Source organism: Felis catus, chromosome B1, assembly GCF_018350175.1.
Source record: "Felis catus isolate Fca126 chromosome B1, F.catus_Fca126_mat1.0, whole genome shotgun sequence".
NCBI classification, from domain to species: Eukaryota; Metazoa; Chordata; class Mammalia; order Carnivora; family Felidae; genus Felis; species Felis catus.
In genome coordinates this window covers 96,002,646-96,146,824 of record NC_058371.1, presented here as the reverse complement: position 1 = coordinate 96,146,824, position 144,179 = coordinate 96,002,646, and the positions used below count along the sequence as shown (strand labels likewise).

At 39.2% G+C, this 144,179-nt stretch overlaps 1 long non-coding RNA gene across 1 annotated transcript; it reads left to right on the top strand.

The window, feature by feature from the left end:
* The first annotated feature begins 25,658 nt into the window (after positions 1-25,658).
* LOC123384946 lies at positions 25,659-134,821 on the top strand. Its single transcript, XR_006596762.1, has 3 exons — positions 25,659-27,694; positions 126,952-127,000; positions 128,176-134,821. It is a non-coding gene; the product is annotated as an uncharacterized LOC123384946 (long non-coding RNA).
* Positions 134,822-144,179: the final 9,358 nt, after the last annotated feature.

Genomic DNA, 144,179 nt, shown 5'->3' with positions numbered 1-144,179 from the left:
CTATTTCCATTATCTCATGGAGCTGTAAGTGTGTGCATTTTGTCAATCTTGTGGTATTTCAAAGAACTGTCAGATCTCAGATCAGGAATACCCATGAAAAGGGAATTTTAATGCACTGTATTTTTCTCTTGACCTGAGGGCTAATCAGGACTCTTATCTTCACAGCTTTTCAACTTTTGGGTGTAAATTTTTTCCTAGTCCACGACTGTATTCTCCAGACTTTGATGAAATGAGAGGATATCTGGTGAAAAATACAAACTGACTGGCAATTATAAGTCCTGTGTTCAAGTCGACATGTTTTCACTTGCCAGCTCTTTGGTCCTGGGGAGTTGTGGATCTTCACTAAACCACCTGTAAAAGGAGAGAGTAACACTCACTTTACTCACCTTATCAGGGCTGTAGAGTGTATTAGATAAAGAGAATGGAAGTGCTTTGTACAAGTCTTAGGTTTTATTTTGATGAAGTTTTTGGTGCTTAGGAGCCATGTGCCCTATACATACTATTGTTATTTCTACAACAAGGCTAAAATGTATTCCTTGTTTGTTTGTTTGTTTGTTTGTTTTAATAGATGAGAAAAGTGAGGCCTGGGAGATAAGTGACTTGCCGAAGATTGCGTTAATAACATTGAACCAATTTCCTTTACAGCAAATTGCTTTCTTGATTAATCAAAGGTCTTTGAGTACCAGTTCTTACAGATAAAGAAAGTTATACAAGATTAGTCAGAAATGTACTAACCTTAGGATGCATTGTTTTGCCTAGGGTTCTTTTAGTTACAAGAAACCTTAGGTTTCAGAGAGATTTCAGAAAAATCTAAGGACAGAAATTGAATTACAGTTGGGTCTAAAGGAAAGCTGCCAGGAACCAAAGCCACTCTTGCCTCCCTCTCCTCCTCCTCTCTCTGGCCACATGATCAAAACATCCCTTTTGTATGTTGCCTCTACCCTCTCTTCTCTATTACTTGGCTTCCTTACACTGTAGCTTGCACATGGCTCATAATAGGAACTCAGACTTTGCTACATCATAGCACCTGCTGATATATGTCTGTTTGGCTTTTGCCCTTACTGCTAACTGAAAACTTCCTTAGAGTCTCCTGGTTCAGATTCCCAAGGGAGGAATCTGATTGGCTAAACTAATCTCTTCTACTCGGATCTCAGGTCATTGCTGATAAGCCTATGGATTGTCTGTCTTAGCATCAAATGACCTCCTCTGGTTATGCCCACTTAGCAGAAGCTATAGGAAAGGTAGGAAATGAGAATAATAGCTATGTCAATTATATGTATTATGGAAGGTATTGTTGCTTTGTTTTAGGAATTCCTAATACTTTTCCCACCTTTGTTGAAGTATAATTGGCATATGACCCTAATATTTATTGTTATCTTTTAGCCCTTATTCCTTTTTTTCCCCAAATACCCCTGCTTCCAATATAATTCTCAATAATTGGGTCCCAGGTGATTCAAATTTTATGGTAGAAGTTCTAGGAAACACTGCAGCTTGTTTTTAGCTTCTGCTGTGCTGCTGAATTTTGGTGGGAAAACATTGTCTTTCTGTTTCTCTGAATATCTGTTTTTCTTTCATTATGGTGGGTAGTAAACATAGAGCTCCCAGCTCAGCATAAACTGCAGTGGAGTGGGTAGTTTTTATATCAACTATGAGTGAGAAATGGAACTGGGACCTAATTAATATCTGTGTTTTTATTGTAAAATGGAATACCATACATCTAAAACCCCATCACATAGGGTTGGATAGTGCAACTTCTATACTATTCATGACTTAACTTTTAAGATTTATGTGTCTCTTGAAGAGAAAGTATTCATCACTACTGAAAGCTTAATTTTCTATTTTTGGTATAATCTCCTTCCTGCTTCCAAATGTTTTTCTTCTTAGTGTTATCTATAACCCGGAAGCCTTCCCTTTATTATAAAGTGAGATACCAGATTCTTTAGGTGTAAATTTGATTGGATTGTAAAGTGTGGGTTCTTGTGTTTTTAGGCCTTAATTGTACAATTCTTGCCTTGTATATAAGTACTAAAATTGTGTTAAAAAACCTATTCCTCTATGGGTTGGCATTAGGCTACTGTTTATAGGCCCATTTTCTACCCTCTATGCTTCATACTCTCTATGGGCAAATATCTCTCCAATAGTTTACCAGGTATCTCCATCCAGTTTAAATCCTGGCTCTGCCCCTCACTAACTGTGTAATTTTTGGCAAGTTACTTAACCTCTCATTTTCCTTGTCTTTGAAATAACCATATGGTATTATTATGAGGACTTAGTAATTAATACACATAAAGTGCCTAAAATATTCCATGAGACATTATATGTACTATATAAGCATATAATGATAAGCATATACTATAATACCAATAATAATTGGTATTCATCTTTGTATTCCCAAACCTAGCACACTACCACCCCTTAGCATAACAACTTGATACCTACCACATGCATTAAATAATTAGCTATGAAATGAATATTGATACCTAGTTACTCAGCCCTAATCATCACCCATAATTTGTAACATCTCATAAGCCCTTAAGCCATCATCATTCTTATTTAATATCTACCGTGTACAAATAAGGTATTGGTGCCTTAGGGATACCATCATGACCAGATATCGTGTTTACCTCCAAGAGAATTATATAGCAACAGGAAAATAAGACACAGTAAGAAATAACTAATGACACTAGACAAAAGGAGGTAAAACTTACAATGAGTCTTAAGATGTCATCGATAGGGAAAAACAAAGGTGTGGTGTTTCTTATTTTTGTCTGCAATGTACTGAAGAATAGTAGAAATGTTTTTTATGTTCTTCATCATATTGACAAACATGATAAAAAACCAAGGTAAATGGGTATATTTTTAGAAACATGAAAAATAATTATGGTAATATATTTGACATTTAAAAAAATATTGCTAGGCTAATGGAAGTCAGAGAGTGACTTAAGCTTCTGCTTCTGACCAAAAATGCCATTTGCCTACTCATGATACAGTCACCAGCTACATTTTTTGAATGGCTTCCTCAAGCCTCCAGTTTTCACTTCTGTCACTACATTTATTTCTAATATCACACTCCATGTTAATTTCTGACTCTTGAACATAGTGGCATTTGCACCATAGGATAGGATTGTAAAAACGCATATTAATATTAAAATGATCATTTCTTTTTGTAGATAGGGGAAAAAATTGCAAATATTAAACCAATGTCTTTCACTTTTCCCCATAAAAATCATGTTTCCTTGCACTTGTCATTTCCTAGTCTGTGCCTTGAGAATTTATGTGCTGGGAAGGAGAAAATGGGAATTACTTAGAAGAGAAAAAAAGGAATTGAGTCAAATCAGAGTTGACTTTCTTGACCCCTTTAGTCAGGTAATTGAAAGGCAGTCTTTGTGCAGAGAGAAATTTCACTGCTTTCCTTTTTTTCCAGATCTATTTTTTTTAGAAATAACTTTAAACTTACATAAAAGTTCCAAAAACAGGACAGAGAGTTCTTGTATACCCTTCATTCAGTTTCCCCTAGTGTCAACATCTTACATAACCATATGGAAACCAGGAAATTAACCCTGATATAATACTGTCATCTTATCTGCAGATCTTTTCCAAGCTTTACCAGATTTCCCACTAATTTCTTTTTTTCTGGTCCAGGATCCAATCAAGAATCCTACATTACATTTAATTGTCCTGATTCCTTAGTCTTTTCTGATCTGTGATGTATTTTCAATCTTTATTTTGTTTTCCATGGCCTCAACACTTTTGAAGAGAACTGGTCAATTATTTATGGAATGTAATTTGGCATGGTCTTTTGTTTTTTTATTTTTACATTGAGGTAATGGTCTTTGGGCCATAATTTGGAATGGTTCTTTGTTTTTGTATTAATACTTTGAGGTTATGCCTTTTTGGCAAGGATACCACTGAAGTTATGTTGTTCTCATCTTAGCACATCATATCAGGGGACACATGATGTCAATATGACTTATTACTGTGATGTTACCCTTTATCACTTGGTTAAGGTGGTGTCTGCCAGGTTTCTCAACTATAAAGCCACTCTTTCCCCCTTTGCAGTCAATAAATATCTTTTGGGGAGATACCTGAAAACCTTGCAAATATCCTGTTTCTTGCTATACTTTTGCCCACTCATCTTAGCATCCATTTAGAATCTTGTCTGGAACATTTACTACAATAACACTATTAGGTGTTGCCTAATGGTGATTTTTCTGTTTCCCATAATTTCCTCTAAATTTATTAGTCGAGGTCCATTGTAAAACAAAATAAAAAAGAGCTACCCCTTTCTGTATTTTTAAATTTATATTAGTGTGGAATCATGGGAGGTAATTCAATACTATCATTATTTTTTTGCTCAAATGGAATGAACTTTGGCCTTTGGGAACTCCTTCAAGTTGTTTCCTGCCCTTTCAACATGCTTGAATTATTTTTGAGCTTGTTCTTACTTGGCAGCATAGGTTGTTCCAGACCATCTTCTATTTTCCTTACCCTACCCCTGGAACCGCCTCATTTTCTAGGATTGATTCTGTAGCTCTGATTCCTTTTATTGAAGAATGGTATTGTGAATAAAGATCTGGGCACCAAGTATTCTCATTGCTACAAGATGTCATTGTTTCTAGTCCTTCTCAGTCAAGAGAACTAGGAAATGTATACATTCATATTTATTTCTATGTATATCCATATGTATACATATTAAAAACCATTCATTCTTACTAGCTTAACTTCACATGTTTCATTCTAGCCTTTCTCCTCTGCTTTGTATCTTTGTTTTTTATAGTGAGAAACCTAGCTCTTATTATCCACAATATATTCATTTAATTTTTTTATCCTAGTAAACACATAAGGTAGTTTTGGAATTATCAATGCATACTAACCTAGGTACAGAATTTGCGCACAGGTTTTCTGTTTTTGTTTTTGTTTGGTCTTTAGTCTTACAATATCCAGTCAAAATACTCTTCCAAAGATACTGAGACAGTTTTTTTTTTCTTTTCCATCCCCTTGCATTTGATTATGTTAGTCATTTACAATACAATTAGGTTCATTTGTTACTATTTGTATTCCATTCAAGTTTCCCTTCACATTGTTGTTCATTTCTAATTATTAATATTTTTTTTGGTTTGTGAAATAGTAATGTGTGTTAGTCAGGGTTCTCCAGAGAAACAGAACCCTAGTGATATGTGTGTGTATTTATAGTATGTTTACATATATTTAGTATTTCAAATACCAAAAAAATTGTATATATGTGCACACACACACACACACACACATACACACACATATATTTAGTTCATGTCTGATAGTTGGAGCTGATAGTTTTAATCTCAGTTAGAGGGCAGATGAAGATGAGAAGAAATGTCCCAGCTCAGCAGTGAAGTAGGACAAAAGGGGTGAATTTCTCTTTTCTCTGTCTTTTGTTCTATTTAGAGCCTGAATAGATTGAATGATGCCCATCCACACTGGGAGGGCAATCTACTGTACTGAGTCCACCAGTTCAAATGTTAATGTCATCTAGAAACATCCTCATCCCAAAGTAATGTTTAATTTAGGAAACTTCCTGGCCAGTCGAGTTGACACAAAATTAACCATCTCATGATTTTAAGAATCAGAATTATGCAAAAAGGTATCTTCAGAGGGGTGCCTGGGTGGCTTAGTTGGTTAAGCGTCTGACTTTGGCTCAGGTCATGATCTATCTCGTGGCTCATGGGTTCGAGCCCTGCATGGGGCTCTGTGCTGACAGTTCAGAGCCTGGAGCCTGCTTTGGGTTCTGTGTTTCCCTCTCTCTCTGCCCCTCACCTGCTCACTCTCTCTCTTTCTCTCTCTCTCTAAAATAAACATCAAAAAAAAATTTTTTTAAATGTGTCCTCAGAGAAGTAGGACTTTCTCATTCATCCTTGTACCTATTCTCCCACTCTTTCCACTCTGTCCTCATCTGCCCCTGCTAGGTAACAAATTTCAATAGTTTCTTGTTTTTTCTTCCTATATCTCTTTTGCGATTGCACAAATTAGCAGTTAATGTATTTTCTTACATATTTTTTTTTTGCATAGAGAGTAGCACTATAGATATTCTTTTGCACTTTGCTTTTCAAAAAGAAATTACAAATTTATCCTGGAAGTCACATAGCTCTCCCATATTCTTTTTTTACTGCTGCATAATGCTCCACTGTGCGAATGTACCATAGTTTATTCAACCATTCTCTTATGTATGAGAATCTTGGTTGGTTCCAACTTTTTGCAATTACAAACAATGCCGCAATGACAGACCTTAGGCCTACATTTTTTTCTGCATGTTGTCGAAGTTGTATCTGCAGAGTTGATTCCTAGAAATGAGCTTACTGGGTCAAAAGGTAAGTGCATATGTGGTTTTATTAGGTATTGCCAGACTTTCCTCCAGGAGGCTGTACCAGTTTGCATTATCACTAGCATTGTATGATGTGCCTTTTCCCCATAGGCTCACCAACAGATTGTGTCCTCATGCTTTTGAATTTTTTCTAGATTAAGAGATACAACACATATCACAGTATTATTTTAATATTATTTCTCTAATTATAAGTGAGTTTAAAAATTTTTATACCTGGGGCGCCTGGGTGGCGCAGTCGGGTAAGCGTCCGACTTCAGCCAGGTCACGATCTCGCGGTCCGTGGGTTCGAGCCCCGCGTCGGGCTCTGGGCTGACGGCTCAGAGCCTGGAGCCTGTTTCCGATTCTGTGTCTCCCTCTCTCTCTGCCCCTCCCCCGTTCATGCTCTGTCTCTCTCTGTCCCAAAAATAAATAAACGTTGAAAAAAAAAATTAAAAAAAAAAATTTTTATACCTAATTTTTATGAATTGTGTTCATGTCTTTCTCCCATTTTTTTCTATGGGGTTTTGGTCCTTTATCCCTCAGTTTTTAAGAGTTTGTCTTGTATAGGGTTATTAGCATGTTGAGGTATATGTTTCAAATATTTCCTCCCAGTTCGTCAGTTGCCTTGTGACTTTTTTTTTTTGTCATGCAATGTAAAACACTTTTTACATAGTCAGATTTGTCAAATTTTTTGTTGGATTTTAAGTAATAGAAAGACTTTCCCATACAAAGGCAGAAAAGGAATTCCCCCATACTTTCTTCCAGTACTGGTATGGTTTCATTTTTTTTCCATTTAGATTTCTAATCTATTAGGAGTTTTTTGTGTGTATGTTTAAGTTATAGGTCTAATTGATCTTTTTCCCAATGAATGCCCAGTTGTTCAAACACCATTTATTATAAAATCCATTTTTGTACCAGTGATTTTAGATGCCATCCTTATGACATATTAAAATTCTGTATGAACTTGTGTCTATTTTAGACACAATTACACAATTACAGCTTTCTGTTTTAGCCCACTGGTCTATATGTCTGTTTTATTTATTTATTTATTTATTTATTTATTATTTATTTATTTATTTATAATTTTAAAAATATTTATTCTGTAGAGAGAGAGAGAAAGAGAAAGTGTGAGAAGGGAAGGGGCAGAAAGAGAGGGAGACACAGAATCCAAAGCAGGCTTCAGGCTCTGAGTTGTGAGCACAAAGCCTGATTGGGGGCTTGAACCCATGAACTGTGAGATCATGACCTGAGCTGAAGTGGGTTGCCCAACTGACTGAGCCACCCAGGCACCCCTGTCTGTTCTTGTACTAGCATCACACTATTTTAATTATACAGGCTTTATAGTATGTTTAATGTGGTAGGGCTATTCTCCTTTCCCCTCCATTGATTTCCTTTTGTTTTTTTTCTACTACTGCTTCATGTTTTTTTTTTTTCTCATAAACTTTACTTATTTTTTAATGGAATTTATTTATTTATTTACTTACTTACTTGCTTACTTACTGAGAGTACATGAGCAGGGGAGAGAGGCATAGGGAGAGAGAGAGAATCTTAAGCAGGCTCCACACTCAGTGCAGAGCCTGACAGGACTCCATTCCATGATCTTGGGATCATGACCTGAGGTGAAATCAAGTTGGATGCTCAACCGACTGAGCCACCCAGGCACCCCTTTTCTTATGAACTTTAATATCAATTTGTTTAATTTTATGAGGATATTTGTTGGTATTTTCTTTGAGATTGCTCTAAACATATGAATTAACTTAGGGAGAACTGACATATTCTCAGCACTAAGTTGTCCTATCTAAGGACAAACATGTTTTTCCATTTGTTGAAGTCTACTCTTGTATCTTTCAGAAATGTTTCTTGTCTATTCTTTATTCTTTCATATGCATTAGAATTAACTTCCCAAGTTCTGTTAAAAACTTGGTTGATTGGAATTGCATTAAATTTATAGATTAATTGGATGATAACTGAATGTTCTAATTCATGAATAAATATATATCTCCATTTACAAATTTAGCTTTTCTTTTAGTCTGTCAATATGTCTCTTATAACTTCTTTTCATAGCAGCGCCTGGGTGGCTCAGTCAGTTAAGCATCTGACTTCGGGTCTTGTCATGATCTCACAGTTTGTGAGTTTGAGCCCCTCATCAGGCTCTGTGCTGTCAGCTCAGAGCCAATGTGGGGCTCAAACTCGTGAACCATGAGATCATGACCTGAACTGAAGTCAGACACTTAACCAACTGAGCCACGCAGACACCCCTGTAAATGGAATCTATTTTAAAATTACATTTTCTAGGGGCACCTGGGTGACTCAGTTGGTTGAGCATCCAACTTTTTTTTGTACTTTTTTTTTAGCAGAATATACTTTATTTATTTTTTAATTTTTTTTAACGTTTATTTATTTTTGAGACAGAGAGAGACAGAGCATGAATAGGGGAGGGGCAGAGAGAGAGGGAGACACAGAATCCGAAACAGGCTCCAGGCTCTGAGCTGTCAGCACAGAGCCCGACGCGGGGCTCGAACTCACAGACTGTGAGATCATGACCTGAGCCGAAGTCAGACGCTTAACCAACTGAGCCACCCAGGCGCCCCTAGCAGAATATACTTTAAAAAAATTATTTACTTAAATTCAAGTTCGTTAACATACAGTGTAGTATTGGTTTCTGGAGTAAAACTCAGTGATTTATCACTTACATATAACACCAGTGCTCATCCCAACAAGTGCCCTCCTTAATGCCCATCACCCATTTAGCTCATCCTCCCACCCATCTTCCCTCCAGCAACAGTTTGTTCTCTATATTTAAGAGTCTTTTATAGTTTGCCTCCCTCCCTGTTTTTATCTTATTTTTCCTTCCCTTCCCCTATGTTTGTCTGTTTTGTTTCTTGAATTCCACATATGAGGAGGAAGCAGCAAGATGGCGGCTTAGGAGGACGCTGGGCTCACCGCGCGTCCTGCTGATCACTTAGATTCCACCTACACCTGCCTAAATAACCCAGAAAACCGCCAGAGGATTAGCAGAACGGAGTCGCCGGAGCCAAACGCAGACGAGAGGCCCACGGAAGAGGGTAGGAAGGGCTGCGAGGCGGTGCGCGCTCCACGGACTGGCGGGAGGGAGCCGGGGCGGAGGGGCGGCTCGCCGGCCAAGCAGAGCACCCGAGTCTGGCTGGCAAAAGCGGAGGGGCCTGACAGACTGTGTTCCCACAACAAGCGCGACTTAGCGTCTGGGAGGTCATAAGTTAACAGCTCTGCTCGGAAAGCGGGAAGGCTGGAGGACAAAGGGAGGGAGAGCTGCTGAGCCCCCTGACGACAGAGCTCAGCTTGGTGGGGAACAAAGGCGCTCGCCAGCGCCATCTCCCCCGCCCATCCCCCAGCCAAAATCCCAAAGAGAACCAGTTCCTGCCAGGGAACTTGCTCGCTCCGCGCAAACACCCAACTCTGTGCTTCTGCGGAGCCAAACCTCTGGCAGCGGATCTGACTCCCTCCCGCTGCCACAGGGCCCCTCCTGAAGAGGATCACCTAAGGAGAAGCGATCTAAGCCTGCCCCTCCTGCCTCCGTGCACCTTGCCTACCCACCCCAGCTAATACGCCAGATCCCCAGCATCACAAGCCTGGCAGTGTGCAAGTAGCCCAGACGGGCCACACCACCCCACAGTGAATCCCGCCCCTAGGAGAGGGGAAGAGAAGGCACACACCAGTCTGACTGTGGCCCCAGCGGTGGGCTGGGGGCAGACATCAGGTCTGACTGCGGCCCCGCCCACCAACTCCAGTTATACACCACAACACAGGGGAAGTGCCCTGCAGGTCCTCACCACGCCAGGGACTATCCAAAATGACCAAGCGGAAGAATTCCCCTCAGAAGAATCTCCAGGAAATAACAACAGCTAATGAGCTGATCAAAAAGGATTTAAATAATATAACAGAAAGTGAATTTAGAATAATAGTCATAAAATTAATCGCTGGGCTTGAAAACAGTATACAGGACAGCAGAGAATCTCTTGCTACAGAGATCAAGGGACTAAGGAACAGTCACGAGGAGCTGAAAAACGCTTTAAACGAAATGCATAACAAAATGGAAACCACCACAGCTCAGCTTGAAGAGGCAGAGGAGAGAATAGGTGAACTAGAGGATAAAGTTATGGAAAAAGAGGAAGCTGAGAAAAAGAGAGATAAAAAAATCCAGGAGTATGAGGGGAAAATTAGAGAACTAAGTGATACACTAAAAAGAAATAATATACGCATAATTGGTATCCCAGAGGAGGAAGACAGAGGGAAAGGTGCTGAAGGGGTACTTGAAGAAATAATAGCTGAGAACTTCCCTGAACTGGGGAAGGAAAAAGGCATTGAAATCCAAGAGGCACAGAGAACTCCCTTCAGACGTAACTTGAATCGATCTTCTGCACGACATATCATAGTGAAACTGGCAAAATACAAGGATAAAGAGAAAATTCTGAAAGCAGCAAGGGGTAAACGTGCCCTCACATATAAAGGGAGACCTATAAGACTCGTGACTGATCTCTCTTTTGAAACTTGGCAGGCCAGAAAGAATTGGCACGAGATTTTCAGGGTGCTAGACAGAAAAAATATGCAGCCGAGAATCCTTTACCCAGAAAGTCTGTCATTTAGAATAGAAGGAGAGATAAAGGTTTTCCCAAACAAACAAAAACTGAAGGAATTTGTCACCACTAAACCAGCCCTACAAGAGATCCTAAGGGGGACCCTGTGAGACAAAGTCCCAGAGACATCACTACAAGCATAAAACATACAGACATCACAATGACTCTCAACCCGTATCTTTCTATAATAACACTGAATGTAAATGGATTAAATGCACCAACCAAAAGACATAGGGTATCAGAATGGATAAAAACACAAGACCCATCTATTTGCTGTCTACAAGAGACTCATTTTAGACCTGAGGACACCTTTAGATTGAGAGTGAGGGGATGGAGAACTATTTATCATGCGACTGGAAGCCAAAAGAAAGCTGGAGTAGCCATACTTATATCAGACAAACTAGACTTTAAATGAAAGGCTGTAACAAGAGATGAAGAAGGACATTATATAATAGTTACAGGGTCTATCCATCAGGAAGAGCTAACAATTATAAATGTCTATGTGCCGAATACCGGAGCCCCCAAGTATATAAAACAATTACTCATAAACATAAGCAACCTTATTGATAAGAATGTGGTAATTGCAGGGGACTTTAACACCCCACTTACAGAAATGGACAGATCATCTAGACACACGGTCAATAAAGAAACAAGGGCCCTGAATGAGACATTGGATCAGATGGACTTGACAGATATATTTAGAACGCTGCATCCCAAAGCAACAGAATATACTTTCTTCTCGAGTGCACATGGAACATTCTCCGAGATAGATCATATACTGGGTCACAAAACAGCCCTTCATAAGTTTACAAGAATTGAAATTATACCATGCATACTTTCAGACCACAATGCTATGAAGCTTGAAATCAACCACAGGAAAAAGTCTGGAAAACCTCCAAAGGCATGGAGGTTAAAGAACACCCTACTAACGAATGAGTTGGTCAACCAGGCAATTAGAGAAGAAATTAAAAAATATATGGAAACAAACGAAAATGAAAATACAACAATCCAAACGCTTTGGGACGCAGCGAAGGCATTCCTGAGAGGAAAATACATTGCAATCCAGGCCTATCTCAAGAAACAAGAAAAATCCCAAATACAAAATCTAACAGCACACCTAAAGGAACTAGAAGCAGAACAGCAAAGGCAGCCTAAACCCAGCAGAAGAAGAGAAATAATAAAGATCAGAGCAGAAATAAACAATATAGAATCTCAAAAAACTGTAGAGCAGATCAACGAAACCAAGAGTTGGTTTTTTGAAAAAATAAACAAAATTGACAAACCTCTAGCCAGGCTTCTCAAAAAGAAAAGGGAAATCACCCAAATAGATAAAATCATGAATGAAAATGGAATTATCACAACCAATCCCTCAGAGATACAAACAATTATCAGGAAATACTATGAAAAATTATATGCCAACAAATTGGACAACCTGGAAGAAATGGACAAATTCCTGAACACCCACACTCTTCCAAAACTCAATCAGGAGGAAATAGAAAGCTTGAACAGACCCATAACCAGCGAAGAAATTGAATCGGTTATCAAAAATCTCCCAACAAATAAGAGTCCAGGACCAGATGGCTTCCCAGGGGAGTTCTACCAGACCTTTAAAGCAGAGATAATACCTATCCTTCTCAAGCTATTCCAAGAAATAGAAAGGGAAGGAAAACTTCCAGACTCATTCTATGAAGCCAGTATTACTTTGATTCCTAAACCAGAGACCCAGTAAAAAAAGAGAACTACAGGCCAATATCCCTGATGAATATGGATGCAAAAATTCTCAATAAGATACTAGCAAATCGAATTCAACAGCATATAAAAAGAATTATTCACCATGATCAAGTGGGATTCATTCCTGGGATGCAGGGCTGGTTCAACATTCGCAAATCAATCAATGTGATACATCACATTAACAAAAAAAAAGAGAAGAACCATATGATCCTGTCAATCGATGCAGAAAAGGCCTTTGACAAAATCCAGCACCCTTTCTTAATAAAAACCCTTGAGAAAGTCGGGATAGAAGGAACATACTTAAAGATCATAAAAGCCATTTATGAAAAGCCCACAGCTAACATCATCCTCAACGGGGAAAAACTGAGAGCTTTTTCCCTGAGATCAGGAACACGACAAGGATGCCCACTCTCACCGCTGCTGTTTAACATAGTGCTGGAAGTTCTAGCATCAGCAATCAGACAACAAAAGGAAATCAAAGGCATCAAAATTGGCAAAGATGAAGTCAAGCTTTCGCTTTTTGCAGATGACATGATATTATACATGGAAAATCCGATAGACTCCACCAAAAGTCTACTAGAACTGATACATGAATTCAGCAAAGTTGCAGGATACAAAATCAATGTACAGAAATCAGTTGCATTCTTATACACTAACAATGAAGCAACAGAAAGACAAATAAAGAAACTGATCCCATTCACAATTGCACCAAGAAGCATAAAATACCTAGGAATAAATCTAACCAAAGATGTAAAGGATCTGTATGCTGAAAACTATAGAAAGCTTATGAAGGAAATTGAAGAAGATTTAAAGAAATGGAAAGACATTCCCTGCTCATGGATTGGAAAAATAAATATTGTCAAAATGTCAATACTACCCAAAGCTATCTACACATTCAATGCAATCCCAATCAAAATGGCACCAGCATTCTTCTCGAAACTAGAACAAGCAATCCTACAATTCATATGGAACCACAAAAGGCCCCGAATAGCCAAAGGAATTTTGAAGAAGAAGACCAAAGCAGGAGGCATCACAATCCCAGACTTTAGCCTCTACTACAAAGCTGTCATCATCAAGACAGCATGGTATTGGCACAAAAACAGACACATAGACCAATGGAATAGAATAGAAACCCCAGAACTAGACCCACAAACGTATGGCCAACTCATCTTTGACAAAGCAGGAAAGAACATCCAATGGAAAAAAGACAGCCTCTTTAACAAATGGTGCTGGGAGAACTGGACAGCAACATGCAGAAGGTTGAAACTAGACCACTTTCTCACACCATTCACAAAAATAAACTCCAAATGGATAAAGGACCTAAATGTGAGACAGGAAACCATCAAAACCTTAGAGGAGAAAGCAGGAAAAGACCTCTCTGACCTCAGCCGTAGCAATCTCTTACTCGACACATCCCCAAAGGCAAGGGAATTAAAAGCAAAAGTGAATTACTGGGACCTTATGAAGATCAAAAGCTTCTGCACAGCAAAGGAAACAACCAACAAAACTAAAAGGCAACCAACGGAATGGGAAAAGATATTCGCAAATGACATATCGGAAAAAGGGCTAGTATCCAAAATCTATAAAGAGCTCACCAAACTCCACACCCGAAAAACAAATAACCCAGTGAAGAAATGGGCAGAAAACATGAATAGACACTTCTCTAAAGAAGACATCCGGATGGCCAACAGGCACATGAAAAGATGTTCAGCGTCGCTCCTTATCAGGGAAATACAAATCAAAACCACACTCAGGTATCACCTCACGCCAGTCAGAGTGGCCAAAATGAACAAATCAGGAGACTCTAGATGCTGGAGAGGATGTGGAGAAACGGGAACCCTCTTGCACTGTTGGTGGAAATGCAAATTGGTGCAGCCGCTCTGGAAATCAGTGTGGAGGTTCCTCAGAAAATTAAAAATAGACCTACCCTATGACCCAGCAATAGCACTGGTAGGAATTTATCCAAGGGATACAGGAGTACTGATGCATAGGGCCACTTGTACCCCAATGTTCATAGCAGCACTCTCAACAATAGCCAAATTATGGAAAGAGCCTAAATGTCCATCAACTGATGAATGGATAAAGAAATTGTGGTTTATATACACAATGGAATATTACGTGGCAATGAGAAAAAATGAAATATGGCCTTTTGTAGCAACGTGGATGGAACTGGAGAGTGTGATGCTAAGTGAAATAAGCCATACAGAGAAAGACAGATACCATATGGTTTCACTCTTATGTGGACCCTGAGAAATTAACAGGAACCCATGGGGGAGGGGAAGGAAAAAAAAAAGAGGTTAGAGTGGGAGAGAGCCAAAGCATAAGAGACTCTTAAAAACTGAGAACAAACTTAGGGTTGATGGGGGGTGGGAGGGAGGAGAGGGTGGGTGATGGGTATTGAGGAGGGCACCTTTTGGGATGAGCACTGGGTGTTGTATGGAAACTAATTTGTCAATAAATTTCATATAAAAAAAAAAGAATTCCACATATGAGTGAAATCATATATTTGTCTTTCTCTGACTGACTTATTTTGCTAAGCATAATATACTCTAGCGCCATCCAAGTCATTGCAAATGGCAAGATTTTATACTTTTTGATTGCCAAGTAATATATCAGTGTGTGTGTGTGTGTGTGTGTTTGTGTGTGTGTGTGTGTGTGTGTGTGTGTATCACCTCTTCTTTATCCATTCATCAGTCAATGGATATTTTGGCTCTCTCCATAATTTGGCTATTGTTGATAAAATTGCTATAAACATTGGGTGCATGTGCCCCTATGAATCAACATTTTTGTATCTTCTGGATATATACCTAGTATTGCAACAGCTGGGTCCTAGAGTAGTTCTATTTTTAATAGTTTGAGGAACCTTCACACTGTTCTCCAGAGTGGCTGCACCAGTTTGCATTCCCACCAACAGTCTGAGCATCTGACTCTTGATTTCAGCTTAGGTCATGATCTCACAGTTCATGGGATTGAACCCCTCATGGGGCTCCACACTGATAGTACTGAACCTGCTTGGGATTCTCTCTCTCCCTCTCTGTTCTACCCCTCCACTGCTCATGTGTGCTTTCTCTCTCTCTCTCACTCTCTCTCAAAATAACATTTAAAAAAATAAAAATAAAATTACATTTTCTAGTTGTTTGTGGCTGATGTTTAAGAATGCTCTTTATATATACTTGTTGATATTTTAATCCATCAGCCTTGATGAACTCCCTTAGATCATCTAAAAATAATTATAGTTGTTTCTTCTTCCCTAATCCTTTACTCATTTTATTTTTTGTCCTATTGTACTGTTCATATCCTCCAGAAGAAAATTAACTCAAAATGAAGATAATGGGCATTCTTCCTTTATTTGGAATGTAAACAGGAATGTTTCTGAATTATATCATTAAGTATAATATTTACTGTATATTTTTAGAAAGTACTTATAAAAACTTTTTTATTTGAGTATAGTTGGCACATTGTTATGTTAGTTTCAGTTATACAACAAAGCAATACACCTTCTCTATACATTATGCTATGCTCACCACAATTGTAGCTACCATCTGTCACTATTCAGTGCTATTACAATATCATTAAGTATATTCTCTATGCTGTGTTTTTTATCTTTGTGACTTATTTATTCCACAACTGGAAACTGTCTCCTACTCCCTTTCACCCATTTTGCCCATTGCCCCATCTGTCTTCTCTCTGGCAACCATCAGTTTGTTGTCTTAATTATAAGTTTGATTCTGCTTTTTCTTTCTTTGTTTATTCATTTGTTTTGCTTCTTAGATTTTAAAAACACAAAATTTATAAGTTCATATTTAAGTGAGATTATATGGTGTTTGTCTTTCTCAGTCGGACTTATTTCACTTACCATAATACCCTCAGTTCCATCTGTGTTGTCACAAATGTCAAGAGCTCATTCTTTTTTATGGCTGCATAATAATCGTATATGTACATCACATCTTCCTTATTCATTCGTATATCAAAAGTCACTTAGCTTGTTACCATATCTTGGCTATTGTAAATTATGCTGCAGTAAACCTAGGGCTACATATATCTTTCTGAATTAGTGTTATCATTTTCTTTGGGAAAATACCCAGCAGTAGAATTACTGGGCCATATGGTATTTCTATTTTTAATTTTTTAAGGAAACTTCATACTGTTTTCCACAGTGGCTACACCAATTTACACTCCCACCAACAGTGCATAAGGGTTGTTTTTTCCCCACTTTCTTGCCAAAACTTGTTATTTCTTATCCTTTCTATTTTAGCCATTCTGACAGGTGTAAGGTGATACCTCATTGTAGTTTTTATTTTCATTTCCCTGATAATTAGTGATTTTGAACATTTTTTCTTGTGTCTGTTGACCATCTGGATGTCTTCTTTGGAAAAATGTCTATTCAGGTCCTCTGTCCGTTTTTAAATCCGATTTTTTTTTTGGTGTTGAGTTGTATATGTTCTTTATATATTTTGGATATTAGCCCCTTACCAGATATATCATTTGCAAATATCTTCTCCCAATCAATAGGTTGCCTTTTTGTATTGTCACTGGTTTCCTTTGCTATACAAAAGCTTTTTATCTTGATGTAGTCCCAATAATTTATTTTTGCTTTTTTTCTCCCTTGCTTTAGGAGACATATGTAGAAAAATGTTGCTACAGCCGATTTCGGAGAAATTACTGCTTGTGTTGTCTTCTAGGATTTTTATAGTTTCAAGTCTCATATTTAGGTCTTTAAACCATTTTGAGTTTCTTTTTGCGTACAGTGTTAGAAAGTGGTCCAGCTTCATTCTTTTGAATGTAACTGTCTAGTTTTCCCAACACCATTGATTGAAGAGACTGTCTTTTTTCCATTGTATATCCTTGCCTCCTCTGACAGAGATAAATTGGCCATATAAGTGTAGGTTTATTCCTGGGCTCTCTATTCTGTTCCACTTATTTATGTGTCTATTCTTGTGCCTGTACCATACTGCTTTGATTACTATAGATTTGTAGTATATCTTGAGGTCTGGAATTGTGATACTTCCAGCTTTGTTCTTCTTTCTCAAGATTGCTTTGGCTATTCAGGGTCTTTTGTGCTTTCATACAAATTTTGGTATTCTTTGTTCTAGTTCTGTGAAGTATGCTGTTGGTGTTTTGATAGGGATTGCATTGAATCTGTAGATTGCTTTGCAAAAAGTACTTTTTGGGGCACCTGGGTGGCTCAGCCAGTTAAGCATCCAACTTCAGCTCAGGTCATTATCTCATGTTTTGTGGGTTCAAGCCCCAAGTGGGGCTCTCTACTGACAGCTCAGACCCTGGAGCCTGCTTCAGATTCTGTGTCTCCCTCTCTCTTTCTGCTCCTCCCCCACTCCTGTTCTGTCTCTCTCTCTCTCTCTCTCTCTTTCAAAAATAAATAAACATTTAAAAAAAAAAGAAAGTACTTTTTATCAGGTTAAAGAAGTTCACTTTTGTTTTTTGTCAGCTATCAGTTTAATCATTAAAAGATGATTAAATTCTATAAATATTTTCCCTGCATGTATTGAAATATATATATTTTTCTCTTTTAATACATAATTGTGAGGAATTTTAAATACTTAATAAAATATTGATATGGTAATATTTATTTAAATATACTGCTGGAATTCATTTGGTAATATTTATGGAGTTTTGGGGTCTCTGTTCAGGAGTGTGATTGACTTTTCAGTTTTGTATCTGTTTTTTGGGACCAAAGTATATTTGCTTCAGGAAATAAATACATTTATGTGTAGATTCCTTTCCTTTTTTTCTATTCTCTGCATGGTTTTGAAATGGTCTATTCCTTGAAGGTATGGTAGAAATCTAAAAAGCTTTTTGGGCCTAGTGTTTTTAATCTCTGATTCCATTTCTCTGGCTGTTCAAAGCTTTATTTAAATTTCCTTTCTTTTTTTTTTCTTTTTTTCTTTACTGAGAGAGAGAGAGAGAGAGAGAGAGAGAGAGAGAGAGAGAGAGCTGGGGAGAGAGAGAGAGAGGGAGAGAGAGGGAGAGAGAGGGAGAGAGAGAGAGAGAGAATGAGAGAAAGAGAATACCAAGCAGGCTCTACACTGCCAGCATGGAACCCTATGGTGAGGCTCAAATTCACAAATGGAGAGATCATGACCTGAGCTGAAATAGAGAGTTGGACACTTAACCGACTGAGCCACCTAGTCACCCCTATTCCAATTTTCTATACATTTTTTAAATATGAAATTTATTGTCAAATTGGTTTCCATACAGCACCCAATGCTCATCCCAACAGGTGCCCTCTTTAATGCCCATCACCCACTTTCCCCTCCCTCCCACCCCCATCAACCCTCAGTTTATTCTCAGTTTTTAAGAGTCTCTTATGGTTTGCCTCCCTCCATCTCTTTTTTTTCCCCCTTCCCCTCCCCCATGGTCTTCTGTTAAGTTTCTCAGGATCCACATAAGAGTGAAAACATATGGTATCTGTCTTTCTCTGTATAACTTATTTCACTTTTTTAAATCAATTTTGGTTCTGCATTTGTTTCAAGAAAATTGTCCATTTCACTTATATTCTAATTAATTTATAATATAGTTATCCAAAACATTCTTTTATGATCATTAAGTATAACCATATTTATAACTAAGTTTCCTTTTGTTCATAATATCTTTAATTCTTGCTCTCTCTTTTATTGCAAAACTTATTAGAAGTTTGTTTTCAGAATATTTTTGAGGTTTGTGATTCTATTATTTCATTGCTTTTAGTTCATTAATTTTCAACCTTATCTTTATTATTTTTTCCTCTATTCAATTGCCTTTGTTGGAATTTTTCTTTTAATTCTTTGGGTTGTTGTTTAGCTCATTTATTTTCATTATTTGATGTCAGACATATGCATTTGAGGCAATAAATTTCCCTCGAAGTGTAGCTTTTGCTGCACCTCATATATTTTTATAAATAGTGTTTTAATTTTAACTTAGTATTTTCTAATTCCCATTATTGTTAATTTATTTTTTGATGCATCATTTACTTAAAGGCATTTTCAAAAACTCCAGTCATAAATGTATTCAGACTTTTTCTTCTAGAGAATAGGTTAAAGCTAGAAGTTGACTAAGATCTTGACTAGATTTGAAAAAGCATGTTTAAAATCCCCAAATATATGGAGTTCTTTTGCTTTTTTTAAATTTATACCATTGATTTATAACTCAATTGCATTGTGATAAAGAACTTGGTATATATGATATCAGTTCTTTGTTGTATGTTGAGATGTGCTTTGTGCCCTAGAATATGGTCAGTTTCTATAAATGTACAATACACACTTGAACAGTGTGTGAATTTTTTTGTTGTTGCTAGGTACAGAAAGTTATATATGTGAATTTATATCAACGATTCTATCTTTTCATGCCATGGCACATATATAAAATTGTAATATTTGTACAGCACAGTAGCATAAGCTGGAATGGATTTGAAAATGTTTTATAAGGTTTAGCAAAACATTTATTACACATTCTTTGGGTGCCTGGGTGGCTCAGTTGGTTAAGTGTCCAACTTCAGCTCAGGTCATGATCTCACAGTTTACAAGTTTAAGCCCCACATCAGGCTCTATGCTGACCATTCAAAGCCTGGAGCCTGCTAAGGATTCTGTGTCTCCCTCTCTCTCTGCTCCTCCCCGCTTGTGCTATGTCTCTCAAAAATAAAACGTTAAAAATAATACCAATAAAACAAAAATATTACATATTCTTTATTTTATATAATTATAAGGAAAATACAAAATATTAGAGATGATATTAACTATTAAATTTTTATAAATCTAGGGGCACCTGGCTGGCTCAGTTGGAGGAACATGCAACTCTCTTTTTGTTTTATTGTTTTTTATTTATTCTTGAGAGAGAGAGAGAGAGAGACAGAGTGTGGGTGGGGGAAGGGCAGAGAGAGAAGGAGACACAGAATCATTAGCAGGCTCCAGGCTCTGAGCTATCAGCACAGAGCCCAATGGGAGGCTCAAGCCCACAAACTGCAAGATCATGACCTGAGCTGGAGTCAGACATTCAATTGACTGAGCCACACAGGTGCCCCTTGCAACTCTTGATCATGGGGTCACGAGTTTGAGCCCCATTTTGAGTGCAGAGGTTACTTAAATAAACTTAAATTTTTTCCCAAAATCTAGATAAAACATTTTCAGAATTTTACATGAGAAACTTGAGTTTGCTTCCATAAATATAACGTTTTTATATCAGGTTTTATGTTAGAAGTGACAGTATATCAGGGCACTTGGCTGGCTCAGTTGGTGGAGCAAGTGACTCTTGATCTTAGAGTTGTAAGTTTGAGCCCCATGTTGGTGTAGAGCTTAATTAAAAAAATTAAATCTTGGCTGGAAGGTATTATGCTGAGTGAAATAAGCCAGTCAGAGAAGGACAGATATCATATGTTTTCACTCATATGTGGATCTTAAGAAACTGAACAGAAGACCATGGGGAAGGAAAGAGGGAAAAAAATAGATATAAACAGAGGGGGAGGGAGGCAAACCACAAGAAACTATTAAGTACAAAGAACAAACTAAGAGTGGATGCGGGGGGTGGGGAAGAGGGAAAATAGGTGATGGGCACTGAAGAGGGCACTTGTTGGGATGAGCACTGGGTGTTTATACAAGCCAATTTACAATAAATTATATCCATCCATCCATACATACATACATACATACACAAAATCTTGGGCCATGTGGGTGTCTCAGTTGGTTAAGTGTCCAACTCTGAGAGATTTTGGCTTAAGTCTGATGAGATGAGATCTCACCATCATGAGATCAAGCCCCACATCAAACTTCATACTCACCATGGGCCACTTAAGATTCTCTCTCTCCTCTCCCTCTGCCCTCCTCCTCACATGCACACCCTTGCTCTCTCTCTCTCTCTCTCTCTCTCTCTCTCAAAAATTAATTAATTAATTGAACTGAATTAAATTTTAAAAAAAGAAGTGACTATATATCATTCATGGTCAAGATTTTTCAATGATCTAATCTCTTCAAATTTTTGGTGGTAAACAAAACAAAACAAAACAGTGAAAAATTTTGCCCAAATAAATGACAAATATTTAAAACATTTAAAAAGCAATCATTGAAATTATTTGAAAGCATATAAAGCTCCTTTTTTGTTTCACTAACAAATGTAATGTGGAAATTTCTTGTGATAGGGAATAAAGACTATGTTGGCTAAGTGGACTACATTTCCCAGAAGTCCATCTGTGGGTTTTACATTTAGGATGGCCTATAACAGACCTGTTTACATGAGATCTGGAGGGTAAAATGAAGCAGAAGCGATTTTGTTTTGTATGCTGGGAAGGTCGGGGCAGATGCTTATTTATTTAGCTCTCACACGTTGCTTTAACTGTTGGTTCATCTCATTTGCTTAGGGCAGCATCTGGGCCTGAAATTGCTACACCTTCCTCTGGGTCTTCCCACAGCTTCTCCACCTCCTGAGACAGGTGTGTACTTAGCTTTGTGACAAATGGCAGCAGCATATGCTGCATGTCTCATGTTTGGAGACGGCAAGAACTGATACTAATTCCTTGTGGGTTCCTGCTCGTGATGGTGGGTTCCACTTGACTTTGCTCTCCCTCATTTACATGCATCTTGCCTATTTGTGGGCTTCAAATCCAGTATTAGACACAAAAATAATAGCCTTATAGAGGTTGTTTAACCAGCTCCCCCAACTGTATAAGGTCAAATCCCTGTAACAAATCTATCTATCTATCTATCTATCTATCTATCTATCTATCTATCTATCTTCTATCTATCTATTATCTACCTACCTCCTTACCTACCTATCTAGCCAGCCAGCTATGCAGCAAGCTAGAAAGCTAGCTATCTGATCTAGTCTTTTTGCTTTTGGGATCGAACCCTTACTTATACAAGGCAAATAGATTTCAAATTCAAACAAAGTTTCACATAGAGAGTGATTAAAATTCTAGTGGAAGTGTTACTATGCAAATGTACTGGTAGTACAGTTACTTGCCTCTAGCTTGAAGATCATTCAAGTGCACTTTAGTCACAAACAACAAAAACATTGGTGGTGGATTAAACATGGCTGAGAATTCTTTGACACTCCTCCCATTGAGAGATGGGATCTATTTCCCCTTCCTTGAATCTGGGCTGGCCAGTTTCTTCTTTAGTCAAATGAGTAGGAAAGAGTGATGCTACACCATTTCTAGGCCTGTTCTTTAAAAGGACTTGGCAGTTTCTGTTTTGGCCTTCTGGCATCTGAGCTGCCTTGTAAGAAATCTGATAACCTTGCTAGAGGGACCCCGCAGAAAAGACCTGACACTGTATGGAGAGGTTGGGGGTCCTGCTTAGTCCAGCCCTCCAGCCATCTTGTCAAGATAACATATGTGAGTAAAGTTGTCTTGCACCCTCCAGCCCAGCCCAACCACCAGCTGAATACCACCAAGTGACCCCAATTTACCTTACGTGGAGTGAAAGAACTGCCTAACCAAGCCCTGCCCAATATCCTGACTCAGATGATAATGAGATATAATGAAATGTTGTTGTTTTAGCCATAATGGTTTTTGCTTTAAAGATTTTATCTTTAGGGGCTCCTGGGCAGCTCAGTTGGTTGGGCATCTGAGTCTTGGTTTCTGCTCAGGTTATGATCTCATGGTTTGTGGGTTTGAAACCCATGTTGGTCTCCACGCTGACAGTGTGAAGCCTGCTTGGGATTCTCTCCCTCTGCCCCTCCCCTGCTTGCTCTATCTGTCAAAATAAATAAATGAACTTAAAAAAAAGATTTTACTTTTAAATAATATCTACACCCAATGTGGGGCTCAAACCCACAACCCTGAGCTCAAGAGTTGCATGCTCCACCAACTGAGCCAGCTAGGTGCCCCTTAAGCCATAATGTTTTAAATCTGCCTGTACAACCACAGATTCAATATTTATGAAGACAAGTATTTGGGTCCATTGCCTAAAATAGCACCTACAAGGAGTCTCATCTCCCCATTTCCCCATCCCATGGCTCAAGTTTATGCTACATTCCTTGCTCCTTGGGCACCTGGAACACTATTTCCCTTATAACTCTACCGGCCCCCTATATCCAATAGGCAGGAATTTGTCCTGCTGTGTTTGCTGAAAGTATACCTCCAGATGGGAGAGCATCTTAGCTATGCAAAGTACATGTGACAGAAGAGTGAGTGCTCCAGATCTCTTATTGTGCTCAGTTTCTCTAGGAACTCTGGCTTTCTGTCAAACCTTCCCTGATGCAGACTCCCTCCAAGGAACTTTAGATGAGGCCTCTTACAGCTTGGGGACTCCAGGAAGTCAGGCCCTGCCACACTACCCAGACCGGTAAAGGGAATCAATATCTGTGACTGATTCTTGGCATTCCAGTGTACCTGGCACATCTGTTAGCAGGTCTGAATTATATGAAGCTTCTTAGACACGTTGCTCAAATTTTCTAAATTCTTACTATTTTTTTATTTACTTGATTACTCCCTTCCCATCTTATGTCTTTTATTATTTAATTCTATCATTTTTTTGAAACCTTAACTTAGTCATTATTATTGTGCTAATCATCTGCATTTGCTCTCAGATCAATTTCCTGCCCTTCTGTACTTTTGCTAAGTACTACAGGCAATGACATTTCCAGATTCCCATGGCATCTCCTTTCTGAGGAAGTTTTGTCAGTGGAAAACACTGGCAGAAGATTGGGTGCCTCCTGTGGCATGTATGACTGTTGAGTATGCTCCACAACTGCAGCTCCTACTGGAGGTAAGCTCCCACTTACTTCATGGTCCCAGTTCCAGCTGAGAAGCCTTGTCTTTATTTTAGTGTCTGGCTTCTCAGCCCTGCTCCTCCAGCCCAGGGATTAGTAGCAGCTTCCTGCTGTTGCTGAGCTGGGTTGCCTCTTTTTTATGCTTGACTTCCTTATACATCTATCACCTATGTAAGCAATTAAATTCTCTCCTCACTTAAGGTGGGGAATGTTGTCAGCAAAATGGCAGATAGGAGTTTTCTACAGTCTTCCCCACAAAGAACACTGATTTTGACAATCACCCACAGACAAAAGTACCTTATGGGAGTTTGGGAGTCCATTGGAGGAGTTCCAGCACACCGTTGGAGGAAAAAAATCTGAAACTAGATGTATTAAGGAGGGTAAAAAGAACAGTTTCACTTGATTTGTGTCACCCCTTAACCAAGACAGCACAGCTCAGTGCCAAGAGAGACTCTTTTGACCTGTGATTTCTCCAAGGGGCAAAGTGAGAGCATGTGAGTGAGCTTATCCAGTTGTGTGGATGCTGCCAAAGAGACCCAGTTCTTTCTTGCCCCATCCCATGAGAGAGAGAGAAGAGGAAACTTATTATTTAATATTTATATATATTATTATATTATATATCTATAATATAAACTTTAATTAATTAATTAATTGTTTACCATTTTATTTAATTTATTTTTTAAATTTACACCCAAGTTAGTTAGCATATGATGCAACAATGATTTCAGGAGTAGATTCCTTAACGCCCCTTACCCATTTAGCCCATCCCCCCTCCCACAACCCTTCCAGTAACCCTCAGTTTGTTCTCCATATTTATGAGTCTCTTCTGCTTTGTCCCCCTGTTTTTATATTATTTTTGTTTCCCTTCCCTTATGTTCATCTGTTTTGTCTCTTAAAGTCCTCATATGAGTGAAGTCATATGATATTTGTCTTTCTCTGACTAATTTTGCTTAGCATAATACCCTCCAGTTCCATCCATGTGGTTGCAAATGGCAAGATGTCAGTTCAGTTTTTAACTTTTAAATTTCATGACATAAAGTTTTGTTAATTATGGAGGTACTGGGGCACCTGAGTGGCTCAGTCAGTTGGGTGTCCGACTTTGGCTCAGGTCATGATCTTGCTGTTTGTGAGTTTGAGCCCTGTGTCAGGCTCTGTGCTGACAGCTCAGAGCCTGGAGCCTGCTTTGGATTCTTTGTCTCCCTCTCTCTTCCCCTCCCCTGCTCGTCCTCTGTCTCTGTCTCTGTCTCCCTCTCTTAAAAATAAATAAACATTAAAAAAGAAATTATGGAGGTACTGATTTCATCATTATCTGTGAGCAGTAAATGTTCTTGGTCTTTTTTAAAATGTATTTATTTTACCTTCACTTTTGAATGAGAGCTTAGCTGGGTTTTGAATTCTGGGTTCATGGTTATTTTTGTACAGCACTTTGAGATTTCTTCTTTGTCTTTGAATTTCTAAAGTTTTGTTATATTATGGCTAGTTTGGGGTTTAGTGTATTTTCTCTAAACTCACTATGATTCTTCAACTTCAGGATTCAAGTCTTTTAGTCATTTATGGAAAAATTTCAGCCATTATCTTTTCAAAGATTGCCTCTGCCCCATTTTATGTTGGGCTTCCTTATTCCATCTTCCGTATCTCTTAATCTTTCATATTTTCCAGATCTGTTTGTCTTTGTGCCTTCTGAATAATTTCCTCAAATCTGTTTTCCAGTTTATAAATTTTCTTGCTATATCTAATTGTTATTTAACTCATCCATTTACATTTTTAATTTTCTTGATATCTCCCTATGCTAATGGATGGATTTTTACCTAAATCCTACTCTTTCACACAGGGTATAGGCCTTTAAGGTTGTAACTTTTATGCAGTGTTCCTATTTCTAATTCCTTGCTCACTTGGGCCCAATGCCCACCTTATATCCCCACATGCACATGAAATTCCAAGTCCTTAGGTGAATAGATCAATAATAAACCCTCTATCACTATAATGTAGCCACATGATGAGCTGACACTTTGAAATTTTATTCTGTTTTCAATTACCTCTTTGCTTCTCGTGCCTGAGGATTTCTCTTTCTTTCCTGAGAGCTTGGCTTTGAATATAAAACATTTTAAAATTTATATTTTATTCAGCATTTCTAGGTTTTTATAGTGAGCTTTATCTTAGTCTACATTTTTCTAAAACAGAATGCCTTGATTAATACTATAATAATAAGAAAAAAAAACCCTCATTATTAGTTTCAAAAATAGACCAGTTGGTGTTGTTTGGGGACCGAGACTCAAACAACAGAAGCCAGAAAGGTTGGCTGTCCATGTTTTGAAGTATGTTGATCAGTGGATACCAAAGCTATCCTATATCTGCATCTTTGTGGCCACATAATCTGCCATCAATGAGCAATTACATGATGGGTTTACTGGAAGTCCTTGTGAAGTAGCTTATCATAGTGAGTATCAGAATTTTGAGTTCTAACCATGGCTCTACCACTGACTTGAAAGGTCAGGGTAGCCAAGGCCTAATTAATTCATTTAGTAACTTGTAATCTTAATTAATTAATTAATTAATCAATCATATTTTATTAATATGATAAAACAATTGTCAAGCACCTATTAAGCCAAATCCTGGAGATACAGAAGAGAAACAGATAAAAATTGCTGTTCACAGTCCAGTAGTAGGATACTAGCTTTGGAATCATCTATCATATAATAGAAGTTTGGATGGTTATTGTTAAGGTACAAAGGGCAAAGTGGCCAGTTGAATCTTGATGGCAGGTTATAATCAAAAAATTTCTGAGAGTAAGAAATAAGAGAATTAGAGGCATAAAACCTTACAGTAAGAGATTTGTAGAAGGATATTTAAGGAGTGCAGACTCCTTAATGAGGGTCCTCAATGCTTTTGGTGGAATGGATACAAACGTACAGAATTTTGTATTCTTTCCCAGGTATCCTTAGCCTTACAGCAATATCTGCAAAATGTTTGAGATTGCTGAAGAGCAACCCTACAGGGCCCATGAGGTCTTGCCCTTCTCTAACCATTCAATAAATAGCACTCAGTGGAGATCCTGGCTGAGGATACTTGTTTTCAAAACAACAATCCTGAGCCAACCTACTTAAGTAGTTCCATATGTTTCTATGGAGACTTTATAGATTGTGGCCTTCAGAATTCTTTTGTTTATCACCGGGAATCCAAGTCCTGAAAGCAGCTAACTAACCATGAGGTTTGCTGGTTATACAAGCTGTTGGACCTCTTAAGGACTTTGACATAAAGACCACTTTCTGTGGAATAAGAATTAGTGGTTTAAAAAGAGTGCACTTAACAGTATCATGTAAGTATCAGTTTCTATATGCCATTACTAGCTAGCCTTTTTTTTTTCAAACTTGTCTGTGCTGCCTCCTATGTGCACTTAAACAAGGCCCTTAAAGGGAAATCTGAGCAGAGCCTTCAGAGACTTGTAATCAGAGGGGTCTTTAAAAAAAAAATGAATGACTATCTTCAGTAGACCTGAAACTAGGATGAAAGGTGGGTTCTTCCCTACCTGGGGCTCCAAGGCACAGCCCCTCAAGATACTTACATCCCATCCCTGCCCTGGGCAACTATTCCTCCTCTTCCTTTTCCACCTCCATCAAAATCCAGCTTGTGATGATGTTCCTCTTGACTTTACCTATCTATTACCAAACACATGGGGGGATCTTTCCTGTTCCCAGGAAAGAGGTTTCCATGGATTGTCTCAACAGCCTTAATAATAGCTACTATTTATTGAGCACTTTGTGTCAAGCACTACATTCTTTTTATACTTTATCCCCTTTAATCCTCACAATAGCCCAAGGAGGTGGGTGCTATAATTATTCCTCATTTTACAGATAAGGAAATCTAAGCTCACAGAATCTGAGGAATTTGCTTAAAGTTACTTAATAGCTATATTAGCTTCTTATTTAGAATTCCACTTCAAGTGGCAGAGATGGGATGTGAATTCAGGATGTCTGATTCAGAGCTCTTACCCATTCTGCTATACACCCTCCTACCCTCTCTTAGGAGAATACTTTTAGTTTGATCTCTAAGCTTCCCTGCCAGCTTAGAAATGCTATGATTCTTCTCGAGCATCAGTTGTGCTTCTGTCCTTGATGTTTTCATATGAACCAAGGCAGGAAAGAGGCTGGTCATGTCCCTCTATAAAACATCCTTAACACACCTATGGCTCATTATAGAAGCTTCACCACAGAGTGAATGGACATGGCTGGCACCGAAGGGTAACACCTTGGAAAGGCAGATCTGAGACTTTGCAGCTCTGCCCAGGTGCACATTTTTTAGGGCTGACAAGTGAGTCAGCAGTAGTGAACAGACAATACCATGTTTGGTTTTAACATGATGAGTCAGCCCTGAAATCTGTCCAGCTTTGGGGTAGCCCCCTGAAGTTTTAACAAAATATTAATTGCCCTGTCACTTCCCGTTCCACACAGCTGGGTGGGATTGCTACCAGCCACACTGTTGAGAAGTTACACATTTCAGCCCATCCCAGAAAGGTTTCCTGTGGTGGGTGAAATGACAACATGTACAAAGGTCAAACTCCAGATGTGGGAATTTGACTTTTTCTCCTCTTGGGGAAAACATTGCCTCCTTATAATCTCAGAAGATATTCTGTACAGGTTTAAGGCCAAAGTCTACTGAAAGATCTGAATTCCTCTAACCTGGAGGATGCCTGTCTATTTCATCTAAATTTATCTAAGACTTGGAGACCACCTATTCCTGAGCCAAGAGACCAAAGTAAGGAGGAGGGTTAATAGGCATTTCTGAATAAAGGGAGCTGGCCCTGGAAGTTGCTCCTTGCTCCTTGAAGTTAGAAGGCAGTTCGGGGGGGGGGGAGGGGGGAGAATAGGCTATTTCTGGACTATACCTTAACTGGATAGAAATGCCAGAAGGTAGTGGGAAGGGTACATGGCAATATGGTGGGGAGTTTACCATCTGTTTATTCATTCCACAAAAATTCATATCAGGTTTGCAAAAATCATTTGTATTATACTGAGAGATAAAATGTAACTTCTTAATTTTTCTTTATTGATTAAAATAATGTTACTCCCAAGTTTTCACTCCTGGATCCAAAGGTAGGAATTAAATTTTAGTCTAATTTGGTAAATTTAATCTATTGTAATAATTTAAGTAAATACCCGATTTCCTTTCATCTTTGAGATTTCTTCTCCCTACTTCTGTTCCTATGCAAGTTGGGTATGCAGCTGACAATGGATGGAATCTCTGGCTCATAGGTTTTGTGACACTGTCAGCAGGATAAGGGGCCTTTTGGATCCTCACTGGTCACTGTAATAGAGAGGTTGACGTTGTTTGCTCCCTGGATTGGGAACCACTGAAGAATGTGACATTCTTTGATGTACTGGCATTAGTCCTTGGAGCCCTGGTCATGAAATCCAGGCCTGTGGTGTTGAGGAGGAGAGAGCTGGTTTTGCTCTGACCCTGGGCCTCTGTGCTCCACCAGTACTCTCTGCTGGGAGGACAAGAGAAAGGAATTAGCTTCCAGAGGAGATAATGTGTCAGTGAACTTTTGCTACACTGATGCTGTGTAACAAAATACCACTAAGCCCCAGGGATATATGACAATAAATATTTAGTTCAGGGTTTGGCAATATTTTTCTTTAAAGGGTGAGATGGTAAATAATTTAGCCTTCTCAGAACATGTGGTCTCTGTTACAACTACTCAACTCTGCCCTGATAGTGCAAAAGCAGCCATAGACAAACATACAAAGAAATGAATGTGCCTATATTCCAATAAAACTTTATGGACACTCAAATTTGAATTTCATATAATTTTCACATTATGAAATATTATTTCTTATGTTATGAATTTTTATTTTTTTCTACCAAGAAATTGAATGGCTTATGACTTTTTTCCCCATGGGCTGTGCAAAACCAGGTGGTAAGCTACATTTGGCCCATGGGTCATTGTTGGCTAACCTCTGATTTAGCTCTTGATTCTGCTCTGGGTTGGGCTTAGATGCTCTGGGCTGCACTTGCTTATTGAATATGCAGTCAGTTGTGAGATGGCTCAGCAGTTCTGCTGATTTAGGTTGGGGCCATTCACATGTCTGGGGATTGGTGAACTGATCTGGGATAGCCTAGCTTGGGTGACTGTAGCAACTTGGCTCTGTTATATGACTAGCCAGCAGGTTAGCCAGATCATGTTCTCATAGCAATGGCAGAGGCACATGAGTACAAGTAGAAATGTGCAAGCACTTACAGAATCCTGTGCTTGAATTATGTTTGCTAACATCTCATTGGCCAAAGCAAGTCACCTATCTGAACCCAGAGTCAGAATAGGATGGAACACTCTACTCAGAGCATAAGGGTACTGCCAAGTTACATGGCAAAAGTGAAGTACTAGGGCCTTTAATATAATCAACCTACCAAAGGAACTAAATTGGGGGAAAAATTTTAATATTTCACTTGTGATCTCTTCCTTTAGGGGTGATGCTAGACAAGTGTGATGAGAGAGGAGAAAATGTGTGTAAAGGTAAAGAGGCATAAAAGAGCTTACTCTTTATTTTTTAGTTTTTAAATTTTGGTGATGATAAGAATGTGTTGTGTGTGTGTGTGTGTGTGTGTGTGTGTGTGTGTGTGTGTGTATGTGTGTGTGTGTAGAGCTTGCTCTTTAATAAACTAATTCTAGTTGTGGTGAGTATAACATTTGGAGGAGAGAGTGGAGAAAAGCAGGCAGATTTCAAAGTGGACCTGATAAAACTTTGTTATATATTGGATGTAGTAGGCAAGGTCAAGTTCAAAGACACTATTTGAGAGTGAGAGAAAATGGAGATGCTTGTTTTAACCCTTTAGCAATAGTATGGCCCTGTAGTAAATATGTACAAAGCAATAGACAGCTCCCTTTTTTGTGTAATAAAAAGAAGGCATGAGGAAGAACTCTCAGAGTATACAGATTATTCTCAATTCAAGATGAAACTTAGGATTTTAGATCCAGTTTCATGTTGCAGTGGTTTTAGAGTGAAGGATCAGGAAATATGTTATCTTCTGGTATAAAGTGAGAGGAACCATATACTTCCTTTGCCCTTGGATCAAGATTTAACGATTCCAGGAAAAGGCTAAGCTTTTTATCTGACCTCTAAGGAATAAATTCATTCTTTCCTTTCTCCCTCCTTCTGACCCTCCTTTTTTCCATCCTTTCCCTTCCTCCTTTCTTTCTTCCATTTCTTTCTCTATTTCTATCTTCCTCTTCTTTATTTTTTTGTTTTTCTCTTTATATTTTTATAAATGGGTAATAGTAAAAGTGGTCCCCCATATACTGCAAACTCTGACTAGAGTCCTTGGCATCATGGGAAATTCCTTGACTTGTTTTGTGAAGTTTGGCTGCATCCCAAGATTGCACTGTTTCAAAGTAGAGTCATGTATACAGCTTAGGTTTTGTGTAAGGACTCTGGGGGATTTTGGTTATGAAACATAATGTGCAGTCTGCCTAGTTTCCCAGTGGCAAAATAGAAAACTAGATCTATTTGTTATAGAACTTTAAGCTTTAGTTTTCTTCTCAAAATTACAGATGTGCCTTTGAAGTTTATTTCAGTAAACACAATGAGACCTTATAATTTAAAAATGAAAATCAAGTATATTTGGAATGAAGCATCATAGTTTTCAGAATGGGATATTTCTAAAGTTTAAAAAAAACAAAAAGGTTCTGTTTATGTTACCTAAATGTTAATGGTTTGCCCTTTTCCTTATCTCCTAAGTCCTGCTGTCCAACATCTCTTGATTCTTTGGCTAGAAAATTATGTCATTAAAAAGGAATGTTTGGAGGCCCTTTTCTACCTCCACCCCCAGCATTTCACATGGCATTAGCTTCACTAAGAAAACAGACTTGAAACCAAGTTAGAGAAGAATGATTATATTTGTGTTTGCTTTTATATTTTGCTGCTTTCGCCTCTAGATTATCTAGTTTAAAAAGGAGCTTTCATCATCCTTGAAGTTTCATGTAAATCAGACATTTGTCCCTATAATTTTCCCTAATTTGTTCACATTATATCAACAAGAGAAACAAGAATCAATCTGAAGGAAATCTGGCTATGAGCTAGCAGGATGCTGGGGAGCTCTCCACTAACCCCAGAACTGGTCATCACTGAATAGCACTGAAGATGCTATTGATGCAAAGCTACTCTGCCTAGGTGGTCTCATCTTGGCCCAGAGTTTTACATTCCATGAATATGCCGATGGCTTCTGAATCCCTCTCTTCAGCACTGTTTGTGCTCATACCTTTAGATCTGTATATCCAACTATTGCTTAACATCATGAAAGTCTCGAATGTCTAACAGCCTCAAAATCAGCATGGACTGAATACTCTTTTTTTTTTAAATATGCTCTTGATTCGGTGCCTACCCCATACACCTGCTCCTCTCTCAAACTCCCCATATCAGTAAACAGCACCATCATCTACTCAATTGCTTAGTCAAAATCCTAGAAGTCAGACTTCATCCCTCATTTTATTTCCTACCTCACCTGCATCCATCAGCAGGTTCTGCAGCTGTACAGTTTCTAAAGCAGACCACTTCTCACAATGTCACTGCCACAGGCCAATCAAGCCACTGCAGCAATCTCCTAACTGGTCTCTCTGCTTCCCCCCATGGCCATTCTTCATACAGCTGCAAGAAAGACTTTTTAACAAATAAAGATCAACCCACTTCTATGTTTAAGTTCATTTTATGGTTTCTTTTCACTTAAACTAGAATGTAAGCTCCTCACCAAAGACTACAATGACCCACACCTCAACCTTCCTCCTCCTTTCCCTCCTTTCAGCCTCTATCTACATACTCTGTCTCTCAACCTTCTCAATGCACCTGTGTCTCTGGGTCTTTGGTCTGGTTGGAATGTTCTTCTCCCAGAGGGCCCCCTGGGCTTTCTTCTCAATATTCAGGTCTCAGATCAAATATCTGGTCCTCAGAGAGGCCTTCTTGGACTATCCTAGCAGAAGCAATAGCACTGCTCTTCCCCCATCACTATAGCCTGTTTTCATAATTATATTCTTCTTAGCACTTAAAACTCCAAAATACCTGTGTGTTTGTCTGTCCTTCCTACACTAGAGTGTAAACTTCATGAAAACATGGATTTTGTCTTATTTATTGTGGTATGTCTAGTACCCAGACAGTGCTTAGTACAGTGTAGGTGCTCAACAAGTATTTGCCAAATTAACACCACCACCACCAACAACAACAAACACTAATAAGGGAGGATTTACCTTGATGATCTAGTTTTTTAAAAGGGTGTTAAATGGGTGTTAAATTTTGCTGGTGAGCTAGCTACCTTTCTCTTATTTCCAGTGCATAAAAGCCAGGCCCATGTTCCTGAGTTCCTTCTGATTCATGCTCTTATCTTCTCTTCATCAGCATCACACTCAACAAAGAAACTAATTCAGCTCTTACTATATACCAGGCACTGTTCTAGGCCCTGGAGAGGTAGAACTGAGTAAACCACACAGATACACCTGCTTTTGTGGAGCTTATATGTTGTGTATCTGGCCCATGTGTACCTTTGCTCAGTTCCCAATACCACACAAACATGTAAGGGAATCAGCACCACACCAGGGTGGCCTTGATGGGAACTAGTCCAGATAGTCCACAAGTTTCCTCAGTTTGTCAGAAATGTAGGGGTTTCCAACTGAATTGCTTGGTTGGCCCAAAAGGAGGTGAGGCAGAGCCTGGGCTAGGGTAGTGCCAGGATGACCTTAAGAATGGGGTGCAAGCAGTAGAACAACAAGGTCTGTTTGGCACTGATGCATGACCTCACCCTGCTGGCAGCCACATCAGCTCTGTTTGAGAGTACAGGTGGACTTAATTAGAGCTCAGAAGCATGGAACAACCCAAGTATCCCAGTGTCTACTTCCTGCTCAGATAAAGAGGGCTCGGTGAGCCAAAGCTGCTATCCTTGGTTTGTCTTTACTGTCTGTGGGCAAAGCTGTATTTTAAACATGAAATTATAGTGAGCTCACTACTAACACTGTTGGAGACCATTTTTAATTAGAAAACTCCTGTGCAGTCCAAGCAAACTAAATTATGAGGACAAAGCTTTTGTCTCAAAGAACAGCTAACTGCCAGGTTAGCTTCCAACTGAAAAAACAAAAGTTACCATATTTAAAATCATTTCCTTGTCCTAAAAAGAGTCAATTTCTTTTTTCTCAAAAAAGCAAAACAAAAAACAAAAAACAAAAAACACCAAAAAAAAAACAACATAAACAACAAACAAACAAAAAAACTACCAAAACAAAACAAAGAGCGTCTTTTACTTGACAATACCCTTTGAGACTGTTACTCTAGAGAGCATGAAGACATGGTGGTAGACTCCTCAGAGGTCACAAAGACAGGACATGTCAAAGCTTAGACTTGTGCTCTTGTGCATAGACCAACTGTTTTCACCACCAGCCCTTCTCCTACCACCTTCCTTTAATTCCAAGCATGATCTTAAGGGCCAAGGGAAGTGACGTCCTGGAATTTAGGGTAGATTAGATGTATATTCTCAGATGGGCTGTTGCTTGTAAATGAACAAGCCTCTTGATATTTTAAGTATTTGCCATCTCTCTTGAGACCAAGCAGATTAATGATAGAAGGAGGGATGATTTTTTTTTTCTCCTTACTCTTAGCCTTTAAACTTCCTACTGCTGTAGTCAGAGTTCTTCCTCCATATTTGTCATGTCACAGTCACTTGCACATAGCATTTGTTTCCCAAGGGCCAGGGACAATAGTCTTTCATTTCACCTGCTGAACCTGACACACAGTTCCCCTCAAGTATGTAGTTGCTCTAAATCCCACTGGGCCCTTCTGTACCTTAGTTTGAGATATTGGGGCCTACTATTAGGCTCCCCAAACTTGTAATTTAGAAGGTCCATTATGGCTCTGAATAGTCCATTATAAGTCTAACAAAAAGAACAATATCTATGATAGTTCTAGTTTTAGAAGAAGGACAGGTTCATGGTTTATACCTGGAGATGCTCCTTAAGTTTGTTGTGTTTCTTTAGTAACTGCTGAGATGTGCATGTAGTCTAAATTCAGTCACTTTATTGAGTGCCTAAGAATTTGGCTATAGAGAATTATTTTAAAATCACAGCCATGTTGGGCACCTGGGTGGCTCAGTCAGTTAAGCTTCTGACTTCAGCTCAGGTTGTGATCTCACAGTTTGTGGGTTTGAGTCCTGCATTGGGCTCTGTGCTGACAGCTCAGAGCCTAGAACCTGCTTCGGATTCTGTGTCTTCCTCTGTCTCTGCCCCTCCCCTGCTTTATTTTATAATAAAAATTTTTTAATCGCAGCCGTGTATAATTTTGATTACTTGATTATATCCATATTGAGTATCTCCTTTCCTCTTGGTAGATGTCCTTTAGGGTCTTTTCCATTTCTAAACATTTGGTGATTCCAAGTAGTTTGCATTTGGCATTTATTTAGACCATTTTTAGTCTGTGGAAATCCTGAAAAATAAGAATAGCTATTTCTTTGTTTATCTTTAACTTTACTTTCTGGGTGTTTACTTTCTGGGTGTTTTTCACCTCATTAGGAGTTTCTATTGAGTTATCTTTATGTTATTTAAGGCTAGTCATCTTAAGGGTAGTCCCTTACATAGGTGATTATTCCAAATCTGTCAGCTGCCACCAGTACACAATAAACTCTTACACATGACTTAAGAGTCGGCTCAATTGCTTCCTGTCAAAGTTTCTAAGAACTGAGTTTATTCCGTTATTTCTTGAGCTTGCAAATCCCGGTTTTTATTTTATCAAAGGAACTTCATGGGAAAACAGCAGTATATGAAATATTCATTCACAGCAGTGATAGTGTGATTGAGGAGTAGCAGCAGCTGCCCTAAGTCCATGGCTGTAAAAACACAATTAAAATTTTAACACATTTTCTGAAACATTCTTTTATGAAGTGCTCAGTTTTCAAAGTAATGGGGAAATGTATATGGTGCTTAAGTATTAACTTCTACTTGAAGCCCTGTTGTAAGTTTAATGATGAAAAAATATTTTTTCCTTGACAAATTCAAACATATTGGCCTTATGGATTTTGATAGTTGCTGAAATTCCTAGGCTTATTCTGAGTGACTATTCAGAATACCAAATTCAAATAGCCTCAAAATTTCTGTGTGCAAAAGAATCAACTGGTGAACTTGTTAAAAATGCAGATATGGCTCAATTGTTGATGGACTTCTAGGTAGTACCAAGTTTTTGACTATTATGAACAGCAATGGACATTCTAGTTTGTGTCTTTGTGATGAACATATGTATGTATTTCTGCTGGGCATGTATCTAGGAGTAGAATTCCTGAATCATCAGTTAGCCACGTATTCAACATTAGTAGATACTGCTGAAAGGTGTTCCAGAGTGGTTGTACAGTGATGGTCCCTCTGTCAGGGTATAAGAGCTTCCATTGTCCCACATCCTAACCAACACTTGGGTATTTTCTGTTGTAATTTTAGCCATTCTGGTGGTTCTGTAGAAATAATTCATTGTAATTTACATTTAAATTGAATGAGTAAATACATTTTGGTCTAGTCACATAGTGAAATACCATTCAGTCAAAGAGAATGAGCAATCTACAGCTACATGCAATAATATGATTGAATCTCACAATATAATTGGGGAAATGTCAGACACTAAAGAATGCATACTGTATGATTCCATTTGTAAACAGTACCAAATCCAAAACCAAAACAGATGAAACTCTTCTCTGGCATTAGAAATTAAGATAATGGTTAAGCTTGAGTTAGGGGAATAGACTGTGACTGAAAGGGAAAATCTGAGGTGATATTGTGGTTCTTGATCTGAGTATCTGAGTCTTGATGGGTTTAGTTGTGAAACTTAAGCAAGTTATCCACTTATGGTATGTGTACTTTTCTGTATGTATATTTTACTTCATTAAAAGTTTTTTTCAGGGCTCCTGGATAGCTCAGTCAGTTAAGCATTAGACTTTTAATTTTGGCTCAGTTCATGATCTCATGGTTCATGAGACTGAGCCCCAAATCAGGCTCTGTGCTGACAGCATGGAGCCTATTTGGGATTCTCTCTGTCCCTCTCTCTCTGCCTCTCCCCTGCTCACATGTGCACTCTCTCTCTCTCTGTCTCTTAAAGTAAATAAATATGTTTTAAATGTTTTATTTATTTTTTGAGAGAGAGAGAGAGAGAGAGTACTAGTGGGGGAGGGTCAGAGAGAGAGAGGGAGACACAGAATCTGAGGCATGCTCCAGGCTCTGAGCTGTCCGCACACAGCTTGTCATGGGGCTTGAACTCATGAACCACAAGATCATGACCTGAGCCGAAGTCAGACACTCAACTGACTGAGCCACACAGGCACCCAAATAAACATTTTTTTAAAAAAGGTGTTTTGAGGGGCATCTGGGTGGCTCAGTCGGTTGAGTGTCCAATTCTTGATTTCAGCTCAGGTTATGATCCCTGGGTGATGGGATTAAGCCCCATGTCTGGCTCCATGCTGCATGGAGCCTGCTTGAGATTCTGTCCCTCTCTGTTTCTCTCTCTCCCCCTCTCTGGCTCTCCCACACTCATACTCTTTAAATAAATGAATAAATAAATAAAAGTGTTTTTTAAAATACAGATTTCATGAAAAGTTTAGTCCTGTTATGGGACCTGGGATTTCACATGTTTTTTTTTTTAATTTATTGATTTATTTTGAGAGAGTAGATTGGGGGGGGGGGGGGGAGAGACAGAGAGAGAGAAAGAATCAGAGAGAGAGAATCCTAAGCAGGCTCCATACTATCAGTGCAGAGGCTGATGCAGTGCTCAAACTCCAGAACCATGAGCAACTGAGCCACCCAGGTTCCCCAGGGACTTTACATATTTAACAAACATGAGGGTGGTTTGGGATACAGGTGGTCTCAAAGTGCACTTTGAAAAACATTGGTAATTGCATTCAATGCAGAGATTTTTAAAGCATCCATCAGCTCTTCAAAATAATTTAATCAGCTACTTTGCACACTGTAGCTACTTTGGGTCATTTCAAAGATGGCTTCAGAGGGGCGCCTGGGTGGCTCCGTCGGTTGAGTGTCCTACTTCAGCTCAGGTCATGATTTCACGGTTTGTGAGTTCGAGCCCCGTGTCAGGGTCTGTGCTGACAGCTCAGAGCCTGGAGCCTGCTTCGGATTCTGGGTCTCCTTCTCTCTCTGCCCCTCCCCAAATTGTGCTCTGTCTCTCTATGTCTCTCAAAAAATAAATAAATGTAAAAAAAAAAAAAAAGATGGCTTCAGTGCCCCCCACCTTTCACCTTCTGAGAGTGAATCAATCCTGGAAAATGAAAACACTGAGTGAGCTCCATGTGGGAAAGGACTGTAGCTTATACTTGATGTGGAAAGGACAATCAAGTGAGAAATAAATCCATTAGTTGGGAAGGAAAAAAACCCATCAAGTGCTGGAATCATAGAAACTCTCTCTGGGAGGAGAACTGATCATTTCTGATAAAAGCCCATTTCATTTATTTTGCCAAGAGTGATGGAGTGTGTCTGGGTCTGAGGCATTTGGTAGAGTCTCTGTAAAAAACGAGGTTAAGGACTGAATCAAAATCTCTTCCAATTACACAAAGGAAGAAGCATAGAATGCAAATCAATGTAAAACTCTTGCTGGTTGTGACTAAAAGTCCCTCACATGGTAAGGCCTGAATCAGCTTTCATTTCATTGCTAAGATCAGAACTACCCAACACAATTACAGGCAAGTTTTTAAGGGAAACAAAAAGAGTGAAAAAAAAAATCACTCAGTGTTCATTTAAAGCTTGTTCTATCCACCCAAGTTCTTGAGAAAGTGTTCTCAAATGTCAAGAGGGAAAGTGTTCTTGGCGAATAAAACCCCTCAGCTTTTAAAAGAGCCATTATTCTCTCTGGACATGCAGAGGTATAGATAATATTACTTGATTTACCTATAGGCAACCTGATATTAAGCTGATATTCACTGGTGTGGCTGTAACAATTGTTAAGAAATTGAAATAGTTTCATACCTGTTGGAAAATAGCCGTAGTCAAGGGTTCCCTGAGAGCCCCTCTCCACTGCCCACACTTTCTGCCCCTCTGGGATCCCTCAGACTTCTGGACAATACAGCAACTACAGGGTTCATGTCTGACAGTCCCTGGGTTTGCAACCCTCTCCAGCTGCAGATTACCTCGAAGGTCTTTGCTCGGTGGTAATAGCTGTGGAGGGGAGAAGTGGCCTTGTTGGAAGGGTGGGATGAGGTCCTCTCCTCTTCTGTATCTTTTCACCAGCCTCACCTCCTCTAATTCCAGTTTCCTTGTAATGTCTCATTCTTTGACAATTTCTCATTAAAGTCATATTCTTAGGCAATGAAGTACCAGTAATTAAATGTAGATGTTTTATCACTGGATTAACTTTTGATTCTGTCAGTCCTAAATATCCAATGGCTTACGTATGTTCTCTGATTCACTTGCTCACTCACTCTCTCACTCACTCAGCAAACATCTATGGAATGCCTGCTACATGCCAGGCACTGTGCTTACCAGTAAGACTCCATGCTCAGCCTAAAAGAAAGCTAACAGTCTGGTGGGGATGACCAGCCCATAAATAGATAATTCTGGTGTAGTGAGAGAGCCATTCAAAAGACTATGACAGGAACTTAAAGGAAGGCCAGGAAACGTAGCCAGCAGTGGGTCAGGGAAGACTTCCTGGAAGAGGTGGTTTGAAATTAGTTTCAAGTTAAGAATAAAAGTTAGCTAGATGAGGATGGGGAGTGGAATACATTTTGGGCAAAAGGGTATATGAACAAGGTAAGAAACAGCATGGTATGTGCAGGCAACAGAGTATAAAGTGTCAGACCTATGTTGGTAGGAAGGGAGATTTCAGAGGATGACAGGGTCAAGAATGCTACTAAGGGTTGAGATTTGATGCTGTAAGAAGCTTTCTCACTCACCAGGGAGCAGCCAAATAATGTGTTACTACTAATAAAGTATTAGGTTTGTGATGGCTTTACTCCTTAAAAATCTTAAATCAGAGCAAATTCAAGGTTATCCCTATAATATGGTGACTCTCCCCCACTGGCATTCCATATGCTTTCTTGAGAGAAAAGGATAGCAAAAGAAAGAGACTGAGCCGGGGCTAGGAGCCAGGGCTTGAGAATAACTGTCTGCTCACCTCGTCCAAACAGCAAGCTAGTAGCCATTATATTAACAAATTGCCTTTGCACTTCATCTCCTTATCAATATTTTGGGGATCTGCATACGCTCAGGAGATGGGACACCTTTGTGAATGTACTTTACCCCTCTGGTGGTCATGAGAGGACTGTGGCTATGTAGACTGGGAAGCCATGGAAGGGTTTCCATGCTGTGGGCCCATGTGCATTTTATGGCGATTCCTCTGGCTTCATAGAGCAGTGATTGGGCATCCTGTGGATAAGGAAATCTCAGCCACACACTCCCAATGTAGTTATTTTTCAAATAAATTACATGTTTTTGCTGCCCAAATATATTGTGCCCATTTAAAAACATACTCCAAAATGGAAATTGTAAAAGGATGAGATAAAAATGAGATTAAAACATTTAGAGTAATTTTTAGTTTATTTACTTATGATAAACAAAAGCTCATAATTTAGTGTGTCCACTTAAATCTTGGTTTATACTTGTGATACTATGATTTGTAGGTCTTGCTCTACATTTATTTTATTTTGGGGGTTTAATGGCTGATATAGATGCCAAGAGCCTCATAAAGTGATGTAGCTCCAAATGGAAGTACACTTCCTAAATCATGAGACTCAGCTCTAGTTTTGTAACTATGATTATGCATATATATGTTTTTGTTGAAATTCAAGTTAGTAAGTTTCCTTTATCCTTGGTATCAATCAGTTGTTCTTGTAAGCTAATTGGAGAGGGTACATATTTTTTCATAGTGTTAACAAAACAGGTTCAATATCTGCTGAACTTCTGCTTAAAACATTTAAAAATAGGTTAGTAAATTATGTATCCCGTGTCTTTAAAGCATTCTGGTACAAATGTTTGTACACGTGATGCCTGTATATCATTTTTGGCAATAAAATTTCAAAATGTTTGAAACATTTCCTAATACCTATTTTCAAATTTCTCTTCAGTAGGAGTTTCTTTTTTTTTTTTTTCCAATATATGAAGTTTATTGTCAAATTGGTTTCCATACAACACCCAGTGCTAATCCCAAAAGGTGCCCTCCTCAATACCCACCACCCACCCTCCCCTCCCTCCCACCCCCCATCAACCCTCAGTTTGTTCTCAGTTTTTAAGAGTCTCTTATGCTTTGGCTTTCTCTCCCACTCTGACCTCTTTTTTTTCTTTTTTTTTCCTTCCCCTCCCCCATGGGTTTCCGTTAAGTTTCTCAGGATCCACATAAGAGTGAAACCATATGGTATCTGTCTTTCTCTGTATGGCTTATTTCACTTAGCATCACACTCTCCAGTTCCATCCATGTTGCTACAAAGGGCCATATTTCATTCTTTCTCATTGCCACGTAGTACTCCGTTGTGTATATAAACCACAATTTCTTTATCCATTCATCAGTTGATGGACATTTAGGCTCTTTCCATAATTTGTCTATTGTTGAGAGTGCTGCTATAAACATTGGGGTACAAGTGCCCCTATGCATCAGTACTCCTGTATCCCTTGGGTAAATTCCTAGTAGTGCTATTGCTGGGTCATAGGGTAGGTCTATTTTTAATTTTTTGAGGAACCTCCACACTGTTTTCCAGAGTGGCTGCACCAATTTGCATTCCCACCAACAGTGCAAGAGGGTTCCCGTTTCTCCACATCCTCTCCAGCATCTATAGTCTCCTGATTTGTTCATTTTGGCCAAGGAGTTTCTTTTTAAGTGTGGTTATTTTCTCATTTATTAAAATGTGAACCCTACTCTGAAGGGCCTGAATAAGTTGTTGTTGTTTTTGTTGTTGTTTTCCTAAAACAACTGTGAGATAGCATACTGACACCATCAAAGAAAAGGGCAGCAAATGTAGGCTATTTGTCTTTTTGTAAACAAAAACAAAAACAAAAACAAAAACAAACATAGCTCTTATTTAATTTTGGCAATTTGAAAATTGGCCTGATTGGATGTTGGAATAAGTGAAAGAAAGGAGTCTAGAATGAATTCTGAGCTTTCCAGCTTGAACAACTGCCTGAATAGTGGTGTCACCAAATGAGGTAGATGGAGGAGAGAACAGAAGCCAGTTTAGGAAGAAGATAAGGAGATAGAGTGGGACTTTGGAGTTGTTAAGTTGTTGAGCTATAGGAATTCCTACTGTTACTTCATGTCCAACATACTAAAAAACAAATGAATCCTTGGCTTTATATCCCAGATTTATTTTTTCCTTCTGTTCCTCTATCTCTGTCCATGGCTCCACCATCTCTGAGTCACTTAAGGCTGAAATCTTTGGCGCCATATGTGACTCATCCTTTTGTCTCCACCTCATATCCAATGAGTAACTTAGACCTTTCAACTGACTTCTGTTCATTCCACATATATTTATTGAAGACCTTGTACTATGTGCCAGGTACTGATCTGGGCCCTGAGGAGATACGTGCAAAGAAAACAGACAAGGTTCTTTCTCTCATGGAGTTTATATTCTGGCTGATGAAAATAGGTAATAAACAAACATATAAACAAGAAAATGATCAGATACTGGTAAATGCTAAGAAGAGAATTAAAGTGAGTGTTATAATATTGCCAGGCTGGCTGCTATAGAGGAGCTATCTGAGAGGTGCCAGTTAAGGTGAGGTCTGAAAATCTATGCACCATTAGGGAAAGAGCTTTCCAGGCAGAAGAGCCCAACCTCTGGATGAGCTCAGTGAGTTCAAGGAACAGAAGGAAGGCCAGGATGGCTAGGACTTGGTATTGGTATTGGTGGGCTAATCCTGATAGTCATGACTTTTCTTTCATCATGGCTACTCTGTTCTTGTGCTCCTTCACCTCATACCTGGCCTTTTTATAGTGCCCTTTTTTGCCCCCAAGTTTTACTCTTTCCTCCAGATTATTTCACCCACTAATCATTAAGACTTCAAATTTTCACATCACTGTGCTGTGGTAGAAGTCTTCAGTAGTTGCAGAGTGGTAGGCTAACCTTTGGAGGCCAAGAAGACAGGCAGCTGTGCACCTGGGGTGTTTCCTCCCTGTGAGGTTTCCAAGAGGCCTTGGGAGGAAATGATGTCTTGTTTCCCCACCTGTTTTAGTTTTCTATTACTGCTGTAACAAATTACCACAAACTTAGTGGCTTAAAACAACATAAATTTATTATCTTACAGTTCTGGAGGTTAAAAGTCTAAAATGGGTCTTTCTGGGGTTAACATCAATATACCAGCAGTGCTGTGTTCTTTTCTGGAAGCTTTGAGGAGAACCCATTTCCATACATTTTTCCAACTTTTAGAGGCTGTCCACAGTCCTAAACTTTGGCTCTTTCCTGAATATTCAAAGCTGGCAGGGTAGCTTCTTCCTGTCTCTCTCTTTGACTCTGACCCTCATTCTCTTGCTTCCCACTTTCACAGATAGTAATCCTTGTTAAAAAAAAAAAAAAAAAAGGTGGAGGGGAGGGGACACCTGGTGGCTCAGATGGTTGAGTATCTGACTCTTGATTTTGGCTCAGGTCATGATCTCAGGATGTGGGATGGAGCCCGGCATCTGGGTCCACTCTGAACATGGAGCCTGCTTAAGATTCTCTCTCTCTCTCTCTCTCTCTCTCTCTCTCTCTCTCTCTCTCTCTCATGGGGTGTCTGGATGGCTCAGTCGGTTAAGTGTCTGACTTTGGCTCAGGTCATGATCTCATAATTCGTGGGTTCAAACCCCGCATCAAGCTCTGTGCTGACAGCTCAGAGTCTAGAGCTTTTTTGGATTCTGTGTCTCCTCCCTCTCTGTCCCTCCTCTATTCACACTCTCTATCTCTCTCTCAAAATGAATAAATTAAATAAGAAAAAAAGATTCTCTCTCTCCCCCTGCTCATGCTCTCTCTCTTTCCTCTTTCTCTTAAAAAAAGGAGGGTGGGGAGAAGAATCCTTGTGATTACATTAGGCCTACCTAGATAATCCAGGATAGGATAATCTCCCCATCTCAAAATTCATTCCTTAGTAATCTTATTTTCCCCCATATCATCAATATAATATATCCACAGATACCAGGGATTAGGATGGGAACACTTTTAGGGGATTATTAGTCTGCCTATTACCCCCTGCTTCTTTGGTGTATTAAGATTTAATAGATATTTGAGGCTAATGGAGACTTCCTACAAATGGAAAAGCCACTAAAAGTAAGAAAAGGCCTGACATGAGAATCTCATTGCTTTGGTTCTGTAAACATGGTAAAGCTATGCGCATCGATGGGGCAGGATTGCTAGATTGTCCTGCAAGGGAAGCTGGATGTGAGATGGTGGGAGTAGCAGTAGCAGTTCTTGGATAGAACTAGAACAGCAGGGAATATTTCTCTTCCTCATTTATTTTCTATCCAGATGGAGATTTTGATCACTGACTTTTAAGGCACTTACTAACTCCAGGGCACCTGGGTGCCTAAGTTTGTTAAGTGTCTGAATCTTGATTTCAGCTCAGGTCATGTGAGTTTGAGCCCTGCATCAGGCTCTGTGTTGACAGTATGGAGCATGCTTGGGATTTGCTCTCTCCCTCTCTCTGCCCCTCCTCTGCTTGCTCTGTCTCTCTCCAAAAACAGGGGGCAGCTGGGGAGCCTGGGTGGCTCAGTCGGTTGAGCGGCCGACTTCGGCTCAGGTCATGATCTCGCGGTCTGTGAGTTCGAGCCCCGTGTCGGGCTCTGTGCTGACAGCTCAGAGCCTGGAGCCTGTTTCAGATTCTGTGTCTCCCTCTCTCTGACCCTCCCCTGTTCATGCTCTGTCTCTCCCTGTCTCAAAAATAAATAAAATGTTAAAAAAAAATTAAAATAAAAAAACAAAAACAAAACAAAAACAAAAACAGGGGGCAGGAGGAAGCAGTGCTTGGGTGCCTGAGTCAGTTGAGTGTGCAACTCAGGGTTTCAACTTAGGTCATGATCTCACAGTTCATGAGTTTGAGCCCCGCATCAGGCTCTGTGCTGGCAGCGTGGAGCCCGCTTGGGATTCTCTCTCTCTCCCTCTCTCTCTGCCCCTACCTCACTTGTGCTGTCTTTGGCTCTCTCAAAATAAATAAATAAACTATTTGGTGAGATGGCTTCAAAAAAGGAACACATTGCTATATGGAAATTGAATCAAGTTAGTACAGTTCTAACCCCTTGAAAGAGTTAGTGTTATTCTGTCTTCTCCCCACTTAGAAATTTATAGGAAAAGAGATACCAAAATGCTCCTCAGTGAGACATTCTTTTGTTGTCTGCAGCTTCTAAGTTATGTCTACATGCCAAAGAAGTTATTCTTTGGCAGGAAATGCAAGTAAACTCTCATTATATTGATCTCCACTGGACAGTGACCATATGTCCTGAATTTCAGAAATAGTCCTCATTTCATATAATTTTATTCTTCTCAATAAAGAATTAATTAAATGTATAACTAAATACAATTTAATTTTATATCTTGGTGAGACTTTTCATACAAATAATTTCACAAATCAGAAAAAGATCCTTTGTCTTAATTCATCTTAATTTTTAGTTTAGGCAAATGTAGTCAAATATCTGTTTTTCTGGTGGTAGAATGTTTCGCCTGAATAATTACATTGCTACTAAACATTCCTAGTCCATAGAGCTAGAGACAAAAAAAAAAAACCCTATTTCCAGGCTCTCTGTTTAAGTAGCAAATTGGTACTTGGTAATAAATTTACTTTGAAAACAGATAAGAGAAAGAAACATTTAGAGTAATGATATCTAATGTGTATTAAACACCTAACATAATTTAGGCACTGCACTAAGTGCTTTACATATATAGTTTGTTTCAGTCTTAAAAATGAAAACTCACTAAAAAAATGGGGTACCTGGGTGGCTCAGTCGGTTCAGCATCCAATTCTTGTGTTCAGCTTAGGTCATGATCTCATGGTTTGTGAGTGCAAGCCCCGCATCAGGCTCTGTGCTGACAGCATGGAGCCTGCTTGGGATTTTCTCTCTACTTCTCTCTCTGCCCCTCCCCTGAAAATAAATAAATAAACTAAAAAAATTTTGAAAACCCTATGAAATTTCTCCTCCCTGCCTTTATTATAGAGGGGGAAGCTGATAAAGCATTTCGAGCAATATGTTCTAATGATGTATATAAAGCTAGAAGGGGGAGAACTGATTTCTGGATTATCCACTGCTTCCCAATACTGCTTCAACAGTATTTTGCCTTTCTTTCTCTGAGCTCCTCAGGGCAGAGGAGAGACTTTGGAATGTAGGTGGATTTTGGTGGGGGTGGTGGTTGGGGTGACTTTGATGAGAAGGCCAAGGCAGCTAAGGCAGAACACAATGGTGCTCTGAAAGGTTAGGAATCTTTGGGTTACAGAGAGAACCAAGAGTTTCTCACTACATCATGATCCAGGGACCTTGATGTCTGGGTTGCAGAGTTCTTGCTTTGGCATCTTCCATGATGAGGACCTAGTCAGTCATTCCAGTCTCCCCCATTCTAGAAAACAGCTCACCATCCACCTAGCACTCAAAAATAAACTCAGAGTCATCTGAAAATTTTCTTTTTTGCTCCTTAAATTCTACTCTTCTGCAAGTTCTGGTTGTCCTACCTTAAAATACATCTAGAATTTGGGCTCTTCTGTCCATCCCAATAACTGCCACCTCTCTTAGACCAAAGGTCATCTTCTCTCTTGTGAACTACCATAATAGCTTCCTAACTGGCCTCCCACATCCACACCTCCCTAAAATCCTATCCTAAAGTAATCTTTCAAACATAAAGCAGATTGTCTTTCTCCCTGCTACTTAATCTTCATCAACATTTACCTACTACACTTAGAATAAAATCCAGTCCCTTAACATGTCACCAAGGGCCTTCATGGGCTATATTTTGTCCACTTCTCTAAACTCATTTTGTGTTGCCTAAGTCTTCTCCCATCTCAGGGTCAGTGTTGCACCTGCCTTCCCTCTGCTGGGATCACCTCTGTCCTTAGATAGATCTCTTCAAAGAGGCCTCAAGTAACCATACCTCCATATAAACCTCTCAAATATTCTATCACATCACCCTTTCAATTTTTTATGTAGCAATTATTCCAATCTATTATTACCTTATTTGCAAGCTTGTTGTTCTTTTGCTTATCTCTCCCACTGGAGGGCTGGGTTTCATCTGTTTAAATCCTCAGAGCATAGCACAGTGTCTGTAAAATTAGGGTTTTACTAAAGAAATGAAAGAATTCATCATAATGATTTGCAAAGTATTGTTGTGTTCTTAAGCACAGGTCCATATATTGGACATATTTGGAGTATCTGCCTAGCTTATAAGGACCCTGTTAACTGAGCGCCCTAATTTAGAGGAAATGGCTCCCATGACCATTTGTTTGAACATGCCCTTGACCTCTAGCCACAGTGGATTGGACAGCTGACTCAAGCTGGGCCAACCAAAATTAAAATCCTGGCGGTTTGGAATTGGGGCTGAAAGTCATATAGTTGGACTATACGATGTATCCTTAGGAGACCCAAATAGTCATGAGTTCTGATCTGGAATCAGAGAACGCTGGTGAACAGCGAAAGAAAAATGAGACCAAGTGTATGTGAAATAAGAAAATGTGATAGGAGACACAGGGGGAGAGTCTGGGTGACTTTCCCAGTCCCGATTTTAGTATCTTCTTGCTGCTCAGCTAAACTCTTACCCTTGCGTTCAGGAAAATTTCAGCAGCCTGCCCTCCAAATGCCATCCCATGGGTGAAGCTACTGTGGGGAAGATACCTCAGTCAATTTAATACTTCATGAAAACAACTTGCCATTACCATGTTGGTTCTGCTTTAACATGTGCTACTTTGTGCCATTTTCACCTCATATGATGATAGATGGCTTGCTCTTTAGCTAGAAACTGTTAGTGAGAAGGTTTCTAGAAGAAGAAAATGGAGTAAAAGCAGTGAGAGCCGAACATCTTTGTGGCATCCCCTATAAGGAGAGAGGGCTGAGGAAGCAACATCTAAAATGGGGAGGTGTGGGTGATGAAAAAGCAAGTGCTGAAGCAAATAGCAGGGAACTCTGTGGGCTTGATGGGCAGTGAGCAGGGTTGTTGAGGACTGGGAAACTTGGGGAATATAAAATGTCTCATTGCAAGATATGAGTTTAGAAGCAGCAGAGTGAATCTCCTCAGGTGATGGATCATTATGCTGAAATCAATCTTCACAATGGAAGACAAAGTCTGCAAAAATGAAATATTCCCTCAGAATGAGGGGTTTAAAGTATAGTAGCCTGCTCCACTGTTAGTAACAATCAATATTGACTCTGTTTAAAACCACACAATCCCTTCTTAGCCTGACCTCATTATACCTGATCCTAATGAGGGACTTAAGTCCAGTGGTCATGGATGGGAGTTTAATATTGCAACAATCACACTGATTCAAAAGTCCTTTATCAGCAAAGGCTTGGGGGAGAAATACTTTGGCTTCTCAGCAATGCAACCAGCTGTAAAGTATCTCTCAACGAATCCACCAAGGTGTGAACATCAAAAGCCCAGGAGGAGCTATTTATATTTGAAGATTATTAGGCATTAGCTGCACAGAGGAATTGCCTCTGAAAATGGCACCCCTGACTAGGTACTTCTGTGGTAAATCCTAGAAAATGCTGAGCTCTCCTGAGTAATTTTCATTCTTATGAGATTCTACATCTTGGCTTAGAGTGTTGCTCCTCCTGTGGTGTGTATCTGGACAGGATGGGGAGGGAAAGTGGACTCCAAGGACATGGGATAGTTGAATGTCAGTTACTTGTGCGCATACCAACAGACTACCTACTACTTTCGTGACTGGCACTTTTACACCCAAGGTGAGACTGATATATACAGTTCATGTCTGCTTATGAGAACATGTGCAAAAATACCCTAGGATTCTTAGGCCTAGGGAAAGCTCTGCATCTCTGGCTCTATCCTGGCCCTGCTGGAATAATGGCCACGAACCTCGGCTGGAGTGATTCTTTCTGCCAAAAGAAGGAGGTTTTAAAGCCTAGAGCAATGTTTCCCAAACTGAACTCAACAGGGTGTGAGCATGTGTGAGGAGATATAGGGATTACATGGACAATGCTTATGACAGCTGAGTTAAACAAGTTAAATTAAAATTTGGAATGTATGCATGTAACACTCATACATACAAAAAAAGTCTATATTAAAACATATATAAGGGAAAAAGAGCAATAAAAACCCATCTTAATAAATACAACATTTCCAATCCCATCAATCCCCCTGTTTGCCCCTTTGATTCTGTCCTCCTTTCTCCCCAGGTAATCAGTTTTCTGAATTTTGTGTTTGAGTTTTATTTTTCATAGTAGCTCAACTGTAGATATATATATTCATAGATAATATATTTTTAAATTTTACATGTTTTGAATTAGTTTTATATCAATAGCATACTGTAGCTACTCTTCTAAGATTTGCTGTTTATTCAATTCTGTTTTCCTGGCCTTCCTATGTATTGATATACACAACTGTAGTACTTTTTCATTGCTATTATTTGTTCTATGGGTATACCACAATTTATTTACCATTCTTTTGTCTGATGGATATTATGTTGCTTACGGTGTTTTGCTATTACAAACAATGGGATTATGAGTTTCTTGGTGCATGGTTCCTGGAGCACATGTGCAAGAATTTCTCTAAGGTATATACCTAAGAGTATACTTATTGAATGTGAGGGTAGACACATCTTCAACTTTATAGGATAAACCAAATTGTGATCAAAAATGGTGGTGGCCATTTTCATTCACTCCAACAGGTTTTAAGAGTTCATTGTGCCACATCCTCATCAACAGTAGGTAATGTCAGACTTAAATTTTTTTTGTTCATCTTGTAGTTTTAATTCTTATTTCTCTTATTATTAGTAAGTTGGATCATTTTTTAATATATTTATTGGTCATTTGAGTTTCCTCTTCTATAAATGTGTTTCATGTTCTTGCCTAATTTCTGTCTGTGTTATCTTTTCCTTATTGATTTGTAGTTCTTTATGCATTCTTCATTATAATTCTTAAATTATATGTTTGTAAATTTCTTCTCCCAATATCTGATTTGTGTTATTACTTTCTTAACTGTGTTCTTTCATGAAAATAAATTTACCTTTTCATATAGATACATCATTTTTTATGTTATTGTTGTGCTTTGGGTCCAATTTAAGAAATATTTCTCTACCCAATACCCAAGGGTTAAAAAGATATTGTCCTAAATATTCTAAATTTTGCTTTTCACATTTAAGTCTCTAATCTCTGTTTTGCTGAATAGATTTCTTTACTTGAGGACTTCTCTCAGCTGTTAATGTACATTGTGGACCTCCCTGAAGGAAGACATAATGCAACATTTCCCTGTTGTATTCCAGCCTTGGCTTTATTTTTCAGAGCATCTCCAGGGATGCCTTGGTACATATTTTGGGAATTGTTGCTCTGTAGAGTAGGAAAAAAGTGAAGTCCACTTTCTACTGCAGTCTTGACCAGTTCTGGGACCCTCTCCTGGATCAATTCCTGGGTAACTTCCTTGTGATTTATTTTTCTTATTTTGAAAATAGACATTATTACCTAAGTTAAAACATAAAAAAAAATAACTAATATATATTTAGAACATGAGGTAGGTTAACAATATTGATGTGTAAAAGGATAAAAATTATTACTGTTTGAATATTCTACATCCTTTCCCTCCATCTTGTGCCTCCCACTGGTAGAAGGGAGTGTCTTCCCTAGGCTTTTCTGTGGAGAAGCTAGGGGATGACTGGGTTGTGGGAAGGCAAAGAAACTAAAATGATGTATGTGATGAAGAGCTCAAGGAAAAGGGTGGTACACAGGAGTTACAGAGGAGACAGACATAGACAAGCCTTGAGTCCTGGCTGTTTGAGTCAATTTTGTTTTACTGTGAAACCACAGTAAAATCGAGCAATTGGGGTCCCACGTGTTACAATTTATTTTACGCATATGTTTTTATTTGATCATAACAATAATCCAGTGAGGTAGATAAGCAAAACATTATCTATCCCCCTCTAATCCCTGAGAATATTGATTTAGTGGAGTGACTGCCTAAGGACAGAGTTTGAGAATGGTTAGACAGGATTCAAATCCAGGACTAATAAATGTAGCATCTGTGTCTTTCCACCATATTATGCAGCATGTAGGGAAAACCAACATGTAAATGGTCTTTGAAAAAATATTTACACAAATACTAACTACCTCCAAATAAAATGGTTATTTTATTTTGTGTGGGTTTAATGATCACAATTTCTTAAGAAATGCTATACAAAGATTACTGGAGAGTTCCTGTACCTTATGTAATTTAGTGAGATAATTTTGTTTAATTCAGCATTTCTCAAGTTTAGAATGATAACCCTACTTTTTTTAAAGTTTATTTTTATTTATTTTGAGAGAGAGAGATAGACAGCAAGTGGGGGAGGGGCAGAGAGAGAATGAGAGAATCCCAAGCAGGCTCACATGCTGTCAGCGCAGAGCCCCACGTGGGACTTGAACCCACCAATTGCAAGATCATGACCTGAACCAAAAACAAGAGTAGGATACTTAACCAACTGAGCCACCTAGTGCCCCTGGTGATCCTGCTTTTTAAGCGAGGGCACATTTTTATGATAAAAGTAATGTATTCACAAATTCATAAACATGTAGCTTAAACTTCTCTCTCTATTCCTAAGCAAAGGATGGCAGAATGGCAATGTAAGAGGCAACTTGAAATTTGTATTCAGAAAGATTAAAAAGCCCCCTAACAATTCAATGAAATAAGACCTGAAGTCTTCATTTGCTGACGAATGTACTTGACACTATGGTCGAGTAGATCTCACTTTTTGATTTCACAAAATATATATGTACATTACTGTGTACTCTCATATGGCTGAAAGGGGACATCTTACAACTGGAAATGAATGTAACTTTTTCCCTTGGTGTTACATTGATGGTAGTCAAAATATTTCAGCTGCAGGAAATATTTTAAATGACTATTGTTATTTCAGTAACATAAAGTCTCTCCTACTTAGAGCAATTAATTTTTACCACTTCCAGCTGAAGTTATAGCTTTCCTACTTTTTCAACCGCGGGATTTTTTTTACCCTTCAATAATGCATGGAAGTCCATTTCCTGTCGTAGCACCATCTTGACTGCAGTGTGTGGTCACTCGGTGCATCGTTTCCTCTAATGAACGGAGTAAACCCATGAGCATACACAGCACTACAAATTGTGTAAAGTCAGATCTGTGGCCCCAATATAATCACAACAAAAGTGATTAATAGTTTGTTTTAATGAGGTAACTGGGATTTAATAAGTTATTGATTTTTCTCAGCATCTTACTAAAATGCTTTGGAATGTGAAAAAATCCTCCACTCATATAGGTCAGTATTGATTAAGTATGAATTCATACATCGGGATTCTGGATGCTCTGTTATCTCAGGGCCAGTGCATATTACCTGATTAGTATTGATTGTACTGTGGCCATCAGTGAATTCTCAAAGCATCGTTTTTAGTCAAGGAAGAATGAATTGTTTAGTGTGACCCTGAAATCGCTTTGCAGCAGATCCAGAGAAAGTCGAGTTGTTGATGACTCAAAGCAAGTGGCCATGGATTTAATTTGTTGAACTGGATTTAATTTGTTCCAATGGTTTCAATGTTATAGTTATGGTTAAGAGATTTTCTCTTTTGATAGTCTTTTGCTTCAAATTTCTTAAACATTTTCCTCTGCCCTGTATATTCCTTCCCCTATTTTCTGCTTAGTAAACTTCTACTCATCCTTCAGTACCCAACTCAAAAGTCATCTTCTCTGTGACTGCGTTCTTGACTCCCTTAGAAAGATTTTGTTCTTCTGGGTCACTCTTTGTTGCACTTAAGTCTTCAATACTGAGTGATAAATGCTAGTAATTATGTTTTTATATCTGCTCCCTACTGAACCAAGAGCTTCTTTTGGACAGAGCTGTATATTGTCTCTTATGACTTGCTTGGCCCTTATAATCCCCCGTATTTAAGAAGGCACATGGTTGGCAGTGTGTAAATGCTTGCTGCTATTACACATTGGGTGGGTATCTCTTTTCAACACTCAGAATCTAAAACTTCTGGTCCCACAGCATTTAAATGGGCTTTACTGCCTTGGAATTGGGAGTTACAAGTTCTGCTGTACTAAGTACCATCATTATTTCCACCACCACTACTACATTTGGAGGGCTTATGTGGGTCACACTCCGTGCTGAACACTTTAAATACAAAATCTCATTAATTTCTCATTATGGAGAAAGATCATTGCTCCATTTTAGAGATAAAGAGTGTCTTTAATAAGTAATTTTTCCAGGGACACATCACTAATTAATGGTAAATCAGGGAGTCAAGCCAAGTTCTGACTCCAAAACCTGTGTCTATAGTATGACTTGAGACACTCTGAGAAAGGCCCATCCAAACCAGGAACCTAAAATTCCACTTTTAGAGGTTTTTTTTTTCCCTCAGTCTTTCAAGGCTTTTTAGATGGGCAGTGGAGGTGAGAGGGTAAAACACACCCAAATAGAATATTTTGATATTCTGGAAACAGTTGGTGAATAATATTTTTAAGTTCCTACCAACTAATTTCTCAACATGGATCAGTTGATAATTAGAAAAAAAGCTTTCCCTTTAGCAAAGTTCCCATGGGAAAGAGGATACAGAGAAGGGAGCCAATGAGGGACAAGAGAGAAAGAGGGTGTCTAAAGTTCTAAAGAGAGTAGAATGTGCTAAAACCAAAAAAGGTGATGGTGGGAGGTTCTTTTTGTTTTTATAAAGGCTGACCACCACTGAGATAATGGTGTTATTTTGAGCAGATCAAAACGAGGGGTAAATGCAATGCCCATCTAGAGCATTGTATCAGTTTCCTATTACTTTTGCAAAAAATTACCACAGGTTTAGTGGCTTCAAACAACACAGATTTATTCTCTTGTAGTTCTGGAGATCAGATGTCTACAAGGGTCTCACTGAGCTAAAATCAAGGTGTCAGGAGGATTCGGTTCTTTCTCAAGACTCTAGGGAAAACCCCATTTCCTTGCCTTTTCCAGCTTTTAGAGGCCACCAGCAGTTTCTGCCTTGTGACACTTCCTCCATCTTCAAAGCCAGTGGCTTCTGATCTCTCTCTGACTCTTACTCTGATCCTCGCTCTCCTACTCCCTCTCTCTTATAAGGACCCCTATGACTACATTGAGCCACCTGGATAATCCAGGATAATCTCCCCATCTCAAAATCCTTAATTTAATCATGTCTACAAAGTCCCTTTTGCCATGTAGGATGCCATATTTACAGGTTCTGGGAATTAGGATATAGACTTCTTTGGGATGCATTATTCCACCTACCGCAAGTGTGTTAGAGTGGAAATTAGAGATCAAGAGACAGGGTTTCAATCTTGATGCTGCCGTTGGAGGGCTATATGCTTTGGGGCAAATTTCAATCTCCCTGGATCATTGCTCCGTCATGGTGCCTTTAACCTCAACACCAGGAGGCATGGCTCTGACTAATCAGACCTGTTTTACACACCTGTAGATGACACTATAGCATTTCTTTAAGGCCACTTCTGAACAAGTCATTAGCCCTTCTAATGGTGTTTCTGCAGGTTCTCAGCTGATTTCTGCTTACCATCCTACATTTACTTACACCTTGCCTACAGAGCATGTAAGTTTTCAATTTCTCATTTTAAATAGGGGGCTCCAATTCTGTAGCATGGCTGATGCATTAAATATCCACAGCCAAATTGCTTAACGCCCAGGTTTTTTATCCCCTTCAAATTAAAGCTTTTAAAACACCCAGACTCCATGCTGGCTGAATGACACACACAGACTTTCTGCCGGCTTTTGGGGGCAGGCGATACTGGTTCCTGTCAAGTTCTAAATCTGGATGCTTTTTTATAGTGGAACAACTAAAAGGAATTGCTGCCTTATGATATATAACTACTACTTATTATAGACTGATCCATTTTGCAGTAGGGAGGTGGAAGGCAGGGGGCTGGAGGAAGAACAAGAACCAATCTTAAACCTGAGAGAAAGTAACCTTCTAATTGCCTTTTCCATGACAGCATCATAAGCTTCTTTATGGCAGCTTTATTTCACAGTGACCTGCCACACGGCTCTAATTTTCCTGGTGTCACTCATGCAGGTTTAAAAAATGATTGGTTTTATGGCTTTTATTTGGGAATTTGTCAAGGTTTCACATTTGCAGAAGCCTTGAAGCAGTGGCCTAATAGTCCATAATTTGGTGTTTAAAGGAATATTGGTGGGTAACCTGCTTGGGCCCACAGGTGCCTATAGTGATCACATCCTTATGCCTGGCGGGGAAATCTCCATAATTTCTTTTACGCTACAGTAAACCTTTGCTGTTAGAAAACTCCATTCCAGGTTCCAGAGGACTCCTGGCATCCTGAGATGGGAGAAAAGCCTTTCAAGCTTCATGATCAGGTTGATACTTAAACCTAATTCCCATGAAATGTACTTCAGGTGTTAGTAAACCCAGACTCGGGTCAGCGTATTCTGGTGATGTGGATTTACGCACTCTTTTTTATGACTCACAGTCTGGAAATGAAAAGCACTGGACTCGGAGTCCTCTCTCTCTCTCTCTCTCTCTCTCTCTCTCTTTCTCTCTCTCTCACCCTCCCTCCCTCCCTCCCTCCTTAGGATCTCAAAGCCCCTAGCAGATGTTTTCAAAAGCCTCACTTTTGAGGACTGTTTTGGCCTCTTGCCACTGCGTGTACTTTTAGGTTTAATGAAAATTGGTGCCTCCCAAGCTCTCCTAAGAGGGAAAGCAGCTACTCTTGTGGTGAACTTGCTTGTCCTTGCTCAGCCAGAACACAAGGGGCCAGGGAAGTCGTGTGTAAACACATGCACACACACACACCTGCTTCATTGGGCTCCTTTCTCTTCCAGTTGCCTGAGTTGGCCTCGGTTGGTGCATACCTGCTGGTGTTTATCACAGTTGGCGTTTCTCCCCCTCAGTGTGCCTCAGCATAGCCAGTGCTTATTTGAGCAGCAGGCGATTTTTCTGAAGTGACCTCCGCCGGGCGGGAGATTTATGGTGGCGTTTGCTTTCATTATGTGTTGAGGCTGCCTCATGAGCTTACTGCGTCGCTGTCAGAGGAAGAGCAGAACGCTTCCCAGAATAAGCCTCCGGTATTATCTTTGAACATATGTTCTTGATTAAATGAGAAGAGGAAAGTCTCTTCGTTTTTCCCATTTGGAGGTTAAAGTGGAGGGTTTGTCTAAAAACAGATTGCAGTAAATTGTGGGTTTATTTGAACGGTATGTCAACATTATTTACTCATGGAAAAAAAATCTCAAATTGATAGGTTTCTTTTAATTACCTCATCCTGAAAGCTGCTCTCAACAAACAGCAAATATTTCAGAAGCCATTTGGATAAGTCTGGAAATGTTGAATTACTGGAAACCTGCCGAGAATAATACCTTTGAAAATGTTTCCATAGTTCTGAGTATAAGAAAACTTGATTAGAAAACAGCTTGTCTCTGAGCAAACTGGGTATTGCCTTCTGTGATCTTGCTGGCCTTCTTGTAAAAGATGGTTTGCAAGATTCTTGCCTAATACTGATCACACCACCCTGAAAAACAGGTACCTCTTTGGACCTAGGTATTACAGTCTGTCACTCAGAGCAGATGACCTTGTTTAACCCCAATATAATAATATCCTCCTCTTGGGTTCCGTCCAGCAAACACAAAAGCTAACTGAAAGAAGATTCAGTAATTGGGTGAGTTCTGGGCAAGTCCAAAGAGCTCTTCCAGCAAATCCAGGCCAAAACACATTTTACCAGATAATGTCTTTTGACTTCAGTGCTTGGTTCTGACTACATGAAAAGATGATCTGATAGATACAGCCATTTCTAGGGCCCAAACCTATTTGAGAAAATAGCTAAAGGGAAGAGGACAAAGGTTTATATGCAAGTGAAGGAATTTTGTACACATATACACCTAGGCTCATGTATTTTTGACTTCCTTTTTAAAACTGCCTATTTGCTTTCTGTGTGTCTGTGTTGAAGGGATTGTGGCAGGGGAGCTTCATAAGTAAGAGGCTGAGGTGGATTTGGGGCCTACACACTATGATTTACCCTGGGCCCCAAGTCCTTTGGGCACATCCCATACTTCAGGAAACATTTCATGCAGCAAGCAGCATATTGTATTAAGTTTACTTCTCAGAAACTTAGGAGCTGAGTATCTCATTAAGAGTATTTAATTTGGGGGGCGCCTGAGTGGCGCAGTCGGTTGAGCGTCTGACTTCAGCCAGGTCACAATCTCGCGGTCCGGGAGTTCGAGCCCCGCATCAGGCTCTGGGCTGATGGCTCGGAGCCTGGAGCCTGTTTCCGATTCTGTGTCTCCCTCTCTCTCTGCCCCTCCCCCGTTCATGCTCTGTCTCTCTCTGTCCCAAAAATAAATAAATGTTGAAAAAAAAAAGAGTATTTAATTTGGGGGCGTATGGGTGGCTCAGTCGGTTGAGCTTCTGACTTCGGCTCAGGTCATGATCTCACAGTTTGTGGGTTCGAGCCCCGCGTCCAGCTCTGTACTGACAGCTCAGAGCCTGGAGGCTGTTTCAGATTCTGTGTCTCCCGCTCTCTCTGCCCCTCCCCTGCTCATGCCCTGTCTCTCTCTCTCTCTCTCTCAAAAATAATTAAACATTAAAAAAAAAAAAAAAAGAGTATTTAATTTGAAGTGGGCATATGCAGGTCTGATTTTAGGACTGCTGTATGTGCTGGTACTGTTGTTTGGTTAAATATTATTGTTAAATATTGGAACCTCCACTAGTTGGCAAATCGCTGCCTGAGATCCACTGTCAGCATGAAGTGGGGGCCTGTGATGGGGCCCTGCCGCTGGTACTGGAGCCTCATAGTGAATCCTGGCCCTGGGTAAATGTGCCGTTGCCAGTAGCCTGAGCCTCAGAGAAACAAACTCTCCTGTCCAGACCCTCTAGGCAGCCAGAGTGCTGAGCTCCCTTGGCTGCAATCTAGGTTTGTGTGAAGGAGGTCAGACAAAAGAAACTTGCCAGGGCAGTGCTCCCAGACATGCCAACAAAAATCACTTTTTAAAAGAAGTTTTGAGCCATTTGAGAGATCAAAGCTTCTTTCTTCCTACCCTTGCAACTCTTCTCCTCCACATACCAGTGTGAAGTCCAGAAGCCTTCACCGTGGAGACCAGATGTAATTCTAGTCCCGGCTCCAACACTTAATAACTCCATGACCTTGGGCAAGGGACTTAACCCCTCTACGCTGCAGTTTTCTCATCTGTAGACTATTGATGTTGGACTCAATTTCTTCCAGCTGTAACAACAAATGATTTTTAGTCCTTAAATTTCTGTTAACTAGCCCATTCACCCACCCTATCAATAGATACACCATTTACACTTCAAGAAGAAAGAAAAATAATATCATCTGCTAACAAATAATGTTTGAACACAAGTTAAGGTAAGAATGATGCCAAGTGCTCCGATGTGGCCTAAAAGAGGGAGTTGACAGACACAGGATGTGGATGGTTTTTCCACCCTTGCTTACCACATCAGTCATCACCAGTGTGCTCTTTAGTTGAGCTCCATGCTAATGGCCACTGGTTCAATTCCTGCTCCACCTGGCTAAGGTCATCTTTCTTTTTTGTTTTTAAAGTAGTTATTGCTGTGATGTTTTATTTTTTATTATATGTTATTTTTTAAAGATTTTTTAAAGTTTATTTTTGAGAGAGAGAGAGAGAGAGAGCGAGCGAGCACAAATGGGGGAGGGGCAGAGGATCCAAAGTGGGTTCTGTGCTGACAGCAGAGAGCCTGATATGGGACTCAAACCCATAAACTACGAGATCATGTCCTAAGCCAAAGTGGGATGCTTAACTGACTGAGCCAGCCAGGCACCCCTAAGATTATCTGTCTTATGTCCTGCCCTGGCAGCCACCTTTAAAGGGCCCCTAAAAAATATGTTGATGGGTCAATGCAAATCCATTATTATTAACAGGGAAAATTAACATATGTGAAAACAATGTCATATAGTAGATATGGAGTGTCATTGTGTTATGAATGGAATTTGCAGTGTTTTTTATTTTGTGCCAAATCTTGAGTATTGATAGTAATAATTTACGTATTATTTCTTTGTGATTTTCTTATGTTTGATTTTTCAAATTGTAATTTTTATATCTTGGGCTAATTTGGGGGTGAGAGAGAAGAGGGAAAGTTTCCACCTCTTACACTTTAATGTTTTTTTCTTTTTTTTTTTTTAAGAGAGAGAAGCAAGTGCTAGTGGGGGAGGGGGGAGGGGCATCCTAAGTAGGCTCCATGCCCAGCACAGAGCCCAACGGGGGCTCCATCTCACTACCATGAGATCATGACCCAAGCCAAGATCAAGAGTCAGATGCTTAACTGACTGAGCCACCCAGGCGCCGCTCCACCTCTTACAGTTTAGAGTAAATATCAGTCATAAATTTAGAGCTAATATCTAGAAATTCATTTTATAAATTTTTTCAATCTTTTCCCTACATGGAGACTATTCTTAGTCATATAATCTTATGGCCATCAGTAAAGATAACTAGGATAACTGTGATATTTACTGCTGTCTGCTGTTGGGAGGATTGTTTTATGTCTGTTAAGAACAGAATTTATAGATACGTGTGTTTGAGTCTATGGTTTTCTAGAAATTTGCATTCTGGCCTGACTTATATGTCTAAGTGATTCAATGCCATGGTCTTGATAGACAAAGGGTTGTGGTAGTTTTTTGGGTGACTCTTTTTGTTGTTTTTTTTTTTTTTATTTTTTTTTTCAATGTTTATTTTTTATTTTTGGGACTGAGAGAGACAGAGCATGAACAGGGGAGGGGCAGAGAGAGAGGGAGACACAGAATCGGAAACAGGCTCCAGGCTCTGAGCCATCAGCCCAGAGCCTGACGCGGGGCTCGAACTCACAGACCGCGAGATCGTGACCTGGCTGAAGTCCGCCGCTTAACCGACTGCGCCACCCAGGCGCCCCTCTTTTTGGTTTTTAAGAAAGTGAATTTTTAATCTGGATTCTTGTCTCATTTCCCTATTTCACTTTGGCTTCTCGTTCTGTCCCCATAAATGAAAATCTTACTGGGCTTGAACTTCAGCTTGGTTTTAGGAATGACAGCCATTTTTTTTTTCAAAGGTATCACTGCAATAAAAGAATTAATTAATTAATTGGAATTAATAAAAGAATTAAATCTGAGAAATTTAATACTCCCGAATTAGGAAATCCTGGGAGTTGATCCTATTCAACACTTTCCTTAATTTAAGAGCTAACAAACTGATAAATGTCACTTCCGGGTGCTTGTATTAAATTCAATATCTATAATAATTGCCAAAGTACAATATGAATGGGTTGTTGTCCCTTCAGCAGTTTTACCTGTGTCAGGATCTCATGCTGAGGGTTTGTCAGTCATTGTTATGATTACATTTTAGCTTTGATCCTGACTTTCCTATAATGCCAAACTTACCAGCCAACTTTCCTCCATCCTTCTTCACATGTGCATACAGGAACCTGTGAGAGTCCTTGGTAAATGAAAATCTGATCCATCAAGACTTAGCAGTGAAGGAAGAATCATCACCTTGAGAGGAGCAGCCAGGTGTTATGGCCAACATTTGTTCCCAGGATTCCTCTCCCCTTGGGGATTTCTTACTTACACTGTTGTCACCACATTAATCCCTGTGGGACTCTTCTCCAAAAATGCTCAGGCTCAAAAGCAGATCCACTGTCTCCTTAATTTTCCAAAGCACTCAGCATGTTTATGACCAAATGGAACTTCTAAACAAAAATTTGGTGTTCCAAAAGTTTTGGGATAACAAAAGGGAAATAAATACCAAGGGTTACATAAAAACAGATGATCTGGTCTGCTAGATTCAGCTCTCTGCCCTGTTTCTACTACCTCTCGAGGACATCTTCAATTTCTACCACCAGACAGTGGCCTCAGGCCAGATCCCAAAGAGAAATGCCTCTTCCCTTCCCACCTATCTCACAATATCTTTTTACATTCAGAGACCCTTTTTCCTTGGATGACAGATACTGGGAATGTCTACCCCTGTAGGGCTTTATTCTATGGCCTCCACAAGATCAGAGTGTACCTCGATTGACCCAACAGCCCCATGAGACCAACAAGCAACTGGGAGGTGGGTTTGGGCATTGTAGGAAAGTCAGGACCAAAACCCAAAGGCTTTCTTATTATGATCTTCCCTCTTTTTGTGTTTATAACATACTTGTAAGTGTTAGGATTTTTGTCAGTATACTTGGAGAAATTGAAAATTAAAGTCAACAATAATTATAAAACAATCACTTCTCTGATATAACAGCTCATATTGGTTGCATTTTGTCACTTTGCTTCTGTAGAACAGAACAATGTGTTGATTGGATTTATTTCCTGCAGGTCTCTAAAGGCAAAGTTCTCCCTTGTTCCAGTAAATACCTTTTTGTTTTAGTTTAATGTTACCACCACCTATGTCCCACTCCCAGCAATTGTCTGTCTGCCCACTGAGCTCTATGGGTCATCTGATGGACATCTTAATAATAGCCTTCATACTCATATGTAGACAAACTAGATTTTGCATACTGTTCAAAATTTGTTAGCACACTTACGAAGCTTTCTCTGACATATCAAAGTGCCACAGGATCCTGGTTGCTAATCATTGTACTACAGTATTAGGATAATTTGAGCAAGATTACAATTTTTATAGTCTTTTTATATTTCTTTTTTTATGTTTATTTATTTTTGAGAGAGAGAGCTATCAAGCGAGTGGGTAAGGGGCAGAGGGAAAGGGAGACACAGAATCTGAAGCAGGCTCCAGGCTCCCAGCTGTCAGCACAGACTCCGATGTGGGGCTCGAACTCATGAACCATGAGATCATGACCTGAGCTGAAGTCAGGTGCTTAACCAACTGAGCCATCCAGCCACCCCTATACTGCATATTTCTGACTAATCTTGTTATATAACCTTACTTTTAGTATGCATATGATAGGTATGTGAAAAGATATTTGTATTTAAATTTCCTACATGTATGTGAATTTAGATGTATGTGTATGTTTTTTATAAAAAATATAGCAGGGAAGCCTGGCCAAAATACAAAGATCTATAGATGCCTTTCTCAGTATGGACCCTTGGGTTTTGTGGTGTTGTGACTACTTCAAAACAAAGGGAAATGTTTTGCTATGAATTTCCTGTTCCTGGAAAACTACATGGTTGAAAAAAATCTCTTCTTTCCTCTTGAGGACTATCTGTGTGCCAAAGTTAAGAAGAAGCTCTTGAAAGGAATACTCAAGCTTCCCTCTACATCTTCTCCTCACCCCCAAAGTCTAATAATTTTTAAAAAGAAGAAACAGAAGAACACTTGTCACTGAACTTCTTAGCATTTAAAATAAACAGAATGCATTGCATGCAACTGTGTCAACTTTGGACTCACACCAGTCATGAAAATACTCCCATCTTTTTTTAGGAAATAAATTGCATACACATCACCAAGTGTATTCAGAAAAGTGGTTTCTTTTTGCTTTGTCTGAACTACTCACACATCAGTTTTAACCATGTTCTGAGTCCATAAACATTTCATCAGCTTGCCAAGCCTCACCAACCCCTGCTCATTTGCCAGAGTGGCTACACTGTATAGTTGACTGCTAAGAGGGCAAGACCACTGAATCTTAGGCTTGGAAGGGACACTGAGATGGGTCATAAAATGCCCTTATTTTATAAATGGGGAGATTGAAGCTCAGAGACATTGACTAGCTTGCTGGAGGCCCTAAGCTGGTCTGTAATATATTAGGAGTCAGGCCTCCTCAATTGATTCAAAGCTGTAACTGCTATACCTTTGGTGAAGCCCTTTGAACACTGGTGCTCTGCAAATGTAAGTTATCCATGGAAGGCTGAGGACATCATTTTTGCACTTAGTCCTTAATCAAAAGTGCAGAATCTACCAAAAGTTTGCCTCTAATGAAGGTTTCAGGGTGGAAAGGACTCCTTTCCTTTAGCCAGCCCCCACCTGTCCTTTTTTAAAAACTTTTTATTTTTATTTTTTTATTATATTAATGTTATTTATTTATTTTTAGAGAGAGAGTATGCGCATGAGCAGGGGAGAGAGAGAGAGAGGGAGAGACAGAAAGGGAGGGAGAGAGAGAATCTCCCATAGGCTCTGCTCTGTCAGCAGGGCTTGACCCACGACCATGAGATCATGACCTGAGTCGCAATCAAGAGTTGGCCACTTAGCTGATGGAGCCACCCAGGCACTGCACACCCCCCCCCACCCCTGCCTCCGACACCTGTCTTCTTCTGAAATGGCTGAGAAAATAAAAGAACAGAGACACCTGGCTGGCCCAGTTGCTAGAGTATGCAACTCTTAATCTCAGGGTTGTGAATTCAAGCCCCACGTTAGGTGTAGGGATTACTTAAATGGAAAAAATAAAATATAAGAACACTTCATTCAGCCTTACTATTTAAAAAAAAACCCTAAGAATTTAAAATTTGTGATAATTGGGGCACCTGGGTGGCTTAGTCAGTTAGGCGTCCGACTTCGGCTCAGGTCATGATCTCATGGTTGATGAGTTCGAGCTCCACATCGGGCTCTGTGCTGACAGCTCAGAGCTTGGAGCCTCTTCAGATTGTGTCTCCCTTTCTCTCTGCTCCTCCGCCACTCGTGCCCTGTCTCTCAAAAATAAATAAACACTAAAAAACTTTTTAAAAAAATAAATAAAATTTGTGATAATCTAGGTACAAATACATGATTCTTATAGAATAACTTCAAAATAAGCATTTGTTTTCAAAACAGTAAATACTTGTAAAAGGATTTTTTTTAATTAGTGCTTTAGAAAATGAAGGATTTCACTAAAATGGTTTCATTTTCTAGTTTCAGCATCTAATTCTACAAAGAAAAGCAAATATAGGGTTTATGACACATTACTGTGTACATTCTAAGGCCCATTGATATGTGATGATTTTCATTCACATTAATCTTAACATTTATCCTTCCTTTAAATATGGGCTGTTTGATATTGTGATCAAACAAAAATAACAAAATAAATGATCCACTCCCCTAATTCTATGACTGGCTTTCATATTCCATTGTTCTACTGAACCCCACACTTATCTTTTATTCCTTCTCCTAGTGCATCCAAATGATTGAGGTTTAAATATGCATTATTTTCTCAATAAATCAGAAATCCCCTAGAAATAGAAGCAATGTAGCAGGGCCTCTTTTATGACTAAGATCCTAAGGAAGCACCTTTTGCACTTTCAGGGTTATATCGGGCATCTTTTAAAATATGTTTCCTGTGGATATGAATTGGGCTGTGGTATCTGTAAGTCTATAAAAACATGAACCATGAGATTTGTTTTTAATTTGTTTGGAGGCCAGATTTCCTTAATTCCGTTTCCCAGGCTAATTTCCATACTTCTTCATGGTATCATATACAAGTGTATGCACAATAATTTGAGACAACTATGAAGGAGAGTCAGGCTACTTGCCTTCTGGGTGAGAGTAGCTTGTTTATTGAATGGCTAGAACTCAGTTAAGTTTACTTGTCTCCTGTCATTACCTGCAAACATGCTCTTAGAGCTCCCTTCCTCACACATAGCTTTCCAGCCACTCTCAGGTATGGTGTTAAGGTGTACGTAAGTTAAATCTTCTCCCCACTTCCATATCAGGCCTAACCCACAGCTGTAATGTCCCTGAGAGGGAAAGAATGTGGTCTTTTCTTTTACCTGTTCTTCTTTTCCTCTCATTTGTTGCCTCTGGTTCCCTCTTCTCTGTGTAGAGCCAGGGAAGAGGAATCAGAGACTAGATGTAAATGTATTTCACCTGTCAGTGTTGTTATCATCTCATCTCTGTACCCTTTGGGTTCTTCCAGAGCCCTTGACTCTGTGACTGACTTACTGTGACCCACAGCAGTATACCAACCAGCTAGGGTCTCCCCATACCCTGCTCAATCCTGGAATATATCCTAGTCTTCAGCCCACAACCAGTTCTTGGATTATTGTCAGCACCTGCCTTCAGAGTAATTTTGTTCTTCATGTACATGCACCTACTTGCTGCTTTACTTTCAAATCAAGAGTTTTGTTGTTTTAGTTTGGCTTTGCTTTTCTACCCTAGGTGCTTTCCCTTATTTGATTTGAGTCTACCTGGGTGATGAAAAGTTTGTTTCATGCAGGATCAAGTTGTTGTAGGGTTCTCCAGTGTATCCATTATGCTATACCTTTGAGTATGGGAAGCTTTACAGATATCCATATGAGAAGTAAGATGGCCATCTCCCCTCATTGCAGTGTTGCCTGTCCCTCTGAATGTGTCTCTTGGAGAGATGGTGTCAAAGACCGCTCAATTTCCACATGGTCCTTTCTGATAATCCATTTAAAGTCTTCTAGTCTTATATAGTCCCTAGGGGACAGTAATTGCTGGACTGTTTTTTCCATGTGTCATTAAGTCTTTTTTTTTTAAGGTTTTTTTGTGAGTGCTTAGTACTTACTGTCCTCAGCTTTGGGCCTTTAGCCAAAATCCTGAGACAACAGGAAATGTCCCATCTTGTTCTCTTACATAGAGCGTGGTTGGGCTCTAGAGTTTCTAGACCATAATTCTAAGTCTCATTCAGGAACTCTAAATATCACTTTAAGCCAGTAAATCTCATCCTTCTTGAAGACCTGAACTCTACCATTGATTGAGTTGTCTGGTGAAAACTTGGGTTGGTAAAACTAGTTAATTTGTTGACTTGAGGTTTCCAGTGCCTTCTTAAAAGGTGTAAGGATTTGGAATATAACCACCAGGGCATATTTGGAATCTTTAACATAATTTCCAGAAAAGGAGAATCAGAGCAGTCCATCCTACAGTGTTTCCAATTTGACCTTGGACTTCTCTCAGACAAGACTCTAGGCTTGGTCTTTCTTTCAAGAATTTGGAACTGATGCCAAGAAATAGTCTGTACTTGTGGCTAAAACTTAACTAATATAAACTCAGGACCTGTGCATGAAGAAGCATAAATGATACTCTTTGTCTACTGATGGTTTTCCAGTTCCCAGAGCTCTACACAGCTCTTAGTATCCTAGTGGGTTTTCTTTCTAGACAAAAGATAGCTCAAGTTAATGTATCCTATTTAAAACCAAGACAACCTTGACTAAGAGAGCCCTCTAGTTTTGTGGTATTTCTTATAGTAATTTATGTGAATTCTCTAAATATGGTTATACTTGGTTTATGTTGTAAGAGGAGGAGAAACATAGGTAATGGAGAGAGGGTTACTGCATTGGTCAGAGTTCTGAGTTGCAGACAACAGACTCCCCTGAAGTCAGTCTAAACAAAAAGGGTAAATTAAAACATATTAGGTAGTTCATAGAATCTCTGAACAGAAGAGGCTTGGTGGTGATGTAACCAAGAACAAATCAGCCAAGTACAACACAGCCAGAAGAAATTGCCCAATTACATTATGGAATTATTCTTAGAGGCACCTGTGATGTTAGGGACTGATAGCAGAAATGCTTCCACAGCAAACCCAGGAAAAAGCCAAAGCCTTCTTCCACCATCTTTATTAGAAGAGCCTGTCTCACTGCAGGTTCAGCCACTGCCTCAAATTACCTCCACCCCCAAATTAGCGGTTCCATGTGTACTTGAAAAGAGTGCACAGAGGTTTTGATTAACTAGTGAATCTGCAAAGGACTAGGGAGAAAATAAGGAGGTCACAAATGGCGAAGCCTCATACCTGGAGTAAATGGCAGGGACCTCTGAGTCCAGTAGTGGGTTCAGCATAACCCCCACAAGACCAACCAAGATTAACCACACCTTGGTGGACACCAGCAGAGGGCACTCAGAGACCAGATCAGGCCAATAAAAGTCTGCTAGCCAGAAGAGCAGAGTTCCCACTCCCGACTTCCTTCCGTCTCTTTGGAGGACATCTTGGGAAGGAGGGAAAAAAGAACCCTTTTGAGGGATTTGGGAGAATCAGCACTACTAGGAAATTTAACTTTGAATTGATTGAATCTTTACCTCAAATAGAGTAAGTTAAACTGAAAGAGATTTTTCTAAAAGTAGAGGAGACTGAGGTTTAAGTTTTTAAAAATTCTCTCTGCTACTGAGTGGGAATGGGGCCCCATAGCAAGTTGAGATCCATAATAGAAAATAAGAGAAGACTACATTTTTTTGCACATCTGAGTTGTAATGTTTGCATTTCAACCTCCCTGAATGCAAACTGGGAATACTGTAAGCTCCTTTGGAGCAGCATCTGGTGGTGGTTTGTAAATGGCTTGGTAGCATAAGGAAAGTCAGTAAAGGACAGAGGTAGTCTTTTTCTGTTTGTCAGAGCTGACACTGACATTATAAGGATTCCTAGGTTTCTGGTGGGCCTAGAGAAGACCAAGAGACTGCTCAGAAGGTTGAAGGGCCTCAGTCCCAAAGCTGAGGGAGTAGATTTGATGTGGAGAGTGGACACACTTCCATGGGATTCTAATTGCCAGCAGGCTACAGAAGAGGTGCCCTCTGGCCACTCATGACCAGTCTCTCATGGCATGAGATAGCCAGCTGCTAGACACTGCCAGTGCTGGAGACTAGCCAGGTAAAGAGAACAACAAAGAACAGACTACAGGACTTCCCAGCTGTATTCTACGCAGTAATGTCTACCTCATGCCCAGACACCAGCAGGGCCATAGGGGCCTCTCTGTCATAGACACAGGACATAGCTGAGCATTTACCCAAAAGAGATGGATTTTATTTGAAAGATTATTAAACCTGACATGAATAGATCATCTTAACTGGCAATTTTAACTTTATTTCTCACAGTTCCTCATAATGAGGAAGGACATGAACTCTAGAGCCAGATGACCCGGATATGAATCTGCTCCATTTGAGCGCTCTATGGCCTTGGCAAAATAACTTAATTCTCTGACACTGTTTGCTCATCTGCTAAATGGGGATCCTAATAGTATCCCCTCCTAGGATGTGTGAGGTTAAGTGATTATTACATGTGAAGTCCATAGATGAGTTCCTGGCATACAAAGCAACCACCACTAAGGATTTGCTATGATCATTGTTCTACATAGGATGATTCATGAGGAAGTTAATCTATTAGAGAAATTTTTAAATTGCTCCGTGTTTGCTCTATCTCGTATGTGCTGTGTAAATTTTGGACCCCACCACTGACAGATACTTGGCTCCAACAGAATCATACCTAAGAGAGCAGCCCCTGGGGGTAATATGTCAAAAGTCCTGCTTCATTCTGGAGGCTAAGCTCAGAAACAAGCTACAGAAGTCTGTTATATGCACCCATACACCCTTCTGTAGAGTGATTTCTGTTTTTTAGCAATCAGGTCCATTTTCAGGCCGGAGATAACAGACTGCTCCCCTGCCTTAGTCTGACTGCCTGTTTTAGTTGCTATTCTTTTATCTTCCACAACTGGGTGACATTGGTCTCTGAATTTTTATAGCACTTCAGGATGAGGGGAGCCATTGTTACCAGAAGAACCTTTAAGTGTATTGTTCATTTCTTTGAACAGAGATTTTTTTTTAATACTAAACCTTTGGGGACAGTGAGAGTTTTAGGAGAACAAACTCTTCAGTGTTTAATGAGACTGGATCTGTGCTAATATAAAGTAGGAGAATCCTAGTGTCAATTGCTTGTGGTAGAGCCAGGTATTAACAAAACTCAGGTCAGACTTCTGTCTTACATGGGCTGAGGCTAACCATGCCGCCTGTTCCCTGGCAACAGACTCTCAGGTGTCCACCTATGGATTCATATAGGTATTCACTCATTGAGGAGCTAGTGAAGACAGGTGAGGAAGCACTATGTAACCACCATTTGCTGAGCACTTGTCACATAACAGTGTCATACCAGGGGCACTCAACATTAAATACTGTATTAGTGTCCTAAGGCTGTGAGAACAAATTACCATGAACTTAGTGGCTTCAAACAATACAAGTTTGGGAGGGTAAAAATCCAAAATCAAAGGTGTCAGCAGGGCCATGCTCCTTTAGTAGGTCCTGGGGGGGATTCTTCTTTGCCACTTCTCTTCCTTGGAATATGGTTACATCACTCTAATCTCTACCTCTGTGGTCACATTGCCTTCTCTTCTCTGTGTCTTCTCTTCTGCCCCTTATAAGGACACTTATTGGATTTAGGACCCATCCAGACAAATCAGGAATATCTCATTGTGGGATCCTTAACTTAATTACATCTACAAAGACCTTTTTTCCCCAATAAGGTCACATTCACGGGTTCTGGGGATTAGGAAATGGATATATCTCTTGGGGGACCACCACTCAATCTATTATAGATACCTTTGAAATTCTCACAATTATACTCTGAAAACATCATTGTCTCAAAACTCAACCTCAAAAAGTTTCAAGTTGCTTAGGATTATGCTCTTTGTAAGTGACAGAGCTGATTTAAATGCAGGATTGTGTGGTTTTAAAGCTGTTATTTTTTCTACTGTATCATGCTAAAAATAACAGATACTTACAGCTAATATTTATTGAATATTAACTGAAATATTATTTCTAAGCTTTATAACAATCCTACAAATTAGGTCTTTTTTAAATGTTTGTTTATTTTTTTTTTTTTTTGAGAGAGAGAGAGCACAAGCAAAGGAAGTGCAGGGTGGGGGGACAGAGGATCTGAGGTGGACTCTGTGCTGACAGCACAGAGCCCATTGTGGGGCTCAAACTCACAAACCGTGAGATCATGATCTGAGCCGAAGTCAGATGCTTAACCAATTGAGCCACCCAGGTGCCCCCAAATTAGGTCTTTTCATTCACAATTTATAGATGAGGAAACTGAGGCTTAGATGAGTTAAAAAGGCTCCATGTCATACACATAGTAAATGGTTTAGAAGGTATTTGAAATCAAAGACAAAATAAGCCAAATACCACTAGAAAAATCTTCAAAGTACTGAGGAAACCTACAGATAGTAGGTTAGCAACATGACTTTTAATAGATGAAGCCTTGGCTAAATCTCTTAGAAAGGCATTTAAAATTCCTAAAACATTTAGGTTCAGTTTAACCCTATCAGATGCAGTGTGGTTTGGGCATTTTCCACACTGTGAGTGAAGCAGAGATTTGAAGCATTTTCTTTTTTTCCCAGCCCTGAGCCTGTCTCGGTTGTCAGGTTCCGTCCATGCTTTGACTTTGCCCAGTTAGAGAGAACTGCCTTTGACTCTACAGAAAGCACAGTAACTTCACTTTGAAAAACACTTTCGTATTTGCAGAGCTCTATCTCATTTAGTTCTTCAAACAGTCCCTGAGGTGGGCAGGTTAAGCATTATTATCTTCATTTCACAGTCAAGGAGACCAAGTTTCAAAGTGAGTTGTTACCAGCTATTTGCTTCGCACAGAGGCAGAAGCAACTTGAGGCTGACTGTTTGACTGGAATTTTAATTCCTTTTTCAGTGCACCAAGCCTGTTTTAGATTAGAAAAAAAAAATATTCAAGGAAAAAATAAGTGTAAAATTGGTTAGTGTCAGCTTTTAGCAGGTTAAAGAGTAGGAAAAAAGTCAACTTCCCCTCTTCAGTCTTGAGGGTGAACTATTGCATTTTGGCACTGGTACTCAAAAGTGATCTGCAATTGAGAATTTTACTTAAAGGCAGAGGGCTTTTTTGTGACCTTATTTTCCTGGTAAACAAGAGGGCTAAATGTGTTCCACTATGTTTAGATTGGTGTTTATAATCCCATCCTCAGGTGATAAATGTTACTTCATGATGCTGAACTTGATATTACACAGTTCTGAACCCCACTTCAAAAGACTGGGGTTGTATATACCAAAATTTTATGACAAGTCATAGAATTAGAATAAAAAAAATGTAATACTTAAGTCATACTAACTCAGATAATTCACAGAAATGTCTTGAAGCCAGTGGTTCTCAAGCTTCATACTTGAGAGGGAGGTGATTTTCTAAATAATGTTGCAGAGAAAAGAGTTTAGCCCAAGGAACATGATTGCCCACCAAAATAATTATTCCCGAACTATGGTATGAATGAGTGCTCCTCTTTTTCTTGAATCATTATTTCCAACATAAAAGTTATGTACCTCCTAAGATATTGTGGCCACTGCCCACTTTTGGAACCTTCAAATACTCAGCTACTGTCTCCCACTTGGTCTCCTACCCAACCCTGGCTGAGACTGACCAATCACTTGTCTTGGGAGCCCCTTGACTCCTCGCCTCTCAACTACACATGTGCACGCGCACACACGCGCGCGCTCACACACACACACACACACACACACACACACACACACACATGCCAAGAGCACTCACTGAGAATTAATTGTTAGCTTTTCCTATAACTTCCAGACTTAAATGAAACACAATGCATTAAGTTGTGGGATCTGGCGTCCCTGATAGTTGGCGGGGGTGGGGGGGTCACTTGATTTGTGAGATAGTTAATTCTCAGTGGGGAAAATTTTGATTAACAAGAAACAGGCAGTGTGAGGTAGCTGGGAAGTAGACTCCTCCTCTTCTGTCCTTCTCAAGGAATGCTAGAAATAAGGTTTCTCCTTGTACCTTATTCCAAGATGTTTCATGTGCTAGCAGGAACAGACCTGCTGAGCAACTCACTTTGCTTTATCGTGGCTCATCGCAAAGCAGAGTTTATCTGTGAGGCATTTTTCTTTGCATACTTCATATCCTTCCTCCCCTTCTTTCCTTTTTCCTCAGCCTCACTGGCCTAGGTTTGCCCTTCCCAAATAATGTACCAGCACTTTAATACTTGCTTCAGGCTCTGTTTTCTAGAGAATCTAGGCTATTTCTTATTGAATTGTTATAGAATATATCTAAGGTGTTGGTATTTTCACTTCCAGGCACCTCCTTTTCCAGTTTAGGCCAACACACCCCTGAAACATGTTGAATGTGTCATTCCCCTTCAGTGGGACTCCACTGTCTATAAAATAGAGTCTACATTCCATCATCTGGTATTAACAGCCCTGTAGATTTGCTCTCAAAGTAATTTTCCAATTTTATTTTCCATGATTTTTCATTTATACACCCTGTTCTGTCCAACTAAACTACTTGAAACTTTTTTTTTACTACCCCATATTTTCTGAGCTCCATGCCCTTAATCATGCTGTTTCCTCAATCTGTAATGTCCACACTTACATCTTCTTTCCACATGTTTAAATTCTGTCTATCAAGGGCAAGTTCAAATGCCACTTCCTTTTTAAATTAATCATCAATTCCCTCCTCTTTGCCTCTAGCCCACAAAATTCAATAATGTCTCTTTTCTGAACCTGCCAAATCATCTGGTCCGTGCTTCTCTTATGGTACTTCTTACTTTTTATATCACACTGTAGTATTTTGCTGTTTTTGTTCTTCCCAATTAAATCATGAGCTTCTGGGGGGCATATTTGACTTATTTACCTTTGTCTCCCTGACACTTTACATGGTAACTTGCTTATAGTTGGTGCCTGAGAAAATTTTATGAAATGAATAAACAGTCCATACCTTATATAAAAGCCTAGGATTATGTCTTAAAACTAAGAAAATTGAAATATTTATTATTTCCAGCCCTAGATTCTTGGTTTTTCAGGGATGTACAAAAGAAGAAAAAGGCCACAGGGATGCGTCTATTTGTAAATTGAAAGGTCAAGAGATATTAATAGTGAGAACGCTGTGGTTTTTTTGCCTGAGGCCATCAAACAGAACATGTTATAGCATTTTGCTAACCTTGGACAGTTGGCTAAGACACATTACAAATGATCTAGCTTCTTAAGAAATAATTAATCTACAAGACTTCTGAATAATTGTTCCTTCTGAAAATGGGGGAAATTTTTGACTAAAAAAATCCAGACTAAGGGTATCTTTATGGTTCTTTTACAGCATTATAAAGTCTAACAGGTTAAAGTCCATAGCAAAAGAATAACTACATAGAAAATGTATAAACTATTTAAACATACTATTTATAGTCACTCTGTATTAATCATTTGTAAGATAAGTGAAATTCTCATAGGAAGGGTAGGCAAAAACATTAGCTGAGTATTTCTCTTGTATAAAATGATAAACTATGAAATTCAAATATATTTGGGAATCCATTCATATTTATTTGTTAATAACAATGAACTTATACAGAAACTCATTTTTGAAATTCAGTAACATTAGAAAGGTAAATGAACACATTAATGGGCATTATTATTTTCTGATATACATTAAAACTATGGTGTTATATGGCTGACATCTATTGGATAGTATTTGATTAGGAAAACATTTTATTAAAATAAAGCTAGATTTTACTTAATAAATTAATATGAATGGGAAATTAAGAAGTTCCACATATAAAAAGGTATAATTATGTGGTCATGCATAGTGAAATTTTATTGGTATAAATAGACTTTATTAAATCAGTAGAATCAGATAAATAAGACTTGGTGGGCAAGACACTTGGAAAAATAGTCATGATGAAGAGAAAGATGGTCAAGTTTTTCATTCCTATAACCACAAATAGAGGGAAGAAATGGGGTTCAGTTGGAATAATAACAGAGTATACAGAAATGGTTGCACTGGGAATCAAAGAGGATGCAATGAGCCTATGAACGCAGGAATTTGTGGGCAGATCGTTGTCTGTGGTTTTCCCATTGATACATCATTGCCAACATAAGAAACCCAGGTGTTTGTGGATCCATGTTGCCTTACCACTCCTACCTACAAGTGTCATCCAGTCACATGGGAGACAGCAGAGCTCATTCTGAAAAGGGAATGAGGGTTAATGCCTCTTGGGAATCACTGTGAGAGCCTGCTGCCCCAGTGAGTGGTTCTCCTTGCTCCTGATAAAAATGAACATGCCGTCCCAGAGCAGTCAGTCCGGATTCCTCCTAGAGGAACCAAATGAATTCAGTCTGGGGATAGACTCATAAAGGCCCAGTTCTATTAATCCCCTATTGATAAAAGAGGTATACTTTTTGCTGGCATGTATTCAAGAACTTGTGCTTTATAGCTTCCTCTTAAATGGTCAGACAAATTTTTTAAGAAGATACTTCATTACTTATAGCTATGTGCTAAGTTAGTTTCCTAATCATTTTTTCCCCTAGAAATTCAGAGAGCTTGCAGTGTTTGAAACAGTTCCAGTGCATCCTTGAAATGCTTTTTTCTGTTTTTTTTCTGATGGTGACTCTCATAGGTTCTCTGCAGTGTTTACCATACAATCAAATGAATTCACTAAATTAAGTATGCTCTGTGTGAGATGTGAGCAAAGAAAAACCTACTGGGGACAGAATGAGTGCAAAATAAGATATGACAATCCTTTCACCCCAACAAATGAACAAAAACAAAAATTAGTATCTTGAGTTTCACTTATTGTGGTTCTTTTAAAACTCCAGAATATTCTTTATGCATTAGACAGGGATAGTGTAAGGTTCAAAAATTGGATTAAAGACTAAGAAGTAAATCCAAATTAAGAAGCATAAACTTTTTATTGATTGAAAAGAACTAAAAAATAGTTGGGCAGCAGCAGCCAGATAATTTTGGTGAATTTTCAGGGATTCTAACTTTTTGGTTGTGTTTGTTTTATCAATAATGGACCCTTTATAGCAGAAAAAAAAACAAGTTAAAAAGCACAACCCCTGCAAAAAACCTTCAGTGTAATAAGTTTTCATTATTCCCAGAGGAATGAGATTGGCTGAGAACCTCCCCTCTTCACAAATTTAAAACAGGTAGCCATGCTATTGAAGAAAGTGCATTCTAAGAATGCTTCATGGAGTGACTTCTCTTATGTCTATGAGCTGGTTTTCTTATGTAGGCACTTTAGCTGGGGATTCAAGTAGTCAGTGAATGTCTAAATCTACATTCTCCACAGAATCTGATCTCCCAGAGAACACTAAGAATTAAATATTAAACAGTGGCAATAATGCTAATCTCAAAGAGTATCTAAAGTTTAATGTGTAATTCTTACTATGCTCTAGGGTGCTCCCTCCAAATACCTGTGTGATAATAGTTACATGGGCAAGCCCATACTTAGCCACTCCTTTAGTTATGACACCTTCCAATTGTACAGCTCCTGAGAAACACTTTCACTGAAATAATCTCATTTAAACCTTTTAACAACCCTGTGTATTATATGTTATTATTATATTTTCACAAATGAGATCTAAGAGATTAGGTGATTTGCCCAAGTCTTACAACTAAATAAGTGTCAGAGCTGAGACTTCAACTATTACATGTGACTCCAAGTTCAGCACTTGCCACAGCCAGAGTTACCCGCCCCCCCCCCACCATGTAATTACTTTCAACACATAGTTTCCAAAGAACATGGTAAGAAAAGTTTTATACATGTATCTATCATCACAAATAAAAGACAAGTCACAGTTTGGTGTAGACTGCCCTAAAGTTTAAAATGACATAATAATCAACCTGATTGGAAACAAAATAAAGAAGGTAGAGGGGTGAGAGTATAACTCGAGAAAAACAAAGTGGCTGGTTTTTACTGCTCAATTTTATTTGTTTAAAAACCTAAATATTTATGATTATTTAAAATTGTGTGAAGCCAATACTATGGTTTCAACACAATGTTTAAGAGGTCTCAAGAGGGGCGCCTGGGTGGCTCATTCAGTTAAGCATCCGACTTCAGCTCAGGTCACGATCTCTCAGTCTGTGATTTAGAGCCCCGCGTCCGGCTCTGGGCTGATGGCTCAGAGCCTGGAGCCTGCTTCAGATTCTGTCTCCCTCTCTCTCTGCCCCTCCCCCGTTCATGCTCTGTCTCTCTCTGTCTCAAAAATAAATAAACGTTAAAAAAAAAAAAAAAAGAACTGTCATAAGATAACTCTAGGTTTAAAAAAATTAAAAAAAAAAAAAAGAGGTCTCAAGAATATTGGTCTGGGGGCCCTGGGTGGCTTGGTCAGTTGGGCGTCCGAGTTTGGCTCAGGTCATGATCTCACAGTTCATGGGTTCAAGCCCCGCATTGGGCTCTGTGCTGACAGCTCAGAGTCTGGAGCCTACTTCAGATTCTGTGTCTCCCTCTCTCTCTTCCCCTCCCCCACTCGCACTCTGCCTCTCTCAAAAATAAATAAAAACATTAATATATATATATATATATATATATATATATATATATATATATATATATATATGTTTTCACCAACAGGGGGCAGTAGGCATTCTCCACTGGTTTCTTATGCATCATATAAGGACTCCTCACCTCCGAACTCCCCACTTGAGGAGTCTAAGGAAAAAAAAATGCAATGAAGTGTGTTGACTTAGTGTAATTGTTTAAAGTACTCCTAAATGTCTAGGGCACTAAAGCTCTCTAGCAGAATGCATCATAGTATTGAATTTCTCTACAAATTTTAAATAAATTACAGAAATGGGGAAAAAAAGTTCAAGAATGTGCAATTAAATTTCATTATTCAAAATCAGAGTAAGCCGTTTAAATACTTTTTATTATAACAAGAGATGCCAGAGTGTGCCAGGGACATTGATGGTAATAGTTTGCTCACTTTCTTTCTCTTTTTTTTTTAATTTTTAAAAATATTTTATTTTTGAGAGAGAGAGCAAGAGAGAGAGAGAGAGACAGGGAGAGAAACAGAGCACAAGCAGGGGAGGGGCAGAGAGAGAGGGAGACACAGAATCCAAAGGAGGCTCCAGGCTCCAAGCTGTCAGCACAGGGCCCAACATGGGGCTCAAACCCACGAAATGGATTAACCGACTGAGCCACCAAATCACCTTTAGTCACTCTCTAGAGAGAATTCTTGTCCCTCTACCTCACAAAAAAAAAAATGCTGAATAAAGAAAATCACACATTTATATCAGTCTGGGTAGTTGAGTTATGAGTTAATTGCTTCAAGGCTAGCAAAAATGGCAGAATGCCTGTATGGTACGGGTTATGTCACGTATAGTGAGAAAGGATGAGGAATGTAAGAAACAGAGGTAGCCCCCCAAAGAGGTGATATGCAGATAAAGCTGCAGCAGCCTGCCCTCCAAAGACTCTTGACTGACCCTTCCTCCTCATCTTCAGCCTCTAACCCTTCACTTTTCACATCTCCCCAAATACAATCAAGTAACATATAATACCTTAAGATGTAAAGTCTATCAGAAAGCACTGAGGTGTTTTAAGTTCTTGAGAGAATTTCAAGGAGAAACAGGCTAATACCTCAGGGCCCTTGGTTCCCAGGCTATGAGCTGATCCGAAAGCCAAAACTTAATTCACAGATAAGTCTCAGCATCTGTCACAGAAGCATTTTAAATTGGACTGTGGAGTGCCGGAATACCTATTTCCCCCATTCATGGGAGGCAACACTCTCCAGTCCTGGACCAGACCCATAATTGTTACCTTTTAGGAGAATTACTTAAAAGTATGAGAAAAATAAGAAGTAGTGCTTCCTCGCCAAAAACATTACAGGCTCTTTCAAGTGAATCATGATGAGAATGTATGGCCTTAGGCTTATAGGCTCTATAAAAGGCCAGAATTATTACAAGGTGGAGGTTTAAAAGTACATCTTAAAGAACAGCAAATGCATTCAATTGGGGGGTAATTTTAATGTTTGAGTGGGCATTAGTACTATGAATTAGATATAATCTAAAACAAAGGCACTTTCTTCTTTACTATGCCATATTTGACATCTAATGTTATTCTGTCTCTGGGAACTGGATTCTGAGTTTTACAGATTCCCCCTGCCAAGTCCATGCCCCCTAGCTACCCCAGCATGACACTAGCGCTCTGCTGTCCGGATATGTCAGCATCACAGGAAGAATGCCCTAGCATCCAAACCATTACTGGTAAAGATCTTGGAAATCAGCTGGCCACTGCAGGGGAAGCAATTGAAGTTGTTAACTTGTTTTCTCCCAACACAGAAAAGGGCATTTCCTTTGTCCTCAATTGACCAAAAATGCTTTTAAATACTCAAGCGGGAACAGTTTGCAAGTGGCCCGTGTGCCCATGGTAGTTATCAATTCGAGTCCTGTTTCCCAGGTAGGAGAAGCCCATGTGTGCGGTTGCCTTTATGAAAGCACACCTCCTGCAGAGGTGTTGACAGGAAAGAGGAGGAAGGGAAAATAATGTGACCTGCTTTCACCAGGAAGCTTCAGATCATTTCCCTTTGTCTCCGTGCCTCTTTGGGAGATTTTGATCCAATCTGCTGTGGTGAGAAGAAACTCTCAACATTAAAAAAAAAAAAAAAAAAAACAACTTTCATTTTCCTCCTAAGAAATGGAATTTTATTTCTGGATGACAAGGGCTTTGGAAGGCCATGGTGTGGTACATGAGTGATCCTTTCACAGCTGTTGAACATCAGTAGACTACACATCCAAAGTATAGAGATAGTTCTTAAAATATCAGCCAAAGGAAGAGTTTAGAGAGAGCAGAATGTCTTTAAGGAACGATTGAATGTTATTGAATCTTTCAAATAATGGTGTAACCTTGGTGACAGAGCAACAATCTTCATGGGCTGTATTTATACAGCACTGAGTTCGTGGAGATAGCACAGGGGGGTCTGGCATGTGGGCCTCCTGTTAGCCATTTATCTATTATTAGTATTGTCCTATACCCATTATCTACTTTTTCTCCAATCCCTTGATACTCAGCAGAGATGCTTTAAGAATGTCTGTAATTTAATCTCCTGCCTAGCATGACCTAGAAGTACAGTAGTACAGTGACAGGAGGTTAACTAAGCTCTTAAAGAAGGTGCTGTGGACATGGAGGTACAAGTTGGTGGAGGAACACTTCCCTTGATGACAGGGAAGAAGAAAGCTGAAATCCCAAAGTGCTCTCTGACATTTGCCACCCACATAAATTGATGAGTTAGTTAGTAAGGGCCTTTCTGCTTAATTAGAAATCAAACCAAAGACCCTGGTGTCATAATTTATTCTCCTGCAAAATGATGTGACCCAGAAGTTTTAGCCATAGCCACAGAGGAATTGGAGGTTGGCAAATGACTCTCCAACTGAAAACTTCAGACACAGGAGGGGCAGAGGGAAGAAAATGTATCATTAATAAACAGGATGAGGCAAGTGGGCAAACATTCACCTATGATGTCACCTGCTTCTATATGATGAAATATTACATAGCCGGCTTCAGAACACTATATATCATAGGATTCCATTTTTCATTACTTCAGCAATATGAGATACTAAATAAATGTTACATTATTTTTAATAGTTAAATTAAACAAAAGCTCAATTCTGTTTGTTGCAAGCCACAAATGAGTGAAGTACATGGTATGAATGTACCATGGTTTCCTCAACTAGTGCCCTATCAATGGGCACTGGCATTGATCCCAGCTTTATAAACATCTTTGTTCATGGAACCTTACATATTGAACCTTTTAATCTTTTTAAATTTCAAACATATAGGGGAAAAAATAGTTGATAATCCAAAAACACTGAAGTACCTAACATTATTTTTTAAAGTTGTTAATGTTTTGTCATACTTATGTGAGTTTTTTTAAATGATTTTTTAAAAGCCTCTTTTTTCCTCTTCCATTCCACTTTTTTCCCTCCCTAACCACTATTTTATTTTACTTTATTTCATTTCATTTCATTTCATTTCATTTCATTTCATTTCATTTCATTTCATGTTTATTTATTTTTGAGAGAGAGAGAGAAACGGAGTGCAAGTCGGGGAAGGGCAGAGAGAGAGGGAGACACAGAATCCAAAGCAGGCTCCAGGCTCTGAGCTATCAGCACAGAGCCTGATGTGGGGCTCGAAATCATCAACCGTGAGATCATGACCTGAGCTGAAGTTGGATGCTTAACCAGCTGGGTCACCCAGGTGCCCCTAACCACTCTCTTGAATCAGCTATATATTGTTCTCATCCGCATTTTGCTATGTATATATGGTTCTGTGTAATTAAATTTTTTTTTAATATTTATTTTGAGAGAGAGAGACAGAGTGGGAGTGGGGGAGGAGCAGACAGAGAGGGAGACACAGAATCTAAAGCAGGTTCCAGGCTCTGAGCTGTCAGCACAGAGCCTGATGTGGTCATGACCTGAACCAAAGTCAGATGCTTAACTGACTGAGCTACCCAGGCACCCCTCTGTAATTTTAAAATTTGTATAACTAGGTTCATACTTTAGGTATCTTTTGCAATTTGTTTTTTATTCAACATTGTGTCTTTTAAGACTTATCCACATTGACACATATAGCTCCAATTCTTTATTCTGACATATTGAGTGTAGCACAGTTTATGTATCTGATATTTACTTATAAAATACAATGTTATTCGTATTGTTTCCAGTTATTCACTATTTTTTAATGCAATTTCTTTTTTTAATTTTTTTTAATGTTTATTCACTTTTGAGAGTGAGAGAGAGAGAGAGAGAGAGAGAGAGAGAGAGAGAGCACAAGCAAAGGAGGGGCAGAGAGAGAGGGAGACACAGAATCTTAAGCAGGCTCCAGGCTCCAAGCTGTCAGCACACACTCACAAACTCCAAGATCATGACCTGAGCCGAAGTCAGACGCTTAACCGACTGAGCCACTTCAGTGCCCCTCCAGTTATTCACTATTACAAAGCATGCTTCATTTATTCTCCTCATACATGTCTTCTTGAGGTTCTAGTTGGTGTATATACCCAGCTATGAAGTTGATGGGTCAGCTACTATACTTTTCATCAACTTCACATGGTATTGCCAAACTCATATTAATTTGCACTCCTATAGCGTGTAAGAATTTCTATTTCCCTACATTTTTGCCAATATATTTTCATCTTTGTCTGTCTTGTAATATGAAATGGTATCTTATTATAGCTTTTAGTTCACAGATTTCTAGAGAGGTAAGCATATTTTCAAACATTTATTGGCCATTTGTTTTCCTCATGTGTGAATTTATATCCTTTGTCTATTCTTTTCCTCTTGGATTGGTTATCTTTTTCTCATTGATTGTGAAGAATAATTTGTAGTAGTTTGAATCATATGAATTTGCCATTTTTGTAGGTAAAAAATTACTGATTATTGGTAATTTTGTGTAGATAAAACAAATATTTCTGGGTATTAATCTTTTTTTTGAGAGAGAGAGAGAGCATGCATGCACAAGTAAGGGAGAGGGGCAGAGGGAGAAAGAGAGAGAGAGAGAGAGAGAGAGAGAGAGAGAGAGAGAGAGAGAGAATCTTATGGAGGCTCCACACTCAGCATACAGCCCCAAATGGGGCTCAATCCCACGAACCTGGGATTATGACCTGAGCCAAAATCAAGAGTCCGATGCTCAACCAAATGAGCCACGCAGGCACCCCTGGATATTAATCTTTTGATTGTTATATGAATGGCACCTATCTTCTGCCAGTTTATAACCTTTCTTTCAAATGTGTTCTGGACATCCGTTGGCATGTAGAAGTAAACATTAATAGAGGCAGTTTATCAACATTTTCCTTTATGTTTCATGCTTTTTCTGTGTCTTATTACAGGCATCTTTCCTTACCCTTATGCCATGATATATCTGTGGTATAGATTTCCCAGAAATGGGATTTCTAAGTTAAACGATATGTGTGTGTATGTATGTATATGTGTGTGTTTAAATTTTACTTAAATTTTAGTGCTAATGTTTGTGTATCTCTTTCAAAAAACTGTCTAATGAATGAGAAAAAAATATTATGTTAATTTACATTTCCCTGACAACTAGTGAAATAAAGCATCTTTTTATGGGTTTAATCATCATTTGGATTTGTTCATGTGGGAATTTTCTATTCATATTATTTTCCATTATGTCTGTTGCATTGTTTATCATTTCTTATTAATTTGTAGGTGTTGTTTGCATGTTATTGATATTAACCCCTTATCTGACGTATCTTTGCCAATTTCCCCTATTCTAGCATTTGTTTTAATTTTATCAATTGTATGTCTTTCTATACCAAAATTTTTACATTTTTATGTATCAAATATATCCATCTTTTATCACTTAAGTTTCCTTTTTAAAGTTTTTTTTTAAAATTCCAGTTAGTTGGGGCACCTGGGTGGCTCAGTCAGTTAAGTGTCCAACTTCAGATCAGGTCATGATCTTGCTGTTCGTGAGTTTGAGCCCTGTGTCGGGCTCTGTGCTGACAGCTCAGAGCCTGGAGCCTGCTTCAGATTTTGTGTCTCCCTCTCTCTCTGTTCCTTCACCACTCGTGTTTTGTCTCTCTCTCTCTCTCTCTCAAAAATAAATAGACATTAAAAAAATTAAATTCTAGTTAGTTGACATATAGTGTAATATTAGTTTCGGGTGTACAATATAGTGATTCAACACTCCATACATCACCCAGTGCTCATCATGACAAGTCCCCTCCTTAATCCCCATCACCTATTTCACCTGTCCTCCCTTCCACCTCCCTCTGGTAACCATCAATTTCACTTCTAAACTTCTTGTGTTGATGTAAACTATATAATGGTCTCTTTGATCCATAGCTTATACATATAGTCTCCTGAAATTTCTTCTGAAATTTTGTTTACTTTTGAGTATTTAATCTTTCTTGAATAAATTTACCTATTTAGTGTGAGGTAGATGTTCAAATTGAAATAATTTTTGCATCACTAGGTATCCTGATATGTAAATAAAATCATATCAGGGTTCATCATATCACATAAATGTTACATATTTGATTTGCTCCACAGCCCATAGGGAAAAGAATCATCACATGCCTATTTTTCTAAATCCATTTCAATGAGATTCAATTCCCTCCATCAGGATTGTTGGGAAATCTAATCTCAGTCATCTTTCAGGGAACTCCTTTCACCCATTTAGGGTCATAAAAGAACTCTAGGGCTTATGATCAAGGATGAATGGGGATGAAGTCCCTGATGATCCAGCAGTTGGGTTTATATCTGAACACTTGGTCCTCCTGCCCACATAATCTGTTTGTGTGTTGGCAACTCCCCTGGCAATGTCTAGCTCTTCTGTGCAAGCCTTGGCACTGATATTTTTAGTGAGACCCCCACTTGGGGTGCTGAGTTTCTGGCCTGCTAGACATACACATCCAATACCACTAGAGCCCCCAATAGCTCCAGGGCTTTAGGAACATGCAACATCCCCATCCTATTGTCTTCTAGAAACCAGTTCTCCCTCCTTTCTCTCCCAAAGCTTGAGTCCCTCTACCTTCTTAGTTTCTAAGTATGCAGCCTTGATCCCAGTTTAAATTCTTTGGCTTGAAAATCTTTGGGCTTGAAAAACAATGTTAGCAGTGGGGGTAGTGAGGGGTGAGGGTGCAATGGGGTGGTGAAGGGAGTATAGAGTTAAAAAAAGAGTCTAGACTTCATAAAGACTGGCCATTCGCTGGATAAGAAATCTCACTCTTTAGATATTCATTAGCTCATCTTCCATCCACCAAGAATAACCAGTATGCTTCTTCTAAAACAGCAGAAGCTTAATGGTATGATTGAGTTTTCCTATCCTGCCGCATTAAATTGTTGACAGTTCATATATATTAGAGCATATACTTTATATATATATATATATTTATATAAAACATAAAATATATTATATATTATATATTATAATAAATTATATATATATATATATATATATATATATATATATATATACATACTTGAAGAAGATCTAAAAGATGTATGCCAAACAATGTAAACATGTTGTTATATCTTTATTGCGGCTATCTCTAAAAGTTGGGAATTATGAAAACTTCTATTTTTTTTATTTCTATATCTTTTGAATTATTATTTTCATCTTTGCAGTTAGAAGAATAAATATGTTTAGGAAAATGTCACAAAATGTTAGAAAGGATGTTGGCAGCACATGAAAACCTAAACAACACTTACAAAATCTTTCCAGATATTTACCCTCAGAAACACCCTTTTCAGATACTTGGGGGAAGGGAGCTATGAAGATCACACGGTGACAAGGGAGAAATGTCTTACATATTCACAAAAGCTGTTAGGTATAATGAAAAGATCCCTGGCCTATTTGGGTTTTCTTCCCGGCTTTGCTGTGAGAGAACTGTGTAATTTTGGTAAGCCTCAATCTCTCCGGATGCTTTCTTAAAACTAGACAATCTCCAAAGTCCCTTCAGCTCTGGAATTTTATAATAAATATGATTTAGAGAATTTTGGTTGGTAGCTGTTACTCTAGTTGCGAGTATCATTGTGTAACTGGCCATAAAACATCCAAATCAGCTTTCTTTGAAAGGGTAGATGTATCTGCCTGCCATTCATTTAGCCCTTCCTGATTTGCAATGACCACTGAACTGAATGCTTACCAGAGCTTTTGCCTGGAAAATGCCCCACTGACTAGAGAGCTGGGATTTTGCCCCCGGTATCATCAGGAGCAAAAAATAGACTGCCACCAGACCCAACAGCTGGGCTGGCTCCTTCTGGGCAGCCTGCCAGCACGTGAGCACAGGAACACACTCACTGGGCACTGGGATCTCCACAAACATGCTCGCCTCTGCTCACTTTCTCTCCTTAGGCCCTCAAGGCCCGAGCAGCTGTGCAACTCATGTCCTGGTCACTGGGAAAAGCCACCTTGGTTCCATGGGGATGGCTCTGAGACACTGCTCTCCAAAGCTAATTGCATTTCTGTAATAGATTTGTTCTCAGTTTCTACCTTTTAATAATCTCACTGAGCTCTGCCCTGGGCAGCACAAATGGGTTTTTAGTCTCCTATCTGACCTAATTGAGTAGTTCTTTCAACAAGGTGGAAGGAGGATCTATTTCCACCTTTCCAATACCAAGCCCAACCCACCTTGTTGTTTGCCTTTCTAGCTGAGGTTTCTCAAAAATAGCATTTTGGAGAACTAGACCGAGGATAGTAAAAGATAATGCTGCTTCTCTATAAGAGAATCAATATTCTTTTATCCCTAAAGATGAAACTGCTATTGCACTGGGTGGTTTGGACTAGAAATCATAGGATTTCAGGTCAGGTAGGGTTTCAGTGTCACATTATCCAACTAAATTTCCATATACTCTATTGGTTCATGTTAAAGTATGAATATATAACCTGCCCCAGTTCTTGCTGACCAATCCAGTTTATGAGTATAATCTTTTAATTTATTAATCAACAAGTATTTACTGAACAACTGTGCCTTACTTAATAGTGGATAACAAGATAGAATATAATGATTCCTGAGTAGCTTGTAGAGTTAGAAATGCTTAGAACCAAAATGACAAAAGATTCAGTCTCATTTGAACCCAGAAAGGAAACCAAACTCCTCATTTCTCCTGTGCTTTTGGTGAGTTATGTTGCATATCCAGGCAAACTGTTGTGTTCTTTTAGTCTTCTGTTATGAGAGCCATAGGAATGGGGGAACAAAGACTATGGGAATATGGGGCCCTGCATGCATTTCAGTTATGAAAATTAAATATTTAATTAAATTAATTAATTAAATTTATTAATTTAGATAAATTAAATATTTATCTCAATATATAGAGAGAACCATTTTAATTGTGACGGTGATCCCGTCATTTCACCTACTGAGGGTATGTTTGAGAGAATGTGACCTGGGAGACATGTGGTGACTTACACTGCATTGACTATTCATATGAACAGGAATGTAACTTTGTTTTCTATCACTGAGTACAATTTAACTCTCAAGCCCTCATTTCTGATACAATGTAAACATGTTGTTATATCAAAATAACTCAGTCCCTTCTAGTTTAATACTTTGTCTCTTTGGGTATATATTTGGGCAACTGCAGGATTCTTCTCCTTACCATCCTTCTGCCCTTCTGCTCAGGAGAGACCCAAGGTATAGGTCTCATCTGAGCACCATTCTCTGGTCTTTGCTGACCTTCGCTGAGATGTGACTTTTTCCTTCCTAGAGTCTGGGCATTGTGACAGCATCCCAGTGCTTATGGTTGCCAATCCAGACTCCAAATCCACTGTCTACACATTGCCCTTGACCCAACCCAGGCCACTTCTGGTCCAATGGCCCTTCTGGTGCATGTCTGTGCCCTCCCTAGAGAACTCAGGAACCCTCAGCTGGGGATGGGAGAGTGAGGCTACTTTCAGACCTATCCCCACAGAGAATTTGATGCATTGGATTCCTTTGATTCAATGTTTGGGAGCTACAGGGCCATTAGAATTATTAAAAGCAAATGTAATTCATCAGTTACTATTTCAAAATAGCCTACATATTGACCCGCTGTTCTCTCAATCTGTCCTAGTTTATCAGATGCTGAATGCAATTCTGGTGTTTTAAAGATACATTTTCATCAACAATATTGCCCCTAAATGCAAGTCAACCATTTAATTTAGTGCCTAACCAAAGCCAGAGGAAACATTGCCTGAGTTGGATTTAGTTAGACGTGGTGTGTGTTGCTTTCCAGCATGGTGCCCTCCTACAGGAAATACCACTACTTTTGCTGACTCATGATTTTCACCTTACTCTGATTTTATGAATGTTTTATAATATTTTGAACATGTGACTCCATAGAATCTGTGGTTAATCATTTGGTTGCTAAAACAGGGTGCAGTGCTAAGAGAGAACTAATGACAGCAGCCAGTTGGTTCTTGCGCATTGCTAGAAGCAGAATTTCTCTGCTGGAGTGTTTAGAGACACCCATTTAAGAAGCCCAGAGGGATGTGGTCTTTACCTACTTGCTGGGGAGCAGGGGCTACCTGTCTTGTCCTCCTCTGAATCCCTAGAATGTAGCATTGTACTTTGCACATTTTGGGTGCTCCATATATTTGTTGAATAATTAATAAACTTCCAAACAGTTTTATCTCAGTGGGACATATAATATGCTGGTTATTGAAGTAAAATAGCTCAGTCTGAGCAAAGCTAGTGGAACTTCCAAGAGAGCTGTTTATCAGAGATACTGACTTAAAAAAAAAAAAAAAGGAAGTGGGGTATCTTGCTGGTTCAGTTGGTAGAGGATGTGACTCTTAATGTCTAGGTCATGAGTTCAAACCCCATGTTGGGTATAGAGATTGCTTAAAAAAACACCATTAAAAAAAAGAGGGGTGCCTGGGTGGCTCAGTTGGTTAAGCATCTGACTGGCTCAGGGCATGATCTCACAGTTTGTGAGCTTGAGCTCAGCATCAGGCTCTCTGCTATTAGTGCAGAGCCCGCTTGGGATCTTCTGTCCCTCTCTCTCTCTCTGCTGCTCCCCCACTTGCTTTCTTAAATAAACATTAAAAAAAAGACATAAGGGGCGCCTGGGTGGTTCAGTGGGTTGAGCGTCCAGCTTCAGCTCAGGTCATGGCCTCATAGTTTGTTAGTTTGGGCCCTGCATTGGGCTCTGTGCTAATAGCTCAGAGTCTGGAGTCTGCCTGCCAATTCTGTGTCTCTGGCTCTTGCTGCCCCTCCCCTGCTCACACTCTGTTTGTCTCTCTCTCAAAAATAAATAAACATTAAAAAAAAGAAGAAGACATAATACATCTTATACATGCCCTGGATTGGAGTGCCTCTTTTGAATTTACAAGCCAGGCAAACTCCCATGATTCCTGACCTCTTGATTTTACATTAAAGAATTACAATTACGGGGTGCCTGAGTGGCTTAGTCAGTTGAGCATCCGACTTTGGCTCAGGTCGTGATCTCATGGCTCAAGGGTTCGAGCCCCATGTTGGGCTCTGTGCTGACAGCTCAGAGCCTGGAGCCTGCTTTGGATTTTGTGTCTCCCCCTCTCTCTGCCCCTCCCCCACTCACTCTATGTCTCTCTCAAAAATAAATAAACATTAAAAAAAAGAATTACGTTTACTTCATACAGAATATTCTGTGGTGCCTAGAATTTCAGCCAACTCATCCCACAGAAATATAGACACAATTCTTACAGAAGGCCTCTGAGTAACCCCATATAGCTCAAGCTGTGAATGATTCTCCTTAAGCTCTCATTCAAAGCCATATTCATGCTTATATGCTAGGTATCTTTTAAAGGCCTACTTATTTGGTTGCTTGACCCACAAAAATTTGAGGGAGCAAACCTCAGAGCAATGGGGAAGGCTGCCAAGGTGAGCGCGCAGGCTTCTGGAGATGTGGCCACTGAAGGAAAAGGAAGTAAAACTAAGGCCCAGACATGGAACTGAAACCCTGCTTATAGTGGGCATTTTCCCTAATGCAGCTTTCTTTCCTTTGAGGTACCTTTCCTCTTCTCTCTATGGTTCGGGTGTCATTCCAAGTGTAATGTCTCCCAACCCCAACCGCTGCAGAGGTAAGCGCCCCACTCAAAACACAGAGAATCATGAACTGGCACCAGAAGCAAGACACTTCTGAACCTTCCTAGCATAGAAGGATGTAAATGTGGGGCTGCTGATAGCCCCATGGAGAGAGACTCATTTGGAGGGTCTTTATGACAAGCAGCCATGCAAGTTAGAAAGAAAAGGTGTTTTGATATCATCAGGCCCAGGTGCAGTCCCAAGGCTCTCATTCCTGTTCACCAGCTGAAATGAAAACTGGGATTGCTGATGTTTTTCCCCAGGCTGTTTTCAGTAGCTTTTGACATTTACACCTAATAGCCCTCATCAGGCCCAGCACCTCTGGCTTCAGATAGCTGGGTAATCTGCCCACCCACCCTGCCTGCTTGTGCCCACCTCTTCCTGGCAGCACCTGGCTCTCCTCTGGCTTGACTCTTACAGCCATCTGGCTGCAGTCTGCTCTCCCTACCCCATGCCTGGAAGGACCTGCTCCCCCCACTCCTACCACCTCCTTCCTGCCCACTTAGATCACAGAATTCTCCCATGATTATTTCAGTCCACATTCATTTTTCACCTTCTCTAACTTCTTTTGCACTTTTTCCCTTCTCTCATAATTAGCAACTTGTTACATAGCGCCTCCTCCATCACTCCCCAACCTCTTATCCTGCTTTATTTTTCTTTATAACAATTAACATCCCTTGGGGTGCCTGTGTGGCTCAGTCGGTTAAGCATCCAACTTTGACTCAGGTCATGATCTCATGGTTCATGAGTTTGAGCCCTGCATTGGGCTGTGCACTGACAGTGCGGAGCCTGCCTGGCATTCTCTCTTTCTCCCTCTGCTCCTTCCCACCCCCTTCTCTCAAAATAAATAAACTTAAAAAAAAAAAATCTTTAACATCCCTTGACATATTACGCGTATACATGACGCTTTTTTGTCTGCTTATTGAGTTTTTGCCCACTAGAACATCAGCGACACAAGGGCACAGGCTTATCCTAGCCCCCTACCTGGAAAATGATAGATGCCGGATAAGTATTTGTGAAATGAATTAGTGCAGTGCTGCTCACTGATTATAATTAGAACACATTTTAGAATTCCTCTTTGGAAACTCCCTCACAATCGGTTTGTGCTGCTTTGATAGACATAACTCACTCAGCCTTATGTCTTATCTTAACTTTATCCCTCTGCTAATTGTAAACTTGAAAGCAGAGATCAGTTCTCACTCATCTTTGTATCCTTGCTACTCCTCATACATACAGTTCCTTCTCATCCTAGGCCCTATCAAGAGTCTGCAGAATTTCCTGGGTGTGTGGATTCTCTCCAACTAGTCTTCATATATGCTATGGACAGAGCTTTGTCTTGTAATTCTCCTACGTCTCTAAAGGCACCATGCACACAGAGAACTGTTCAGAAAAGCATCATGACTTGCTAGAATGGTCTGAGAGCACACACTGAAGCATCACATGCCATCCATGGCCCAGTGTGTTGCAGTGACTTCAGATACACAGAGAATCATTGGAGAAAATTGACTCATTTCTCTTCCTCCGCAAGACAAGGCCTGAGATGTCCTGAGGACCGGATACCTCAGAGAGTTTGGACTAAGCCACCAGAGTGCACATCCATTCCAGATTCATTTTCCTCCCATCTCCAACACCATAATACTAATAACCACCAGCTGCTGGTGAGTACTCACCAAAATGCCAGGAATTGATTTACTGCTTTGCATACATTTTGTCAATTAATTCTTTTTTTTTTTTAATTTTTTTTTTTAATGTTTATTTATTTTTGAGACAGAGAGAGACAGAGCATGAACGGGGGAGGGTCAGAGAGAGGGAGACACAGAATCTGAAACAGGCTCCAGGCTCTGAGCTGTCAGCCCAGAGCCTGACGCGGGGCTCGAACTCACAGATTGTGAGATCATGACCTGAGCCGAAGTCGGCCGCTTAACCGACTGAGCCACCCAGGCGCCCCTTGTCAATTAATTCTTACTTGAGGCGTGGACTATCATTATCTTCCTTTTACACAAGTGGAAACTCAGGCACAGAGAGATTAAGCAACTTGCCCAGGGTCACACAGTGAGTAATTAGTGAGACTAGGGTTTGAACCCAGACTGACTTCTCCAGAGCCTCACTGTTAATCTCTTTGCTCTGTTGCTGACATGTTATCTAGTTAACGCATTCAGTGACAAAGGCTCTAGCAGCCAGATTAGCTTCCTGTTTAATGACTAATCCATAAAGGTAATATTATAAGAAAAGTTTAAAACAAAACAAAATGAAAAATCACAGCTTGTCATTGAGTGGCTCTTTCGCTTCGGTGTGCAAGGAATAAAAAAGACTACCGTGCATTACCTGAACCCAACACTCTCATAGTCCAAACTTCCACAAGCCCAGGTCTATCGATGTCTGAAATCTGCTTCTCAGTTCTGCATCTGTGATTTTATAATGACTTCCACATGCATTAGCATTCCATTAATTGGCTACCATATAGGAACAGTTGTCTTATGAAGTGAGGGGATTTTTTTTTTCTTTTCTTTTCCATTAAAACCACAGGTCTACAGAATGAAAATGCTCAATCTAATGAGTGCAACCTGGAAAGTAATTTCATGGGCTGTAGTACTTTGATGGTGATAATTCTTGGATGTCAAAAGGATAAGGACACAGTTTTCTGCTTCTAATTTTATTCTTAGAAAATGATGATATTGAGCTATCCATAGAGTGCCCCTGTAGATTAATTCCAGTTTTTCTTTTGTAGAGGAGATTTAAAGGAAGTCTTAATCTGCTTTATATTTAACTCTTATCTCCACACTGTGAATTAAAAATAGAAAGCTGGACTAGCTAGTCTCACCTCCACAGACTCTCAGAGGGCTGAAGTTAGCCCAGGGGAAGGATGGGCTGAGAGCTGCTCCAGCTCTCTCTGGTTTAGCACCCCTCACTGACTTTCCCAATGTCCCCTTCTTTCTAATTTTCAAGCCAAGAACCTCATACTAACATGTCTGAAATGAGCAGTCCTTATTCTATGATTCTTATGGCATTTAGCGTTTTGATCAGGAAATTTTTTTAAGTACTATTTATTTAAGTAATCTCTACACCCCGTGTGGGGCTCAAATTCATGACCCTGAGATCAAGAGTTGCTCACTCTTCTAACTGAGCCAGCCAGGTGCCCCAATCAGGTACTTTTCATTTGTCATAAAAAATCCTTTCAGAATCTGCAGACTTGGAAATTGTCTGCATCCTTTAATTGTTTCTTCTTAATCCATACTTGAGGTGGGAAGAGAGGTAAAGAGTACTTTAGGGGGCACCTGGGTGACTCAGTCGGTTGGGCATCTGACTTCAGCTTAGGTCACAATCTTGCAGTTCGTGAGTTCAAGCCCCGCATCAGGTTCAGTGCTGACAGCTCAGAGCCCGGAGCCTGCTTAGAATTCTTGTTTCACTCTCTCTTTTTTTGTCCTCCCCCACTCATGCTCTGTGTGTGTGTCTCTCTCCCAAAAATAAATAAACATTTTTAAAAAAATTTTAAAAAGAGTACTTTAAGTTTTTTTTTCTTTTCAGCTGGTGAAAACTGCTCTGGAGCACTTCCCCCTCCATTCCCCCTGCCCCATTTTCCTTATCCTCTCTCCTACTCTTTGCCCTCCCTTTTCCCATCTCACTTTTCCAAATCCCCTTGTTCCTTCTCCTTGTCTCTCTTCCCTTGCCATATCACCATCTGAGGCAGCAGGAAAGGCAAGAGGAGTTTAGGAGGTAGGGGGAGCAGGTGTCAGGGCAGTTCCTTCTTTCCTACCTGTCCAGCTCCTTCCTGAGCTTCAGAAATACAGTTGAGGGTCGGGGTGCCTGGGTGGCTCAGTCGGTTGAGCATCCAACTTCAGCTCAGGTCATGATCTCACCATCTGTGAGTTTGAGCCCTGTGTCAGGCTCTGTGCTGACAGCATAGAGCCTGGAGCCTGCTTCAAATTCTATGTCTCCCTCTCTCTCTGCTCCTCTCCCACTCATTCTCTGTCTCTCTCTCTCTCTCCTTCAAATATAAATTTTCAAAAGGCATTTAAAAAATTTAAATTAAAAAAAAAAAAGAAATACAGTTGAGGGTCACTGGTCCAAGAAGTAATCATGTAGTTAGTCAAGGTCAGAAAGGGTAGGAACCTCTACGATTCTGGGTTTCTGGCATTTTCAACCTGGCAAAGTTAGCAAGTCTGGTGAATTGTGGCTTGGAGAATTGTGGTAAGTGCAAGGAGAAAGCCAACAGCACAGTATGCAAGCAGAGCATCTCTGTACGTTATTCCTGCCCTCAATTCAAATATTCTCTCCCTCCAGCACTTTCTTCCTCCTGCATCTTACCCCAGGTGCATGTTTTCAATTCTAGAGTCTTAAACCAAAATACCAAAAGAGGCTATTTTATGCTTTGTTAATTGCAGAAACGTACTGCTCTCAGGGGAAAAAGAGCCTTTATATCTTTTCTCTATTCCCTCCTCTTCACCGCCACGATTATAAGAGCAGCAGTGAAAACCACTTAGCGAGTTCCTGCTGTGTGCCTGACTGTGGGGGTACTGAATGTACATTCAGAGGAAACAGAGCCCCTCAAATTGTGGGGCCATCCAGCCCTTTGGACAGATACCAATGGGCTGCAGGACAGAGCTTTCCAAAAGGGGATTGTTTGGTAGAACAAGACACTTAGTTGTGGAGACTGGTGTCTTGAAAAATAAAGAGAATGGAATGGAATGGAACAAAATTAAAAAAAAAATATCAGAGGATATTGCATGTGGTAGGAATAAGTATTATTTTGTGAAAATTTGGTTTTAGTTAAATACACACAACTCTACCTATCTAAAATGGAGAGTCTGGTAGTGCTTACTGAAACTTGGGGGCTCCTCTACACTTTCCAATCTCCCTTACTACCAGCAGCGTGACTGAGATCTGGCTGCACGAGTATGTCCAAAGGGAAAATGACACTTCCAGATATAGCACATAAACTCTCCCACCTAGGCTCCTCCACTCTTCCTTCCTTCCATATGCCAGCTGGATGACACCAGGGAACCTTGAAGCCACAAACTGTCAGAGCAACAGTGTGGAAGCAGCCTGGGTCCCTGAGTCATCATTTGGAAGAGTGCCACTCACCAGAGTCACCTGAGCAGGGATATCAGCTTTGGGCTTTATGTGAATGAAAAATAAACCTCTAGGGGCACCTGGGTAACTCAGTCAGTTAAGTGTCCAGCTCTTGATCTCAGCTCAGGCTGGTGAGTTCGAGCCTCACGTCAGCCTCTGTGTTGAGTATTGAGCCTGCTTGGGATTCTCTCTCTCGCTCTCGCTCTTGCTCTCGCTCGCTCTCTCGCTCTCACTCTCTCTTTCTTTCTCCCCTTGCCCTTGCCCCCCCCCAAATAAGTAAGTAAACATAAAAAATAAAGAAAAATAAACTTCTAAAATATTAAGCCAGATTGTTTCACCTACCTTATGCATGTGCACGTATGTGGGGGGGGGGTGGTATTTGGCTTATGCTATAACATGTATTTCTTAATGTACATTTTAGTTAAAAACATTTCAGGGGGTGGGTTAAATGGGTGACACACATTAGGGAGGGCACTCTTTGGGATGAGCACTGGGTGTCATATATAAGAGATGAATCATTGGGTTTTGCTTCTGAAACCAAGACTACACTGTATGTTAACTAACTTGAAAATAATAATAATAATAATAATAATAATAATAATAATAATAAAAAAACATTTGAAAGCCATTACCCTAGACAGTGATTCAGATGTGGTCCTGGATCAACTGTATTTGAATCACTTAGGATGCTTATTATAAATGTGGATTTCTGGACCCTACTGAGATCTGCTGAGTAAGGATCTTGGGCTGGGGCCAGGGAATGTTTAACATGTTTAACAAACACCACAGGTGAATCTTAACACTAAGTGTAAAAACAACTATTGCCCTGATATGGTAGAAACATACTTTCTTGGCAACCCTAGGGCTGGTTTAATCCACCAAGCTTTCTACCTATTTCCTTTGGTCACTGTCCAAAGTGTGAGTCTCTCCCTATTCCCCACTCTCTCTATATAATCTTATGACAATAATGCTCTATACTGATTCACATAATCCTTTTTTTTAAATTGTTAATGTTTATTTATTTTTAAAAGAGAGAGACAGAGTACGAACGAGGGAGGGGCAGAGAGAGAGAGGGAGACACAGAATCCGAAGCAGGCTTCAGGCTGTCAGCCCAGAGCCCGACATGGGGCTTGAACTCACAAACTGTGAGATCATGACCTGAGCCAAAGTCGGATGCTTAACCAACTGAGCCAGCCAGGTGCCCCTCACATAACCCTTTCTAAGAACATCTCCCACTCCTCTCCTTCTTCCTAAACACTTTAACTGTCCTTTAAGAAGCTTATTGTGTAATTAACAAATACATCTATCCCTAAACCTTTTTTCTGAACATTTTCTTCTGGCTCTCCCCTGAGAATCTGTTTTGCTCCTCAGTGGAAGCTATTTCCCATATTTTATAGACTATCCTGAGGATTGGCAAGTAGGGCCAGTCTCTTCCTCAGTACTCACTGCCACTTCCCAACCGTGACTGCCTTGCTCTTTTGGATAGGCCTGTATGAATTAGTATGACTTTGGTTGCAAGTAACAAAATATTCAACTACAAGAGCAATAAACAATAAGGACACTGATGATCTCACATTACACAGACTCAAAGGCTTGAGTGATAGCTGGCTAATTCAGCAGCTCTTTTCATATTTCCACTCTATTTTCTCCAACATGTTGAGGTTTATCCTAGGCTTGTTCCCTCATGATCATGAAATGGCTGCTGCAACTCCAGACATCACACCCCTCATAGCTATGTCAGTATTATTGTCTTATAGCTGCTGTCACAAATTATCACAAACTTGGTGGCTTAAATGGAAATTTATTCTCTCACTGGTTAGAGACCAGAAGTCTAAAATCAGTATCACTAAGCTGAAATCAAGGTGTCAGCGGGGCCATACTCCCTCCACAGGTTCTAGTAAAGGATCTGTTCCTTGCCTCTCCTAGCTCGTGGTGGCTGCCAATATTGCTTGGCTTGTGGCTACATCACTTCAGTCTCTGCATCCATCTACATTGCCTTCCCCTCTCTGTGTCTTTCTTCTGTCTGAATCTAATTTCCTTCTGCCTCTCTCTTGTGAGAGACATTTAGGATACCTGTCATTGTATTTGGGACCCACCTAGATAATCCAGAGTAACGTCCCTATCTCATGATCCTGCAAAGACTCTGCAAAGACAACTGCAAAGACTCTTTTTCCCATACAAGGTAACATAAATTCTAGGGATTAGCAACCTAGACTTTTATGAGGGCCATTATCCAGCTTATGTCTATGTCCAAAGGTAGAAAGAATAATTCTCATTTATAATTTCTTAACAAGGAGAAAATCTTTCCCAAGAGCTACCTTAGTCTGTTTGGACTACTTAACAGAATACTATATACTATATACTATATACTATATATACTATATACTACATACTGGGTGGCTTAAACAGCAAACACTTATTATTTCACAGTTCTGGAGGCTGTAAAATCCAAGATCAAGGCACTATAGACCTGATGCCTGGTGAAAGCACTCTTCTTGGTTTTCAGACTGCTGAATCTAGTTGTATCCTCACATGGCCAAGAGAAAATTTCTCTTGGACTTTTTTTATAAGGGCACAAATCCCATTCATGAGGGTTCCTGCTTCATAATGTAACTATTTCCCAGAGACTTCACTTCCTAATACCATCACATTGTGGGGGGCAGATAGTATTTCCACGTCTAAATTTTCAGGGGACATAATCTTTTAGTCCATAACACCCTTCACACCAACATATCACCTCCTAGTTCTGTTTGCTGGGTGTTAGCTCATGACCTCTATGGGAGAAGGAAGACTCTATCTGGAAAATATAAATAAATAAATAAATAAATAAATAAATAAATAAATAAATAAATAAATAAATAAAATAATAAATAAAAAGAGGGTGAGGGAAGACTCTTGGTTAGAAACCATCAATATCTGTCTCACGATTCCTGCCTTTAAGGCTCATGTCTTTAGAACACTCTCTGCCCTTCCATGATGTTATTCCCTTTTGGTTTTCTGCTCATTCCTCCTCAGGCATTGAAGACTTCAGCATCTGTCTCATTGTCTTTCTCTGTGGCCCATTTAACCACTGACCATTCAGTTCTTTGAATTCCTCATGTTCCAGTAACCATCCCCATTCCATCCTTGTTCTGTTCCCATAGCTTTACCCTGGACCTGGATATCACCTGCAACTGCTCCTTCTCCAAAATAACACCTACATTAAACTGTCCCTCTGACCACAGCCTCCCATCCTTCCAGCTCACTCACTTCACTCTTCTTCTCTCCTTTCTACCTATCCAGCAGCCATTCTTGTCTTGAGTTTCCTCCTATCCAGAATATATTGCCCATATTTCTCAGTTACTGTGACCTGTGGTTATTCCACTAATGTTATTTAGCAAAACCCTAATCCTGGACCAATCCTACTATTTGCTTGTCTTTAATTCCTACCCCTTCACTCTCAGATAACTTTACTTCATATTTCACCATTAAAATAGAAGACATCTGATAAAAATTCTTCAACTTCCCATTACACTTACTTGTCTATGTCCTGAGATGCTTAATCTTCCAGCCTTAGAGTGGAGTAGATCTCCTTCTAGTAGAGGGCAATCCATCTGTTTGATCACATGGAAATGTGACTAAGTTCTAGTCAATGAGATGTAAGTGGAATTGTAGTATAGAAGCATTTAGAAAGTATCATTGGGGCACCTGGGCAGTTCAGTCGGTTAAGCATCGAACTCTTGGTTTCAGTTCAGGTCATGATCTCACGGTTTCATGAGTTCAAGCCCCACTTTGGGTTCTGTGCTGGCAGCACAGAGCCTGCTTGGGATTCTCTCTCTCCCAATCTCTCTCTCTGCCCCTCCCACTCATGTTGTTTCTGTTTCTCTCAAAATAAATAAATAAACTTAAAAATTTTTTAATTTAGAAAGCGTCATTAAAAGATAATGGGCACATGTTCCTTTGTCCTATTCTTCTAGTCCCTTCCTCCATCCAGATACCTGGAATGCAGATGTGATCACTGGAGTTCTTTCAGTTGTATCATAAGAATGATGCCCATGGGATGGCAGAGGAGTGAAATAGCACTATGTTTACTTCTTTAAATCACTCCAATTTATGACCCAAACAGGTGCAACTCTTCTTTCAGATTCTAAAACCCACACTCTTAGGATGTTCTTAAAATTTTGTTCTAAAATTACTTCATTTTAATTTTAAAAGAACTTCTCTTTCCCAACCTTGATAAATATTACCAAGTCTGCTTCCACTGACTTAACTCTGGTAGATTCCATGTCCCATTGTCCTTTCCCAATGTCTGGCTTTCCTCTCCATGATAGAGGTGAAGGGGACTGGGGGCAGGGGTAGGGTTGGGTATGAAAGAAGAAAAGGTAGCCCCATTACCCATACATAATTCTAGTCAGCTTTTGGTAATATTTATATCATTCTCTCTTCCCTAATTTTCCCTCTCTCATTCTTCTCTTGTTGCTTTTGTTTCTATGCTCCTTTTACTTATTTAGAAGTTGACTCAGAGCAGGAAAGATACTCAAACTATACATTAACATCATCAAGCTTTCATTCCTATCTCCCGTATTTTCTTTCTGCTTTCTTGTTTAGTGAAAATATTAAAGGTAAAAAGAGGGCTTATCATTTGATAGCCTTCCACAGGGACATAGAAAACTTCCTCTTAAAGGAAAATACATGTGATGATTTGTCTCAGTCTGATCTGAACAGAGACAAGGTTCTTGCAAAGGGTGGCCAAAAACAACGTATGAGTAGGTGATTTACCTCCACCAACCCCCACACATGTCTTTCACTTTGCTGCCCAAGTGGCAACTCTGAGAGGCAGGCATGATTTGTTTATTCTCCTGCTTACAACCCCTCAGTGCCTCCTTTCCAACTTCACCTTTCACCTCTGGTCCTCCTCACACCCTGTGACACCAGTTACCCTGATTGCTTGCAGAAGCCTGGGCTGTTTCACCTCTCTGGGCTTCCTTTCTGTTGCTCTTTTCTGGCTGACCTCCCACCTCATCCTTCTAGCAAATATCCATTCCCCTTCAAAGCTCAACTCAAGATTATCTCCTTGTCTTTTGTGAGGCCACTTGTCCCCTTTCACCTCCTTTCTCCCAACTGAACTTTTCCTTCATTCTGTCCCCCTTAAAACAAGTATTTTAACATGTATCACACTTTATCACAAAATTATTTGACATGTTTGTATCCTTCTGTTTGGCTATAAGCTCACCAAAAGGCAGGTACTCATGAACACTTTCATTTTGTAAAAGAATCGATTAACAACAAAATATAACATGAAAATCCCCCTTCACTTCTAATCCCTAAGTAACCCTCCCCTCCCCATCTTATTTGTATTTGAACCTCCATGCCTAGTTCAGCATCTGGCACACAGAAGCCCCCACAACTATGTTTTGAATAATGAATGAATGAATGACTATCCTTCCAAGGTTGTTCTTCTCAACCAGTGACGCATCTGATCATAAATCTGAGTTTAAATAACCATTCACAGCATGCGGCTTCCTCACTCCAAGGTAACATTGTATGTGCTCACTTGTGGTTTATTTTTGCTAATTCACTGTCTGAGTCTTCAGTCTCCTCCAGGTCCTGTTTACTTTGACTATTCAAAGCTCTGCTCCTCTGTTGGAGCAGTTTACATTGGGAGGAAGTTTTCTCTCTGCCTATGCAGTGTAAATTGGTTTCTAAACAATCTAAACAGTCTCCATTAATATTGTACTGTAGAACAAGGCAGGATAAAATATTCAAAGTAGCAAGAGTTACTTTTTAGGATGATTGAATATGATGAAGGAGCCAAGGACAAAGGGTAATTTATTCCAAAGGAAGTCAACACCTTTGCTTTGCACTAGCTCTTGCAGTTAAAAAATAGGGCTGGTAATTGGACTTGCTTTATGAAAATCTCATTAGCATTAGCATATAACTAAAATGCACAGCTCCATAGTTAATTGCAATCCTGCACTGCGGTTAACAACTACAGTGATGACATTTGCATATTGCACATAAAATTAAAAATGCATGTCAGATAGGTGCTCTTTCAGAAAAAAAATCCTTGAATAACATTGCATTCACTACAATAATCAGAAAGATTTTGAATTTGAATGGAAATTATATGTATAGTATGAGCTTTAGAAAGACAGAGGAGCCTGATCAAGGAGGAGGGGAAGCTAAATCTGCAACATCACATAGGCAAAACTCCAGCAGCTGGAATCTTCTTCAAGGGCAGAGACCTGTAATATGGAACAGTGTGTGATTTGTGTAAATACAACCCTTTCATCTGAAAGTCTCATTTCACCTTCCAGGCATCAGTCCTATCTTGGTGCTTTTCCTCTAGACTGCAAGTTTCTTGAGATCCTGGGCTTGATCTTTTTAAATCTTTGTATCCCACATTGCTTAGCATGTAGGAGGCACTCAGTTGTTGGAGTTGCAAACCAACTCAGGCCCTCTCTAATTGAATCCAGTAGATGCAAGAGGCTGTAGTGAAGTGGAGTGAAGTGGATGGATGTTCACTTTTATGCCCTGGAGTCGGTTACCTTGAACCAGTTACTTCAGTTTTCCTAAGCCTCCATTTCCTCCTCTATGTTTTCTGCCTTCTAAGGTTTTTGAGAAGATTCAGAAAGAGAATATATATATATATATATATATATATATATATATATATATATATATTAGCACAACACAGTGCCTGGCATATAACAAGTGCTACTATTATTGTTGCTGTTGTTTTGGGATTAAAGATCATGGGGAAATGAAGCTTTCAGGTTTTTGTTTCTGTTTTTGTAGCTTTTCCCATGTTGAAGCTGGAGGTACAAATCACTTTGTATGTCAGTTCCAATGCCAGTCAACTATAAGATGAATCGATGTTACCAGGAGTAACAGTACTTGCCACAAGATCACATGAGGCCCTGAAAAGAGAATGGAGGGGCATAAAACAACAATACCACTCTTTTGGTGGTTGAAACAAGAATCTATTATCAGGCTTTGTACATGATACTCCTCTGTTGACCCTAAATTGTCAGCTTCTTGGAAGACAACAATGTGCGAGAAACCAGAATAAGGAAGGGAAGGCAGAAGATAGATAGAAGATAGATAGGGCTGAGATATTTTATTCATTCATTCATTCATTAATATTTTTGTGCCTATCTATACCTCTGCAATGCACTGTGCTAGGCACTCAGAGACACAGATGATCATGGATGTGGACCTGACTGATATACAATTGGAAATTCTGGACTAGAAATAAAGTGAAGGATTGGAACTAGAGTTAAAGATATGGATGTCATCTGCATAGAAAAGAGTTGCAACTCTGAACATAGGTGAGGTCCCTGTTGCTATTCATTGGGGAGCCCTCCCACTTAGGGGATGGAATCTCTCATTCTCGGATTCATTATCAGGCTTTGTAAATGACACTCTCAGTGATCCTAAATTGTCTGCTTCTTAGAAGACATAGTCCAAGAATGAAGCTAATGGTGCCAGTGAAGGAAACAGAGAAGAAGAAGTATGGGAAGAAAAAAGGCAGAGAGGCCTGGGAGGCTGAAGGAGGGAAGAATTTTAATGGATAAGGTGGTATTTACCAGAGTCAGCTCTGTGTAAGTTCAATGAGGGCCATTGGATTTGGAGTCACCAGGAGGAGACTAGTGACTCTTGTTTAAGGGTGCCTGGCTGGCTGAGTCAGGGCAGCATGCAACTCTTGATCTCAGCCATGAGTTCAAACCCCTCATTGGGCATGGAGCTTATTTAAAAAATAAAAAATATATGGGCATCTGGGTGGCTCAGTCAGTTAAGCGTCTGATTCTTGGTTTTGACTCAGGTCACGATCTCATGGCTCTTGAGATTAAGCCCTGTATTGGGCTCTGTGCTGATAGCACAGAGCATGCTTGGGATTCTCTTTCCTTCTCTCTCTGCCCCTCCCCTGCTCATGTTTGCTCTCTCTCAAAATAAATAAATAGATAGATAGATAGATAGATAGATAGATAGATAAAATTTTTAAAAATAAATAAAAATTAAAAAATTAAAAATATATTTGCGGCTCAGTCAGTTAAGTGTTCGACTTCAGCTCAGGTCATGATCTCATGGTCGATGCATTTGAACTCTCTGTTAGGCTCTGTGCTGACAGCTCAGAGCCTAGAGCCTGCTTCAGATTCTGTATCTCCCTCTCTCTCTCTCTGCCCCTCCCCCACTCACACTCTATTGCTCTCTCAAAAATGAATAAACATTATATATATATATATAAATTTCCAAATATATATATATAAATTTCCAAATATATATATATAAATATATATATAAATATTATATATATAAATATATATAATATATATATAATATATATATAAATATATATATATATAAATAAATATATATATATATTTATATATATATATATTTGTTGGGATGCCTGGCTGCCTCAGTTGGTAGAGCATGCAGCTCTTGATCTTGGGGGTGTTGGATATAGAGTAGTTAATAAAAAATTTTTTGAAAAAGAGGGAAGCTAATGTAAAATGGTACGAGTGACCACTTGACATCAAGGGTAGGTAAAGAATGAAAGAATAGGAAGGAAATGTAGAAAAATGTAGGCTATGCTTTGGCAGTAAAAGGAAAAAGCTCAGCCAGCAGCTTGAGGGCATAGAAGAGCTGGAACAGAATGCACATAGTACTGGAGAGACCTAAAGTAGAAGCCAGTGAGAAAAGAGAGAGAGAAGATGTGAGACAGCTAGAGGTGGTGATATCCTTGGAAGCAGCCCAGGTCCCAAGCTGCACAGCATTCTTGTGAGCTGTTTGTTCTGTTCTGTGGGGACTGAGGTCAGGACCTTCTCACTTGGGTGAGGTTCCCCTTTTCCTCAGCCCTGCTTCTCAGTTTCCCACCTGTATCCTGATACATATTGAATCATAATTTTCAGTTTTTTCATCTGTCTCCTTTGATGGTGAACTCCTTAGTTGCAGAAGCCACCTTTTATTCATCTGAGCATCCCCAGTGCCTAGTTCAGGGTCTGGCACAGTCAATAAGGATTATTGAACTCAATGAGATAGTCCCTCTTGGCCAGTCTGTTCCATTAGCTGGAGTTCCCAGTAATTACACAGCCCCTATATAAATCCTCCCACCTCTGCCCCCATCTCACATATATCTGACATTGAGGTGAGAGAAGACTGGGTATAGTTCACTCTCCTCCCCATACTTGCAGAGCAGACCAGAAAACATGGGAGCCCGGTCTCACCTTGTACTAAATGAATTGTGTAAGGCACGAACTGAAAATAAAGCCAAGAAGCCACAATCCTATTCTCTCCTAGCTTTCTTTAGAGAGTTTCTCCCCCAGAGTCTTTATACTTCTCTTTCTACTCCTTCTCTTCTGAATAGTATGTTTTTTTTTTCAACTCTCTATTACCTATATCTATTTCTACTTTTAAAAGCCTGTTTTTAGATCCAAGTCTTTCATTTGCCTTTACTCAAAGGCTTTCTGTGGACTCACTATCTCTAAGAAAATAATCTTGAACGATAATCTGATCATTGAAACTGAGCCAGTGTTTTTCACCCCTTTCAATGTTTTTCACCCCTTTCAGTGTTTTTCACTGTTTTCATCCTGTGTGGGACCAACTCAGACAAGACCTCAAAACATAAAAGCTTTCATTAAAGAACAGACCTTCAGACCTCCAGTTTAGAGTTATGAGCCTTTCTGGAAAGGGATAGAGATGAATCCATGAACTCAAAACTGTGTGCCAGACTGTCCTGATATTCCTTAATAAATCAATACTTGCAAAGCTTTCCAACATAGCAACAAAGAAACTTCCTTTCTCACCCATGCTTAAAAAATAATTTTTTTTCTTCCAGAAATTTTTTTACTAGTAATCTCTTTAGGTCTAATCCTCTACTATTTAATCTGAACACATTGGCTTCCCACTTTTTGTGAAATTAGGATTGCCTGGCAATGACCCACAGGCACAAAGAGGCAGGCAAACTGGGGTGTAATTCTACTCCTGTTACTGACTGCCTTCTCTGGGGGGGGGCCACTGCACACCCACTGTCCTGTGAGTCCTGTGAGTTTGCAGATCCTGGGGTCCAAGAAGAGGAAGCGTTGTCTCACAGCTATAAATCAAGACTTGTGTTCGTGGATTTCATCTTCCTGCTTCTCGCTCATGCTCGTTCTTGTTTTCCTGGCACAAGGGCATTTGCGCCTAGAATGGCTGCTTACCTCAGCTGACTGCTATTTGCCGGCACCCAGCTCATTTTGTTGTTCTGAAAAGCCACATAAAGGAAAGAGTTGGCAATTCTTCCTGATGCTACATTAAACTTATCTGTACTAAATATGTCTCAAACACCCAAACTGCCTTAAAACCTAAATAAACTAAGCTGAACAAATGACTCACTTTCTGGCGTGCAGGGGTGGGACACACACACACACATACCCTGATCACCTAACTACACAGCTTTTGTCGATGTTGCTCTACCAGTGACTTCTACTTTTGGCTTCTGTCTTGAGTCTTTTGGTTCCTGACCAACACGAGGCTCTACTTGTTTAGTGGGGTTCAGAATTCAGTGTGGAGTGGTTTGGATGGTGGGGGTAGTACACACAGCACTCCTACCATCTTTTTTGAGTGGACCTGCTGGCAACCAAAGGCACGTGGCCAGCTGTCTCTTGCACCTGACATGTCTACATAGAGCCTTTCCTCTGGCTTGCTCTTTGGGCCTGCACAGTTTGCCATTCTGCCTCTTTCTTTCTGCCGGTGCCTTTGCTGAAGGATAGCCACCCCATTTCCAAAGACGTCCTGCTGGCATCTCCGTCTAATGCAGTTTCTAGCAGCTCACAGCAACACAGAGTCATTTGAACCATATACTTAAAGACTATGTTCTGTTTCCTCTGCAGCTCACCAAAAGGAGCTGTTTGTTTATCCAGCTGTCAGCCATTTCCCATAAATGTCTGGCCCAGTAGACTGTGTTGTGTCAGGCATTGCTTTAGTACCAATGGGCTGGCCCTTGGCCAGGCCCTCATTGTTGACGACTCCATCTTGCTATTGAATGCTAAGTATGAGTCAGAGGTGATGCTGGTGAAACCTTGGGCAGGTCCGGACGACAAGGGCGGACGAAGCCACACAGGGAGCATGGGCCTGACCTCCACTCTGCAGAACTGTGGATAGTTCTGAAGCTGGATGCCACGTTGGTACAAACAGTAGGAAATGCGATTCAACTAGTCCAACGCACTCATCACTGGGCTGGGCTGTCAGAGGGGAGGAAGAAGCGTATGTTGGTTTCTGTAGGAGCTATGGCCGGCAGCCCAGCTTCTTAATTGAGTTTAGTTTGAAAATAAATGCCTCACTGGACAGTAGCACTTATCAACTCTTTTTGGAAGAAAATTGTTGCTTTGTGTAGGCTGATGTGTAACTTTAATAATCTTATCATTAGTTCTGAATACTGTGCTAATTATTAAAAGTTTTCCTTCATCTTTTGTATGTATTATCGTATTTATTCAGCAGCAGCTGGCGAATGACTGTATCATTCGATAATGCCCACATTTTAAGAGGTTAAATTTCCTAGACGCCAGTTTCTAAGTTTCATATATCCTTGCTTGTGCTTTTTAAAGATACTGAAAAATAATATTCTACAAAACCCTTTCCTGCTTTGTGGTGATGAGGTCAGACAGACCTCCCCTTAGGCTGACTAATGCTTCATACAACTTTGGGGTGGCCTTGGAAACTCGGAGACGTTTGGGATATGCTTAGTCACCACCACAGCTTAGTCCCATGGCTCCCGTCACCACATTGGTGAGTTGGTAGTACAATAGAGATGTCACCGTGGTAGGGCCTGGAATGAGAGCCATTCATGGGGCTATTTCCCTGGAAAAAAAGAAGAATAAGTTGTTTCTAATTATTTCTTATTAGAAGGAATTTCCTAATGGAAAATGCTCCTCTACTAAACAGGATTTTATCTGTACAAAACTTTATTGCTTATGACTGTCAGGGTCAATTCCCATTGGCATCTGAGCACTGAAAAATGACATCTGTCATCACAAGAGAAAAAAGTATTTTTTTTTCTTATGTTGGTCAAAAGCCAAGTCATTAATTGCCAACCAATAAAGACACAGCCAAGGGGAAAGGAGTTATTCAGAGTTTTAATTGCCCCTGAAATTCCAGATAGAAAACTTTACATTCGTTTATACCTTAGGTAGCAGAAAAGTCCAAAGGACCAAGTTCTTTGGCTAAACCAGAATTTGGTTTGACCAGCATTCCCTAGCAATGGATCGTTGGCTGGGATTTGTACATATGTTTGTTATAGCTTCATGTGTACTATAATAAGATGAATATATACACATACACATACACACATCAGTCTGACATGTTAATCATAAGGTATCAAATTATTTTCAAAAAAATTTTGGTTTTTTATTTATATTTGAGAGAGAGAGAGAGAGACAGAGAGGGAGGAGCAGAGAGAGAGACACACAGAATCTGAAGCAGGCTCCAGGCTCTGAGCTGTCAGCACAGAGACCAACGCAGGGCTTGAACTCATGAACCATGAGATCATGACCTGAGCCAAAGTCGGTGCTTAACTGACTGAGCCACCTCAAGTTATTTTAAAGACACACACTTTATGTGAGGGTAAAGATCTTAACATGTAAAACGCAAAAAAAATATTTCCTGGCTATACTGCTATTTTATGCCAATGGAATATAGAATTTAACTTAAGAAAGTCATAATTTGTGAATTAAAATGAGATGAAAAATGTTGACCAGCTATAGGAAAAGGTCAGCAATTCAAGGTGTGCAGTCTGGATTATTTTCTGTTTCACTGACCAACATTTTGTTTTTAGTTTTATTATATAGTCAGGGTTTTCCCTATACTACAAAACATTGATAGTTTTCAATCCATTACTACCCACTGGAGTATAGTGTAAATTCTTGTGTGCGCTTCAATATTTTTTTTTTTTTTTAGAAATCATTCTTTGGATTGCTTGGATTGCTATTCATAGAGTGAGAAGGAATTACTTGGTATATTCCTTGTGTTTTTATTAAAGCTAAAAATTTTTTAAAAATACACAGGACTAGAAATTTCCTGAGTTGCCTCAGATTTTGGTCAGAGGAGGCAGAAGAAGAGCGGAAACTTGTGGAAAGACAAAATGGTCATGGTGGTAGAAGCTACCACCTTTGTAGGATGACACTCAGAGGTTGTCTTCGATTTTAGTTTATATTTTCAAGAAAATTTTACACTATTTCACAAATAGATTGACAGCTTACACTTTACAACACAGTGTGTGCAAAGCACTTAACACTTTTCCTGGGCCATGTTGACTTCACACTGGGATACTGGGAGAGGGGATTACCACAGTTACATGAGTCAGCATTCCTCACACCTGTTTATGCTGTGGTTTCAGAAAAGAGATCTGATTCTTTGTTTTTCCCACCCAACACTATAAATTGATTTGCTCATTGATTCAGCAAATATTTATTGAGAACCTATGATGCTAAAATAGTCTGGGAAATAATCTTTCATGATTTATGATATGTGACAGATTAGTATTAATTGTTGAATTAACAGAGGATTCGGAATTACCAATCAATATAAATAAATCAGGAGTAGCTTAGAATTCTCCCTGAAGCATGCTTATAACCTGGCTATATAGAAATTAAAGTGAATATGCATTTTGCTATCTAGGCAGGTTGCTAGTAGTCAAATTGCTGCCATGCATCTTGGAGGTTGAACAGGCAAAGAAGTCCATTAGCAAAGTTCAAGTTTCCAAAACTAGGGTGGGTGCATTCATTTTGGGATATAGGCAAAAATGGATTTGTTTGTGAAGGGCAAAGTGCTTAAATCAGGAAAGGGCTGCAAAGTAGGGACCAGAGTGTTTACATGATCAAGAAGGAGGTGAGCTTATGATTCAGAAGTTCAGAGTCAGCACAACCTAAATAAATCTGGTCTTAAAGGAACAGCTGTTTCTCTATGACTCATTTAAGATGCCTTGCAAAACCAGAAGCTCTAGAACTAGAGCTTGAGGATGGGAAAATTAACTACAAATGGAGCAACTTTTAATAGCTGGCTCCTAATAACTACTGTCCAAAGGAAGCTGGCTTTTTGGTTGTCATCTAGGTATGTTTCCATTAAAATGTGAATGGAATGTATCACATTTTACAAAACCAAAAAGGCAAAGAACAAAAACAAAACAAAACAAAACTTCTTAAAATGGGCAAGCTTTCATGGTGTTGTTCTCTTGAATCACTGATGTTAATGCTTATCATAACTAGTAAGGTGAGGATTAAGTTCTTCTAAGAATGATGGCATTTACATGTAAACACCAAATTGATGTAAACTATTATCATAAAAACGAGTGGAAGAAAGGTCATGAGTGAATACCTGGTGGCTAAAGTATGATTTAAATCAGTAAAAGGAAGGTGCTACTATCCAGGAAATGATCTTATAGCTGGTCTCTTGTGAAATAGACACTAATATTTCACTCCTCAACTCAACATATATAAACAGTAGAGCTAAAACCAAAAGAGCTTGGAAGTTGAGAATTTTCAATGTCAATAGTCATAACTGGAGAGATAACACTTTTATTTTCTGAATATACTAAAAGCCAGTGTAAAATGGTAGCATTGTTTCATTGCTGAATGCACCTACATCATCTGGTGATTTCTATTATGAATGATTTCGATACAATACTATTGCATCGCAAGAAACAGCTCAGATAAACTCTTGGAATATCTCCAGTTTTTGTGATTTTTTTTTGTCAAAAGCACATATAATAAGCAAAAAAAGACCTTCGTATTTTGCCTAAGATTATCTCTGTTCAGTGATTCCATTTCTTGCTTTAAATATTGGATCAGTGGGATGTTGAATACCAAATGTATAACAAAAACAAAATATGGTTAAAACTCTTTCTAATGGTTCCCTACCTAAGGGTTATGAACTATGGTAGAGATATGGGGATAGGAGAGCAAGTGTGTGTTCCCAAAACACACGTTGTTTACACTGTAAGTAAATAATATGCATATGTTTCTACTCTTATTTTTAAATAAGAAATACTGTGGCAGTTATTAACTTCAAAACATTACTAGGTTTATGGAAGCTTTTATTAGTATACATTTTCTCACTCAACTGAACACTAAAAATATAATTACAATAAAATGGAGAGTCTTCAAAAGTTTTTTACTTGGAAAGGAATTCTCAAATTACTCAAAATTTTTAGAACAATTCAGGAGTTAGATGTGGAAGGGCCTCCGTGAGGTTAATTTTTTCCCCCTATTTTTTTCCTGAGGGGAATATCAGTAGGAGATACAGCCAGAATATTTTGGGGTGTTCTAGATAATATATCTTTTTCCACAAAAATTGCATGCCTACATTTAATTATGTAACCCTTAAAAACAGGGGAAATTATAATTCTATCCATTTGAGAGTGTCTAATCTTTTAAAAACACAGTTAGATATAAGCCATATGTTAAACTGAGTAAATCAGGTGTTGAAATAATGTCTTTACTTTCAAATATATTATGCCAGTATTTTTTTAATTTTTTAAAAAATTATTTATTTATTTTAGAGACAGAAAGCATGAGCAGGGGAGAGGGGCAGAAAGAGAAACAGAGAGAATCTCAAGCAAGCTTGACCGACTGTGTCATCCAGGCACCCCTATACCAATATTTTTTTAATTACAACAAATCAGTAGCAGCCAGTGTACATCAGAATACATTATCAGGTCCATAGCTCTGCTGGAGGAAGATATTGTTTTGGCAGTTGGTAACTTGATAAGGTGTTGATAATGAGATGATACCTATAGTTCGAGGGCAAGAAGCTTGCCTTTAGCCTTGACAAGGAGTCTGTATTATCTGTCTGTTCATCCACTGGCACCAGTGTTAGCCAACTGACCCAGAAGATGGGTTGTCCAATTGATTTCTTAGTGGCACCTCAACTCCAGGAGCGTACTCATCTTTCTTTGGACCACAAAGATGATGCACTAAAGATTATTGGCAACAATTTTAATCTGCACCCTTACTTCTTCCCCTAACAATGTTCATTCATTTATTCATACATTGAAAAGTGTTTGTGATGTGCCAGAAGCTATGCAAGATGCTGGGCATACAATGATGAGCAAATGCAGGCACAATCAAATAAACACACAATTAACATGTAATTAAAAACTAAGATAGGCACCATAGGAAGGGATAAGGACCATGAGGGAAAAGATCTGAATCCAGACGCGGATTTAGAGAAGGCTGCCTAAGGAGGCTTGGCTTGAGTAAGATCTAAAGCCATATCAACAGAACTGGAAACCAATAACTGTGTGATTTAATTTTAAGTTAATTAAAATTAAATAAAATATAAAATTCAGCTTTTCAGTCACACTAGCCACATTCAAGTGCTCAAAAGCCACACATGGCTAGTGCCTACTACAGTGCAGGTATAGAACATTTGTATCATTGCAGAACGTTCTATCGGACAGCACTGGTCTAAATGATGAACGGGAATCAACCAGCAGAATGGTGAGCAAAACCATTACAGGTTGAGAGGAGGCCATGTGCAAAGGCTGTATTAGTGAGGGAGACAGTTTACAAACTGAAAGAAGGCCACCATCGCTGGAAAGAAAAGGTGAGAACAGTATCAAATGAAACTGGAAAGATAAGTAAGATCAAAAGCTTACAAGGACTTGTAGGCCTTGTTAAAGACTTTGTTCTCTTCCCTGAAAGAAAAGAGATTTGGGTGGGAGATGGGAGATTAGTGTTTACAGGTTGAAGAGAGAAGAGTTTCAGATGGCTGTAGAGAGTGAGACCAAGGAACTATAGGAAGCTTGCTAAGTAAGTTAAGGAATGTTGAGGAACTCTCTCAGTTTGGTGATCGTGAATTCATAATTACACCATTCTTTCTTGTTGTATTAACTTTCTCTGAAAAGGCAGCTTGGGTGTAGAAATAAAGAGAGAGAGAGAAAAAAAAGAGGGTAAATTCAGAGCTCAGATTCTGCCAGAAGGGTGGGGGCTAGGGAATTCAGGGTACTGGCAAAGGTGTTACTGAAATGACAGGCCATGGGATTTTGGCTGGATAAGGAAACAAGGCGTGAAAGTAAAGGACGTCAATGAACTGAAAATCCAAATTCAGATACAGAATAATCATAGTGGGAGGGAAAGACTGAAGGAGAGGCAGGTGTGGTCAGAAAGCAAGATGTTTGAATCAGCAACTTTGTCAGTGGAGCAATGGCAGATGATGACAAGATCCAGGGTGTGACCCCAAGAGTGCACAGCAGAGATGGACAGAAGTTGAAGCCATTAGAGATGGAAGCCAGACTATCCTATGGAAACTCTGAATTTTGAAATGACTGGGGTTGAGAGGAGCACCTGCTAGGAGACCAAAGAGTGAATGGGAGGCCCAGAGATGAAAGCTATGGTGGGGGATGGAGCGGGGGTTGTATTAGGGAGTGTGGCACTGACTTAGAGGAGAGGGCTACATGAGTGTAATGGAGTAAGGCTCTGGAAATGGCAATGGGCACAATGAAATACCAACTCCCCCTGCTGTGTGAGAGAATAAACAACCACTATTTGAGAGGTCCACAGGAGAAGCGGTATCTGCAGGCAAAAGTCAGGTTTCATTGGAGCAAGAAGGTGAAGAGGCTTCAGAGAAGTTGATGATACAGGAGGGTTTGCTGAGTATGAAACCTGTGGAGGGCATAGTGGCAGGTTTGGGCAAGTGAGGAGGAATGGAGGACTCATTCATAGAATAGTAGAACAATCATGCTAGAGGATTGACAACTAAAATGGATTCTATTTGGGAATTGATTGGTAAAAAATAAGTTGACAGGCTTAGTAGTGATCACTGACCCTAACAGTCCAAGGGTTTGGCTCACTTGGCCTGAGGTTGGGGTGTTTCTGTAGGGATTTCTGCACATGCCACTGTTCTGGATATTCTTGAATCAGAAGTTGCGTTTCAGCCCCTGTACAGCTTAATGTAGCTTTGGTCCCAGAGACTTCAATTTTAACACCTGCTGGTTATTGGCTATTTCACAGGTGAGGTGTTAAAGAATCCCACAGATTGGGGTTGAAGGATCCTACATGAGGTGTTAGGGACCTCAGAGGTTAGGAGTTATCCCATCCCAGAGAATGTGTTATAGGCAATCCTAGAAGATGCATCTCCGTACTCGAAATGCCTAGGGTATGCTGGTCCAAGGAATCTGCAATCTGCAAGTGATATATGCCATATCTATCTATCTATATAAATATATATATATATATATATATATATATATATATGTATATACACACACACACGCTCACATACATATATACAAGTATAAATATATATATTATTATATATTACATATACATAAATAGATACTATCTATATTTTTTCCAGATGTGTTATTTTTATTTTTTTTATTTTATTTTTTATTTTTAAAAATTTATATCCAAATTAGTTAGCATGTAGTGCAACAGTGATTTCAGGAGTAGATTCCTTAGTGCCCCTTACCCATTTAGCCCATCCCTCCTCCCACAACCCCTCCCATAACCCTCCTTTTGTTCTCCATATTTATGAGTCTCTTCTGTTTTGTCCCCTTCCCCGTTTTTATATTATTTTTGTTTCCCTTCCCTTATGTTCATCTGTTTTGTCTCTTCAAGTCCTCATATGAGTGAAGTAATATGATTTTTGTCTTTCTCTGACTAATTTCACTTAGCATAATACCCTCCAGTTCCATCCACGTAGTTGCAAATGGCAAGATTTCATTCCTTTTGATTGCCGAGTAATATTCCATTGTATATATATATACCACCTCTTCTTTATCCATTCATCCATCGATGGACATTTGGGCTCTTTCCATACTTTGGCTATTGTTGATAGTGCTGCTATAAACATGGGGGGGCATGTGTCCCTTCGAAACAGCACCCCTGTATCCCTTGGATAAATGCCTAATATTGCAATTGCTAGGTCATAAAGTAGTTCTATTTTTAGTTTTTTGAGGAACCTCCATACTGTTTTCCAGAGTGGCTGCACCAGCTTGCATTCCCACTATCTATATTTTATATACATAGTACTATATGTATTTTATATATATAGTGCTATGACTTATTATTAGAATTCAAGGATTTAGGATTTACTCTGGGCCATCATATACAAGCTTCTCAACCTTTTTGAGTCAACATCATGTCCTTATTAGTCCCTAATTATAGATCAGAAGATCTTAAATCAAATATAATCATTGGGCTTTGTAATTTAAGAACTCTGGTCACAGCATATCTTCAGTTTTTAAATTGTGAAAATTTGCATAAGCTGCAAGTTATGTGCTATTTTTAGTTAGTTCTAACAAAATATAGCTGGAGGTCTTGTCACAAGATTAACAAACATAAATTATTGGGGAGGTTATTTATTATTTTAATTATGTGGCATTATCTTTCCCCACTGACAAAAGCAATCAAAATGACCAAAATTGAGCCAGTGAAAATGAACAGATTCCCAAAGGTTATAAATGTTGTTAAAAAATATCATGCATTTATTAAATTTCTTACATGTTAACCAAAAAGCGTTAGTGAACTAAATACACACTGGCCCCCTCCTTACGGGTTAAAAATCTGGCTAAAAGTAGACAGAATTCTCGAACACATTTCATCAATCCTCTCACTTTCTAGATCAGGAAACTGACACTTAGGTCTGGTGCAGGGACCATTTCCAATGACTTTAACCTATACTGACAAAATGTCAGGCAAGACTTTGATAGTGACAGGAACTAGATGGAATAATAATATTGTAAGTGTTAAGTCTCCAATATAGCAGCATTATAGAGTCTTAGACTTTGGATTACTATAGCAGTGTCTGGTCCAGTGTTGGAATCCCCTTAACAATAGCCTTGCAGATGGTCACCTGCTGCTCCTTGAACACTTCCCCTAATGGGAAGTTGGATTCTCTCAGAGCAGTCCATTCTGTTATGAGGTAGCTGTTAATGTTGGAAAGTCTTTACACTGAGTTGGTACTGGTAGGTCTATGATTTCCACCCATGGGTTCTAGTCTCTAGAGCCAAGCTCTCCAAGTATTTGCCAATAGCAATTTTGTTTGATCTAATTCTTTTCTAGGAAAGACGTCTCTAGTTCTCTGAGTCATAATGTCATATGTGGGGCAGAGGTGGAGTTAAGAAAAGAGAGAGAAAATAATGTGCTGTAGCTTATTGTTAGAACTCAAGGAGTTAGAATTTATTCTGGGTCGTCGCATACAAGGCTCTCAACCTTTGTGAGTCAACAGCATGTTCTCGTTAGTCCCTAATTGTAGATCAGAGGATTTTATATAAAATATAATCACTGAGTTTTGTAACTCAAGTGCTCTGGTTGCAGCACATCTTCAATTTTTAACTTCTGAAAAGAGTAGTAACACAGAAAAGAAATCAAATGCTATGAATTATAATGTGAAGGGGAGATTCAATTAAATAAGATGATTTTTTATTTGTAAAGAATGTGGTCTGAGACACCTAATATCAGAATCTATAGACTTCATGTTGCACTAAAACACAAAAGTACTCAAAATATTATAGGTTTATAATAAAAAATAAAATAAAATTCTTAGTAGTTATTTAACTCTTTCTTTAAAAAAAAGAAGGAGGGGCGCCTGGGTGGCTCAGTCGGTTAAGCCTCCGACTTCGGCTATCTCACGGTCCGTGAGTTCGAGCCCCACGTCAGGCTCTGTGCTGACAGCTCAGAGCCTGGAGCCTGCTTCAGACTCTGTGTCTCCCTCTCTCTCTGACCCTCCTCCATTCATGCTCTGTCTCAAAAATAAATAAACATTAAAAAAAATTTTTTTTTAAAAAGAAGGAAAATGTCTCTCCCCACCTCTTCAAATATTAGTTAAAATTCCAGGAAACAACTGATATGCTAGGATATTCTTAGCTAAAATTTAAATTAGATTTGGGGTTCATGTCTCATTTTCAGTAGGTTTCAGACCATAAAAATAGAAATTTACTTTGATTTTTACTTTAATTTGGATCCTAGAATGCACTGTATTTCTTTATTCTCTAGAAAACATAGCACTTGGATGCTGCTGAAGGGGACCAGAATTTATCACCCCCAAATATGCCACTTTGGTCACAAGGATTATTTTGAGCTAAAAGCAATGAAAACCCAGCAGATTCAGGAGAATCTCTTAACCTTCACATTAATGGCCTAAATTTACATTGGAAAGGGGGCGATACCAGGAAGAGAGCTATTACCATAGGTGGACCTTTTTACCTAAGAAACTTAATCTGCATAACAGGGCAATCTTTGTTTTCTAAACTTCTCTGTTTCCCTCTGAATGGCCCTCCTTCCCTTGGTATCCCCAGACTCCTACCCCTTTCTTTAGCTCTGGATGTTATTGAGGCTGCCTTTTGAAACTTTCATAGCTTTATGGGGCTCCCTTATATAAGTAATTTTGTTTGTTTTTCTTCCATTAATCTGTTTAGAATCAACTTAATTATTAGACCAGCCAAAGAACCTATAAGGAAAGAAGGGAAAAATTTCCACTTCCACAGTGGTTATTTAAATATCCACTAATATAATTGTCCTGATAAATTTAAAGTATAAAATTACTTGTTTTCTAAGCACAGAGACAGATGAATACACGCATTTATCTGACAAATCTAGCCACACAAATGTTGATATTTGTTCAAAGACTGATTTACCTACACACATTTACCTACAGACACTGTAAGAAACCAGAGACAAATAGACTTGAAATGGGATTTTGTTACTTACAAATTGCTTTGAGTCTGGTGGGATTTTCAAATTCTGACCATAACTAGATTTGATTCTATGTAAATTTGCTCTTAAAAGGCTTCACTTTGTATAGACCCATAGCCCTTATTCACCCACTCCTTACTTGCCATTTTGCCTGGAGAGAACAGAAGAAATGTAAGTTCTATTTATTAGATTGCCCATGGGAAGAAGTAGTTTCAGTGAAAACATTTTTGCTAAATGTTTGCTATTCATTTGCTAGGATGATAGTGATGTTAAACTTGGGAGATGAGTGTATATGAATGTTAAAATTATATTTGATAATTAGGTTATTTTACACAATGACCATTCAATTAATTTAGATTCCACTACATCCTAGGCATCTTGCCAAATGTTAGAATATAAAGATGATAGTTCCCATCCCACACTGTGACTGGCTAAACCAGTACTCAAGAAATAATTATGATACAGCATTCTATCTTATAGGATGTACAAAAGGTTATAGCATAACATATTGTAACATAGAACGTTTCAAATACAAGTTTCATGTTGAGTGAAGACTTTGAAACTATATACACTAAATCATGCAGAAAATTTTAAAGTTAAAAATATTTGTGCACCCCTGGCTGGCTCAGTGGGAAGAGCATGCGACTCTAGATCTCAGGGTAGTGAGTTCACCAGCCCATGTTGGGTGTAGAGGTTACTTAAATACATACATACATACGTACATACATGCACTTAAAAAAATTGTACAGTGAAATGAGCCAACTCTTTCAAAATCTTTTATTTTACAAATTTCTTATTTTAAACATAGTATATTGTTTCTAGCTTTCTGTAAGAGTTTTCAGAAAACTTCATGGAAGAGATCATTGTGAGCTGGACCTTGGGGAAATGAGGATTTTCTGAGCAGGAAAGCAGAATGAACTCCAGACAGAGGGACCTGCATATGCAAAGATAGGAAGCTGTGGTATGTTTGGGGAAAGGGAAGCAGGAACCTGCTAATTGGGGCAAGAGAGGGGAAATGGTAGCAGTTGCAGCTAGAATGGGGTCAGAGCCAAGCTGCTAAGTGTCTAATTACATCCTCAGGCAGTGGAGAAACAATGGAGGGTTTTGTGTTTTGTTTCGTTTTAAAATTTTTGTGTATAAATAATTTCAAATTTACCGAAAAGTTACAAGTTTATATAGTACAAGAAACACCAATATATATCCTATGCCCAGATTCACTTATTGTTAATATTTTGTCCCATTTGCTTTTCATTTGATTTCTCACTCTCCTTTTCATTATACATACATACATACATACATGTGCACATACATATACGTATACATACATTCTTTTTAAAATGCCATTTAAGAGTAATCATGGTCCTCTTCTAGATATTTCTGTGTACTTTTCCTAACAATAGGGATACTCTCTTCATAATCATTGAATGGTTATCAACTTTAAATTTAATCCTTTTTAATGCAATTTAAATCCTAATTAATAAAATTTAATCCTAATTAATACAATACTTTTTATCTAATGTGGAGTTCATATGCCAATTTTGTCGACTAAAGTAGTGACATCTTTTAAAGCATTTTCTCCCTTCCAGTATAGGATCCATTCTAAGATAAAGCATTGCATTTAGTTGTATCCTTTTACTCTTTTAATCTAGAACATCTCTACAGCCTTTCTTTGGCTCTTAGAACATTGACTTTTTTTAAATAATATAGCACTCTTTCTTTTTTTAATAGAATAGGCTTCATTTTGATGCAGAGGATTTTATATAGGGGGTGATATAATCAGATCTGGGTTTTAGAAAAAGTCATTCTAGAGGCAATGTTAAGGATGGACCTGATGGTAAGGGAGTATTGATTCAGTAATGACATAGGAGGCTATCATTGGCCAATATTACCTTCTAGGCTGGCAGTAGTACAGAGTCTGGCCCTGGCCAGGATCCCTGGAAGTTGGGGCAGGAGTAGGAATGGAGGGAAGGGATCCAAAGTCTGAGTCCTGGGTAAGGTTGCTTCTAGAATAGTATAAAATGTCAAGTGCACAAAGGTTGATGGAGAAGCAAGAGCCAGATCTAAATCAGTGTACTTGAATTTCAGAAGATAGCATAAATCAGATCTGACAGTGGAGTTCCTTCTGAAAAATAGCATTAAATGCATAGTTGAGTTTACAGTTATGGAAAGTAAATCCCTAAGTACTAAAAATTAAGAGAGAAAAAAACCCTAAAAGCTAGGTGTGAATTGATATTCTAGCAAACTTTCTGGTCTTGGATATAATCTCAAAAGTCCATACAAATTCAGGAAATTAGGCGTTGAGTGCCTGTGAAGTAGAGTTAGACTGAGACAGTTACATAAAGCCAGGACTGATGAGGGCTATACCCTCAATAAAAGAAAAAAAAAAATCAACTATGGGCACTGGGAGGTGATAAGGAATTTTGCCTGTCTTGGCCTGGGCTTTGGGTGGAAGGGGGAAAAAAGCTTCATGTAGATTTAGGTTTGAATTTACACTGTTTGAATGGTTCAGAAATCTTTCAGTCTAGAAATCCACATAAAAAGACCGAGTGATAACACAGATTTGCCCATTAGAGGCAAATGGAAAACTGCTTAGTAGGGACATACCTTCAATGTAATCCATGTGGGATTCCTACAGATAAAGCCTTGCTAAAGATGAGCTTAATCAAAAACTATAAAACACATGTGGGGAAAGAGGAACTTCACCATGAATAAGAAGCCACAGAGACCACAAACAGCAGAGTTAAATTCCCAGTACCTTCAGATAATAGAACTACTAGCTTAAGACTATAAAATAAGCAAGAGCACCTGGGTGGCTCAGTCAGCCATCTGACTCTTCATTTCGGCTCAGGCCATGATCTCATAGTTCATGAGTTCTGACCCTGCATGAGGCTCTGTGCTGACAGGGTGGAGGCTCCTTAGAATTCTCTCCCTCCCTCTGCCCCTTCCCCACTGTGCTCTCTCTATCTCAAAAATAAATAAATAAACATTAAAAATAGAAAAAGAAACTATAAAAAGATCATTTAAAACTAAAGACCTGAAGGAATTACTTTAAACCATAAGAAAAGAATAAGCTACTTGAAGATTAAAAATCAGGAAAATGAAGAAAACAGAACTTCTAAAAAATATATAACGGCTTAATTTAAAAACTCCATTACAGGGGCGCCTGGGTGGCGCAGTCGGTTAAGCGTCCGACTTCAGCCAGGTCACGATCTCGCGGTCCGTGAGTTCGAGCCCCGCGTTGGGCTCTGGGCTGATGGCTCAGAGCCTGGAGTCTGTTTCCGATTCTGTGTCTCCCTCTCTCTCTGCCCCTCCCCTGTTCATGCTCTGTCTCTCTCTGTCCCAAAAATAAATAAACGTTGAAAAAAAAATTAAAAAAAAAAAAAAAACAAAGAAAACAAAAAAAACTCCATTACATAGAAATTTTTTTACAAAAAAGGAAAATTAGTAAATTGGAAGATAAAGATATTTAAAACAGTAAAAGATATGGAAGAATGAGAAGAATTATTTGGATTACTAGAAAAAGAGAATAGAGATAATCAGGGAGACACAATATTCAAAGAAATAATAGCTGAGAATTTTCCAGAATAAAGGCATGAGTCCTCAGATTCTGAAAGCACAATGAGACCCAAATGAAAATATACACTTAGACACATTGTGGGGAAACTGTGTGGAAAAAAAAAAAATCAAAGGAAAGAAAATGTAATGCCCCCGATTTCGAATCTGAGAGACCACCAAGGACCCAATACCAATGCAAACGCACGAGGGTTTATTTGCAAGCTCGAGCTTGGGCCCAAGGATACCCGACACAGCGGAGCAGGGACTTGGACCCCTAGGTTAAGAGGAGTAGCAGTTTTATAGGGGCCAGTGGCCAATGAGATTGTAACACACACAGAAAGTTGCACAGTCATGTCAGTCCACACACAGGTGGCCAATTGAATTACAATTTACCCTATAGTAACTGTTTGAACTAGCCTATCACTCTGGTCAGAATTGGCACGCAAGTTTGGCAGGCAAAAGGCGGGGTTTAAGAACTAGCGCACAAGTTTGGCGGGCAAAAGGCGGGGTTTACATTCTTTGGCGGTTAGGGGTTCCGCATTCCTATATGAGCCGTTTTCCAGTAAGGGTGTGCTCAGCGGCTTGACTAGGGTGGGGGAGTGTCTTAAGCAATAAGCAGGTCATGTGGAGGTTATACATGAGATGGTGGGTGTAGCACAAAATGGAGTTAGTCTTGCTCTGCTTGTCCAGGGGTAGGGGATTTTTGTTAAATTCCTTGGGTCCCACAGAAAATATATTAAAAGTAATCAGAGAAAAAAGACATGCTATCTTTATAAGTTATTATGCTAAGGGGCTTCTGGGTGACTCAGTGGGTTGAGCTTCCAACTTCAGCTCAGGGCATGATCTCACAACTCCTGGGTTCAAGTCCCACTTGGACTCTGTGCTGACAGCTCAGAGCCTGAAACCTGCTTTGGATTCTGTGTCTCCCTCTCTCTCTGCCCCTCCCCTGCTTGCTTAAAAAAAATTTTTTTAAGTTATTATGCTGATAGCAATAGAAGCCTAAAGAATAGTATCTTCAAAATGCTGAGAAAAAAATAACTGTCAACCTATAAATATGTACTCTGATAATCATGAAAGGGCATGAGTTTAAAAAAAAAATCTCTGGGGTGCCTGGGTGGCTCAGTTGGGTTAAGTGTCCAACTTTGGCTGGGTCATGATCTCGTGATTCGTGAGTTCGAGTCCCACGTTGGGCTCTGTGCTGACAGCTCAGAGCCTTGAGCCTGCTTCAGATTCTGTGTCTCCCTTTTTCTCTGCTCTTTCCCTGCTTTTGCTCTCTCTCTCTCTCTCTCTCTCTCTCTACCTCTCAAAAATAAATAAACATTAAAAAAAATTTCTGCACATACCAACATCCAACATACACATATATTTATTTATAGAAATATACATATACATATATACAATAAACTTGATAGCAGAATTTCTGAAAGATGTACTTCAGGAAGAAAAATTTTACCCAGACAATTTAAGCACAATAAAGAATGATGAGCAAAGTAATTGTTAAATATGTAACTGAATACATATGTAATTAAATAATAATATCTAATTTGGGGTTAATACAGAGAAATAACTAAAATTCAAACAACAATTACATGGAAAATAAAGTTAAAAGGGTGTAAGTTTCTTGTGTTTGAAAAATTAGTAGAGCAACTGATTAAGTATGTGAATTTTTTTTTAGTGTTATTTTATTTTTGAGAGAGAGCACAAGTGGGAGAGGGGCAGAGAGAGGGGGACAGAGAATTTGAAATGCGCTCCAAGCTGACAGCAGTGAGCCTGATGTGGGACTAGAACTCACAAACCACAAGATCACAACCTGAGCCAAAGTCGGATGTTCAACCAACTAAGCCACCCAGGTGCCCCTGAATATGTTTTTTACATTTAAGGATAAACATTAAGAGAATAGTTATAGGGTATATACTGTCCAAAGCAATAGTGGGGGTAGGGGGGTAGGGAAAAATAATTGATCCAAAAGAGGGCTAGGAATAATTTTTTAAAGGAAGAAAAAACAGGCAAAGAAAAGATCCAAAAAAAGAGAAATAACTTTGATTAGAAATCACAATATATATAAATGGATTAAATCCTCCAATTAAAGGTAGAGATTCTCAGTTGGACTGAGAGAAAAAAAGAACTCATCTTTACACTCTATAATACCTAAAATTTAAGAGTATAGTTTGAAGGAAAAGAATTGAAAATAAAATAGGCAAATTCTAAACAAAAGAAAGCTATGGTTTCTATATTAATATCAAATGAAATATTCTTTAAGGACTGAAATATCATTGGGGATTAAATGATAAGAGGAAGAGCTTCCAGGACAATATAACAAAAATTTTTAATAGATTTTATTTTTAAGTATCCTCTATAACCAACCTGGGGCTCAAACCTACAACCCTGAGGTCAAGAGTCACATGCTCTACTGACTGAATCAGCCAGGCACCCCTAAAACATAGCAATTAAAAAAAATTTTTTTTTAAGTTTATCTTGAGAGACAGAAAAAAAGAGAAGAGGGGAGGGACAGAGAGAGAATCCCAAGCAGGCTCTGCAATGACATTGTGGAGTCTGATGTGGGGCTCAAACTCACAAATCGCGAGATCATGACCTGAGAGTCGAAGTTGGCTACTTAACCAACTGAGCCATCCAGGTGCCCCAAAACATAACAATTTTTAAATAAAGCTAATAACATAGCTTTAAATTATATAAAGCAAAAATTGACAAAGTTGTACCGGGGAGACAGGTATAGAAGCAAACAATGAACAAGTTGAATTGGAGGTGAGTGCCTATGAAACCTCCTATTAGGGAAGTTAAAGGCACTTGGACATAAATGGGATCTCTAGAGAGAGACTAGTTTTAGGTCTAAAAATTTGAAAGCAGATGGGGCACCTGGGTGGCTCAGTTGGTTGAGCTCTGGACTTTGACTAAGAAAAAGGCATAACTATCCCCAAATATCAAATGTGTGGCATTATTTTTGTACCACTTAGCACCAGGTATTAACCATTTATCAGCTGGTTTAACCATATCTGTACCCACAGAAATTAGTATTTAATAATTTTGCAATTCTACTCTAAAGAAGCTAAATAACTGTCTCCAACCATAAAAAAAATTAGATAACTGGACACCTGGGTGGCTAGTTAAGCATCCAGTTCTTGATTTTGGCTCAGGTCATGATCTCACGATTTTTAAGTTTGAGCCCCATATTGGCTTGCTGCTGTCAGTACAGAGCCTGCTTTAGATCCTCTGTCCCCCTTTCTCTCTGCCCCTCCTCTACTCGCACTTGCTCTCTCTCTCTCAAAAATAAACATTAAAAGAAAGAAAGGAGGAAAGAAAGAAAGAAAGAAAGAAAGAAAGAAAGAAAGAAAGAAAGAAAGAAAGAAAGAAAGAAAGAAAGAAAGAAAGAAAGAGGAGGAGAAAGAAAGGAGAGGAGAAAGAAAGAAAGAAAGAAAGAAAGAAAGAAGAGGAGAAAGAAAGGAGAGGAGAAAGAGAAAGAAAGGAAAGAAAGAAAGAAAGAAAGAAAGAAAGAAAGAAAGAAAGAAGAGGAGAAAGGAGAGGAGAAAGAGAAAGAGAAAGAGAAAGAAAGAAAGAAAGAAAGAAAGAAAGAAAGAAAGAAAGAAAGAAAGAAAGATGTATTACCCCAAGCTCAATAGATTCTGAGCTTCTTCAGGAGAATAAGTATATACTCAGCTTTGAAGGACCTTTGTGCCTATCACAGTGCATTATACAAATGCTCAGTAAGGGATAAATTGAACATATTGTCATAGATATTATTTTTTTAAGATGTACATATTTTTAGTTCTAGAGATTAATATTTACTGAATGAATACTAAGGGGACTATAAGAAAGGTTTGAGATATGGTTCCTACCTTCAGGAATATTATAGCTCAGTTGGAAGATTTTAAGACCTCAATAATTTGAAAAATTAAAAAATAATAATCAGTTGTCTATAATCAAATGTTAACTACTGTGTTATTTGAATGAGAAGAGAGAGGAAGTTAACCAGAGATTTGAGATATCAGAGAAATATGTAAATAGGTGAAATTTTAGTTGGTACTTTGGTTTTAAAAAAAGAGAGAAAAGAACATTTTGGCTTGAGGAATTGGCATAAAGGTTCAGAGGCAGAAATTTTTGACATTGATGACTCTAGTTTCAGCGCAATATAAGTGCTGAGACTTGGTGAGAGAGAAAGTCGGAAAGATCTTATGCATTACAGAAGATCTTAAAGTTGTTAGCAGTACTAAAATTGCTTTAGAAGGTAATACAGGATAATGGGCTTTTAAATTGGTCTGACATAATTTTTCTCTTTTTTTAAAAACTTGTTTTATGTTTATTACTTTTGAGAGAGAGACAGAGTGTAAGCAAGGGAGAGGCAGAGAGAGAGAGAGAGAGAGGGAGACACAGAATTTGAAGCAGGCTCCAGGCTCTGAGCTGTCAGCACAGAGCCTGATCCAGGGCTCGAACTCGTGAACTGCGAGATCATGACCTGAGCCAAGTCAGGAGCTTAACCAACTGAGCCACCCAGGCGCCCCTGACAATTTTTCTAAGCTACTTCCATGAATAATCTGGAAGTGGTTTTTGAAACAAGGACAGAATGGGAAGCAGGAAAATCTGGTAAGATATATTTAAAGTAATAAAAGTATAAACTGATAATGTCCAGGATTAAGGTAAAACCAGGGGAATAGGAAAAAATGGGGTGAATTTAAGGGACATTTCAAAAGAAGAAATGACAAAATTTGGTATCAGATTGGGTATAAGCAAACAGAACTAGATATGAGTCAAAGATAAGCCAAGAATAATGGTGGTATCCTGGACAAACAGCTTTTTGTCAAGAAGAGTCAATAATCATAAATTCATAGAAATTTAGAGGTGGTAAGGACCTTAGAAATTATATGCACAATGGGGCACCTGGGTGGCTCAGTTGGTTAAGTGTCTGGCTTGGGCTCAGGTCATGCTTTCATGGTTCATGGGTTGGAGCCCTGTGTTGGGCTCTGTGCTGACAGCTCAGAACCTGGAGCCTGCTTAGGATTCTGTGTCTCTCTCTCTCTGCCCCTCCCCCACTAATGCTCTGTTTCTCTTTCTCAAAAATAAATAAACACAAAAAAATTAAAAAAAAATTATATGCATAAATCTCTCTTTTCAGAGATGAGGAAATCAATTGATAGCTTAGGTGACTAGTTCATGGTCACCCTGGTGGTTGACTGAGGAAATGCCTCGAATCCAAAGAGAAATATATCTGTGATCAGCTGGGATTAATGCTGTTGGAGGGAAATCAGTGTTGGGTGGATAAGTCTGGGGATCTTCTGAAAGGCAGTTGGAGAAACAGGGAGTGAATGTGGTCTTCAAAGGAGAGAGTATACAGAGACAAGAGAAGAGAATTAATGACAAAGCCATAGGGAATATCCACTTATTAAGGACTCAAACTAGAAGGGAGATGGCTCCTAAAGGAATCAGGGAAGGATAGATCAGATGTGAGGGATAAGTGGAAGTGGCCAGATCCAGATCCTGTAGTATGTGACTTCAGTTACTTATTTTATTTTGCACAAAACTGTTTCCTGTATTTTTATGTAAATATCACCATATAATCTGCCACTACTTTATTTCATATTGAGTTTTACCCCATGCATGGTCTTTTTGTTTATTTGATTATTAATGTTTGTCATTTTCATAAGCAAACATAATGTTTCACATTCAAATCATTGACAGTTATCTACCTATATACCATTCTTCCATCCCACATCCCTCCCTCCCCATACCTAATATAGCCACTATTCTTTGCACTTTTATATAGTGTTATCACTCTATGTATACACATAACCCCCAAGGGAATGTTTTAGTTACTTTTTTCCTTTAAAGTGGATTTTATGCTGTAAGTAATCTTTGGAACTTGCTTTTTCACACATTATTATGTTAAGAACCATCCATATTGTTGTATATAGTTGTAGTCCATTTTTACTGTTTTACGGAATTCTATATTGGACTATGCCACACTTTATTTTCCTGTCAATGGTTATTTAGGCTATTTCCAAATAGTTTAGTCTATTTAAAATAGTGTTACTATGAAAATATTTACACATGTCCACTGATGTATATTGCAAGGACTTCTATGGAGTATATATCTACTTATATTGATTTAAAAGTCTTTTTGTAGGGGCACCTGGCTGGCTTAGTTGGTAGAGTGTGCAACTCTTAATCTCTGGGTTGTAAACTCAAGCCCCATGTTGAGTGTAGAGATTACTTAAAAATAAAATCTTTAAAAAAAATGAAAAATGAAAGTCCTTCTGTAAAACATAGCACATTGGAATGGCATTAGGCAAATGTTCTAATTGTGGAAATTTGAGTGTAAAATAACCAACATCTTTTCCTAAGATGAATGGATTCAAATACCACCCTCAGAGCCTTGTATAGTGTGCACTCAAGATAAGAGTTGTTTACCAAATGTTTTTTTGGGGGCCAAAATTGTAAGCTGTAGCTGGTGACAGATTTTTTTCCCACTGACCCAATTTAATGTCAATGGTATTTTCAGGATACAAAAGGAAAACTGAGGGCCAGAGGCAAGGAAAAGAGATACCGGGTTAACTGAAGCTTAGGATTGCTTGACAGCTAGTGCAGAATAATTCACTTTTATCTCCTTTGTGGGTCTTACCCTACCTAACAGCCCTCCTTGTGTGAACGTGAACAATATGAGCAAAAAGAACCAAGGAAAATGGCTCTGTCAGGTTTGTTCTCTCAGAATCAGTTGGTGGTCTACCAAGAAAAGTTTCTTACTCTCAAGAGGTTCTGAGCTTAAAAGTCTTGTCTCTGTGAACATGTTAGAAAGAACACTTTTCTGCATGGGTGTATGCGTGCACACACAGGTGTGGATGTGCAAGGGAGAAGTAAGCACTGGACAGACACAGAATTGTACTGCTACTCTCTATATTATTGTCTTCTCTTTTTTTTGAAGTATTACAAACATCTTTTCACCTAAGTAAAAATTGCTACTATACATTAAATGACAATAACTTTGTTGCTGAAACTTCCCATTTTTACTTGCAGTAATCACACCAGAAACCATGCACATTTTTTAGTAAAACTACCTAATTTCCTTCTTTGATTGACCATCCTAGCCTTTGTGCCGATGACAAAGCCTTTGTGCTCCTTGAACACCTACCTCACGTGGTATCATGACAGAAGGGAAAGAATGGTTATCTGACTGTGTATGGATGTGGAAAATGAGGACCATACAAAAGGTCAATGAATTACCAATGCGACACAGGTCTTACTACCTTACAGTGGGGTCTTCTTTGACAGGACCTTAGGGAAGAATCTTGTGGTCTCTAACTTCTAGTCATTTCTGTACTCCCATTCTTCTTATTTTTGTTTGTTTGAAAATAAATTTTTAAAAAAGTTAAATGGTATACAAATACCATGCATTTGGGTAGAACATAGTGCCAATACATCATCAATCATTCCAAGCCCACACATAAAACATACATAAAGAAAATATGATTTCTAAATTGCAGTGTGTGTTTTACAAGGAGATATGTAAATCAAGATAGAAACAGCAGAGGTTTCTTTCTTGTTTGGACAGTACTTTAGGACATAACAAGGAATTATATATAGCCTTTTTTCCTCACTATGTCAAATGAGGATGCATTTCCCAATTTGTTTACCTGCCCCCCAAAGAGCCAGAACTAAGTTGTATTCAATTAAGGTCTGTGCTTGAAAGTACATTACTATAAAGTCCATATTATTTGGACATTCTGTATGTAATCTATATTTAGCATTTATCTACACATAATATTTAAGGCTTATAGACTTAGACCTATAAAATAATATTATTATCATTGCATGTTTATTCACCTCCAGCTTCCTGTAACAATATATTAAAATTTGATTGCAAGTATGTAGAGAGGAGAAAAGGTGAATTCCTCTTGTAGAAAGAGCATTAACCAAAGCCTTCTGATTCTCATTGAGAATTAATGCAGCAATTTTTCTATAGATAAAAGAACCTCTTATCTTATGAAGAGCTGCATTAATTACAGCCTGAAATTCTGTTTCACGCATCCTCTTTTGGAGCCAAGGAGAGAGCAGAAAAAATGTGTGCTGTTGGAAGTCTGTACTCCCATTTTCTTTTTCTTCTTTGAAAATAGCTTTTCTGAAAGGTAAATAGTACACAAATGCCATGAGTTTAGGTGGAATACAGTGCCAAAGCAATACTAATTATTCCAACAACAGCAGTAGCTATAACTCTAAAAGCAAAAAAACAAATTCCAATGTTATGAGTAACTTTGCTGATCATAATAAAAGAAGATGAAATTTAATGTCAATAGCAGTATGAGTGTAGGAGGTAATTCTATTTCATTTTCTTTTTAGACAAAACAGAAATGGAACATGGAGATACAAGCAAATGAAAAAAGCCCAGGTAATAAAGAGTATACTGATATCTACAATCCACATTGAGGCCCAGAGCTTTGGTTTTAGAACTATAAAAGGCAGTTTTCACTTTCTAGAATCTATATTAAGACATATACTGCCTTGTGTGTCAACTATACTCAAATAATAAAATAAGAGAAAAAGGACCTATACTAGGACCCAATAGGGTGACGGTGACCAACCAATAAATGGACACAGAGGAAGAAAGTGAGAATAATATACTGAGCAGACATTCACTATAATAGCAATACTATTGTACATGTGAAATTTACCAATACCTGCTTCCTGTTTTCTTTGCAACTCTTCATGACCTTTGCTCCCTTTCCTATTTAGCACCAATCCTTGCCCAAGCTTTGTCCAATGATTGGTTTGGGTCAAACTGTGTATGTGTGCAGGCCTGACATATAATGGTGCTGCCTACATGCTCAGGTTTGGGGAAATTTTCTTTCCTCATTTATTCATGCATCTAAAGGAAAGCCAGGCTATTCTTATGCACTGTTACTATAGACCATGTTCTCTATACCACCATTCCAGGAAAAGAATCAGGTGAAATGGAATACTTAGAAGATACTGAAGAATTAAAAGTAGTAGCAGATAAGCATAATTCTACAAGTGAGAACCCAGTAACAGTCCTATTACTCTTCTCTAGGAATCCTGAGATAAACGTATTGAATCTGTTAAAATATCTGAACCCAATATATATACACTTGACATTCATCAAGGTAAAGCCAGTTTCCCTTTAACAGCTTGGAATGGGTTCACATTTGCAAATGGTGTTGCCTTGTGTGGTAGAAAGGACACAACAAACCTAGGTTTGAATTTCAGATCTGCCATTGATTGGCTGGTGACCTTGCCAGAGTACCCTTCTAATTCTCAGTGCTTTCTCACAATGTGGAAAATGATACTTAACTTGCAGAGCTGTTGGTATGGGTAGAGATACTGTGTAAAGTGTCCAGAATAGTACCTGGTACACATGGGCTGGAAAAGCAGATAACTTTTGTTGTCATTGTTGTTTATCATTTTGGCACACTACTTTCTCATAAAATATCTCTAATATTATAAAGAATATAAAGACCCTATTAACTTGAAATAATAAAAATGCCTTACATTCAGAACCACTTTTCATCCAAAGTACTCAAAATCCATTTCTATTTCTCTGACTAGTTCTGTAAGGAGAAAGATATACTACTGTGGAGAACATGAGGACATCCAAGTACAGGTACAGGAGTAGGACAGGATACCACTGTTGGCTACAGTCTGGCTTTACCACTTTCACTAGCCAATCCAGGCTAAGGGAAGAAACAAAATGGCACCATGAGGAAGGTGAGCAAAAGGAAAAGGATTAAACTCTTCACATTTTAGGCTACCAGGGATGTCTCAAATGATCCCATGAAATACAAATCACTTCAAGTCACCTGAAAAAAATTAAAGAATTTTGGAAAATGAGCAATTTACATAGAAGCTAAGAATTGAAGCAAGGATCTGGATTCCTCTCAAAAATCATTTTTAAAAAATTGTGTCCAGAATTAGCCCAGTCATTGCTTCCGTTCTCAGCTTTTCTCAAGCTGTAGAAACAGAGCCAAACTTAGTTCCTTCAGGTTTCTTGTTGGCTGCCAAATGATGAGGCCCTTCATCTCCTCCCTGGTGTTGCAATCCTTTCTCTGCGATTGCCTCATCCACCACCTGCCTCACGCCAACACTTTGCCTACTATTTTCTTTTCTGTCCCTCCTTCCCGTGTGGCCACTTGGCCAGCTCACCAGCAGTGGATTGGCCAGGAGCAGTGGGCTGTCATGTGACCAAATCCAAACTGCTGTGAAGCACCTAAGTCAGAGTTTTCCATGACGCACCTGCTACGTTCACATTGGCTTCCAAGTAAATAAATGGTCAAATCGTTTCCAAAAGTGGTTTTGACAAAGAACAACTTAAACTGCCAAAGATGTTGACACATGGGCTGTTATCTAGGAGAGTGAGTAAAGCAACCCATTTGAACAACAAGAACAGATAAGGCCCACCTCTTTGTCCCCTTGCCTTTTTACATTGATATTCCTGTGGAGACAAAGGGAAAGAAGAAAAGGAAACAAAGGCAGATCTTTAGCGCTGGCTGTCCCAGGGTTGATTAGGATGCTGATCTGTGTGGCAGGTTTCTAGGTTCTCACCCAACTTCTTGGCTGCTATTCAAAGGATTTAACAGTGCGCTTTGTAAATAGTAGTGTACAAAGCCAGTCTAAAAATAGTACATTTCCAGGGTCTGAATTGGGTGAGTGGAATGAGTGGCAATGGCTGTATTGTACAAGACAGATTACAAGTGAGTTACTCGATGGTACTTGATATGCAGGGTTATTCACATGCTTCATCTGGTTTGGTTAAATAATGCAAACACATTTACCAATGTACATGATCGTTTTGTTTATTTGTGCTCTGGAGAGCTTGTGTGTGTTTATGACAGACAAATGTACATGTTCTATTTTCTGACAATCAAACAAAGCTCTCCCAGATGAGGTAAATAGCTGAGTTAAATAGTGGAGCCGACACTCCTGAGAATCGCTGATGTGACACTATGGTGGTTGTTAATGACAGGTTTCCTGCTGCGCTTGCTGCCCTAAAGGATTTTTGCTGAAGGTGGGAATCAACCAGAGTCTCTGACAACTACTGGGACTGCTAGGTCTGGCTGAAATCTCTCTTGAAACTATGTGTGTGAAGGCTTATGCCTCACTAGAAATTTTTCACTGTGACAGCAACTGGGCTTGTTCTTCCTCCCTCTCGCTCCTGAGGCTGGGCTTTGTGGACAGCGAAGGTGAGGGGCTCCTCCTTAGACCAGAGCAGACATTGCAGATGACAACTCTGGAAGCCAGGGTCACAGAAGACCCGGTTCAGGGAAAAGTCTAAAGGAACTTTCAATAGGAATATTACTTTCTGAAATGAAGGTGCTGGGAAAGTGTTTTGCAATCTTTTGAAAGGAAAAGCCACTCCTCTTAATGTTTTCAGCCATAAGTGGTGGTTATTCCTATAGACTTTGAGGAGAGAAATTTTCTCATATCAAAATACAATATAATTATTTCATACATAAATAATTATCTTTCAGGCAGTTTGGAGGCTTTATTATTTAATGCAATGTGGAAACTCTTGGGTGAAGCCTTCAGTCATTCTGGCAGGTTTGTTTCCAAAAATTTTACACTATGGAAACTGAGAATGGGGACAGCTCTTGAAGAAATTGGACTGGGGATATACATTATAGAGGATTAAAAAAAAACAGCATGTAACTTTGGGAAGTATTTCTCCCGCCCAAATTTTATGCCTTTAATTTCATACAGTAAATTGGGTCTGACGATCTCAAGGAGCATACATGTTGGCACTCCTCTCTCTCCTCCTTATGCTCTGTGACTTTAGGCAAGTTTCATAAACTCTGACTCCCCAGTTTCCTCATCTGTAAAACCGTGAGAACAGTGCCCACCTCATTAAGTGTTGTGAGGATTCAATCAGGTAATGTAAGTAAAGCCATTAGCCCATGGTAATAAATGAAACCATGGTCATCACAATAGGAGGCAATTAGCATTCCTGGGCATAGCTTCTTACCTGCCCAACAACATCCTCGTCTTTCCAAATGGCTATCATCTCACAGGCTGAGCAGTATGCAAATGTCTAATTCCTTTTGAGAATTACCACTGCCATCATTATTATTATCCTGGTTGTTGAAGAATGAACAGTTCAGAAAATATTAAATCAGACTTTCCATGACCTGTCATTTCCTGCTTTATCACCATCTACATGATAATGGTGGTTAATTTCTCTTTAGAGGTATCTTCGAAGATAACATAAATCATTATTTTGGTTATTCTGGATTCTCTCAATCTGGCTTTTATTTCTTATGCTGAAGAATTAAGATTTTTTTCAATAAGGTAGATATTTGCTTACCTCCCCAAAGAGTCTGGGAAACAACATAAATTTCATCTCTTTGAGCCTGAATTTTCAAATGAATGAGAGAATATAACTGAACAGTCATTTTGGTCTGGTGCACACCCTTGGGTGTGAGTAAAGTGAGCTCTGAAAGAGTCTGATGTAGTTATGCAGAAGTGAAGAGTCAGATAACTTCCTGAAGATCATGGTCACAGCAAAATCATTTACCCACCATGTTTGTAAAGTTAAGAAGGGCATATGAAGTAACACTGTAAGTGGACAAATGAAATTGTGCAAAACAAAATGTAGACAGTACCTCTGCTGACAACAATTTTCAGGATTTGCTTTCAGTTTGCAGTGTTGTAAACTTATTCCAGAAAGAAGGATCACTGTTACTATCACAACTTTTAATGATTATCATTCAAAGTTAACTAAGCTCCTATAAGCAAAGTCTTTTCAGCCAAATATATGAAAGTATTGGAATTCACCCATTTATAAAATTCTCACAGCACTATACTTAAAAATCATATCAGAAAGACAAAGGATTCTGATAATTGTCCAAGTTTTAGTTTTCATTGGACCAACTGAATTAATTCCTTTGCTTTCTCTGCAGAGAGGGCACAGTCTTGCCTGTAATGGGCTTTTTCTCAAAGGGATAAAATGTACTAACACAGCAACTAAAAGACTGAGACTTTCTTTTTCAATTCATTTGAGATTGGTTTTGTTTTATTGTAAGCCTATCTACTAATGTGCTGACTGAGTTCTAGGTATTGAGAGGGATTAAAAACTATATCTGTGTTCCTGGATCTTGTTGGGGAAGAAATTACTTTTATCTAAAAACCACTCAAGACAATGTCCCTAAGTATCCAATTACATTTAATCAGCTGCTAAAATAATGTCAGAGATCACCAAGGCTGAGGATAGTCAACCCCAGGGTAGGCTGGTGTGGCAGAGAAGCAGTATTTGGTAAAGGTAGATAATGGTGGCTATTATAGGCTGAATTGTGACACCCCAAATTAATATTGGGGTGAAGTTCTAACCCTCCAATAGTTAGAAAGTTACTGTATTTGGAAATAGGGTCTTTAAAGACCGTTAAGTTAAGATGACGTCATTAGGATAGCCCCTAATCCAATATGACTGGAGATCCTTCTAAGAGGATATTAGGAAAGACCATGTGAAGACATAGGGTGAAGGTGACCATCTACGACCTAAGAAGAGAGACCTCAGAAGAAACCAGCCCTGCCAACATCTTGGCCTCAAGAATTGCAAGAAAATACATTTCTGTTGTATGAATCTTTGGTACTTTTTTATGGCAGCCCACATAGACTAATGCTATGGCCTTGAAGCAAAAGTGATATTTGTTTAGGTAGAGAAAGGGGGCATATGGGTGCTATACTTCTGTCTCTCCTGTTATTCAATATCTACTTCTTATTTGCATTTTATTTTCTTTGTTTATCTCCTTGCTTCTACTATTAGAGTTAGAATGCTAGGAATTGTGGGGACAAAGGAGATGGGAAAGGAATTGGGGAAAGAGAAAAGCAGAAGCACAGAAAGAAAGAGACTATCTGATACCTGATACCACACTAATGTTTTAGTAGAAGTCATCAAATAAGAAAAAACAACAAAAAGTAGCACTTATAAAAGCAACGAGCAGTCTTAAGACTAAGGGAAGGCTTTAAGAATAAGGAACTAGTAGTATTTAACAAGATTATCAAAGATCTGAAATGTATCTGTACTCAATAAGGAAATCTTTATTGTTCATTTGTGTCCTCTTGGTAAATTCAACCTTTATCTTCTGAAGATAAATTCCAATATTATCATTATAGTTATGACTTATCTGATATTTATAACATCCCAAGTTTGCCTTCCTGCCACATTATTTTTGCACTGTTGAAATATACTTTTTTACAATGGATATAATAATGTAAATATAATATGGAAGCATTTATATCAATAGCAAAGATATGGCTGGGCTATTTAGTCAAATACAACTTGCCACTCAAGTGATTCTCATTACTCATTAAGTATTTCCCACTAATTTGGGGGTTTTCAATTGGTTGAGAAACATAGTAGAGACAAATGACAACGGATGAAGATAAAATGGTGCCTCAAAATCTGGGAAAACCCTGAAACTCATCTAATATATTTTACCACCCAGACATAATTTGTTTTCAATGGTGATGTAAAGAAATTTGTGCTCAAGTGACTACATGTACACTGTTGTTTCTTAAGAGCTTATGTTTGGTCTAAACTCCTGAAAGCATACTTCAGTCTCAGTAGTGAATCTATAGAAATATGTTTCTTTCATTACAATTTTGCAAGTTGCGCTCAGGGATGGGCAGGAAATAGGGTAGTGGGAAGAAGGGGCAGTTGATAGACCATGCAACTCTTGATCTTGGGGTTGTAAGTTGGAGCCCCATGTTGGGTATAGAGATTACTTAAAAATAAAATCTTTAAAGATAAATAAATAAATACCTATTAAGAAAGGTGTTTGGTGTGGAAAACATTTCTCCCTTCAGAACTCTTTTTTGTTCTCCCTAGGCCCAAAAGTCCTGGGTACCTTCAGAGGTCCCTCCTAGGCCACGGCCTGTGGGCTTTCCATAAGAGATTCTTGTCTTGGGTTGTTTATAGCCTCTCAGGGTCATATCAGGCCCTTCATCAGCCCGCTGGCTCTGCCTTGCATGCTCATCCTTGTTGACCATTTGGTCTAGATCCATGCTCTCCATTTACTCTCTTGGTCTGAGTTCTTTGGCCTTCCTCAATTCCTGGGCTGCCCTTACCCAGTGCCACTTTGACTAGCATCCTATAATTAGGGGACAATCTTCTCTACTCTAGTGCCCAGCCCTGATTTCTAAAATCCCAGTCTGAGCCCTCTGCTTTGCCAGGAGAAAAAGGTGATCATGTAAAACATCTTGAGTGCTTTTCTTTGTCTGTCAAAAGCACAGTATTCAGTTCAGTAAACATTTATTCTATGAAAGGAAGGAAGGAAGGAGTATTGGCTTTGTCCACAGTAGCTACACTTGGGAATGTGGTCTGCGACAATAGGAAAAAGCCAGCTATGTTTCTGTATGTTTCTATGTTTTCTGTTCTTAGTATTTTTTTCAACCATTAGCCCTACCAGTACCTCCTAACCCACCTGCTTCCATACAGAACACTTTTCTTCATAGAAGGATTGTTCCTGCCACCATATCACCAGAAACAAGGAATTTTCCAAGGGTGGGCAGATACATTTCAGAGAACACAGCTAGAAGCCAAATTTAGGAAGAACAAGGAAGGTCTAAAAAGTACACAGCTTTCCTTATTTATCTCAGTGGTGTTATTATTGCCAAATACCATGTTGAGCCTATGATTTCCATCAGTAATCAAAAAGTCCCAGAATAATCTGAGCAATTGTTCTCAGCTCTTCTCTTAGATGCATCATATCTAGTATAAGATGAAGGAAAAAGAAAAACTAACACCCTCATTATGTGACAAATAGCAAGGTAGGTACCTGTAGAAACATTTTAGAACATCTACCCAGCCTATAGACTATCCCCTCAGCTATACCACTAACCACAGGTGAGCATTTTTAGCCACATTTGTGCTATCCAGTCCTACTGCTCCCTCCCACTATCCCCAGCTGCCATATACTCATGCACAATGAACTCCTGTTATAAGGGAAGTAATCAGACTCTTTGTGAGACTTTGGAATTGGGATTATGGGATTCCCATTCCCTCTGTGTTGTCTTAGAAAGGGATACATAGACTCAAAAGCTATGGACAGTCACAATGTCAGCTCTGTTGACCTAGAAGAGAGAACAAAAGAGATATACAAAGAGAAGCTACAATGGCTCCTGATGACTTTTTATGTCTTTTTTTTTTTAACTTTTAAAATTTATTTTGAGAGAGAGAATGTGTGAGTGTGAGATGGGGAGGGGCAGAGAGAGAGGGAGAAAGAAAATCCCAAGCAGGCTCCACACTGTCAGCATGAGCCCATCACAGGGCTTGAATCCATAAGCCATGAGATCATGACCTGAGTCAAAACCAAGAGTCAGATACTTAACTGACTGAGCCACCCAGACACCCCATGACTTTTATGTCTTGATTCTAGCCTCATTATGAGGCTTAGCTAAAGTCTTGACTTTAAGAATGAAAGGATATCGGGGTGTCTGGGTGGTTCAATTGGTTAGACATCTAACTCTCAATTTTGTCTGAGGTCATGATCTCATGGTTTGTGGGATCTGTCTCTGTGTTCACAGCATGGAGTCTGCTTGGGATTCTCTCTCTCCTGTCTCTCTGCCCCTACCCTGCTTGCTCACTCTCTCTCAAAATAAATAAATAAACTTAAAAAAAAAAAAAGAATGATGAGATATCATTACCTTATAATTAATTCTCTGGTCTCTCTCTCTCACTTTTTTTTTTTTTAAACTAGCTCAGGTTGGTTTCTGTTACCCGAAATGAAAGGAATCCTAACTAATAAAGCGACACACATGCTTTACCTTCTTTAAAATGATTTTCACAACAGATCTCTGAGGTATTTTTTTATTTCACAGATGAGGGAACTGATATTAAATAAGTTGCATAGGATTTATACCTTGTACATTTCAGGGATGGCATTAGAATTCAAGTTTTGTGGTCCCTAAAACCTGGGCTTTTTCCACTTGGCCCCTATCCCTTTGGAGGTATTCTGTCAGCTGGGAGAATCTTCCTCCATAGCCTCAGATGTTAAAGTTTTGTAAACTTTGAGGAAACAAAGGTTCCAGGTATCACAATCACCCTCTGGCTATTGATTCCCTGGCTTAACCCAGTCTCTGCTTGCCCTCCCCATTAGGAACACAGACCATGCGTTATTCTGGGGCTGGAGGAGCTGTTCCTAGACTCCACAGGGAGCAGAAACCTTCCCCTAAAAGAAACAAAATTAAACCCAAAAGATTGTACATCCTTTGGATAGGTTTTCTGACATCTGTTCGTCAGCAGGGCCCTAGGGCATATAGACTTGTACTGCAAGAGGTCCCCCCCTTGTATAACATTCCCAACCCTCCTTCCACTGGAAAATTTGACCAAGATGGGTCAGTCTATTCTTTCCCAGGAAAACAGAGGGTCCTTTATCCTTCCACTGAAAGCAGACTATGCTGAAGCCTGTTTTTTATTTGTTTTGTGATTAATTATTTGGAATCCATCATTCAGATCCTTCCAGAGAGGTAAGGATGCTGCCTGTTTGAGATGTGTAGCCTGTTTGTCCAGGGAGGTTCTCTGCGGTTCCTGTGTTGCCCAAGCCCTTTTTTACCATGATATTTGCTTAAGAACCTATTATATGTTAAAGACATGCACATATTTCCCCCGATCTTCCTAATGACTTGGGTCGTAGTTAAATGACCTATTTTGTGCTCAGAATAGAAACAGAATTTATTCTCTTTCTATGGATCCTGAGCTCAGGGATTGAGGCTGAGTTCTTGGTGTTGGAATTGCCTGCCTTCTGAGGTAGGTCCAGCATAGCTTGACAGAGATAGTCGTTGATTTTCATTTCCTGTGTGATGATTTAGATGGCCATTGATGATTGTAGGAACCACAGTAGCCTGGCCAAAGTTACAAAAGGGGAATGATAATTGCAATATGGAGATCTTGCTCCACTCCCATCCCCATCTTCATTTCTCTCTCCCTCCTGTCAAAACTTTGTAGCAAAATGGTGGCCAATACAATAATCTGGATTACTTGTCCACGTGCCACTGATAGTTTCCTTAAGTACCATGGGGAAAAGTAAAGTAAACGAAGATTAACGTTAGGTAAATCTCACTGTGGGGCGCCTGGGTGGCTCAGTCGGTTAAGCGGCCGACTTCGGCTCAGGTTGATCTCGCGGTCCGTGAGTTCAAGCCCCACGTCAGGCTCTGTGCTGACAGCTCAGAGCCTGGAGCCTGTTTCAGATTCTGTGCCTCCCTCTCTCTGACCCTCCACCGTTCATGCTCTGTCTCTCTCTGTCTCAAAAATAAATAAATGTTAAAAAAAAATTAAAAAAAAAAATCTCACTGTAGTATCTGGCACAGAGTAGTCTCTGAATAAATGTTAAAAGAATGAATTATAATAATAGTTTATAAAGCATTGAATGAAAAAAAGAGAATCTATACATCATGATACTCAATGAGAGAAAGGGAAGATAATTCTTTTTTAAAAAAATTTTTTGTTAAATTTTTTTATTTTTGAGAGAGAGAGAGAGAGAGAGAGAGAGAGAGCATGAGCGGGGGAAGAGCAGAGAGAGAGAGAGAGAGACAGATAGACAGACAGACAGAATCCGAAGCAGGCTCCAGGCTCTGAGCTGTCAGCCCAGAGACCAACGTGGGGCTGGAACCCACGAACGGTGAACTCATGACCTCGACGCTCAACCTACAGAGCCACCCAGGCACCCTGGGAAGACTCTTCTTTATAGAAGAATAGCAGCTAACAAAGTAGAAGTGATGAGACATTAGGGGAAAAAAATCACTATTTTGCAATACCAGTGTAATATTTGATCCAGGCAACAATCATCAAAAAATGCTAACACTATTGGGTGAAAGGTGGTTGGGAAAAAAGTTATTCACAAGTCTCAAAATATTGACTACAAGATCATTTATTAATTACCAAGGGGAGAGGATACCTTATTATAGAGATACATAACAAATAATGTCTTAACCAAGCTATTAGTTGAAACACCACCAATAACAGGATGGTGATATTATATCCCTCTTGAGATGCGGCAGTCTGAAGTATACAACATTATCACCTATTAATCTTTTGTCAAAAATATTTAAACTTGAATCTAATTATAAGGAAACGATCTCACAAATTAAAAATGTTAGCCTACAAAATAAATGACATGGACTTTTCAAAAAAAGTTAATTTTGTTTAAAAGAAACAAGTTAGAAAGATGGTTCTAGATCAAAGTCAAGGAGACATAACCAAATTCAATGTGTGAACCCTGAATGGATCTTGGATTTTTTTTTTCAACGTTTATTTTATTTTTGGGACAGAGAGAGACAGAGCATGAACGGGGGTGGGGCAGAAAGAGAGGGAGACACAGAATCAGAAACAGGCTCCAGGCTCTGAGCCATCAGCCCAGAGCCCGACGCGGGGCTCGAACTCACGGACCGCGAGATCGTGACCTGGCTGAAGTCGGACGCTTAACCGACTGCGCCACCCAGGCACCCCAGGATCTTGGATTTTGAAAAAATTTATAAAAAACATTTTGGGGTCAATTAAGGAAATTTAAATACAGAGTTATCATTAGATGATATTAATTAGTAGTATTGAACTTCTTATGTGTAGTAATGATTCTAAGGTTATATAAGAGAATGTTCTTGTCTTAGATGTACAGATAAAGTGTCATGATGTCTGCAATTTATTTTCAAATGGTTCAGTGATAAAATTATATATATGGTACATAAAGTATGTGTGTGGAGACAGAGTGTGAGATTGGAGCAAAATGTTAATAACTGTCAAATCTAAGTGCAAAGTATATACTTACTGTACTATTCTTTCAACTTTTTCATGGGTTTGAAAGTTCTCTAAATAAATAAATTGCAGGGGGAAAAAAAGAATGAAGAATAAATGGACTTTTACCTTATGAATGAATTGGAGCTCAGGTAGTTCTTTTCCTGAAATAGGTGAGAGAAATTGGGAAATTAGGCAGAATGAACAGTCAGTAGAGTCATGGAATATCATAGGTTGAAGTTCTTTAAAGCCTAGTGTTTAGAATGGTTCTGAGAAACAATCTCCAAGAAAAAGTTTTCTGGTTAAAAAAATGAGGGAAACAATGTTTGTGCTGTATCTCCCTCTTGCTGAATCACAATGAATACTACTAGTATATTAAAGTTCTGAGTAAAGAAATGTGTTTGATTTCGTTTAATGTCACAGTTTTTAAACTTATTTGACCATGGAACCCCCTTTAAAAAACATTACCCCTATTAATTTCCTTAGAAAGGATGTTCCTCAGAATAAACCTAGAGGAACCCTAAACTAACTCAACATCTTCATTTTATAAGAGAAGAAATGGAATCTCAAACTAGTTGATTTCCCAAGGTCACAGAGGAAGAACAGAGCCAAGAACTTGGGTTTGGAGAAAGGTAATGCAAAGACAATGCTTATTGATATTCACAGAGAAGGAGAAAGCTTTTTACAAAGATCATGTGGATTCAAATATTTAACACTATTTCTGCCAAAGAAAACCCCATATTTTATCCCATTTATAGATGTTCTACATATAGGATCTGTTTTGCAAACATGACACCTTTGTTTATAACCATGGAGACATATGTTGTTTGCTCCTAATATTGTACCATACATGAGAAAATGAAATGCCTTCTATCTATGATGCTAATTTAAGCTTCATCCTGTTATAGGGACTAAATATTACACGGAATTGTGATAGAATTGCCCTGTCTTAAGTTACAGTATGTACTCTAACAGTTGTGATAGACTAAGGGGGAAAAAAATTCCCGCATTTTATTGCTGCACAAGCCAACCATGTTAAGAACATACATCTGCTTTAAAACTACACAATTTCTTTTCTAGTGCCCAAGCACATTTGCTCTGGGCTCAAGCAGTTATCAAACCAGGCTCTGTCTCTGATGGCTGCAGTTTGCATTCTGAGCATGAGCACAGCCCTGGTGCAGGACAGGCAGTCTCAGTCAACAGATGTCAACTCCCCTTGTAAAGGCGCTGTTCTGTCTCACAACTGGCAAAGAGAACTGAAGGAGTTCCCTTCCCTTTATGGCTTTTATCTCTCTGGTTAATAGGGGATGATGTTTAAAGGAGGCAATTCTTGAGCAATAAATCCAGACTGCAAATAAAGCAAGGGGAGAGGGAGGAAAATTACAATGTAAGAAGTTTCCTTTGTTTACTATGTTTAATTGGGATTCCACACATGAATGAAGAAGAGAAGAGGTTCTCTCCCAGGGTGACCAGGAAGGGGAAAAAAGGTGGGTTTCCTCTGTCTGTGTGCTTTTTAATGTGCAAATTAGTCAGAGCTTTTCCCAGCCCAAGACAGTTTGCAGTTCTGAGTACAGGGCCAGTGTCTCAGTGGGTGCTCAGTAAATATTAATTGAAGAGGACATGGCCTTGAGGAGTGGGCTTAATTACATTTTCTCAGGCACAGCCCTCTAGTGATATACATTAAAGGTCATTCTGTCTCTTGCCCTGGCCCTGCCCCAAACACCCCTTGGGTCCATGAGAGAAGTCTCCATCCTCTCATTTGTCTTCCCTCTTATCTGCAGTTCTCCCCAACCCACTCTGCCTTCTGCACTCAGACGCTGATGAGAACAAAACTAGGAAGAGTAGAAACAACAGCTGCTACAGCTTCACTTCTTGTGCAGTCTTTCTCCATGGAACCCCACAGTATCCCCCTTGAGCTAGCAGGAAGACAAGAGGGCTGAAGGAATAGTCTGGAGAATCAGCTGGGGACTACAGCAAGAAACATGGTGTGGTAGACTGTGCTTTCATACCCAGAAACTCAGCCTTTCTGACAGTGGATCACATACCTGCAATGCCTCCAGTTGAGGAGTATGCACTTTCTGTACCTTTGACGTCAGGCCTGGGCATGTGAGTACTTTAGTCAATGATATGTGGGTAACCTTTGCTATGCCTCATCCAAGCCAAACTATGAACTGAATGTTTGTTTCCACCCAACCCATAGGGTTGTTGAAACCCTAACTCTCACTATGATGCTATGTGAATGTAGGGTCTTTAGGAGGCAATTATATCACGAGAGTGGAGCCCTTATGAATGGGATCAGTACCCTTATAAGAAGAGACATGAGAGAGATGAACTCTGTCTCAGCCTTGTGAGGATACAGGGAGAACTTCCTGTAAGCCAGGAAGGGGGCCTTCACTAGATACTGCATCTGTTGGTATCTGGGTCTTGGACTTCCCAGCCTCCAGAATTGGGAAACCTAAATATTTGTGGTTTAGGCCACCTACTCTATGGTATTTTTGTTATAGCAGCCTGAACTGACTAAGACAGAACCATTGTATGTTTCCAGCAGCTCTCTTGCTATTTTTTCTTTGCCTTAGGAATGCCGTGTCCAAAAATGGCAAAGGCTCTTTCAGCCTGGATCTGGAATGAAGAAGACATGAGGCTAATTTTAATGCACATGTCTTTTTTATTCCAGATCCCAGAAAAAGCCTTTGTAGTTGTAACTGAGATTTGGGGGTGTTTGTTATAGCAGCAGAGCTGACTAATTAATGTTGTTTGAGTAGAGTAGGAAAATGAAGTTTGTGACTTCAGTATTCCACTAGTACTGGTCTTTACCCATCAGGCTGCAATCTGTGATGCAATCTGTGACTCATCTGTGAGAATAATGAAAGCTCCTGTGGCCTTTGTGCCTGCTGTTTTGACACTGTGCCCCAACAGTCTCCTTGAATTAAAGAAAGCATAGTATGTTGTATGATATGGCATTCCAACTGCCAACATATCAAGCAAGGGGCTTTAAATGAGGGTAGGACGTCTAAGGTTAGAGAAACCTTAACTTTTTCCAGAGACTTTTATGAAAAGTGTTATATCTTTCACTTGTCTGACTAGCAATCCAGATTAACTTTCATGCCTTTTCCAATACTGGAGGCACCTACAGCCTTCCAAGAAGAGCAAAGGGACCTATGGCAAAGTAGCATGATGCCCGGATAACTTTTGACTCATTTGTGCTTTGCCTTAGTGTATATGGTCTTTCCCCAAAGCACATGCCTGATGTAAATTATAACTAAATACTGACTTAGACTAATGTCATGGACAGGGAAGAACTACCTAAAAATGAAATATTCATGAATTGAGTTCGATTATAGCTTTGTGTTATTAAGGATAATTATTTGTTGGTTTAAGTTAGCACTATGCCTTTATGAAGCTGGTTGCATGAAAATATTGAATCACACAGCCTCCTTCAGAAACTCTTTGACTAAAATTCTCATTTGTGAAATTTAAGCAGATTACATCATATCAATAGATTTTGTTAGTTATCATAAAATAAGGAGTTCAAGCTAACAGATGATTATAACCAACAACAGAAATGTAACTGTGAACTTTAAAAATATGCTAATGCTTGTCCCTGTATAAAAATATTAGCCTAAGTTCTTTCTATGACATATGCGTATGTGTTTATAATCTATTTTTGTAAGAGGGTAAAAAAAATCAGCTCCAAAAATATCACTCTCCCCTTTGACATTTATCAGTGATAGCAATAATGTCAGGGAGCATTAGTATACTGAAGAAGTACACAGATGCTGCCTGAAGTGTATCTTTTGGTTTTATTTAAAAAAAAATGATATATATCCTGATCCCTGGCTTAATTTTAAGTGATATTTTAGATCAAATTCCTATATACTACATGGTGATTATGTTGAGATCTGACATCTGGTCTTTACACTTTTGTAGACCCGGGAACTTGCATAAGGCCCAGTAAATAAGAGGGCCTTAAAATGTGATTTGCATGGACAGACAGACAGACAGATGGATGGATGGTATGTGGAAGTAAGAATGAATGAAAGAATAGACAGATGGGTCTCCTCTCCTCCCCAAAAGTAAAATGAGGAAAAAAAATGTTATTGTGTTGATATTAATTTAATCCATTTCAGAAAGAAGTCCACATTTTCTTTTAATATAAATAAGATAAATACAAATTAATATAAATTAAATTGTGGTAACCATTATCATTATAGTAATAAATTAGATACTTCTCTCAAGGCATGTTTTGCTTTTAAGTGCCCCTCTTCTGTTACTCCTTAGGCTCAGTGGTGGTAGATAATTTTCTTCATGTCCTCAAAGGCTTTCCTTGAGAACCCTCTCACAGTGACCCACAACAAGATTGGGTTTCATCATCTAGGGAGGGAATATGGCTTGGAGTTCCTCAGTGACTGTAATGTAGTCACAGGGTGTGGAGAAAAGTTTCTGTCATGTTCCTGTAATCCCTTTTATAGGAACAAAGAAATTCAGATTGGAATATAGTTTTCTTGATGATACTTGATGAGATCTATAATTGTCTTTTTTTAATGTTTATTTATTTATTTTGAGAGAGAGAGAGAGAGAGAGGGAGAGCATGCGCACACGCACACACACACACACACACACACACACACACACACAGAAGTGTGTGCATGCTTGTGCTTGCAGGGGAGGGGTAGAGAGAGAGAAGGGAGAGAATCCCAAGCAGGTTCTCACTGTCAGCACATAGCCCCAGGCGAGGCTGGATCTCACAACCATAAGAGCATGACCTGAGCCAGATCAAGAGTCAGGATGTTTAACTGACTGAGCCACCCAATGGCCCCAGGTCTATAATTGCCTTTTTTTTTTTAATGTCTATTTATCCTTGAGAGAGAGAGAGAGAGAGAACGAGCAGAGGAGGGACAGAGAGAGAGAGAGAGAGAGAGAGAGAGAGAGAGAGAGAGAGAATCTACAGCAGGCTCCAGGCTGAGCTGTCAGCACAGAGCCTGATGTGGAGCCTGAACACATGAACCTGAGATCACGACCTGAGCAAAAAGTTGGCTGTGTAACCAATTCAGCCACCCAGGTGCCCCTATAATTGTCTTAATGAGAGGTTGGTTCCCATACACTAGACCTGTTAGGTTTTAATTATCAACTACTTGTTTCATCCTTAAAAATAAGAACTTTCCAAAAGAAATTTTCACATCCTTCCTTTAAAATTCTTATATTGAGGGGTGCTTTGGTGGCACAGTCAGTTAAGTGTCTGACTCTTGATCTCGGCTCAGGTCATGATCTCACAGTTCGTGAGTTTGAACCCTGCATAAGGCTCTGCTCTGATGGTGTGGAGACTGCTTGGAATTCTGTCTCTCCTTCTCTGTGACACTCCCCAACTTATGCTTTCTCTCTCTCTCAAGATGAATAAATAAACATTTAAAAAATTAAAATAAAATAAAATTCCTACCTTGTACCCCTCATTCTGTAGCATTTGAGCTCAATCACCACTCCTTCCTTCTTGAATTTGACTCCTCTCTCAGCTTCCATGACCTCACTTCCTTGTTCTTTGCCTATTTCTAAAACCATTCCTTCCTGGAGTCTGCTGCTGGACCCTGCCCTTGATTCATCCTTAAATGTTGTCTTTCCTTGGGGTTTATCCTCCATCCTCTTCAGTTCTTCAGTGCTCTCACCCACTCCTGTGGTTTTACTTCTCACCTCTACACTGGTAACTTCCAACTCATTATATCTAGTCTTGATCTCTTCTCAATTCCAGACCTATGAATCCGAGTGACTACCAGATACCTATGTCAGGATATACATTCACCTTAACCTTCTACTGTGCATCTTATATCTTGATTGGTAGATA